Raw genomic sequence first — 144,179 nt, 5'->3', positions numbered from 1 at the left:
GGGCAGAAGCAAGTCTGATATTCATGAACTTTGGAGGATTGACCCAACCCAGGTAATGGTTTACAGACGCTTGTTTTGGAGTTCTCAGTTGTGTCTATCATTTTTGGCTTCAAGACCGTGAGGTCTAAGGTTCTGCACAATCAGCCTGCAAAAAAGAAAACCAAAAAACAAAACCCAAAAAAGCCCCGTCTACCACAAAACCATAATGCACAAAACCATATTTAAGGTACTTCTGAACCTTAAATAGAAAGGTGGGAATGTTTAGGTGGTTCCATAAGAACTCCACTACGGTAGCCTGTGAGAATAAAAATGCGATGCTTAGCACCGTGCTGATGTGCAATATGAAGGTAAAGGTATTAGATTTGGTTGAGGGATTTGGCTTTTATTCTGCACAAGATAACAGAACTGTAAGCTCTTTCTCCACATGCAGAACACAGCCCCTGGGTAGCTGTGGTCTCACACAGAGTTAACTCTCTAGTCTTGCTAATTCCCTCAAAGTCTGGACCAGGCTTTGGGAGTAAAGGCCATGTAGTCTGGAGCACATCCCTCTGTCCAGGGATTTTACTTCCTTTCTAAGACACTGGGAATGATGACTTACAGTCCTAAGAGTTTGGGCTGTAAAGGAATAGCTCCTGGGCAGAAAACTACTAAAAAGACTGCCTGTTTGAAGATAATAGTAAAAGTCTATGAATATTATTTTTCTATTGAGGTGTAATGACATGTATCATATTAGTTTCAGGTGTACAGCATAATGATTCAATATTTGTATACATTGTAAATGATTACCAGAGTAAGTCTGGTTACTCTCCATCACCATCCAGTTGCAAAATATTTTTTCTTGCAATGAGGACTTTAAGATTACTCTCTTAGCAACTTTCAAATATGCAATACTGTAGCATTAACTATAGTCATCATACTGTACAATTACATCCCCGTGACTTATTTTATAACTAGAAGTTTGTACCATTTGCCCTTCTGTGAATTTTAATTACTTTCTAAGAGGTGGTATCATACAATGGCTGGTGTCCAGATTCTGGGCACTAACCAGGATCAAATTTTGTCTCCCTAGGGGCACCTGGGTGGCTCAGTCGGTTGAGCGTCCGACTTCGGCTCAGGTCACGATCTCGCGGTCCCTGAGTTCGAGCCCCGCGTCGGGCTCTGTGCTGACAGCTCAGAGCCTGGAGCCTGTTTCGGATTCTGTGTCTCCCTCTCTCTCTGACCCTCCCCCGTTCATGCTCTGTCTCTCTCTGTCTCAAAAATAAATAAATGTTAAAAAAAATAATTTAAAAAAATTTTGTCTCCCTAATTTACATGTTCTATGACCTTGGGAGAGTTATTTAATTCTCTGTACTCAAATTTCTTTACCTGTGAAATGGGTCTGATGCATATAGGAAAGATACTTAATATCTAGTTAAAACATAATAAGATGTTACTTATCATGATTATCATTATCCATTTTGAATGTCTCTTGAGAGAAAAAAATTTTAAATATATGCATACTTGTTTGCATTTGCATAAAGAAACTCTGGAAGTATATATAAGAGATTCTTAAAAGTGGTTACCTACGAAGGTGGGGTGGAGGATGAGAATTGGGTAGGACCAAGCATATGTGTACAAATACATACATACATTGAACCATGTGAAGATACCTAATGTTTCAGTTTTCTGTGTTTATCTAATAGAGATTGAAATTTGATCTCGGTATATACCAAAGAATGCTCACAGTTTAAAAGGTGGGGTTGAAAATTTTAAAACTCCTCTACAACGCCACATACATGCGTGCTTAAAGCTGCCCCCTAAAAAATTAGAATGGGATTTTTCTTGGTACATTCCAACTTATAGGTGGGATTCAAACCTCTCTCTTCCCCTTCCTTTTCCCTTTCCCCCCCTCCGCCTCCTTTCCTCTCTCACTGTCCCCAGAAAATGTGTAGGATCAAGAAGACTGATAAATCATGGACCTAGAAATTTCCTCTAACTCTAGATATCCCTCTTTAAATTGCTTTCTCTTTCCCTTATTTAGATAGAGTAAGATCGCTCTGGGGCCCGTTGAGTATGGACAGCTTACATAATAATGGCTTCCATTACAAGCTTAGAAGCTTGACTATAAATATCTACCTCCTCTAATCCTCAGTCCATGAGGCAGGTACATGATGAGGAAACCAAGTCACCAAGAGTTCAATATTGCAATGATAATTAGTGCTGAGCCAGGATTAGAACAAGACTGTCTCCAGAGTCTGAATCAGTTAGTCTCTGTTACCTCAGCTTAGCCCTAGGCATTGGGTATGAGGTACTTGCCTCACTTGTTCACCTCAGCCATTCTTCCTCACTGTCAGAGGTATAAAATCTATGATTTGGTATTAGGGAGAGGGTCTTGAAGGCTCATGGCTTGGTTTCAGTGAGAACCATGGGTTAGTCTCTCATCTGTATGTCTTCCTCTCCATCAGTGAGAACTATGGGTTAGTCTCTCATCTGTATGTCTTCCTGTACCATCAGGAGAGGTTACTGGGGGGGGGGGGGGGGGGGGGCAAAAGCTTCATAGACGAAACATGAATGTTGCCTAAACATTCCCTTTGCCCATCTTCCTCCAGGAGCGGTGGCTCAAGCTTCAGAGCTCCTAGGTTCCAGGCTATCAGAACCTCTTCCCCTCTAACACTGATCTGCACGAGGACATCATCCGGGTGACATATCAGAGCTGCTTACGAGGCTCGGGTAAAGATGCCAAATAAAGAAATATTGGCTTCTATTTAATTATTTGCCAGAATCTTTGTATTGAATTATTTACCCTGCTCCCACCAAACTTGGATTTCTAAATGGAGAGGGTCGGGGAATCCTTCCCAAAGGATATGGCTCTGGTATTCTCTCTCTTTGTAGCCCGTTTTTGCAACCCTGATCGTATCCCCTAGGCACTTACCATTTCCATGCATTCTGCTCCAACTTCAAGTTCCCAATTCCTGCAGTCTCTGCCTGAGAGCCAAAAAAAAAAATCAGCAGGCCTTGGTTCCATGAGTAGCCAGTATGGAACTGTGACTGATGGGTGGTGAGACCATTCTAAGGCACATGTTCTGTTTCCCAGAGTTCCCCAGCAGAATTAAGCTCTCTTTGCCCACAGTGGAAATGTAATTGTTTATACACCCTTTATCAGCTTCCTTCTCCTCTCTAAATTATCTACTCTCCCTATGCTGTTTCCTGAGATCACGTCCCAAATAAATGATTTGCAATCAAAACCTTATCTCAGGGTCTGCTTCTGTGGAAACACAAACTAAGATACCCTTTCCATTTCAAGCAGACTCAGTATAGCCGTCACCAGTCACATCACCTGCCATAACCACCCCAGGTAGAATATATAATACACCTAGCCTGTGTCTAACATGTAACCAGTGCTCAATAAACATCATTGGATACAATCAGGCATGCGCACTGCATTCCTCTACAAATTTTACAGACATTCATTATAGAGTATATACAGCTTTCGTTTTCTGGCGTTGTAAGTAACCACAAAAAGGAACGCAAGAGTTTTTTGTACTTAAAAAAAAAAACAAACGAATAATTCTGATATATTCCATGATGCCCTGACAAGGAGAAAAGGGATCAAATACATTAGGTACTTGATCACTTGCCTGGCCAATCTTTCAACAGTAAGACAAAAAACAAAAAACAAAAAAACAAAAAACCCACAAACAAACAAAGGGAAAACTCATTACATGTCAAGCTCAGATAGTTAGATTAGACTTTCCATATTTGACCTCTCCCTCTCCAGGCTATGTTTGCTAAAGCTCACAAAATGCAAAGGAAGCCTAACGCAGGTTGTCAGGCTATGCTTGGTTGGACTTGGTATGCTAACATGGCTGAGTGAGCTGTTAACGTCAACATCACCAAGTTAACTCTGTCTTGGCACTCCAGGATTCAAAACACTCAGGGATTCCAGTTTAGACAACAGTGAAAAGCACCCTAGTTACCCTAAAGGGTTGAAACTATGCAAGAAAATCAGCAAAGCACAGCTCTAGAGAAACTAGAAGAGAGATAGTAGAATAAAGCCATGAAATGAATCGAGAGCAACTTGGTATCTTCCCAAAGGGAAAGAAGGAAATGGGGAAACATGGTCATTGTTCTATTCTACATCATTCGATTTCAACTGACCATGAATCATACCACCCTATATTTGTACAGTTCTGTAGGCTCTCAAGGCGCTCTTGAGTCCATTATCACATTTATTCTGACAGCATTCTGTCCTCTGCTTGTCATGTCTCCATCATATTTGCAAATTATACATATTATGTAGCAGGTAAATTACAGATATTATGCATTCCATTTTCCAATCACCCCATGAAGTATATTCTAACAGAATTTCATTTTACATGTGAGGAATCCGAGGTTCAGCAAGGATTGACAGTTTTCCCAAAACCTCACAACCAGAAAATTGCAGAACTGCCATTTAAAGCCAACTCGGCTGGCTTCAAGTGCTCACTTTTACCACTAAATGCACCATCGAGTGGGGCGCATGGGCAGATCAGTCAGTTAAACATCTCTTCAGGTTCCTGAGTTCAAGCCCCATGCTGGGCTCAGGGCTGGGCTTTAAGGCTACTTAAAAAAAAAAAAAAAAAAGTCACCATCAACTAAGCATACACACAGTGCCACCTTCTAGCTGTGTCACTTTAACTTCTTAAACTTTCAGTTTCCCGTCTGTAAGCTGGAGAAGCTGCATGTGATTTGTTCTGACGTTGCTCTAGCTCTAAACTTCTATGATGTCACCTAACATGAGGAAGAAGGTGCAGGAAGCCGAATGGCAGGAACCTTAGAAGATATTAATGTAATTTCAGAATGTGGTCACCAGGTGACAGCATTGTACTTCATCTTGACGTAGCCCTCAAGGACATTTTGCCACCAAGAAACTCCACCCATGTGCCTATTGTGAAAACAAGTATCTTTCTCCTACAGGTACTCTGCTTAGCACAGATTTATCCAACACGCAGACTGTCTATAAGCTTGGGGCAAAGTAGTACAACAGCCCTCCAGACCTCCTATTTAATTTGATCTCTCCAATTAAAAAAGAACACCCTAGGGTGCCTCGGCAGCTCAGTCAGTTAAGCTTCTGACTTTGGTTCAGGTCATAATCTCACCGTCCGGAGTTTGAGCCCCGCATCGGGCTCTGTGCTGACAGCTCAGAGCCTGGAGTCTGTTTCAGATTCTCTGTCTCCCCCTCTTTCTCTGCCCCTCCCCCACTCACGCTCTGTCTCTCAAAAATAAACATTAAAAAATAATAAATAAATAAATAAATAAATAAATAAATAAATAAGAACCCTTTAGGGACACCTGGGTGGCTCAGTCTGTTGAGCATCCAGACTCTTGATTTCAGCTCAAGTCATGATCAGGTTTGTGGGTTCAAGCCTCACATCAGACTCTGTGCTGACCGTGAGAAGCCTGCTTGGGATTCTCTCTCTCCCTCTCTCTCTCTCTCTCTCTCTCTCTCTGTCCCTCTCCCACTCATGCTCACGCTCTCTCTGACTTTAAAAAAGTCAGAACTTCATCGACTTCCCTACACTTATTTTGCCATTTATTTCATCTCAATTTATATGTATTGGGGCTGGGTATAAAAATATTTTTTCTGCTTAGGGGCCTCAGTCTGACTTTGCTGTTGGAGTCAATCAAGGGATTTATAAACAACGCATATTTGTATATTTTTTGATATTCATGAATGATCCTTTCAGAAATATATTATTTAGTAATAAAAATGGTTTATTATTTTGAAATGAGTAGTTTTCTCAGTCTTCCTTATGTAGACAAAACTGTGAAAATACTTTTTACTCAACCTAGCTTCTCAAACCTCTCTTAAAAAATCCAAGACTTTCAACCCTATGAAACTTTTCTCTTTAAAAAAAGGATTAATGTTTGCTTACTTTTGAGAGAGAGAGAGAGAGAGAGAGAGAGAGAGAGAGAGAGAGAGAGTGCAAATGCGAGAGGCGCAGAGAGAGAAGGAGACACAGAATCTAAAGCAGACTCCAGGCTCTGAGCTGTCAGCACAGAGCCCAACGCAGGGCTCGAACTCATGGACTGCGAGATCATGACCTGAGCTGAAGTCAGATGCTTAACAAACTGAGCCACCCAGACACCTCTCCCATGAAACTTTTCTGAACAGAGGTCCCTTCTTTCCCTCAAATACCATATTTATTTTTTCTCTGTTTTCAATTCTAGACTCTAAAACCTCCAGGTCTGGGCAATTTCCACATCAGAAGTAGGATTCCAGGGACCCTCTTGCTTGCCGTCAGCCTGGAACACTGAATGTGAAGACAGTCGGCCCCTGCAACACATGCTTGGTTCTCATTAAGGTTAACAGGTGCTACTCACCCACAGTGACCCAGAGAGGTTGGACCCAAACTTCATGCTGCCCAGAAATTCTCACCATGAATGTAGGCTCTGAGATCCAGGATTTATTTAATTAGAAGAAAATAAAACCTTAAATGCATTTCTCACTGAAAAACGTTAAGTGACCATACAATGAGGATAAGGAACATACATGCAATGACACAGGGAGTGCTACTAAACAGGGCTCCACCTATGAAGAACCATGACAACAAAGTGTCATTTCACAGTCTCAAATTTCCTTTCAGTGAGGGAACCCAAGGGAAAAAAACCCACAGGAAAAAAAAGGATAAAATTTATAGGAAGCTATTTAAAGAGTGATCATTAAAAATACCAGTGAAGGACGCCTGGGTGGCTCAGTCGGTTGAGCATCCGACTTTGGCTCAGGTCACGATCTCGCGGTCCGTGGGTTCGAGCCCCGCATCGGGCTCTGGGCTGATGGCTCAGAGCCTGGAGCCTGCTTCCGTTTCTGTGTCTCCCTCTCTCTCTGCCCCTCCCCCGTTCATGCTCTGTCTCTCTGTCTCAAAAATAAATAAACATTAAAAAAATTAAAAAAAAAAATACCAGTGACAGTGACACATTATTTCTAACATCTCTGGGGCTTCCTTTGGATCACGAACACACACAGTAGAAAAACTTATTTGTCACTAGGAGAGAAGGATGCCTGCTCTTTGCATTTGAAAATTCTCTTCAAGCTAACTTGATAGGATTGAGAAGGGCAGGAGGCAAATGAGATCTCAAAATTTCATGACCCCTACAGACCTCTTCGATTCCGTCTTTCGCTTGACCTGACCTACGGGATATATTTATTTTCATGACCCTAGCACACCCGTGTTGGATTTATTATTACCTTCTCTCCTGGATTAAAGATAATACAGCTCTTATGTCATTACCTCACCGTCTGGTTTTCAAAGTAGATAACCGATTACTGTTCTCCCCTTTTTGGAGAAAGTATCACATACCCACAACCTTGACACTGTAGTGATTTCAAGCCAATACTTTAATTTGCTTCAGAAGACAGAACCCCCAATAATCATAACCAAAGAGAGTTGTACTGTGACTCTATCAAGTAGGTGATTCGGGCACATAAAATGATCCCTAGAGAACTGCTTAGGCTGTAGACAGGTACTGCCTAGTGTAAATTGTTTGTCATGTTTAACTGAACCACACACGCTAGAATTTACTAACTCAGAATTTCTGATCATTCCAATTGCATAGAGCTGCCATACGTTTATTCATCCAAATTTTCATTCAACATCTAGTGCTGGCACTCTCCTAGCGATTAAGAACAAAGTTGTGCCATTTGCAAGGTGGGGGAACTAGAGGGTTTCAAGCTAAGCGAAATAAGTCAGTCAGAGGAAGACAAATATCATATGATTTTACTCATATGTAGAATTTGAGACACCCAACAGATGAATATAGGGGACAGGAAGGAAAAATAAGATAAAAACAGAGAGGGAAGAAAACCATAACAGACTCTTAAATACAGAGAACAAACAGGGTTGCTGGAGGGGAGGTGGGAGAGGGGATGGGTTAAATGGGTGACTGGCATTAAGGAGGGCACTTGTTGGGATGAGCACGGGATGTCCTATGTAAGAGCTGAGTCACTGGGTTCTATTCCTGAAGCCAAGACTACACGGTACGTTAACTAACTTGAATTTAAATAAAAAACACAACAAAAGAATAAAGTAGCGAGTAAATCCAATGCTCACTCATGTGGAGGTTAGAGGCTGCAGTTAGTGTCCCTGGAAAACATCCAGGGACTTGTTTGAGCCTGGGTCCATGGAAAAGAAGAGAGGTGGGAAAACAGGAGAGATATTTAGGAATTCACATTGGCAGAACTCAGCAATTAGACATAGGGCTGAGAAGAATGTGTCAAGAACACGTCCTAAGTGTCTGGTTTAAAGTTACCTAATTAACTTGAGAGTGTAAAACATAACAGAGACAGGGTAACTCAAGTCACCACAATTTTTAAGAGGACTTTGAAGTCTACTGATAAACATAAAAATAGAGTGGAGCATTTGCTCATCATGTCAGGAAACTGCCTGCTTCCAGGTTAATGGTATTTCTGAAGTTTAGATTTCATAACATGAAAATAACATACCACTTTAGAAAGACTCTTTATGGCGTGTGTTTGACGTGATCTGATTTCTGCCCAGTGCTCTGAATGTCAAAGTGAAGAAATTCGATGAAGCTCAGGTAAATGGCGGGAGTAACTACAACGCTCTTAAGGTAACCAATTGCCTCATCATCTAATCAGAAAGACTCTTTAGCCCATAAGCCAATGGCGCGCAAAAAAAAAAAAAGAGAGAGAGAGAAAGAGATAAAAGTATAATTGGAATTAAAATTTGCAAAGTCTTTTGTTTAGTACAAATCAATTAAAGAAAGTATTGAGTATAATCAATTCATATCAATTAAAATAAAGGGCTATACTGCAAATAAACAAAAATCATGTGGTATTCCAAATATTTAATACTGTAATGAATACACTTTAACATCATTTTTGCATAAGAAATTAAAATTATTTTAAAAGGTAAAGAAAACTGTAAAACATGCCTGGAAATTTTGTATTTCTGGAAATCCTGTTTGACCTGCGAGCAGGTGTGGCAAAAATCACCATCAGAAGTGATCTTTGAAAAGATCTACCAACGTCTTCTTCTTACCCTAGCTGTATCTTCCTTTACAAATTCTGTTTGACCATACACCTGGAATATCTCTTGCTCCGGAGTAAATGACCTTTGTTCCATGTGATCCATAAGATTTCCATAACATCGAACGACATCTGACAGGGTCATTTTTCATAGGTCTATTGCAAACACCTCCACACCATCTGGATCACAGATGGACCGCTGGGACATTACCGCCACCCTATTGCACAGCCTGGAACTCTACACTATCGTCGTGCCCTAAAGCAGACTGCCCCTCCGCTATTTTAGCAGCGTAATTACAAAATGGGTGACCATAACAATAAGATTCTTTTAGAACCATCCTGAGGTTAGGATGCCTCCGGCATTTGTCTTCCCAAATAAGCAAACTTCTGCACAGCAACAGGTATTCCACGGAGAGCACGTGAGCTGAGAAATGGTTCTTGTCCTCGGAGAACTCACCATCTATTTGAGAAGCAAAGACTAATGTGCGGAAAATAGCAGCAAAGCCTTCTAGATAACGCTCAGTGAATCAGCAGGGCCTTTAAGTTATCCGGACGTTCAGGCAGACAGACTGGGCCGCCAAGGATACTTTACCGAAGGCTAGTTGTGAATAAAAACAACAGAAAAATCCATCAAGAATAAAACAGGAGGGAAAGACTGGTCCTAACTTTCCCTCTCCAAATCTATACATACATACATATATACATACATACATACAATCCAAGGCACCAAAGAATTGTTGAAAAGAGTTCATGAGAAAGAAGCAGGGTGATTATGAGGAATCAATGTAGGCTCATCCACAATAACAAATGTACTGGTAGGGGCTGCTGGTAATAGGGGAGGCTATGCAGGCGTGGAGGCAGAGAGTGTATGAGAAATCTCTGCCCTTTCCACTCAATTTGGCTATAAGCTCGTAAGTGCTCTTAAAAAAAGTGAAATTTAATTTAATTAAAAAAAAAAAAAAAAAAAAAAACCTTTCTTTAAAAACTGTGTCCCTCCAGTCCCGGGCCGTTCAGACAACTTGGAATGCTCTCTGCTACCACGTAGCTGGCTTTCTGGCTCCAGGCAGGGCCCTGACCCATCTTCTGCTCCATTTCCCCGAACATCACAGTGGTAATTCTGTGTGTTCTACTTACAGGAAGTTGGCCCGCGTTTCCCAGTATTCCCCTGTGTTTTTCTCCTGATGAACAGTGGGTGGATTTGTGAGGAAAGCATTCTGTCTGTTTCATTTGCACTCCGTGAAAATGTGCTTGCGGCTAGGCCAACGCGAGCAGCTCTAATTGTTCCGAGCGGGTCCACACAGTGTTACCCAGGGGGTAAGAGCAGGGGTTGTCTGAGAGGACTCTGCTAGCTCAAGAGCAAGCTCTCTGCTATCCAGCACCTTGGTATGTCTGGCAATGTTACCACAACAAAGCCTGTGAGCGGTCTAAAGGGGGCCAGGCTTCTAACTCGTGACGGCTTGTTTGTATGCCCAGCTTCCAAAGAAGACAGTCCTTTGGTCCAAGGAGTATGTCGTGTTCTGAAAATGGAATCACATCACCAGCCATGGCTGTTTTATCAATTTGCCCCATTATACAATGCTTAGCATAACGGATGGAGAAACGATCCACTTTGGCCTCTGTCCCAAAATAAATAGGACATTCAGCACCACATTTATAAATGTTTGGAATGGAGGAAAAAAGCCCTGCCAGCGAAGAGAAAATGTTGAAATTTTCAATCCCAATCCAAGAAAGAATTACTGTCCACAGTTTGGACCAGAAGCTTATGGAGACGGCCATTTGGCCACTTCTGTTCAGGTGCCAGCCCACAGGATCCTTACTCAGAAGTGAAGATGCTAAGACATAAAGGCTGTGTCTACAGAAGAAAGGACAAGAATTAACCTAATCACTCATGCAACCCATCTGACCTTGCCTGCTGTGAGGGGCTGCATCCTACAGGTTCCCAAAACACTTCACAGCATTAGAGTCCCAGACGAGGGAGGTCATAGGCTTTTAGAGATCACAGAGTGTGGCAAAAATCCACAGGGCCACCCTAAATCCTTGATGCTCTAACTCCTGCTTAATGGGGATGAAAAAGGAAAGTAGACTATTTCCTCAAGTGGTGGAAAATCCTTGATATGGCACAAGTCCGGAACGTATCCTTAAGAGACATACATAAGGGAATGCTTTGGAGGGAAAACAAGAAAAGAGGGTAGAGAAACAGTGCCATTTCTCTAAAGAACCATCTTTCCTGGTGGTGGTCTGCCCTAAAACAGTGCCCCAGTGGTCATTCTATATGCCGTCATTAGCCAGATATATGATACATTCTGTCATATCTAGCAGAGAGATCAAGGAAAGGAGATTGAGCCAGAATAGCCTTCAATTATTAACGGGTACTGGAAAAGTACCTGTCATTGTAACACCTTTGAGTTTTTTAACAAGAAATACCGTATCAAATAACTGAATGAACGATGTGAGCATGGTTAGGACCCTATTCACATTTGGGGGATTGTGAAACACAGATATGCTGTCTATCATCAAGGATCATTTAGAATACATACACGCCAGCACTGAGCCAGATTAAGGATGAGACATGAAGGAACCTCCGGTTAGAGAGGATGACACAATGGCTAAGTTAGAGTATAATGTGTTCTGTGAAGTGATAGAGACCACATGTAGGAGATAATAGGGGCATAAAGTGGGGCATCTGACCCAGGGAGCGGTCGTTTTCGGAGAAGTGGTTCCTGAGTTATGCTCCACGAGCAGAGAAGGAAGTGGACTTTGGAAGGGTTCAGACCATGGTACAAAAAAACCTGGCTCTTCCAGGTACTCCCGGTACTCTGAGCGAGTCACTTAACCTTCCTAAGCCTCTGTTTTCTATGTAAAATGAGGCTAATCATGCCTACCTTTCAGAATTATAAAGAATATGGGGTGAGCAACTTAGCTCCAACAGGGAGTACTTAATAAATAGGAGCTATCACTTAAGGGTTTAGCAAGATGAAGGCTAGAGTGGAAGAAATACATACAAGTTAAATAGAAAAAATGGAAAATGCAATGGGGTGATCTAGTAAGCTGAGACTTGAAACGTGCATTTGACTTTGGAAATACGAAGCCTTCGAATACCGTTGTGAGAGTGGTTTTAGTCAGGTGTTGCTTCTAGAAGCCAAATGCAACAGATTACAATGAATGAGAACGGAGAACGGAAACAAGTTCTGACATGTTAATAGATTGGGAGAGGGGTATGCAGAGTCAGGAAAATTTAAGTGTTTTAGACTGATGAAAAGTGTAACCATTCTAATAGTTTATGAGGAAGAAAAAGATGAGAAGCAGAAATAGGACAGAAAAGAAGTCAGTGATAAGGCAAGATTCTGGAACAGAGAAGAACTACAAAAGCAACCAGAAATTAACAAAATGGCAATAAGTACACATCTATCAATAATCACTTTAAATGAAATGGCCTAACTCTTCTCATCAAAAGACACAGAGTGACTGAATGAATAAAAAGAAAAGATCCATCTATATTCTGCCTACAAAAGACTCACTTCAGACCTAGACACATGTATACAGACTGAAAGTGAAGGTTTCAAAAAAGATATACCATGCAAACAGAAGTGGGGGAAAATAAAGCCAGGGTAGCAACACTTGTATCTGACAAGAGAGACTTTATTTTAATTCATTAATTACTTTATTTATTTTGAGAGGGAGAGTGTGTGCGTGTGTGAGTCAGGGAGAGGGGCAGAGAGACAGAATCCTAACAGGCTCCAGGCACAGAGCCTGATGCAGGGCTCAGTTCCACCACCCTGAGATCATGACCTGAGCTGAAATCAAGAGTTGGGCACTCAACTGACTGAGCTACTCAGATGTCCCGGACAAAAGAGAATTTTAAAACAAAGACTGTACCAAGACACAAAAAAGGGCATTACAAACTGAAAAGGGATCAATCCAGTAGACGATATGACAACTGTAAATATCTATGCATTCAACATAAGAGCACCTAAATACATAAAGCAAGTTTTAACAGATGTAAAGGGAGGACTTGACAGTAACACAATAATAGTAGGGGACAACTTTAAACCACCACTTATATAATCTATAAATCATCCAGACAGATTGGGGCGCCTGGGTGGCTTGTCAGTTGGGCGTCCGACTTCGGCTCAGGTCACGATCTCACGGTCCGTGAGTTCGAGCCCCGCGTCGGGCTCTGTGCTGACAGCTCAGAGCCTGGAGCCTGTTTCAGATTCTGTGTCTCCCTCTCTCTCTGCTCCTCCCCAGTTCATGCTCTGTCTCTCTCTGTCTCAAAAATAAATAAAAGTTAAAAAAAAATTAAAAAAAAAATCATCCAGACAGAAAATCAACAAGGAAACAGTGGCTTTGAATGATACATTAGACCTGATGGACCTAACGGGTATATACAGAACAGTCCACACCAAAATAGCAGAACACGTATTCTTTTCAAGTGCACATGGAATAGTGTCCGAGATAAATCACATTTTGGCCATAAAACAAGTCTCAATAATTTTAAGAAGTTTGAAGTCGTATTAAGTATCTTTTTGACCACAACAGTATGAAACTAGAATTACAAGGGAAAACATAGAAAAAAAACCACAAACACGTGGAAGCTTAACAATATGCTACTAATCAACCAATGGGCTAAAGAAACCGAATAGAAAATGTTGTAAATACATGTAGGCAAATTAAAATAAAAACATCACAGTCCAAAACCTCAGGGCTGCAGCAAAAGCAGTTCTAGGAGGGAAGTTTATAGCAATACAAGCCTACATCAAGAAGCAAAAAACTCAAACAACCAAACTCTACACCTAAAGAAACTAGAAAAAAAAAAAAGAACAAAGCTCAAAACCAGTAGAAGGAAGAAATAATAAAGACTAGAGTGGAAAGAAATGAAATATACACTAAGAAAACAATAGAAAAGATCAATGAAAGCAGAGCTGGTTCCTGAGAAGATAACCAAATTGCTAACACTTTAGTCAGATTCATCATGAAAAAGAGAAGACTCAAATAACTAAAATCAGAAATGGAAGAGGAGAAATAACAGTTGATGCCACAGAAATATCCAGAATTATAGAATATTATGAAAAATTATATGCCAATGAATTGAGCAACCTACAAAAGATGGGTTAAATTACTAGAAACATACAATCTCCCAAAAGTGAAATCAGGGAGAAATAAAATATTGGAACAGACTGATGACTAACAATGATATGGATTCAGTATTGAAAAAAAAATTTTAAGACCAGATGGCTTTACAAGTGAATTACACCAAACATTTAAAAGAATTAATACCTATTCCTGGGGCACCTGGGTGGCTCAGTCGGTTAAGCGTCCGACTTCGGCTCAGGTCACGATCTCGCGGTATGTGAGTTCGAGCCCCGCATCGGGCTCTGTGCTGACTGCTCAGAGCCTGGAGCCTGTTTCAGATTCTGTGTCTCCCTCTCTCTCTGACCCTCCCCCGTTCATGCTCTGTCTCTCTCTGTCTCAAAAATAAGTAAACGTTAAAAAAATTTTTTTTAAGAATTAATACCTATTCTTAAAATCAATTCAAAGTGGATGAAAGACCTCAATGTAAGACAGGAAGCCATCAAAATCCTTGAGGAGAAAGCAGGCAAAAACCTCTTTGATCTTGCCCACAGCAATTTCTTACTCAACATGTCTTAAAAGCAGAAGTGAACTACTGGGACCTCATCAAAATAAAAAGCTTCTGCACAGTGAAAGAAACAATCAGCAAAACTAAAAGGCAACCAACAGAATGGGAGAAGATATTTGCAAATGACATATCAGATCAAGGGCTAGGATCCAAAATCTATAAAGAACTTATCAAACTCAACACCCAAAAAACAAATAATCCAGTGAAGAAATGGGCAAAAGACATGAATAGACACTTCTCCAAAGAAGACATCCAGATGGCCAACTGACACATGAAAAAATGCTCAACATCACTCATCATCAGGGAAATACAAATCAAAGCCACAATGAGATATCATCTTACACCTGTCCCAATGGCTAACGTTAACAAGTCAGGCAACAACAGATGTTGGCAAGAATGTGGAGAAAGAGGATCTCTTTTGCACTGCTGGTGGGAATGCAAGCTGGTGCAGCCACTCTGGAAAACAGTATGGAGGTTCCTCAACAAGTTAAAAATAGAACTACTCTACGACCCAGCAATTGCACTACTAGGCATTTATCCAAGGGATAAAGGCGTGCTGTTTCGAAAGGACACATGCACCCTCATGTTTATAGCAGCACTATCAACAACAGCCAAAGTATGGAAAGAGCCAAAATGTCCATCGATGGATGAATGGATAAAGAAAATGTGGTATGTATATATATATAGGTATACACACACACACACACACACACACACACACACACACACACAAATGGAGTATTACTCGGCAATCAAAAAGAATGAAATCTTGCCATTTGCAACTACGTGGATGGAACTGGAGGGTATTATGCTAAGTGAAATTAGTCAGAGAAGGACAAAAATCATATGACTTTACTCATGTGAGGACTTTAAGAGACAAAACAGATGAACATAAGGGAAGGGAAACAAAAATAACATAAAAACAGGAAGGGGGACAAAACAAAAGAAACTCATAAATATGGAGAACAAACTGAGGGTTGTTGGAGGGGTTGTGGGAGGGGAGATGGCTAAATGGGTAAGGGGCATTAAGGAATCTACTGAAATCATTGCTTCACTATATACTAACTAATTTGGATGTAAATTTAAAAAATAAAGTTAAATTAGAATTAATACCTATTCTTAAACTATTCCAAAAAACAGAAGAGGAAGAAAGATTCCAAATTCATTCTGAGGCCAGCATTACCTGTCCTGATACCCAAACCAGCATTTACCTGATACTATAATCAGACAAAGACATTACAAGAAAACTACAGGCCACTATCTCTGATGAACACAGGCATAAAAATCCTCAACAAAATATTAGCAAACTGAATTCAATAATACATTTACAAAGTCATTTACCACAATCAAGTGGGATTTATCCCAGGGATGCAAAGGTAGTTCAATATTTGCAAATCAATCAATGTGAACATCACATTAACAAGAGGTAAGATAAAAACCATATAATCATCTCAGCAGATGCAGAAAAAGCATTTGACAAACTACAGCATTCATTTATGATAAAAATTCTGAAAAAAAAACTGGGATTAGAGGGAACATACTTCCACATAATAAAGACCATTTATGAAAAACTCACAGCAAACAGCATACTCAATGGTGAAAAATTGAGAGCTTTTCCTCTAAGATCAGGAACACGACGAGGATATCCTCTCTCACCACTTTTATTCAACATACTACTGAAAGTCCTAGCCACAGCGATAAGACAAGAAAAAGAAATAAAAGTCCTCTGCTAAAGAAGAGGTAAAACTCACTATTTCCAGATGATATGATACTATATATAGAAAACCCTAAAGACTCCACCAAAGAAAACACTGGAACTGATAACTGAATTCAGTTGTCACAGGATACAAAATTAACATCCAGAAATCTGTTGTGTTTCCAAACACTAATAGTGAAGTAGCAAAAAGAGAAATTAAGAAAATGACCACATTTACAACTGTACCAAAAAGATAAACACATAGGAGTAATATTAACCAAGAAATTGAAAGACCTACACTCTGAGAAATTTAAGACATTTATGAAAGAAATTGAAGACAACATAAACACATGGAAAGGCATATCATGCTCATGCTCCTGGATTGGAAGAATAATATCATTAAGATGTCCATACTACCCAAAGCAATCTACAGATTCAGTGCAATCTCTTTTAAAATACCAATAGTATTTTTCCCTGAACTAGAACAAATATTAAAATTTGTATGGAACCACAAATGATCCCAAATAGCCAAAGCAATCGTTTCTTTTTCTTTTTCTTTTTTTCAAGTTAGCTAACATACAGTGTAGTCTTGGCTTCAGGAGAAGATTCCAGTGATCCATCACTTACATGTAACACCCAGTGCTCATCCCAACAAGTGCCCTCCCTAATGCCCATCATCCATTTTCCCCATGCCCATCAACCCTCACGGTGTTCTCTGTATTTAAAAGAATCTTATGGTTTGCCTCCCTCTCTGTTTTTATCTTATTTTTCCTACCTTTCCCCTATGATTATCTGTTAAGTTTCTCAAATTCCACACAGGAGTGAAATCATATGATATCTGTCTCTGACTAAACTTTTAATGTTTAGCATATTACCCTCCAGTTCCATCCACATTGTTGCAAATGGCAAGATTTCATTCTTTTTCATCACCAAATAGTATTCCATTGTATACGTATATCACATCTTCTTAATCCATTTACCAGTTGATGACTCTTTCCATACTAGACTATTGTGGATATCGCTGCTGTAGACATTGGGGTGCATGTGTCCCTTTGAATCAGCACTCCTGTATCCTTTGGATAAATTCCTAGTAGTGTTATTGCTGGGTCATAGGGTGGCTCTATTTTTCATTTTTTGAGGAACCTCCACACTGTTCTCCAGAGTGGCTGCACCAGTTTGCGTTCTCACCAACAGAGCAAGAGGTTTCCCCTTTCTCCACATCCTCACTAACAGCTGTTGTTTCCTGGGTTGTTAATTTTAGCCACTCTGACAGGTGTGAGGTGGTATCTCCATTTGGTTTTGATTTTTATTTCCCTGATGAGCTATGTTGGGCATCTCTTCATGTGTCCATCTGCCATCTGGATGTCTTCTTTGGAAAAGTGTCTATTCATGTCTTCTGCTCATTTCTTCACTGGATTATTTGTTTTTCAGGTGTTGAGTTTGGCAAGTTCTTTGTAGATTTTGGATACTAACCCTTTATCAGATATGTCATTTGCGAATATCTCCTCCCATTCTGTCTGATTGTTTCTTCTGCTGTGCAGAAGCTTTTTATCTTGATGAGGTCTCAATGGTTCATTTTTGTTTTTATTTCCCTTGCCTTCAGAGATGTGTCAAGCAAGAAGTTGCTGGAGCCAAGGTCAAAGAGTTTGCTGCCTGTTTTCTCCTCTAGGATTTTGATGGCTTCCTGCCTTATGTTTGGGTCTTTCATCCACTTTATTTTTCTGTATGGTGTAAGAAAGTGGTCCAGTTTCATTCTTCTGCATGTCGCTGTCCAGTTCTCCCAGCACCGTTTGCTAAAGAGACTGTCTTTTTCCCATTGTATACTCTCTCTTGCTTTGTCAAAGATTAGTAGGCCATCTATTTGTGGGTCCATTTCTGGGTTCTGTATTCTATTCCATTGATCAATGTGTCTGTTTTTGTGCCAATACCATACTGTCTTGATGATTACAGCTTTGTAATACAGGCTAAAGTCCAGGATTGTGATGTCTCCAATGATTTTCTTTTTCAACATTACTTCTGAATAGCCAAAGCACTCTTGAGAAAGAGCAAAGTTGGAGGTATCATAGTTTCAGACTTAAAGATAAACTACAAAGCTATAATAATCAGAACAGTATAGTACTAGCACAAAAATAGACACATAGGTCAGTGAAACAGGACAGAGAACCTAGAAATATACGCACACCTGTATAACCAATTGATCTATGACACAGGAGGCAAGAATATACAAAGTGGAAAAGGCAGTCTCTTCAACAAATGGTGCTGGAAAAACTGGACAGCTAACTGCGAAGGAAGGAAGGAAGGAAGAAAGGAAGGAAGGAAGGAAGGAAGGAAGGAAAAACAACAAACCACTTTCTTATACTACACACAAAAATAAACACAAAGTGGATTACAGACCTAAACGTGAGACCTGAAACCATAAAAGTCCTAAAAGAAAACATAAGCAGTAATCTCTTGAATATCAGCCTTACCAACATATTTATGGATAGGTCTCCTAAGGCCAGGGAAACAAAAGCAAATATGAGCTAGTGGGAATACACCAAAATACAAAAGTTTTGTACAGCAAAGAAAACCATCAACAAAACAAAAAGGCAACCCGGTTAATGGGAGAAGATACTGGCAAATGATTTATTCCATAAGGAGTTACTATCCAAAATATATAAAGAGCTCATGCAACACCAAAAACACAAACAGCCCAGAGGATCTGAATAGACATTTCTCCAGAGAAGACGTAAAGACAGGTAACGGACACATGAAAGGATGCTCAGCATCACTAATCGTCGGGGAAATGCAAATTAAAACAAGAATGAGGTATCATTTTATGTCTAAGAATGGCTAAAATAAAAAACAAAAAAGTAACAAGTGTTGGTGAGGATGTGGAGGAAAAGGAGCCTCATGCAGCCCTCAGTGCTGTAATGGAATCTGCTTTGAACCCTCTCATCTACTTCTTTAGATTCCTTTTGCATTTCTGGCTACTGTCACTCTTGTGGCTAAAACAATGAAATCAATCCACAGTTCTCTCCCCTTTCTTGCCTTGTTTTTCCTGCCACACATACTTTTCTGGCTCCTTTTTCAGGGTGTAGCTGCTCTGTGCAGTACCTCCCCAGTTTGTTTCTGATGCCTGTCCCTTATCCTATATTCTAGAACCTTATTCTGATCAATACATTCCACTCAATGACAAAACCAAAATGAAATGCTTGAGCCTTCCTTTTTTTTCTCTTTTGGTGCAATAATAAATACGTTAAAAAAAATAAAAATAAAAGTAAATAAAAAAAGTAAAAAAATTCTGCCTTCTCACTCATGTTCCCCTTCCCTAAGTTTATGAACTCATGAGAGAAGAGTTCAAGATCAGAAAAACCCAATGACCACAAATGAAAGAAACACACACACACACACACACACACACACACACACACACACACACGATAGATTTGACCACATTAAAGTAAACAACTTCTGTTCATTAAGAGAACCACAGCGTTAAGAGGGCAGGGGAAAGGGCAATAAAAGAAAAAGGACCCCTTGTGTCCTGCCGGTGGGAATGTAAATTGGGGGAGCTGCCATAGAAAATGGTATGGAGGTTCCTCAAAAAATTAAAAATAGAAGTAACCTAGGATCCATCAATTCCACTCCTGGGTACTTACCCCAAGAAAATAAAAAGCACTGATTTGAAAAGATATATGCATCCCTACGTTTATTGAAGCATTACTTACAATAGCCAAGAAATAGGGGCGCCTGGGTGGCTCAGTCGGTTAAGCGTCCAACTTCGGCTCAGGTCATGATCTCGCGGTCCGTGAGTTCAAGCCCCGCGTCGGGCTCTGTGCTGACAGCTCAGAGCCTGAAGCCCGTTTCAGATTCTGTGTCTCTCTCTCTCTCTGCCCCTCCCCTGTTCATGCTCTGTCTCAAAAATAAATAAACGTTAAAAAAAAAAAAATAAAAAAAAAAAAAACAACAATAGCCAAGAAATAGAAGTAACCCAAGTATCCACTGATAGATGATTAGACAAAGAAAATGTAGAATACGTAGGCAATGGAATGTCACTCAGCCATAAAAAAGAATGAGATCTTGCCATTTGCAACAACACGGATGGAGCTAGAGGGTACAATCCTAAGTGAAATAAGTCAGACAGAGAAAGTCAAATACCATGTGATTTCACTTACCTGTGGAATCTAAAAAAAAAAACAAATGAACAAGCCGACTCAAATACGGAGAACAAACGAGGGTTGCCAGCGGGGAAATGGGAGGGGGGATGGGGAAAACAGATAGAGGGGATTAAGAGGTACAAACTTCCAATTATAACATAAATAAGTTATAGAGATAAAAGGTGCAGCACAGGGAATATAGCCAACAATATTGTAATAATATTGCGAGGTGACAGATGGTGACTATGCTTAGTGTAGCGAGCAATGAGTACTGTATTGTCAAATCAATGTATGGTACCCCTGAAATTAATATAACATTGTATGTCAATTATATTTCAATGATAATAATACTTCAAGTATTCCTGTCCAAAGAAGACAGTTATTTGAAGGAAGTTGATGGACATTTGTATTTGAGATTGCTAATTTCATGACAGTCTGGATACCGATTGACAGAATAATAAAAATAAAATCCGAATGAAGTAAATAAACATGTGATGGAGAGGGATGTAGAATACAGGCAGCCTTCTTAGGAAAGGGATATTAGAAGGGGGCTATGATGGTTAATTTTGGGTGTCAGCTTGGCTAGGCTATGGTGGGCAGTTGTTTTTTGTTTTGTTTTGTTTTTGTTTTTGTTTGTCCAAAGGCTGGTCCAGATGTTTGCTAGGAAGGCATTTTGTAGATGTGACTAACAGCTGCCATTAGTTGACTTTAAGCAGATTTTCCTCAGTGTGGACGGGCCCCATCCAATCAGTCGAAGGCCTTAGGAGCAAAGACTGAAGTTTCCTTGAGAAAGAATTCCACCTCAAGACTGTGACATAAAAGTCCTCCTTGAGTTTCCTGCCTGTCAGGCTACCCTACAGATTTCGGACTTACCAGCCCACATAAAAATGTGAGCCAGCTCCTTAAAAACAAATCAATCACTCTCTCAATCACCCTCCTTTTCCCTCCCCACCCCAGCTGTTGTCTCGCTTTCTCCTCCGTTGGTTCTATTTCTCTGGAGAACCCTGACTGATGTAGGGATTAATTCAATTAAGAGGAAGTAACTAGAAGGATTTTAAAATAATGTAATTTCATAAAACTAAGAGATAAGGGGGGGGGGTAGTCTAAGGGGAGACTGAATGGCTCAGTCAGTAGAGCATACAGTTGAACTTGATCTCAGGGTCATGAGTCCAAGTCGGGCATACTCTAAGAAATCTGTCAAACTGACCCGGACAGGGATGAGTTAGGAGCATCAGTTGGTGGGATTTGCTTATACGACAAAAGAAAGCAGTTCACTCATCAGTTGGTTGAGCTCCAAGAGACAGTTTGGCCATGAAACCGGGGGGATGTTCTTGCAGCCCAAAATGACAGAAATGAGCAAAGCCTAGGTGCGGATCCTAGAATTTAATCCCTATCGAGCTAGATTCAGAATTAAGCAGGAGACTTCCAAAAGAGCCACGAAAATAGGTGCCAGCTGCAATGCCCAGCAGAAACAGTGATGCCAGGTCCGAACCGTGGGTCGCCAAGGATCTCCTTGTCGTAGTTGATCTGTCCTGTTGGTAAGAACTTAGACACCATCTGGAGATGCTCAGACATCCCTGAAGTGACTTTGTAGGAGGTGAGGAGTCCTGCACGAGCTGGCCTGTGGTGTAGGTTATAAGGCCATAAAACGGTTTTCATATAGTTTTGCTACTAAACCAAAATCGGCTGAAACCTGTGGAGGTGACTAGTTTCTGGTGGGTGCACTGTAAGCTTAAACATTATGCTTGGTATAGAATTCCCACGTGCTTATTCATTATTCAAGACATCAATCGCCACAGGAGCTCCGCATGAGCTGGTAGCACGTAGATCAGCCTGTAATGAGGTTTTCCATCTTGCAGAGTATGAACACGGGAAGACCCAAGTAACACTTATCTTTTTTAATGCACCCAGAAATCCAGCCCTCGAGAATCATTTGCTCGCTTTAACACTTAAACAATTTCAAAGCCTTCACAGGTTTAAACACAAGCAACCGTGTGGGGCCCAAAAAGAAAAGTCTCGTTTCTCAGTGGTGACTTCTGTGACTAATTGAGCGCAAATTAGGACGCTTATGCTTTCAAGTCTGGGCTGGAGAAGGACAATGTTTTGCAAACCACTTTACCTTACAAAGCGGTAAGAACTTTAGTAAAAGAGTGTATTTTGGAGTCGCTATTATTTCAAGTCTTTGCCCAAATTGGGTCATTGAAAATCAGATAAAAATTATAGGGGCACCCGGATGGCTCAGTCAGTTAAGTGTCTGACTCTTGATTTCGGCTCATGTCATGATCTCACAGTCATGAGACCCAGTCCTCTGTCAGGCTCCATGCTGAGCTTGAAGCCTGCTTAAAATTCATTCTCTCGCTCTCCCTCTCTTCCTTCTTCTCCTCGCTCATTCACACTTACTTTCTTTACATTTTTTTTTAACGTTTATTTATTTTTGAGACAGAGACAGACAGAGCATGAATGGGGGAGGGTCATAGAGGGAGACACAGAATCTGAAACAGACTCCAGGCTCTGAGCTGTCAGCACAGAGCCCGACGCGGGGCTCAAACTCACAGACCGCGAGATCATGACCTGAGCCGAAGTCGGACGCTGAACCGACTGAGGCACCCAGGCGCCCCCACATTTACTTTCTAAAATAAAATTTAAAAATAAAAAAAATATTAAAATTATAGAAAAGGTTGAAAATGGCATTTGACCACATTGCTACAGACATATACACACAAGCTAATATCAGCCTCTACAATGTGCAAGATCCCTCTTTTTTTTCTTTCCTTCTCTCCTCTCTTCCTCTCTTCAATCTTTCCCTCCTTCACCTTCCCTGTGCCCCCACCACATACCGTTCTCACCTTTCAAACCCCCCCCTGTCCGTGAACACCACCAAAATAGAAAAGAGCATCAGCAGCTGATCCATTACTAAGTAGAGAGCGAAAACTCACCCAGATCACCCACTAAAATAGGTGGGATTCCAATGGCTAGGAGGGGGGAGCAGGTGACAGTCACCTTCTGTTTCTGGAGGATTGCTGCCTCTGGTGTTCTCTGGGTAAGAGTTACAGAGGAATGCCCAAGATATCATGCTGTAGGAAGTTGTATCCTTGCTGAAAACAGCATGCACATCGGTGGGTCATATATCTTGGAGGAACAGTTGACATTTGGGATTCTCCACTGGTAGGTATCCAGCAAGAATCCTTTAAATTCATCCAATTGTCTAAACAGCCCCTACAATATGCTGGTCATTCTGTCAGATGTTACATAAACAGGAAGAATGAGATAAAGAGGTCCCTGACCAAAGAAACAGACAGCATTTGGGCCTAATCATGGCAAAAAGTTCTACACACAAACATCTGTAACTTGCTGAATATTTTTCTTCATTGGCTCATGTCCCAAATGCCCAAGTAACAACTACTGTGATTTAAAATGTCCTAATGTGAGATGTAACTCCAAGCATCCGATGGCTGCTTCCCAGGCCTTTTCTAGATTCAGTTATATTGTGCACTTTCAGGCTTTAAGTTCTTTAACAATGCAGAACTTTCAGTTTTTCTTCCCTAGAATTAGCCCCTTAGCCTCTCAGAGACAAGGAAGATAAACAGTGGGGATCTGGAGAGCAGAACATATGTTTATTGGTGACACCCTGCCCCATTTGCCAGTGTTTGGGACCTGCCATCAAAGCCCTACTGCCCCTGGCTTCCTGTTCATGGTCCAGGCACATCATGTGGAACCACGTGTTCCCAAGTTCAGGTACCCGTTCTTCTGTAAGCTCCTTTCCTCATCATTTTCTTCTATAGGTAACTGGAGTAGTTATTATTCTCCCTACCAAAAGCACATCCCCTTTCCACTTTTTCCATGTAACACAACCCCTCTGCCTTATAATGAAAGGGCGGGCCTAAGCCCGCCGACTCCATCTTGTTCTGTGTCCTTCACCTTGACCACGCCTCCTCCCCTTGAGTAACCTCCCGCTCACCTGCCTAAGAGGACTCAGACCCTTCCCCAGCCAATCGGCTGAGGCCACAGCCAATACCTCACCAACTGCCCCTAGGCCCCAATAAAACCTTTGTCCTTTTAAAACCTGCTTTCTCTCCCTGGTATCTCACCACTGCATCGGTGCAGGTAGGGGATTGAGCTCGAGCTAGCTCGAATAAAGGCTCTTTTGCTTTTACATCAGACTCGGCTCCCTGGCGGTCTTTGGGGATCATGAATTCTGGGCCTAACAATAGCTAACCCCGCCGTGAGCTTTAGGTAGCTTGACCTCATCACCGAGTGCAGAGGGAGGCTTGTGATCCAGGCACCGCCAGAGGATGCTGGTAAGTCACTGACCACAGTGGTTGGTACAGGGATGGGCACAGGCTCTGAACCTGACTCATCAACACCTTCCCCAGAGCCATCAGGAAGGAGTCGCTGTCTTCTCTCTGGGATCACTATGAACTGGTAAAGTCACTGGTCACCTACAGCTACCGGTGGGACCTTCTCTCGTTGGTGCTGTTTTGCCACCTAATTAAGACAGGCCTGGGGCGCCTGGGTGGCTCAGTCGCTTATGATATAAAGTCAGGTGGACGCTTAGGTGTCCAACTTCAGCTCAGGTCATGATCTCACAGTTCGTGGCTTGGAGCTCTGCATTGGGAGCCTGGAGCCTGCTTCAGATTCTGTGTCTCCCTCTCTCTGCCCTTCCTCTGCTCGTTTTCTTGCTCTCTCTCTCAAAAATAACAAATAAACATTAAAAACCATTTTAAAGACAGGCCTCTGACATGCAGCAGGGACATAGGAAAGCAGAAACAAATTAAGGAGAGAGAGAAAAAGATTCTCTCAAGACGTATTCTCTCTAGAGACAATATCATCATTAGATTCAACACCACCATTAGATCCAGATTTTGCTGAAACTTCAACCTCTTGACTTTCTCTTTAGGTGAGCAATGCATTTCTGCTGTGTTCATACTAGTTTGAATGGAGTTCTGTCATCTGATAACAAGAGATTCCCAACTAATGCATCTTTTATGTACTTGTTTCAATTCTCACATTTTATTATAAATATATATTGCTTTAGTAATCAGATACTGACAGCATATTTTCTAAGGTAATTATATAGGCAAGTCAAAAATTCTGGTTAGAATTGTACTGACAGAGTATTACAGCTAGTCTCCTGCACCTTTTGCTTACTTCTAGTAGATAGCATCCTGTGAGTCTCTTTTCTTTTTTTAACGTTTTATTTATTTTTGAAAGACAGAGAGAGACAGAGCACGGTGGGGGAGGGGCAGAGAGAGAAGGAGACACAGAATCCGAAGCAGGCTCCAGCCTCTGAGCTGTCAGCACAGAGGCCAACGTGGGGCTCAAACTCATGAACCATGTGATCATGACCTGAGCCCAAGTCAGATGCTTAACCAACTGAGCCATGCAGGTGCCCCTGTGAGTCTTTCTCTTATAAATGACTCAAAAGCATCAAAGGAATACACCAGACTTTCCCCTACAGGGGGACAGTCTCCTAACTTTGACTGCAAGGCAGAGAGCTCAGGTATATGACTCACAGAGTCATCCTGGTCCCACAGTCCTTCAGAAAGGTAGGATTTTCAGATATGGTCGACGCCCCTCCCACAGCTTTATCCAGAGAGATTATCAGGAAGCCAAGAATGATGTCCATGTCTCAACTTCTACAAAGCAAGTAAGGAAAGAAAACAGACTAAATCATTTTAAAGATTTATCTTCTTACTAATATTTCAAGCCACTTTTTTAACTCCTAGAAAACAAGGTCGGAAAAAAACTTGCAAGAGAAAAAAAGAAAGATTAAAGTCTAAAAGGATGCTTGGAAAAAATGATATAAACATAAAGTCAGCAGGTCCATATAGCACAAATTCCAAGATAACAACAACAACAACCTAACAAGTCAGTTTACAAAAACATTTATGATTTATTGCAAACAATCATATTGGATAATAAGGTATGTTACAAAAAAGAGAGAAATCTAATTTTCTCTGAAAGGAAAGAGATGGTCCCATAAATCTGCACTGCGAGAGAGAAATCTTCAAACACCTCTGAAATGGCCCTGTCATAAGGAATTGAACCATAACTAAATTAAGAATCTATCATGGAAGAAGAAATTTGTGGCCCTTCTCCATTAAGAATCAGTTGATCAGGTTCAAAATCAATAATGGAATACGTATGAAGATTTTTTAATACGCGCATACATTTTGACCTGGTAATTTCACTCATAGGACTTTATCCTTGGAAAATAAGCTGAATTAGAAAAAAACTAAAACTTTAAGCACAGAGACACGCATTTCTGTAAACAATTGGAATTAAACCAGTCCCAACAAGAGAGGTAAGGAAGCTGCTTCGGGAATTGGTATGTCCCATCCATGTCAAATTTAAGCTAACTAATACAAAAGCCAACTCCCAGAGATCTGCCCTTTTGGAAAGGACACTCAACACCTTCTCAACATCTGATAACCCAAGAAATTAACCACTTGTAGCAATCAAAAGAAGTTTAATAGCACGAGGCTCCTTACAGCATCTTGGAACCAAGCTTTTTTCTCCAGTATATACAAACAGACCCCAGGGGTATAGTACTTAACAAGATGAAAATAGAACAATTGAGCTCGATTTAACCCTGCCCCACAGATCATCAACACAGGGATAATTCATAAACAGGAATTTGAAAGTTTATGTTCCTTATTTGATAGAAGGCTAAAAGTAAGCTTTATTTATTTATGTTGGATTTTACCGCTGAATTCAGACTCCTCAAATTTAAGATCTTTCAACCTGGGTATTTTGGTTGATGGTTTTTGCCTATTTTAGGTTTGTTTGTTGTTTTGTTTTGTTTCTTCAGACTCACACGCATGAGAGGGAGAGGAAAACGAATACTTCAGAGAGTAGAAAAACCAGAAAGGTAGACAAAATAAGGCAGAAATGGACTTATCTGATTAAGCCAGACTAATAGTGCGGCGACAGGGTAGTCAGAGAGGAGAAAACTCAAAGTAGAAAAAAATGAGAGTAGGGGCGCCTGGGTGGCTCAGTCGGTTAAGCGTCCGACTTCATCTCAGGTCACGATCTCGCGGTCCGCGAGTTCGAGCCCCGCGTGGGGCTCTGGGCTGATGGCTCAGAGCCTGGAGCCTGCTTCGATTCTGTGTCTCCCTCTCTCTCTGCCCCTCCCCCATTCATGCTGTGTCTCTCTCTGTCTCAAAAATAAATAAAACGTTAAAAAAAATTTTTAAAAAGAAAAAAATGAGAGTAATCATCACTAAAGATTAAGCAGAAATTAAACCTACGTGTTTCCTCTGAAGACCTTCCAGGTCTAAAGAAGGCCTGAAAATCCTTTTCAACAGCTACAGTGACACCTAGTGTCCAGAAAGAGAAGTGAGGCCGTTCTCAAGTTGAGAGTTAACTGAAGGTTGCTTCAGATCCTTCTGCCAACGATTAGTTAAAATGGACCACTTTGGGCTCCTGACATCTCAGAAATGTTAACAGAAAGTCACCAGCGTGGACAATGGTAAGAATCATGGAGAAACTTAACTCTCCTAACCAGACAGCAAATTATTTGCTGAATTATTTGCAAATTCAGATTAAAAGTAGACAAAAATTATTAGTAGAAAGGTCAAACAATATCCACAGAGAGAAAATGGGCTAAATAGGGGCACCTGGGTGGCTCAGTCGGTTAAGCTTCTGACTCCCGGTTTGGGCTCAGGTCATGATCTCACCATTGGTGAGTTCAAGCCCCACACTGTCAGCACAGAGCCTGCTTGGGAGTTTCTCTCTTCCTCTCTCTCTGCCCCTCCGGCATTCTCTCTCAAAATAAATACATAAACTTAAAAAGGTAGTTTAAATAAAGTTAAAATGTTTAATGATATGGGGAAAACACTTAGGATATCCTGCTGGTGAGGGGAGGGAAGGAGCTACATAACAGAGAATGCCCCGACTTCATAAAAAATATTTTAAAATACATGTACTTTTACATAATACCCCAGAAGTTAATAACAGTGTTTGCCTTTGAGCAACAGGATTAAAGGTGACTTTTCCCCCTTTTTTGTAAATGTCTATTGCTTTGGCAATAAAAATACAATTTTTTTTTTTTTACCAAGGGCAAAAATCTAAATTAGAAGGAAAGTGGAAGATACCAAAATGTCATAAATCAGATCAATAAAAGGGTGATTGGTTTTTACTAAAATTGGAGAGGAAATTACGCATCAAATCGGGTAGGAAGAAAGTGTTGGTAAGTATACCATTTATAAACTATGTCACATTATTTCCTGCTGCTATTTTCATTATCTCACTACAACTGGGTCTATTTAAACACTGCCCCTCCTGGCTCTGTACAGCAGATACGGGGGGCCGAGTTGGCAACTCAAATGTCTCAGGGGTCAGGAGCACATTGAAAATGCGTGAAGACAGCCACTGTAGGAAGCGGAGAGGGCTCTGGGGTCTGAGGAGGGCATACTTCATCAGAAGACACACAAAATCAAATGCCTTCGCATCTTCTCTCTGCCATCCAAATGCATGGAAGGCACTTGTCTCATGCATCGGACTGAGACCTCCCGAAAGCAAATACTAGTTTTAATTCATTATAGCCCTGGTGCTTAGCACCCTTCCTGAAAGGTCAGAACGTGATAGCTGAGTGAATGTCTCGCCAAATGTCCCTACAGCCGTGTACTTGTTTTGTTTAGCTATCCTGGGTGGTCAGAGTCAATGTCTTGCCGGGACACTTTTATCAGAGGACAGCATAGCCAGAACCTGGCCAAGTTCCTGGATTCTGGAGGCAACCCACTCAGATGTTCAACGAGTCCTTTCACCTCCCTGAGGCTTCGCTCTCAAATCCGCACCGTGAGGACAATGGTAATGTTTCATACGGCTGTGCTGAGGATGACTTGAAATTATACTTTGGAAATACGTGGAACAGCAGAAGCTTCAGGAATGTTATCTACCACTACGTGGCTGTGCTTCCTGGAGTCGGCGGTTTGCCCTCCGTCCTGCTTCAAACTAAGTACGACTCAGACGGTGCCTGGTTGAAACCTGGGACTGGATCCCCACCCTCACCTTCCCCACTCTTCCTCCACCAACTCCTTCCTCGGGTTTCACCAGGCTCCTGCACCTCCATGCCCCAACATTTCACAGGGAGTGCAACCCTCCGGGATGCCACGTTCTTCACTTTTCAGAAAGAAAGCTTTTCTCCACGGCCCACCGTCATCGATAATTAGCGTAGGAAGAGTGACACTACTCAGAGGAACGCTCTGGACCTGTAAGCATATTGTACCTACTCAAAGCTGCTTGGCTTTGAATTGTATTCCTCCCTAGGCTTCCTGTCTTCTCACTAATAAACATCATTTGAGACTAGGCCCTGCAAATTCTTATTTTTTATTGCCAGGATGTGGGGTCCCTCGGCTTTGATGTACCTTTAGAGAAGTTCTACCTTAAGAATTTCACAACCACCCTTGGGGCGCCTGGGTGGCTCAGTCAGTTAAGCATCTGACCTCAGCTCAGGCCATGATCTCACGGCTCATGAGTTCGAGCCCCACATCGGGCTCTGTGCTGACAACTCGGGAGTCTGAAGTCTGATTCAGATTCTGTGTCCCCCTCTCTCTCTGACCCTCCCCTGCTTGCACTCTGTCTCTCTTTCAAAAATAAACAAACATTAAAAAAAAAATTTTTTTTAAGAATTTCACTACTACCCAGATATGAATCCCCTACTATTTATACATGGGTGATTTTCTGTTTTTTAACTCAGATAATATCAGCATTGTATTAATTTTCCTTTTTATTGGGGAATCAGGACACTAATGTGGGCAATGACTCAGGAATTAATCCCACTGTATGAGTCAACTTTTCAGAGTAAAGTCTATAAATACTACAGAGTTAAATGTAAATTATGGGCATATCCTAAACAAAAATATTGAAATACTTGTTTTCTATCTAAAGCTCCAAAGCCATTGTACAAGTATTATGTATTAGGTTAAATAATACACCATTAACATTGTTGTATACACCTAGTAGTAAACAGAAATAAAACTTATCTTCCATTTCTTTCTTTAAGAAGGAGAAGAATTAGGGGGCGCCTGGGTGGCTCAGCCGGTTAAGCGTCCAATTTTCGCTCAGGTCATGATCTCATGATTTGTGGGTTCAAGCCCCGCATCGGGCTCTGTGCTGATGGCTCAGAGCCTGGAGCCTGTTTCAGATTCTGTGTCTCCCTCTCTCCCCGCCCCTCCCTGGCTTGTGCTCTCTCTCTATTTCTCTCCCAAAAATAAATAAATGTTAAAAAAAATTTTTTAAAGGAAGGAGAAGAATTACAAAAGGCAAAACAAAACAACAAAAAGAGGTCAAAACAAGGCTAAAGGGGAAAAGAAGTCAAATTGTATAAGGTAATTGTATCAGAGTACCTTGTTGCTGCCAAAGATTTTAAATAAAAACCAGATGAACCAGATCATGAGACTGGAAGAGGTGTTTACAAAATCATTATCAATCATCTTCGGGAAAGCAAAACAAATGAAAAAGATATCAGAGGGTTGAAAATTGGCAAATATTTCAAGTTTCAGAAAGTATCGATTACAGATTAATAAACTTGATATTAATAACCAGCAACATTTCACAATAGGTTATTAAAGAGATGGTTTATGAACATGAAAAAAATCACTAATTAGTAACCATATGTTATCTAAAAATCAATCATAACATCTACATTTTCTTTTCTTTTTGGTAAGGACATTAGCTAGCTGCAGTAGATTGGGAATCAAGATGCATGAGTTTATATGGCCCTGGACAAAATCACTTGACCTGGGACTAAATATCCCCAAATGTGTTCCCTGTAAGTCCCGAATAGCTCTTTGTCTAGGAAGGTTCTGTGGTGAAAGTTTGTTCTGCAGTGTGAAATACACTGCAGAAGGATTCATTTAAACAAAGATCAGTAAGATCTTTGTTACAGATTGTTACAGAATTCTGTCTTGAATAAGTTCACAGTGAGTGCATAGTCAATTTCCAAGAGTGAGCTATCGTGTGCAGGGTTTCCCAACTTGATTGCATAGAGAACAAATTTCTTCCAGAGCATCTTCTAAGACAAGGCTTCTGCAGAACTCTGAGAAATGCTATGCTCAAAATCCCCTCCAGTTCTAACTTATTATGGTTAATTATAAACTATTAATGTCAATATAGTCACTGTTGCTATAATTAAACCCCATGGTTTAGAAATGTGTCAAATTTTCACACACACACACACACACACACACACACACACACACTAAAAACTGAAATATATATTTGTGAATTCTGGAAATTATACATTAAGTGATTCAAAATCCAGTCTCAAACTAAATTTTAAGGCAACTTTAGATGCAGTTAAACTTATTTTCCTATTAGTTTTTGTTCTGGGAGCTATTAAAGTTTATCTCCTGATAGGCTATCATTCATTTCATTTAAATTGCATGTTAATTCACTTACACAAAGAAGCAGGAGGACAGGGGAGGAGGGATGGAGAGATCAGCAGCTTTATAATTCAGTTAGGTAATCCTGCATCCGTAATTAGATGAGAAAAACCTTTTAACTCTATCCCATATTTGAAAGAAACCCTGAGATATGTTCCAGATACAGCACAAAAGGAATAAGCTTTGATAAACAGTATCATTCTGTAACAAAAACCTTCTCCAATCACATTTAAACTACAAATACGCACTTTAAGTCTTATTTAAAAAATACTTTGTAGGATTGATGAAGACTTTCTAAGGTCAGTTAATGTCTATGATCTATATATGCATGTATATGCATGTCGATTCTAGAGGCACCGGTCTCTATTTTAAAAAACAAAAGCATGCCTCTTTTTTTGATTCCACATCCTACAGCCAGTGCCCTTGACTGGCTAATGTTTCCAGGGAAATCTCAGACTCCCCAAGCCCTCAGGTTCCTCAGTTTAGTAAACTCTAAGAGAAGGCAACCTCTCCCTTTCCTGCCTACAATCCAACTCCCAATTCTCTATTTACCTAGCATTCCAGAAATACATTTACTTCTTGGCCAGACATTTCATAATCACCGCGGTCTTAATCTAATCCTCACGCTAATTAGATTGTCACCCTCTACATTTACCAGTGAGGACACCCAGGCTAGGCTGGGAGAGGTCATACGTACAATAGAAGGAACAAGGACCTTGCTTTCTGGCCACTCCCACCCTGCCTCATGGCTCCACAGTAGCCTGTGGTCACAACTTGCAAACAGCAGGATGTTTTTCTATAGATTCTGACCTATTTATAGAGGGCAGCTATGAGTTACTTCATTTCTCTCGATCTCAAATTCCCCAACTGTAAAATCGGCATATTGTTGTACACACTTTGTAGAGAGACGAGGATTGTATTAGTCAGTGCATGTAAGAAACTAACCATGGATTTGGGTACATAATAAATGCAAATTAATTACTTAAAGGGCCTATTGATTACTTAATTCATTTATCCATCCAAAAAATGTAGAGTGCGCCAGGCAAGGGAGTCACGGGCATTGCCCTCGTGTATTTTATAGCTATTTTACTATAATTATTTTCATTTGTAAGAGCACTTAACAGAGAAAGAAACCAGAAAGCTGAAGACTAAGTAATGCTAATACCCCATGAAGCAAGAATAGTACTGTGTGGTAGGGGATATGTAGGTAGGCCAAAGTATTTTTAAATAATAGCAACAAATTAGAAAGATTAAGTTTATAACACTTTTCAAAACGTAGTCCTACCTCTCTTTTCCAAAACTTCTATTTACCTCTTCACACTGATTTCCTGGAAGCAGAATTTCAATCAGCACATAGATTTAAAGAATATATGGGGCTTCCGAGTGGCTCAGTTAAGCGTCCCACTCAAATTGGCTCGTGGCTCAAGCCCATTGGATCAAGCCCCACATCAAGCTCTGTGCTGACAGCACAGAGCCGGCTTGCTATTCTCTCTCTATCTCTCTCTCTCTGCCCCTCTCACTGCATGATCGCGCACTCTCTCTCTCAAAATAAATAAACTTCTGTGTTAATGTTTATATATTTTTGAGAGAGTGAGAGAGGGACTGGGGGAGGGACAGAGGATCCCAAGCAGGCCCCATGCTGACAGTAGAGAGCCCGATATGGGTCTCAAACTCACGAACCGTGAGATCACGACCTGAGCCAAAATCAGACGCTTAACCAACTGAGCCACCCAGGTGCCCCAACTTTTTTTTTTTTAAGAATGTTACTTAAACCACTATCTCCAATTCTCATTTAGAGAAAAAAAAACTCAAGGGACACCCACACGCTTGGGAAAATACTGCAAGGAAATCACAGTCTTTAGGTCTCGGGTGTGCAGGTACAGCTTTTCTGAAGGATTCAACAAACTTGTTTCCATTCAGCCTCGGTTGGCCTCTGGAGGGTCTTGTTGTAAATCCCAACCGAGACTCCCCCTCCTGAGCCTTTTGTCACCTTTTGCTCAGCGGTCATGTTCTTCTCTTTCGTTTGGGAATGCTCTCAGGACACTTGAGGGGGTGACTTTTAACAGGAGCAGAAGAGATGTGGATAGGTATGCACTATAAAAAGAGCTGACGGGGCGCCTGGGTGGCTCAGTCGGTTGGGCGGCCGACTTCAGCTCAGGTCACGATCTCGCGGTCCGTGAGTTCGAGCCCCGCGTCGGGCTCTGTGCTGACAGCTCAGAGCCTGGAGCCTGTTTCAGATTCTGTGTCTCCCTCTCTCTCTGCCCCTTCCCTGTTCATGCTCTGTCTCTCTCTGTCTCAAAAAGAAATAAACGTTAAAAAAAAATTAAAAAAAAAAAAGAGCTGACATTACAGACGTGATACAAGGAGGTAGACTTTTTTTAACATCTGAGGCTCTTTTGAAAACCCTCCATGTGGCTGCCGAAGAATCGGGAGCCAGGTCACTCTCGACCACAATAATAAACAAAAGTGATTATTTCTTGACAACAGACATAAATATTGGCATTTTTCCTGAGAGTTCTCTGATTCACAGATGCAAGGAATGGCTTCTACTGAGTACCCCTTTGGCGTAAGTCATCCGTGGCACAAGGTATGTAAATCTTAATCCTCATTACACCTCTTGGCAGCTGCCACAGATCGTTACAATTAAAAGGAATAAAATTCCCTCATCTGTTTCATCACACACGCAAAATAAAGAGAGTCCAGACTGAGGGGGATCCCTCTTCATCTGTGCCGCATCCCTAGAATGCAGCACAGCTCAGAATATACACTGGAAAGTCAAAGTACAACTCATCTCCGTATCTACTGAGTACAAACCATATTCAAGGCCCTATATCATGCGAGTATAAGAAGGATTATGATATGGCCCCTGCCCTAGAGACACTGCTAATCTACCAGCAGAGACGGACACTTCAGCAGACAACTGTAAGAATACGTAGCAGATACTAAGAGAGTGGCACCCCGGGGACCGTTGGACATGCAGGAGACTATGTGTGGACCAGTCTCGTTGGCTGAACGGACGTGTAGAGGTGTGAGAAATACTTTGGGGACGATAAGATCCTTGAGTGGATTCTTAAAAGTAAATAAAAGATTCTGGGGCACCTGGATGGCTCGGTTGATTAAGTGTCCCAACTCGATCTTGGCTCAGGTCATAATCTCAGGGTTCGTGAGACTGAGCCCCATGTTGAGCTCCATGCTGACAGTACGGAGCCTGCGTGGGATTCTCTCTCTCTACCTCTCTCTCTCCCTCTCTCAAAATAAATAAATACACCTTACGTTTAAAAAGAAGTAAGATATTCTAAGAGAAAACGGTGGGGAAAGTGTTCTAAGAAGGGTCTCCGTGATCACAGGTACTAAGGTGTGAAATCAAAGAGAAAAGGAAAGTCATTTAGAACAACTACAGCATAAAGGTTTAGGCAGAAAGTGGCAGGAGAGGGAGCTAAACAGGTAGAAGAAGGCTACGATGTACAAAGTATTTTTGATATCCAAAAAATTAAAGAGAATTTAGAAATTCTATTTAAAATAATGACTTTCCCTTCCTTTTTTCCACTTCTCTAGTCTATACATATTTCTACTGAAATACCCTTTCCTTCACAGAACTGCTCCTGCTCCCCTCACCATTTTGTATCTATCTTAATAGACCTATTTTTATTTTACATTCCATCCATTTGCACAAACAACATTTTACCTCCCCTCCCTTTCTTACACTTTCATTTTTTTTTAATGTTTATTAATTTTTGAGAGAGAGAGACAGGGCGTGAGCAGGGGAGGGGCAGAGAGAGAGGGAGACAGAATCCGAAGCAGGCTCCAGCTCTGAGCGGTCAGCACAGAGCCCGACGCGGGGCTCGAACACACAGACTGTGAGATCGTGACCTGAGCCGAAGTCGGAGGCTTAAAGGACTGAGCCACCCAGGCGCCCCTTTCTTACGCGTTCTTAAGAGCATCCTGCAAATTAGAGTTTTCACACAGTGCCTAGTATCCGGTTTCCGACCGAATGAATTTGTGTGGTACTTTGAACTTACTTAATGAAGTCTAGTCATTCAGGCATGTTCTTGAACTAATCCTCCGAAGTAATGTTAATAGCACACTTTTCCCTCTAGAGGGAGCCGAGGAACTTCCTTCGGCTCCACTCGTGTGTGTCAAGGACAAAAGGGAATGCTCATATACCTAAATCATTAACCATGGGATATAGCTTTGATGGGCAGTATAAATAGAATTGGATTGGAGGGAAAAAACTATATTTTCTTGGAACCCTTTTCTGCCCAGGCCCAACCTTCTAATGGCTCTCACTCACACACACGGTAGGAAAAGATTACTCCTATCCTTGGAAGAGAAAATGAAGAACGTAAGAACACATACACAAGGGGGGTGTACAGCAAGATGCTCAGGCCTTTTACTAGTCCAGGTAAAAAGACTTATTCTGCTTGTTCCACGCAGTTAAGATACCACATAGTGCTCTTGGCACAGATGTCTATCTAGTATTGAGGAACTCTCCATTCATTCAGATCTTGGGATCCCCAGGACTGAATTTTTTTTTTTTACATTTAGTTATTTTTGAGAGAGAGAGAGAGAGAGAGTGTGAGCAGGGGAGGGGCAGAGAAAGAGGGAGACACAGGATCCGAAGCAGGCTCCAGGCTCTGAGCTGTCAGCACAGAGCCCGACGTGGGACTCGAACCCACGAACCGTGAGATCATGACCTGAGCCGAAGTCGGACGCTTAACCGGCTGAGCCACCCAGACGCCCAGGACTGAATTTAATGATACCAACATTCAGACACTGATCACGTACTGACCTGATAATAAGTGGAATTGGTATAATGATCCTCTTTCTCTGAAATAATAAAAACAAACACTGGGAAGATAAACTCATTTGCTTAGGGGCACAAACCTAATTAGCTTTGAACAAACATCAGCACCAGGGTGATTTATGATGGTTGAATAATTATTTCAGACTGAATTCTAATTTCCAATAAACTTTTAACTTAATCAAAACAAGCATAAGTTATTTAAGACAGATTAGGATATTAAGCTGCTCCAAAAGGAAAATATTTTTACAACATGCTGAAGAGTATTTTTGTTGCTTGTAGGGTTTTTGTTTCGTGTCGTTTTCCTAAAACAGTAGTAAGGCTCTGAGTTCATCATTCAGTTTTAATGAAAAACTTTTCTTTGGAAGTTTGGTCCAGAAAATTTTGCTTAAGTTAATTGTAAACGTGCAGGTTTGGGTTTCGGACACAAGCCTGCCCTAACGCATACAAACACTCACACACATGCTTGCACGTGGACACACACACACACACACACACACATATTTGCTACCCTGAGCACAAAGCACACTCTTTGCCTGATTTATCTTAGCCTTCTTTTTTCCCTTTTTCCCTTCTCTCTCTCTCACCTGTTCTCCTTTCATAGTTGGGTTCGAAATTAAGGGAGGGCGATGAAGCAGAAGCTTGGTGGAGGGAGGGCAGAGATTATTGTAGAGGGTACGAGGGGTTTACAGAATGTTGGACAAAAAGAGACAAGAGATGAAAAGAGTTCTCGAATAGCACTGGATTTCTTTATTACCCACTCCAAGCATAATTTTAAGTGACTTCGAGCCTATCAAAATTCGCTCAGCGTGAACCATTGCACATGAGCAAGGACATCAATAGAGTAAGCAGGTACTCAAGACTGCTTCCAGGGTTACGATTCTAAAACAAACGAGGGCCAAAATCGGGTGTTCATTCTTCTCTTTGATCCCAGTACTACAAACGGGATGTGTAACTGGTATGATAGTACTGGGCCCAACGTGTCTGGATTCATAATTCACAGAATCAGAGGATTTCTGCTTCCGGAAAGGAAGCTGACACTAGCAGCATCTAGGAAAGAAAGGATGAATCACAAAAAGCATACCTTAATGAAGGCAGCGTGGCAAGGATGCCGTGGGAACTACACGAACTAGAATTTCAGATTAGGGGAAATCTTTCCAGGGTGAGTTATCACCAACTGTCTTCTTACTGGGGGCAGGTAGTTGGCTGGTTTTAGGTGAGGACTGGAGGAAAATAAAATCCGCAAGGATTTTGGCAGCCAGATGGACTGAATGGAAATGTGAAGTATCCAAAATGAGGCCAGTTTCCCACCCTTCAAAGGGCTCTTGCTGAATTCTGGAATTGCAAGTAGGAGGTTGGGGAACCAAAGGCTTTGGAAGGCAGAGTGAAATTTGCCATAGTCTCTTAGAACCCATATATTACTAGTAGGAGGATAGCTGAGTACTATTGCACTGGAAGCCTCTTTGGCAGAATCCAGTAAATAAACACATATTATCACCCAGTAATCCAATTTCTGGGTATTTACCCAAGGGAGACAGTATTGTATACCCCTTCCCCAAAGATTAGCACAAGGATGTTTACGGTGATTGGGGTGCCTGGGTAGCTCAGTTAAGCGTCTGATTCTTGATTTTTCCTCAGGTCATGATCTCCCAGTTTATGGGATTGAGTCCCACATCGGGCTCTATGCTGACAGTGCAGAGCCTGCTTGGGATCCCCTTTCTCCCTCTCTCTCTCTCTCTCTGCCCCTCCCCTGCTCGTGCTGTCTCTTAATGAACTTAAAAAAAATGTTTAGGGACACCTGGGTGGCTCAGTCGGTTAAGCGTCCGACTTCGGCTCAGGTCATGATCTCACGGTTCGTGGGTTCGAGCCCCGCATTAGGCTCTGTGCTGACAGCTCAGAGCCTGGAGCCTGTTTCAGATTCTGTGTCTCCCTCTCTCTCTGCCCCTCCCCCGTTCATGATCTGTCTCCCTCTGTCTCAAAAATAAATAAACGTTAAAAAAAAAAATGTTTAAAGAATATTTATAGTGATTTTATTTGTAATAGCCAAAATTGAGGGAAACCCCTAGTAGAACTGATAAATAAGTATTGTTATATTTATACACAATAATACACAGCAAATAAACAAAACAAATCACCACTCTTTACACCAGCACGAGTGAATCTCACTGACAAAATGTTCAGGGAAGAAGACCAAGGAATAATGCATACTGTGTGACTCCATTTATATGTAGTCCAAAAATGAACAAGGGGTGCCTGGGTGGCCAGTCGGTTAAGTCTCCAACTTCAGCTCAGGTATGATTTCACGGTCCATGAGTTCGAGCCCCGCATCGGGCTCTGGGCTGATGGCTCAGAGATCAGAGCCTGGAGCCTGCTTCGGATTCTGTGTCTCCCTTTCTCTCTGCCCCTCCCCCGTTCATGCTCTGTCTCTCTCTGTCTCAAAAATAAATAAACGTTAAAAAAAAAAATTAAAAAAAAAAAAAGAACTAGAAAGAAGTTTAAGGATCACCGTGACCAGCTCTAGTCTACACATGAGGAAACCGAGGTTCAGAAAATCCAAATGTAACCTTGCAAATGTCCCACAGGTAATATATTCGTTTGTTCAATAGGCAATTAATGGGCACTTGTCGAGGCTGTACTAAGATACGAGTTACACAAGACAGATACATGACTCGCTTTCATAAAGCCAACGATTTAGCCCGAGACAGAAATTAAAAGAGATAACCTAAACACTAAGTATATAATTGCATACTGTGATAGACGTTGTGAAAGAGTGACACAAGGCGTTTTCGCAATCGCCTTTGGGACTAGCACCCAGCTCACCTGGCTAACAGATTAGCTTGACTTCAACAACATTGCCTTGTTCCATAAACTGAGCTCTTTAAAAACGAGGAGCAAATCATAGATCTACATGAATTCGTTTCTCCAGATTTAAAAGGCAACCTTTAATTACAAAGCATCAGCCAAACAGTAAATACATTTTAAGGAATGATTCCCTCCCGAGGCTTGCCAAAGAAAAGACCCAGTTTCATCAGACAAGGCACTGACAAAATCATCGGACCTAAAATTTGTTTCCTGTTGGTTAAATCCCAGTTCCTTAGCTTCATAAGGTTTGTGGCCTGGCAAGGGTCTCTCGACCACTTTCCCCTAGCAGAGCAGGCTTTGATGCCTGTTTATTTGGTATCTATCTGGATCCAATGGTTATACGTTAGCCAACTCAGAAAACAGAACTGAGATAAACCAATCTGAAGACAACCAGGATATCCATAATAAAATTAAAATACACAACACATCTGATATCTTAACCAACTTACAATCTATTACTTTGGGGATTTGTTCTGAAAGACGCCAGCTACTGCTCACTATCTGCTCGGAGCAGATTGTCTCTGCAGAAAGGCTGGTCCAATTTTCCTGCAACAGAACAGAAGCCGTTAAGTAACCTCAGTTTTCTTTGATACGAAACAGCCGTAATACCACTGTCTTAAGTCTGGTTGCCTGAGAAGTAGACCCTGAAACAACGATTTGAGTGAAAGGAGTTCATTTTGGATCTTACCCTAGGAAGCCCCCGTGGGAAGGAAGATGGTGGAGAAAGAGAGAGAAGGCAAGGGCTGTGCACACCTGGGACTCATCAGGCTGGCAACCACGAGGAGACTGCGCGGGTTGGACCACCTGAGGGGCGGTGGGCTGGGCTACATATGCACCAGCTCCCAGCTATCATCATAAGAGGGCTGCTGGGGGGGGGGGGCAGTGGATCCCCCATACCTCCAGCTGCCCCTGCGTGGACTGAGCACACAGCTATAGCCAGCCAGAAAAAGCCCACACGCAAAGAGTGACAGCGATTTGCACTAAGAAGTCATCTGTGCACAGGGAAATGGCAAATGCTGAGAGCGTACGGATGGCCACCACCAGCGTCAGCTGGACACGTATCTCAATTAGTGGAGCATTCAAGAACCTGGATTCTTAGACACAAGTGTAAGACATGTAGGAAAAGCACTGGTTAATCGGTTAAGTAGAAATCAGGTAGGCATCTGTTTACAACAGCAACTTGCTTTAAAAAGAGAAAACCAGGGGCACCTGAGGGTGGCTCAGTAGGCTAAGCATCTGACTTTGGCTCAGGGCGTGATCTCACAGTTTGTGAGTTCGAGCCCTGTATTGGGCTCTCTACTGTCAGCGGGGAGCCCGCTTCAGATCTGTCTCCCTTTCTCTCTCCACCCCTCCGCAGCTCGCGCTTTCTCTCTGCCTCAAAAATAAATAAAAACATCAAAAAAAATTATTAGGGGCACCTAGGTGGCTCAGTCGGTTAAGTGTCCGACTTCGGCTCAGGTCATGATCTCACGGTTCGTAGGTTCAAGTCCCATGTCGGGCTCTGTGCTGACAGCTCAGAGCCTGGAGCCTGGTTCCGATTCTGTGTCTCCCTCTCTCTCTGTTCCTCCCCTGTTCTCACTCTCTCAAAAATAAATAAAGATTAAAAAAAATTTTTTTTAATTTTTTTAAAATAAAAATTGAAAAACGCCATAGGAATAAAGCTATTCTTTTCTTCATTTTATTACTTAGACTGTGGGACATCTATGTGGCCTACATCTAATGATTAAAGGAATTACTTTTCTCAATAGTAAGATCACCCTGGGTCTTCACAAGCTGCTAGAATCTTCCTGTTTAGCTTCAGTGGAAGAATGACCCAATAGCGGTCACGTATGGCATTAAGGAATTTCAATAGATGATAAATAGATAATGATAGATATGAGATAAGCAATGTATATACAAAATATATATATATATATATCACTTATTTTTTTTACTTAATGAAAGAAAAAGAACCTAAATGAAACTAAAGGTATTGTTAGCTTCAAATACATCTTTATCATAATATATTATTTTCTAATACATTCCTCTAAGGTTAAGAAAAGGAATTATGAAATCAATTAAGAATTTTGTAGCATTGGGTTTTTAACTAGATCATTCAACTTAAGATCAGATCAATTCTCTTTTCTCTGACAGATGAAGTCATTAGTATGATGTCATTTCCCTTGTCCCACCTCACGATTTTTGTTATATTTTCATACTGTCAAGATCTAACAATTTACGGTCTTTTCTATGGCCTGATTTTCACAACTGTGCGATATTTACTTGATATTTAAGCGAAGGCACTGCTCCTCACCCTTTCCTGTAGTAAAGTGACATTGCTAAACTCTATTTTAACTTTTCGTTTGACAAAGTTCATGGCCAGTTTTTTCAAGAAGGGCCCTTGAGCACCAGGAAACTTTGAGACAGACGGCTGGAGAGGGGCCTGGGTGGCTCAGTCAGTTGAACATCTGACTCTTGATCCCAGGGTCATGGGATTGTGCCCTGTGTCGGACTCTGCACTGAGTGTGGAGCCTGCTTGGGATTCTCTTTTTCTCTCCCTCTGCCCCTCTCCCCAACTCACGTGGGTGCTTTCACTCTCTCTCTCAAATTAAAAACAAACAAAACAGATTTGTTTGTTTATCTATTCTTGCCTTTATTCTTGAGTGACATCTTGGCTAGGAATAATACCCTTACTTCATACTTTCCTTTTCAGATCTACCTTGTAGCCTTTTCTTCCTTAAGTTATTGAATATTGCTCTGAATATTTCCTGTAGAAATGTCAAGGATTTTTCTCCTACTCTGCAAGTACTCATATTGAACATTTCGCATCCATTTTCCTAGAACATGACGAGGGGATTATTTTGATTATGCGTGTTTCTTTTTCTTTCTTTCTTCATTTCTTTAAGGCAAGGTTGTCCCTTCTTTGTGAGAGAAACACCTTCTCCTATTTTTCCCGTTTCCTCCTAAGAGCCATTTCCTCTACGCCTTGGTCAACGAACTACAAAGTCACCCATGGCATTCATCTCTCTCCTCAAGTGGGGCAGGATTCCGTGGACCCACCACGGTGGCTCTGAGGAGTAAAGTGAAGTCACCACGCTCTAGGGTGGTCTATTTTGTTCCCTCTGCAGTTTCCTTTTTCTTTCCCTAGCCACCACTTTTTGATGCTAATGGCATTGAACTTTTTCTATTGATGATGATTTTTGGGGCCCTTTACTATTTTTGTTACATGTCTGGCTAGAAAGGTATTCTAAAAGGGAGTTTTAGTCTTTGATCTTAACATAGATGTCTCCCGAATTTATATTTCTTAAGCTCCCTAGCTAATTCATATGCTCCCCGTGGTCAGGATCAGTGGTTCATGTACTCCTGTGCCCAACAGTACCTACTATTCCTCACTTAGGATATACTTAACCTCTCTGAGACTCAGTGTGACTTTATCTACAAAAGGAGACTGAGATCTTCCCAGATGCAACGTATTGCAAGGTTGTGGCAATGAGAAAAATGAATGAATGTGCACTAATAGATTTCAGCACACTTTCTCACATTCAAGAGAAAAGATATTATTGTGGTTTCCACATTCTCCTTACGTGAACTGAAGAATTTGCTCAAGTGTTTAGTCTTTGACCTTTTGGGGTACAATAGTAGTTATAATAGTTACCAGGTTTCTCAGAGACTTTATTCTCTATTGTATTTTATTGGAATGGCTGTTACAGTGGATAAATTCAAATTTTCCTTTTTTTAACATTTTTTTCACAGAGACCTTAACACCTTGAAAACAGATATTCATTCCTGATTGGCATAAATAACAATGTTTATTTTTAAATGGTCCATTCATTTTTTTGTAACCTGAAATAAGATAATACACCATAAGAGAATACAAAGCAGCTCAAAAAGAGAGAGAATAAAAATAAAGATAAAGCCCAGGAAGCAGTATGTTTTTTTGAATCTATTTATACTGTTCACACTGCATAGATTAATACAGAAAAGCCACATAAAAGGACTTTTCTCTTTGGTCCACTCCAGAGACAGGCAAAGTAAAAGATGAATGGCTGATCACACAGAGCTGGGAGGCCCATGTAAGCTTTACCATGTCGTAAACCAAGAAGATAAAATTCCCAAAACCAAAAGCGGCGTGCTGGCTTATGACAATAAGCAAGTGGAAGCCCACCTTAATCCTATGCCACGTGAGGATCCATAGGCTCCTTTCAAAGCCAATAACTTTATACTGACAGAGATCGGCAAGAGTTTGACAGATGGGTTTATTTTTACGGCTGAGCTTTCTTAGGATTCTGCCAATACGGCACCGATCTACGGAGGGCAGGGATTGCTTAACTTTGTTTTCTTCTTCCAAGAATTCATCGATATCTCTGTTCCTCCTTGTAGATGTTCCATCTCAGAAAGATAATGAAAGACATTCAACTCTCCGGATCCACTCACCTTCACTTCCTGAGATCAAAGGGTCACTTCTTACCACTGGTCCTTTTCTGCCCAAACCTCAGGAACCACCACCCCACAGACTTACAGTAAAGGCCCATGGAAGGAGCACTCTTGGGGTCATGACATCTAGGGGTTTGGTAAACTTGGGGTGCCTCATGGTCCCATATGAATGTGAGATCCACAGATGAAATGAGCCCAACAGTAGGGTGTAGGAAACTTGGCTTACAATGACAACATATTTCAAAGCTGGGTATGTTTTATTTACAAATAATATTTAGATACAGAGGTTAATCAGATGTTCTCAAAGATCCCCACTGGGTTAGCACAGACACACCAGAGAGGAAAGATGATACATTTCTGTGTCTGCCACACGATAATGACAGCGAGGTCCAGGGGTGGTTATGCCCAGACATCTCAGTAGACATGGTGCCAGATCACTTGCAAACTACAAGCATTGGGTTTATTTTTTTATTATAGATCCTTCCGAATAATTTCCCTTAATCCCTTCATTCCCATTAAGTACACTGTACAATTATATATCAATTATATGACTTCAGATCAACTTAAACTCCTTCTTCAATTGTCATGAGTTCATGACACAAAAAATATTTATGAATAAATCACATTTAAATTTTAACCCCCTCTGCTCCCTCTCATTGCCATTCTCCCTGTGAATTTATTCCACCTGTGCATCATATGAGATAGCCCAACAGTTGATAAGAGATTGGTTTCATTCATTTACTATCATCAATAGTATCCATTCTGGAAAGTGTAGCATACTGGAATTCTCTAAGTAGATCTTAATATCAGTCATACCATATATGCTAATACTGGCTTTTTAAAAAACTATTAAACGTAGACATCGATATTCTAAAGCCAAAGGATTTCTTACTAAAGGTCAAATTCTCTCTCTGTCCTCAGTAGCACCAACTCAGTGACTGTGGTGAAACCCAGACTATGGGGTTCTAATGACTTCAGAGAGATGTGCATTATCCACATGGGAGTGGAGCAGAAGTCATACTATGGCAATGAAGATGACTTTTTTCATACACACGTAGATCTCTATACTGCATTGCCCAAAACAGTTACTTTATTGTTCCCACTGTATTGCCACGCTTCGGAGAGCTGAAAAATGCTTTTCCCATTTGCAGGGGTATTTATTCCTGATGTGCATGATTTTTATAACTCAACAATGTAATTTTAATTTGTGGAGGGGAAAAGAAAGGCTCCCACTAGTAAGGTACTATTGCAAATGTGTAGCCCGATGACGACATAGTATTTATAAAGCCCCACAGCTCTGTCCAAGGACACTGCACCCCATAATCAGACCCTAGTGTATCCCCAGCATGGAATCTGTGGGTCTAGTTGCTCTTCACAGGGCTGCTAAAAAACAGAGTCATGGGCAAGGCATGCATACAGATCTATCACTTGTCTTAGTTTGACATGGAAAAAGAAATCTCTATTTCCCAAGGATTTCTGCACAGAGGGTAAACACCCCGTATCAAACACTTGAGAGAACTGAGACCAAGAAACTGAGTTCTTGAAAAGTTAAACTCCTCCTTTTTAAAAAGTAATATAAATATATGCCTTGTAAGACCTGAGGGACTAAGCCGTAAAATTTGCCTTTGCTCAATTGGATCTGAGACCTGAACTCAGTGAAGCCTTTAATTCCATATTTGAAGGTGACAAACTCCATTCCTTCACTTCTCCAGCATGTCTTTTTAAAATATTATAAAGGACACAGTACTGCACTCAGTTTTTCAGCAAAAAGGATTGTTGCTTAGATTCACAGAAAGATGCATCAAGGGCGAAAGTAAACAAACAAGACAGAATCTTTAGAAAAAAAAGAACCTTAAAAATAAATTGTGTTGCAAAACTACTTTTGCAATTACAGTGTTGTATTTGGCCCTGCTATGTTTCAGAGGCACTGCCTTAATATAAACAGAATCTTCTAATGCACTTTTTCAAAACAGTGCTTCTCAGCCAAGGACTAGCACGAATTCATTCTACTGCTAGGTGCTGACGACACTTTGGTTTGCTTTACTGGCAACGTTTTGGCAACGCATCCTATACTAAGAGGAAGGCTGGTAACCAGGCATATGACAAGAGCCAGATCCACTGTGTTACTTCTTTTCGTGCTTCTTGGTTAATTCCCCCACGCCCAGCTGGAAGTTGCCCTGGTTGTCACCGGTTCTGTCTTCCCTCTGCCGGCTCTCCTGGGACACTTGCTGAACAGCTTGCAGGATGACATTCTGCACGATCTGTTTGCTGGCTTTCTGCAGCTTCACCTCTTCAGGCTCATTTCCAGGTTTCTCACCTAGCAAAGAGTATGTAAGGGAGGTAAAAAGAACAAAATTAATTTCAGGAGCTGTTATAGGAAGGGGCATGCAGGAAAGGTGAGACCACTGGACTTCAAGCTGTAGTACAAAGCTGTAATCATCAAGACAGTACGGTACTGGCACGAAAACAGACACTCAGATCAGTGGAACAGAATAGAGAACCCAGAAATGGACCCACAAACCTATGGACAACTAATCTCTGACAAAGCAGGAAAGAATATCCAATGGAATAAAGACAGTCTCTTCAGCAAGTGGTGCTGGGAACACTGGACAGAGACATGCACAAGAATGAACCTGGACCACTTTCTTACACTACACACAAAAATAAACTCAAAATGGATGAAAGACCTAAACATAAGGCAGGAAGCCATCAAAATCCTCGAGGAGAAAGCAGGCAAAAAGCTCCTTGACCTTGGCCGCAGCAACTTCTTACTCAACATATCTCTGGAGGCAAGGGAAACAAAAGCAAAAATAAACTATTGGGACCTTATCAAAATAAAAAGCTCTGCACAGTGAAGGAAACAATCAGCAAACTGAAAGGCAGCCAACGGAATAGGAGAAGATATTTGCAAATGCCATATCAGATAAAGTGTTAGTATCCAAAATCTATAAAGAACTTATCAAACTCAATACCCAAAAGCCAAATAACCCAGTGAAGAAATGGGCCAAAGAAAGACACAAATAGACACTTCTTCAACGAAGACATTCAGATGGCCAACCGACACATGAAAAAAATGCTCAACATCACCCATCATCATGGAAATACAAATCAAAACCCCAATGAGACCTCACACCTGTCAGAATGGCTAACATTAACAACTCAGACAACAGATGTTGGCGAGGATGTGGAGAAAGAGGATCTCTGTTGCACTGTTGGTGGGAATGCAAGCTGGTGTAGCCACTCTGGAAAACAATATGGAGGTTCCTCAAAAAACTAAAAATAGAACTACCCTAGGGCCCAGCAATTGCACTACTAGGCATTTATCCAAGGGATACAGGTGTGCTGTTTCGAAGGGACACATGCACCCCAATGTTTATAGCAGCACTAGCAACAATAGAGCCAAAGTATGGAAAGAGCCCAAATGTCCATCGATGGATGAATGGATAAAGAAGATGTGGTACACACACACACACACACACACAGTGGAATATTACTCAGCAATCAAAAAGAATAAATCTTGCCATTTGCAACTACATGGATGGAACTAGAGGGTATTATGAGGACTTTAAGAGACAAAACACATGAACATAAGGGAAGGGAAGCAAAAATAATATAAAAACAGGGAGGGGGACAAAACAGAAGGACTCTTAAATATGGAGAACAAACAGAGGATTGCGGGAGGGGTCGAGGGAGGGGGGATGGGCTAAATGGGTAAGGGGCACTAAGGAATCTACTCCTGAAATCACTGTTGCACTATATGCTAGCTAACTTGGATGTAAATTTAAAAAATAAATTAATAAAAATAAATAAATAAAATAAAGTATGGAGAATTAAAAAATAAAACAAATTAAATAAATTTAAAAAAAAAAAGGAAAGAAAGAAAGATGAGACCATAACGAGGTGCGAGAGTGGCCCAGTTAATTGTGAGGAGCCCTGTACAGACATACTGCTACTGTCTCCCTTTCCAACAGGATCTCCATTTGTTCGCCCCACTCATGAGTCCAATGTATGTTCTCACCATCCCAGAATGCTCTGCTGCTGGCAGTTGTCATGAGAATAGAGTTGTGGCCGATGAGAACCCGCGGGAAAGTTTGTGGAAAGGGACAGACTCATGCCCCTTTTGGCCTTTGACACTTACTCCTTCTTCCTATGCAGGACGCAGACATAATGCCTTTAGGTACCACGGGCAACCTCCAATAAGCAAGGAGATGAAAGCCAACATTCTGGCCACGGCTGAGGGAAGAAAAGGAGTCTAGTTTTGAAAGCATTATTCAGAATCCACACCAGCCCTCGACCTTGTACTTCCGGACTTCTTCGTATGTGAGATGAATAAACGCTTCTTTGTTGAATCCGCTATTAGTCAGGTTTTATGCTACTTGCGACCAAATGTATGCCTAGTAGACTTAATTTCACCGGGGCTGGAGAATAGATTATTACTGAATCTATAATAGGTTCAGCCCTGCTCCTCTAATAGCCTCCCGAGGAATGAGGTCATTTATGTACCAGAATCTGTCCTCCATGTTCTAGAACAGGGGTTGGAAAACTTGTTCAACAGGACCAGATGGGAAATATTTTAGACTTGTAGGCCATACCATGTCTGTGACTACTACTCAGCTCTGCTTTTGGTAGCATTAAATCAGCTCTAGACAATGTATAAATGAACGCACATGGTTTTGTTTCAATAACTCGTTACTTACGAAAAGTAGGCTGCAGGCCAGATTTGGCCCACAGGCCATGGTTTGCCAACCCCTGGTCTAGTTAGTGAGAATTTTCTAATTATAAGGCAGGCAGTCTACCCATCATTGATGCTTCCCCTTCATCCTTAGTTAAAAACAATACAAAACCTTGATTTTATTTGGGCAGCTGTGTAACTGGGCCTGGCGAAGTTCTGACCAATGAGGTGAAAGTTCATTTAGTAAAAATTCTAAAAAAGGTCTTTAAAAGGAAATAGGCAGATAAAGGCCCTTTGCCCTCCCCTCATCCCACTGCCTGCGACTCTGACACACTGGCTATCACCACAGGGGTTTTTGCTAACCATGAGGGAATCTTCAGAATGGAAACCATTTTCAGGGATTTGCAAAGACAAGTTAGAAGGAGCCTGAAAACTCAATGACCAAGAGCCACATATCATCCCTTGGCTGCCCATCTCCAGGCCTCTTTCATGTTAGAAAAAATATATGTATCTTATTTGATTCACTGTTGTCTTGAACTTTCTTTTATTATGCAGCAAATGTATTACTAACTCATGCATGGCAGAATGATCATGAATCGAACATTTGACTAAAGTGCAATCATGAGAATTTTTAATTCCACCTGCTTATATTTACAGTGATAAATAGAATGGGCATCATTCCTCATTCAAAATCATCATTTCAGATGTTTCCTGTATTCGCATATGCTGCTGCTATGAAAACGGATTGAAAACTGGGGGGGGGGGGGGGGGGGGGGCATTCACCAGAATTGATTCATTAACAACAGAATTGATACACCCAGGAAAAGGATGTCACATAAGAGAATACGGAGTCATTCCGGAAGACCAAGCAGCTCTTATCCCTTGAGACAGATAGTTGTCATTTATTCAGCAGCATTTGTGTCACTAGCACTATTTCCTGAGGGATTTAGAGTCTAGTAAACAAGGTAAGATGAATCTATTCAAAACAAAGGGACAATCCTCCCCTCTCTCCCCTCAAAACAAACAAATACCCAGAATAAAATGAGAAATCTACACCAGACTAAGCAGAGAAGGCATCAAATGCTACAATGTGTGTGACATGACACTTACTCAGCACCCCCGTCTGGCTCCTGAGTACTTAGTGGCCACCATTGTGTATTGGTTAGGGCATAGACTTGGCCTTTGTAACAAAGAAACTCAAAAATGCACGAGAAAACTCACACAAGAAAGATATTTATTGCTCTCTCGTGCATCAGTCCAGAGGTACTCCAATGTGTAGGCGGCTCTGCTCCACCAGGTTATCTAAGGGGTCAACATGCTTCTATCTTCCTGCTCTGCCATTTCCTACTATATTGACCTCATCTGCATGAGTAGAGCTGGTTAACCAATATCCCATCTGGGACTGGAAGATAGCAAAAGAGAAAATGGAGGTTGATAAAGATGATTTCCTTTAACAAAATTTTTTTAATGTTTATTCATTTTTGAAAGAGAGAGAGAGAGAGAGCATGAGCGGGGAGGGGCAGAAAGAAGGAGACACAGAATCCAAAGCAAGCTCTAGGCTCCAAGCTGTTAGCACAGAGCCCGACACTGGGCTCTAACCCACGAACTGAGAGATCATGACCTGAGCCAAAGTCAGACGCTCAACTGACTGAGACACGCAGGTGCCCCAAGATGATTTCCTTTAAAAGAGTAATCATATAAGTTGCAAACATCACTCTGCTCACATGTCATTGGGGGAAACTGAGTCACACGGCCACACCTAGCCACATGGGAGGCTAGGTAGGAAATATAGGTGCAAACTGGGCAGCCACACGCCATACCGAAACTCAAGGACGTTCTAATGCTAAAACAAAGAGGCAATTACAGGTTTTTGAAGTTACTTCTGTGCAGTGGCCAAGGCTAATTCGAAGAGGAAGAGTACATATTTATGGCAAGTCAAATATGATACTCACGCAGCTCTGTCCACTATCACTACAGAGCATAAGTGTGTAGACAAACAGAATAGTTTAAAAGGTTCATGTTGGCTCCTGGAAAGAGTTTCTTAGCCAAACTACATATGTGCTAACTCAAAAACGTCCCTGCTATACAGCTATTCTTCTGTCTTTGGATGGCGGAAGGGCGAATCTAAGGATAAGAGGAAGTTGATTCCTTAATAGGAGAGAGAGAGAGATTCTACCCTAAATTTAGCTGCGACCTAATATCTGAGCTAAATCATCACATCTTCTTCTATCCATTATGAAGATAAATTGATTAAAAAGTCAAAGGCAGCCCATGCCGTGCTGTGTCTAGAGTATCCCTTTGGTGACCTGCAAGGTTGGTGACCCTCGTGGCCCTCATCACCACTTTGCTCTGGGTCATGAATATCTGTAGTGAAGAGTATGGGACAAAGTGGCAACTAGCTGGAACGGGAAAAGTGGGGAACAAAAATGAGGCTAAAAGCCATGCAGAGCACTTAGACAATAACAGCAAAATTAAAAAAAAAATTATATAAAGCACCCAAAAGACCCCAAATAGCCAAAACAATCCTGAGAAAGAAAAAGCAAGAGGCATCACACTTCCTGATTTCAAGCTATATTATAAAGCTACAATGATCAAAACAGTATGGTACTGGCACCAAAACAGACATACAGACCAATGGCACAGATTGCGGGCCAAGAAATAAACCCATGTATGTGTGGTCAACTAATATCAGACAGGGGAGCAAAGAATACTCAATACTTTTCAGGAGAAAAGCCAGTATGTTCAGTAAATGGTGCTGGAGAAATTGGATACTTACATGTAAAAATGAAACTCTCTTATACTAGTCACAAAAATTAACTCAAAATGGACTAAAGACTTGAAGACCTGAAACCATAAAACTCCTAAAAGAAAATATGAAGAAAACTCCTTGGAATGAATCTCGGCAACAAGTTTGGGGATAAGGCACCTAAAACACAAGCAACAAAATTAAAAACAAATGGGACTACCTCAAACAAAAAAGCTTCCACACAACAAAAAGAATGATCAATAAATGAAAAGGCAGGGGCGCCTGGGTGGCTCAGTCAGTTAAGCATCCAACTTTTAATTTGGGCTCAGGTCACGATCTCATGGTTCATGAGTTCGAGCCCTGCATCGGGCTCTGTGCTGACAGTGTGGAGCCTTCATGGGATTCTCTCTCCCTCTCTCTTTGCCCCTCCCCTACTCTCTCCCTCTCGTTCATAAAATAAATAAACATTTAATATAATTTTTAAAGTGAAAAACATTTTTTTAAAAAGATATTCTACAAAAAGGGAAGAAAATATTTGCAAATAACATATCTGAAAAAGTTACTATCCAAAATACATTTTAAAAAAACTTATACAACTCTGTAACAACAAAAAATAATCTAATTAAAATGGGCAAAGGACCTAAATAGACATTTTTCCAAAGAAGATATACAAATGGTCAACAGCTACATGAAAAGGTGCTCGTTAGTAATCATTAGGGAAGTAGGAATTAAAAATACAATGAGATATCACCTCATATCTGTTAGAATAATGAGCATCAAAAAGCTAAGAGACAAATGCTGGTGAGGATGTGGAGAAAAGGGAGCCCCTGGGCACAGTTGGTGGGAATGTAAATTGGTGCACCCACTGTAGAAAACAGTATGAAAGTTGCTCCAAATATTGAAAATAGGGGGTGCTGGGTGGCTCAGTCAGTTAAGCGTCTGATTTTTTATTTCGGCTGAGGTCATGATCTCCCAGTTCGAAAGTTTGAGTCCCACATAAGGCTCTGTTCTCACAGTGCAGAGCCTGCTTGGGATTTTCTATCCCTCTTTCTCTGCCTCTCCCCCACTCATGCTTGCTTGCTCTCTCTCTCTCTCTCTCTCTCTCTCTCAAAATAAATAAATAAACTTAAAAAAACTAAAAATAGAATTATCCTATGATCCAACAACTCCACTTCTGGGTATTTCACCAAAAGAAACAAAATCACTATCTTGAAAGATATCTGGACCCCCATGTTCATTGCAGCAGAATTTATATTAGCCAAGACGTGGAAACAACTTAAGTGTCCATCAAAGATGAACTGGATAAAGAAAATGTGGGGTATGTATACACAGTATACGAAAGAGAAATACCCTGCCATTTGTGACAACATAGATAGACGTGAGGGCATTGTACTAAGTGAACTAAGTTAGACAGAGAAAGACAAATACTGTATGATCTCACTTAGATGTGAGAAAGAAAGAAAGAAAGAAAGAAAGAAAAGAAAGAAAGAAAAGAAAGAAAAAAGAAAGAAAAAGGAAAAAGAAAGAAAGAAAGAAAGAAAGAAAAGAAGGAAAAGAAATAAAAAAGAAAGAGAAAGAAAAAAGAAAGAGAAAGAAAAAAGAAAGAGAAAGAAAGGAAGAAGAAAGACCAAACTTGTAGGGAAAAGATCAGAATTGTGGTTACCAGAGGTGGGGGAAAGAGGATAGGGGTGTTGGAGGAAGGGGGTTGAAAGGAACAAACTTCCACTTAAAAGACAATTAAGTAAATAGAAAAAAGTTTTTTCTTTTCTTTCCTTGCATCTATATGAGATGATGGATGGTAATTACTGCACAATACATGGCAGTCAAGTCATTGTCCTGTACACCTTCAACCTTTACAGTGACCTATGTCAATTCTATCTCAATAAAACTGAAAGAAAAGAAGGAGTTAGGGAAACCACAGGTGTGTACCGTGTAGTAGGCTCTTTGGCGCGCAAGGAAAGATACTCTTCTGTTACCTTAAGTTTGGAGGTCTCTTGGGGAGTGTGATTACTATTGGGATACACGCGTCCTAACCAGACATCATGAAAATTTTTGGCTGAGTCTCACATTACAGTTCAGAAATTGGAATCATCCAGTATATCTCTAGTAACTGGACTATCTAGATCATTCTCTGCCATTTGATAGTTTCAACTCTCCCTCAGCTGCTTCCAGCCAACAGCTCTCCTTTTCTTCTGGAGTCTCCCTGACTTCATGGCATTTACTTACCCCTGTTTCTGCTTATTCATCACTACTTGTAGGGCTTCATGATTTTACACACTGCCTTCTTTCTGAGGGCATTTTGGCTAAAGTTCTACCTGTAACTGCCTGATTCTTCACATATCTTCAGTTGAAGTTCCTGAGAAAGATACTGAAAGACTCAGCCTACTACACTATCCCTGAAAACAAGGACTTTCATGCGAGGCCACCTCCTCCTAGGCCAGCCGTTGATCGAATGCCCGTGGCTCATTCTGGCCCCATCAGCTGTGGCCTCACAGTTTGGATCAGTGGTGAGAACACATCTGCGTAGGAGGAAGGAACCACCTAGGCCCCCCACCTGGGTAAGGTGCCGAGGGCACAGCCCGCACTCACACAATTGGCTTCGTCCGATGTAAAAACTGATTGGTGCATCTATGGAATCCACTTGAAAGGATGTGGCATTTGAGAACATCCTGGCAGAGACCCGTAATAAAAATGCAGCATGAAAAAGTGCCTTCCAACCCCACAGAAGGCAGAACCAACCAGAGAAATCCTCAGTCTTGCCATTTACTTACATGCATCACATTTACTTGAAATTAATGAATCACCTACATGTTGTACATGGCCAATTGCCTAATTTTAAATGATGCAAATGTCCTCTATCCTAATTAGCGTTTACAAAATCATTCGGGTATTTCACAAAAGATGATGAATCGATTTAATTAGCTTTAAACTCTAAATGCCCAATATAAACACACCCAAGTCAAGAATGTGATGTAACTAAATTTGTCTTCAGTGTCTTTCCACCGCAAATCATTACCCACCCACATGCACACACACACACACACACACACACACACACACACACACACACACAGGCATCCCCATAGTCATGCGTCCCTGTGACACCCAGCCCACTCCCTGAGGACCAGTCTTCCACAGATGACACTGAGCTCAGAAGCCCTCCTCTGTTCCTCAGTGGAAGGTGTCGGGAACTCGACGCAAGTGGCTAATAATTGGTCTTAATTCTGTATTTATATCCATTAAAACCATGCTTCTAATGACCAGAGGAAGATCCTCCTGGTAAAAATTCACAATTTTTTCTCTCTAACGACCTATGTGCGACTGGCCTCTATTACATTAACCCTATTATATTCCAGTGGGGTTGTGTTTTAGAAAAGGTCGAGTGTTCCCGTTTCGAGGCAGAACCTGATTCGTGATTTTCCTTCGATCACGCGGAGAGTGTGGCAGACGTTGTATCCATAAGCAGCGTCTCTATCTCTGGTCTTTTCTCACTAAGTATGCAAATTACAGAAGTCCCTGTCAGGGCAGGCTAGGGCTCCATCACCACAGCCTGCCCACACTCTCCAAAATGCACAGTGCCCTGATGGGGACCGTGGAGCACATTTTTTATCTTTCCCTCCGATTGCTTGAGACTATAAAGACAGCATTATCATTCATCAATGACTAGCTTGTGGAACACAGAGAACAAGAACTAATTCGGGTCCCTTTATTAATGGAATGATAGTCTATTTTCCAGCTCTAAGTACAGGAATTTTCCATGAAGGACCAGATGTTAGCTCTCACTCATTTATGCCAACTGCTAACAAAGTTGTCCTGGCTGCCCTGCTTTACCACCGAGCAAGCCAAAGTTATATGACTTCCGAGCAATGGAAAGTCACAGCCTCTGGGTTTCCAGCTTGCTGCTAACACCCCCAAACCGATGCTGCTTTCCTATGTACTCCAACCAAATCAGAAGGAACGTTTTAGAGTTTCTAAAAGCTGGCGTTGAGATACAGAAGGCAAGACAGGTATTCGCAGGTACAGGACACTTCTAAGCCATATTTGAGTGATGCCCCACTATCTCCGCCATCACCCACATTAAATCAAGTACAGGGCATTAAGAAACACCCCTGACTGTGCCTGCAGTGGCCAGGCCGGTCATTTTGTAATGTGGCGAGCTACTGCCATAAACTACACAGAGCTTTTTATTGAAATGTTCTATAGAAGATGATGAGATAGGGGCGCCTGGGTGGCTCAGTCAGTTGAGCCACCGACTTCGGCTCAGGTCATGATCTCACGGTTGGTGGGTTCGAGCCTTGCGTCTGGCTCTGTGCTGACAGCTCAGAGCCTGGAGCCTGCTTCCGATTCTGTGTCTCCCTCTCTCTCTCTCTCTCTGCCCTTCCCCCACTCGTGCTCTGTCTCTCTCTGTCTCAGAAATAAATGAACATTTAAAAAAATTTTTTTAAAAAGATGATGAAATAAAGTTATTTATTGAATATCTGTATGCAGGGTCCTGTGGAAAGTAACAGAGGCCACTAGGCCAAAGCGTTTCATTCATGCATGCATTCATTCCTAAAAGAATTATGGAGCACTTCCTATATGGCAAACACTAGATTAGGGATAAGAGACTAAAATGTTGAGCAAAATAGTCATGGATCCTGCTTTACTGGAGTTTACAATATACTGGAAGAGTCAAGGGTTGATGAAACAATCAAACGGGTTTATAATTTTGCACTGGGGTACGTGCCATAAAGGGGCCCAGGGAGCCCACTGTAAGAGAAACTGATCTAGTCTGAGGTCAGGGAAGGATGCCCCGGGGAAGGGAAGTTTGGAGTTAACAAGGTATTCACCGATGAAAGGAAGGTAGCAGGAGCAGGAAGGGAAGAACATGTCAGGCAGGAAGATGGATGAAACCCAGGTGGAAATTCCCCCACATGTGTGGAGCGGGGCCCTGTGGGGAACTGAAGGCAGCCTCGGTGTCCCGGTGCCCAGGGGGGAAAGGGGACACCAGAGACAATGCCTAGGAAAATGGGCCGGCCAGGTGCTACAGGTCCTGGCAGGCTGGGAGGTGTTGGGCCACAGACAGGGTTTGGGGCAGGCCTAGAAATACAGACTGAATTTGGAAAGGCCACTGGGAAAAAAAAGAGAATTCTTTCCCTGGCCTCTGAGGGCAGGACAGACATGTGACTCACTGACTCAGTGTCCTAGAAAGCTTTTTACCTTGTAGAGCTACCTCATTATTTTAGAACATAATTTAGCTGATTACTGGGCTGCAATGTGTTATTTTTAGGAAAGCCATCAGGAACAGTGCCAATAAAACCTGAAAAGGAAAAGACAATTTTAAACCAGAAATCAAACTTGAGTAGGTCGGCCCAAACAAAGGTAATTTCGGAAAAGAACAACAAACAGGGAGGGTCTCATTTACCAGCTCTCAACACCAGCTATCCACAGTAATTCGGAAAGTGTGATACTGATATAGGAATGGAAAAATTGGCCAATGAAATAGAGTTAGAAGTCCAGCAACAGCCCTCCATATTCGAGGTCACTTGATTTGTGAAAAATAGGACACCGTAGTACAATGAGGAAAAGACAGTATTTTCGGGCAATGGAGTGGAGCCGGGTAGTTATTCACATGGAAACAATAAGGAGCTTTGGCTATCTCATACTGTACATTAAAAAAAAATCAGTTCCGGGGCGCCTGGGTGGCACAGTCGGTTAAGCGTCCGACTTCAGCCAGGTCACGATCTCGCGCTCCGTGAGTTCGAGCCCCGCGTCAGGCTCCGGGCTGATGGCTCGGAGCCTGGAGCCTGTTTCCGATTCTGTGTCTCCCTCTCTCTCTGCCCCTCCCCCGTTCATGCTCTGTCTGTCTCTCTCTGTCCCAAAAATAAATAAAAAACGTTGAAAAAAAATAAATAAATAAATAAAAATAATAATAAAAAAAATAAATAAAAAATAAAAAAAATCAGTTCCAAGCGCACTTCATATCTGTACTTGAAAATGTAAAACAATCTGGAGCACAGAGGCTGTTTAGGACAATGAAGCTACACTATGTGACACCGTAATGGCAGAAACAAGTTATTCCACATTTGTCCAAAGCCAAGTCATGTACGACATCAAGAGTGAGCCCTAATGTAATCTATGAACCGTGGGGGATAATGATGCATTGGTCCAGGTTCAGCAATGGTAACAAACGCACTAACTGTGGTCCGGGATATTGATAATGGGGGAGGCTTTGGTGGGGTGCATATGGGAAATCTCTGCTCCTTCCCCTTAATTTTGCTGAGAACCTAAAACTGCCCTAAAAGAAAATAGGCTTTGAAAGACTATCAAGCGTTTAGAAGAAAATCTCAAAGAACATCTTTATGGCGTGTAGGTAGGCAAGGATTCCGTAAGCAGAACACAAAAAGCGACAACCATAAAGGAAAACATTGCTGAATCAGACTAGACTAAACTAAGTGGCTTTTGTCAGGGAAACGTAGACATGGAAAAGGCTTTCCACTTGAGGAAGTCGATGTGAGGAAAATGTTCGTGAAACGCCTTAAGTATTTAATTTTCTGAACACCTGGATAACCAATAACCAAGACTGGGTTATGAGTTTAGAGAGACCCGAAAGGCTGTTCTCACCACCACGTAGATTTCAAGGCAAAAGTTAGCTACGGGTTTCCCTCCTTTCACCCCAGAAGACTAAGGAAATCAAACTTCTCCCCAAGTCCCGAGTTTCTTGCAGTCACGGGCAGCTCTAGAATTTCCATCAAGGAAGGATTTAGGAACGGCAATCCAGAGGAAGGAGAAATGAAGAATGTGTCCCAGATCTAGGGCATGCACAGCACTTTGCCCAGGACTGAGAAAATGTCCAGTTGCCATATCAAACAACAGTAGGTGTGACGGAGGAGATGGGGCCCGGCCACCCCGTGACAGTGATTGCCTGTCTCCTCATCCTTCCTAACCAGCTTACTTCTCCAGAGCGGCTATGTCACCCAGTGCCCATTCTCCCCTCCCAGAGCCACCAAACGAACCCAGCCCAGACTCCCGGCTCTTGGCAGGGAGAGTAGGTGGGGACAGCACGCCCCGATAGCCACTCTGGAGATATGGGAGTCAGGTGTTAAGGGGACAGAGGAGGTAAGCACCATGTGAGCCTCTGTCTTAAAGAAAGTGACAATACTAGACCTGAACAGAAAGCAAAGCAAACCTTGGAACCCGCGGGATCATGTGCTCTCTTCCCACCCTCAGAACTAGGTCTCTGCCCCCCAGCCTCATACCTCCACCCCCAGGGCTCAGCTTCCCCAGCCACCACCTGCCCGGCTGGGCCCTCGCTCAGTTCTGCAGCCTCTGCTGCCCCTTGGTGGCGACTCCGAGCACTGCCGCGGACCCAAGGACAGATCTCCTTTGGCAGACAGCTGTGAGCCCTGGTTCCTGGATAGCCTGTGCGTGTGTGTGGCGTGCGTGTGTGTGCATAGGGGAAATCCTTGACTCAAGAGACAAGACGACATGACTATGGTGATTTCACCAAACACATTGAGGATAACTGGCACGCCCGTGGTACTTTCTGACCACAAAAACTCTCGTGTGGCCATTCCCAGATTCATGCTCCCAAGGGTTCTGGAGCACCTGCAGGCAGATACAGACTGTCCTTGTTCAGGTGAAAACTGCTTGACTGAATGACCAGATCTCTTCGGTATCTGAGGAAAGATTCTGAGTTCCTAGGCAAAACTAGTCACAGGCTTTGCCTTCCTACCCATCACAGAAAAGGAAGGAGGGAGGGAAGGACGTTAGCTCTCTGAATGAGTTTAGAGGAATCTTTAAAAAACAAACAAACAAACAAACAAACAAAAACCCTCTCACACTGTCCTCCCTAGAAAACAGGCACCATTTTCCACCAAAGAAGGAATCAAATTCCCAGCTGTGACAAGTCAAAAGTCAGAAAGCACAAGTCTAGAATTTAACTAAATAATCTCTCAAAAGTAATTCTCCATCCCTGGAGGATATGGGTATACAGGAAGAACCCCAGAGGGCTAACCAGAGGACCATTGCACTCTGACATCAAGTAAACTCTTGTCTACTCTCCTCGAAGGAGCGGCTCCCAACCTTCAAAAGATGATTTCTTGGCAATGTCAAAATAGTTCACATATCCCCTCTTGACACAATGACAAAAAAGAGGCTATGAATTCAGTGATGCTTTTAGATGAATTTGAATGTTATTAATCACAACAGCCTCCATGTACATTTCAAAAATTGCAGTTCTGTGAGACTGTGTATTTCGCCCACAGAAAGAGTGCGGTGCAAATGTTCCTCCCCTGTCTCTCGAAGGAGCCTGCTTGGCCCCCAGGGTCTTTCTCGGTCCTCACCTCAGGCTAGAGATGTTAGAAGCAATAAAAGGTAAGCAGATGTTATAAACTAATTCCTAATGATGGAATGCGGGTGGCCCAGGGCACGGTGTGGAATTAGAAGCCTTCCACCCACTCTCCGCAAATGCTACCCTCTCCCAAATAGTTACTCAGGAAACACTTATTAAATGTCTAAATGTGCCAGGTTTGCACAAGACAGACCAAGTTTTCACCTTCAGGAAGGAAAGGATGGCTAAGAGTTCTCCCCGTGTTTAAGTACCCCAAAATATTTTAAGACTTAAAAGATTAACAGAGACTGGAGCACCTGGGTGGCTCAGTCGGATGAGCGTCCAACTTTGGTTCAGGTCACGATCTCATGGTTCGTGGGTTCGAGCCTCGCGTCGGGCTCTGTGCTGACAGCTCGGAGCCTGGAGCCTGCTTCGGATTCTGTATCTCCCTCTCTCTCTGCCCCTCCCTTGCTCGCACTCTCTCTCACTCTCTCTCTGTCGCAAAAATAACAAATAAACATTTTTTAAAAAGATGAACAGAGACCAAGAATCAATTCTCAGTTTTGTCTGTTAGTTTGCTTTAAGTAGAAAAAGGGATATTGTGTGGAGTCACTCACCTGGGCTCTCACTTTGTAAGTCCCGGAGCTGGGACTAGAACCGCATGCTCTGGAACCTTGCCCTGACACCTTCCCGCTGCTGCCCAATCTGCAGGAAGGCAAGGAATTGGCAGCTAGGAAGAGGGCCCAGAGACTATTCCCTTCTCTGCACAAAATGGAAAACACATATGCCGTTCTTTCCTAATTGTTTCTTTTTTCCACATCAAATAATTGCCCCATCATTACTCCTTCTGTTTGTCCTTCCACTTGGTCCCTAAAGCAGCCAGCGTAAAGTTGTTAAAAGGGAATCCAGTGCATCAGTCAAGTGCTCCAAATCGTCCTTGGCCTCTCACTGCAGGTGGGAAATGAATGAAAGCTCAGCCTCTCACCATGGCCTTCAGGGCCTTGCTGACCAGGCACCTGCCTCTTGTCCAACCCACACCCTCCCTCCTCCTCTCACTCGGCTTTGTATTAGACTCATGAAAGATGAGATGTAGTTTTGAAAGTATGACTAGCCTGTTAGCACTTACTCTGTGTCTCCATGTGCTCACGCGACTGTAACAAACACCATGGACTGAGCGGCTTAAACATCAAATGTATTTCTCACGGTTCTGGAGGATTAGAAGTCCCAGATTAAGCTGCTGACAGACTGAGTGTCTGATGAGGCCCAGATTCATGGTTCACAAATGACCATCTTCGCCCTGAGCCTTCACACCGTGGAAGAGTGGAGAGATCTCACGGAGGTCTCTTTACTAAGAAACTAACCCCATTCAGGAGGGCTCCGCCCTCACGACCTAATCACCTTCCAAAAGCCCCACCTCCGTGGGGCGCCTGGGTGGCTCAGTCGGTTAAGGGTCCGACTTCGGCTCAGGTCGCGATCTCGCGGTCCGTGAGTTCGAGCCCCGCGTCAGGCTCTGGGCTGATGGCTCGGAGCCTGGAGCCTACTTCCGGTTCTGTGTCTCCCTCTCTCTCTGCCCCTCCCCCGTTCATGCTCTGTCTCTCTCTGTCTCAAAAATAAATAAACGTTAAAAAAAAAAAAAAGCCCCACCTCCGAATCCCATCACCTGGGGGTTAGGATTTCCACATAGGAATTTGGGGAGGACACACATATTCCATCCGTAACACCGTGGGAAGCTGGGCAAGCTAATTTTTCCCCTATAAAATGGGGACAATAACAGCACCTCCAGCATCAGACTGTTCGGATTAAATAAGTGAATATATGTACAGAGCCGGGAGCCATGACTTGAAGTGAGCAGTACCTAAGTGCCTGTTAAAGAAATAAAAATAACAAAAGCAAAAGGAGTCTGGATCCATATGGTTTCCAAGCAGCCTGTCTTGGTCTAAGATTTAAAACCTTTACACAGGGATTCGACCATTGTAGCGATACTGCATTTAGCTTTCTGACATTAGTACTGAGAAGAAAGCCTCACATAGGCAACACCCGGCCCAGAAATCTCTCCTTAAGAGGGAATAAACACAGGGCACCTGTGTAGCTCAGTAGGTTAAGCCTTGGACTTCGGCTCAGGTCATGATCTCGGGGATGGTGGGTTCGAGTCCCACGTCGGTTGCTGTAGCTCGAAGCCTGGAGCCTGCTTGGGATTCTGTGTCTCCCACTCTCTCTGCTCCTCCCCGCCCTCCCCCCCCCCATACTCTGTCTCTCTCCCAAAAATAAACATTAAAAAATTATTGAAAGAAAAAAAAAAAGGGGAACAAAGTTTCTGCAGCTGCCAGAAATTCAACCCAAAACATCCCGTCCACTGATCACACGGCCAGGGCTTGGCTGGGCTTGGTGTCCACCTTCCCAGCCGGAGCACCGGCTCCCTAGGACATGAGCCGGGTCTGTCTTGCTCAGCGTTCTGCCCCCAGGACCCCAGCACAGCACTGGCTCACGGCGGACACTCGCTGTTGGTGCAAGGAATTATGGTTGCACTAGTTTTCCGGTTTCCGTTTTCCAATCTGTCCCGGCTTTCTTTCCCCTCTCACTCTGCCACCATTAATTTCCTGCTCTTGGCCTCCTTTGCTCCGTTTTGCTGCTCCCCTGCAATTAGAGTTCAAGCTCGGGAGGAAACAGCTGAAGAGATGCTCTCTTGGCGTGTGAACAACAGTGCAGAAAGCAGCCGGGAGTAAGAATATCAGAAAGGCTGCTCCAATTCCCCGGCCACGTGTAACTAGGCCAATTAGCGTTTAGAAATTTTACAAGGTCATCTCTCTTTTCCTGTCTCCCTGCTCTTCTCCACGCTCTCCTCCTTTTGCACCTCTACAAGCCCCTCCAAGGGGTCAGTTCTAGTTCCCTCCGTTTGATTTCGAATACTTATCAGAAGTAGGCAGTGTGAGAACAGCTCCCTTCGGTGGGGTCCGGGATGGTGCCAGGTGGTGCAGTTCCTCCTGGGTGACCAAACACTCTCCATGTTTATAAACTCCCTGGGCCCTGCACACCTCGGGTCCATGGGCTCCCGGAGGCTCCGTGGCCATCCATTTGCGCTGAGGGAGCCCCAGTCCTAGAGGTGTGTGCGAATCTCATCTCTGGGCCATTCTGAGTTTGCCTGAACAAGCCTCAACTTTCTCATACATTTTTAAAAAAATTTTTAATATTTACTTATTTTTGAGAGAGAGAGAGGGAGACATAGAATCCGAAGCAGGCTCCAGGCTCTGAACTGTCAGCACAGAGCCTGATGTGGGGCTTGAACCCACGAACTGTGAGATCATGACCTGAGCCAAAGTTTGACCCTTAACAGACTCAGCCATCCAGGTGCCCCCTATATATATCTACTTTTTTAAGTGTATTTATTTATTTTGAGAGAGAGAAAGCACATGAGCAGGGGAGGGGCAGAGAGAGAGAAGGAGAGAGAGAATCCCAAGCAGGCTCTGCACTGTCAGCGAAGAGCCGGACAAGGGGCTCGATTCCACGAGCCATGAGATCATGACCTGAGCCCAAATCAAGAGTCCGACACTCAGTGAACTGAGTCACTCAGGCATCCCATCTTTCTCATATTTAAATCACATCATATGCGTGAAATGGCTAACAAGTGAAAATGTTTCATTCGTTGTTGTTGTTATTGTTTTTAATTTTGAGGCAGGGAGGGGCGGAGAGAGGGAAACAGAGGATCCAAAGCGAGCTCTGTGCTGACAGCAGGCAGCCCTATGTGGGGCTTGAACCCACCAACCCTGAGCCAAAGTCAGACACTTAACTGACTGAGCCACCCACGTGCCCCTGACTTCATTTCTCTAAACCAGAGGAATGAGGAGGCAAGTCCCCACTGCTTCTTCAAATTGGACAGAAACATACAAAATTTCTTCTACTATCAGTTTCCTTGGGCAAAATTCTATTATGTGTGGCTTTTCTCGTATTTTACCTTTTTTATGTAACCATGAGAATCTTGGATCTCGTTACTGTGTTGGGGTTAATTAGAAGAAAAGAACAGGTGGCTGGAAATAGAAAAGGAAAGGAAGAACAAGATCAGATATTTTATGTCTTTTTTTTCCCCCTAGTGATATTTCAGAAGGAGAAAGAAGCTGAAGGAAAATACACGCAGACTTCGGGCATGTGTGTTAGAGCTATGTTGACAGGAGGCTCCTCTCGCAGGTCCTTCCCTGCGTCTCGGGGCCCTGTGGCTGCCGGCAGCACCGGTAGTGAGCATCCGTCTAAGATCCAGTTTGGGAAAAAGAAGAAAGGGAAGGAGGGAGAGAAAGAGGCAAGGAGGAAATGAGAAACAGTGTCTCCAAGAAGGCAAATTAGCTGCCCCCAAATAAAATCAAATTACATGCACCTAAGGGAAATTGTAGACGGTGCCTTTCAAAGTGTCTAGCAAGCTATGGCAATAGAAATTAATTATACAAGACACATTATAACCAGTTTCAGATGTAAGGGTTAACACTGACATACTTTGTCTTTTTTTAAGGACTTTTTTTAATGTTTATTTATTCTTGAGAGAGCGAGAGAGACAGAGAGGGCTGGGGAGGGGCAGAGAGGGACGAGGCAGAGGATCTGAAGCAGGCTCTGATGTCAGTGCAGAGCCTGATGCGGGGCTCGAACTCACAAACTATGAGACCATGACCTGTGCTGAAGTAGGGCACTTAACCTGAGCCACCCAGGCACCCCAGATACTGACATACTTTTTAAAGAGTTAACTGCTCTCGTTTTGCTTTATTTAGTGGAAATAATACATATGCATGGGTTTGCCCAGACAGACTTATAGACGACCATTCCTCTCATCTTACTTTTCTCATGAAATCTCAAGTTCCTCAGCCACAGATTCTTCCACCATGATTTTTTAGCTTGTTTAGCCATCATTCCATATAAGAACTAGGCACTAGTGGGGGTCTCCGCGCCCACCGAGTGCCCTCTCCAATCACACCCTCTCCCTGCTAACGGTCAACAATTTCCCGAACTTTCTCATAATTATTCTCTTGCTTTTCTTACTTTTTAAAGTTTATTTATTTTGAGAGAAACAGAGAGTGTGAGCAGGGGTGAGGCAGAGAGAGAGGGAGAGAGAGAGAGAATCCCCAGCAGGCTCAGAGCCTGACATGGGGCTCAATCTCATCAACCAGACGCCCTTATTCTACTGCTTTTCTTTAATAGTTTGCTATATATTGTTACCCGTAGCTCGAGCTTGATCATCTTCACTGCTGCATAGCAACCCATTTAACAATTAGATCAAAATGTTTATTCTCCCACTAATAGTGCTTGGCTTGACTCCAGTTTTTAACTATTATGAATGATTCTGCTGCAAACATTCTCGATTTTGCCTATGAAGGCACATGTGCAAGAATTTCCAAATCTTGAAATCTTTCGAATAGACTTCCGGGTTGTAGACGGTAAGCATGCTCAAATTCCCTAAGCATTGCCAACGTGTTATCCGAAGGAATTGTACACACTTACACTCCCAACAGCAAGGAATGTTCCCACTGTTCAAAATCCTAGTCAATACCTAGTATGTGTCATATTTTTTTAAAATTCCCAACCTGGTAAATGTGTAATTATATCTCCTGGATTTAATTTGCACTTCCCAGAGACCTAATGAGGTTGAACATCTTTTCAGAGACTATTATGATTTCCTCTCTTATGAAGCACCTATTTATTCTATTCACCTATTCGCCCATTTTCCACTGAGTTGTTTTCCTTTTCTTATTTGCTTTGTGTATATTCTGGTTACAACCCCTTTGTCACTTACACGTGCGGTAAATATTTTCTCTCTGTGTGTGTGGGCTTTTTCCTTTTCCTCTTAACGCTGTGGGTTCAACAGAAATTGTTTATTTTAACATAGTCAAATCTATCTCTCTTTTTTTTTTTTTTTTTTTTTTTTTTTTTTTTTTTTTTTCATTTCCATTCAGTGATTTCTTTGGGGGTTTGAGCTCACTCCTGAGTGTACCAAGTTCTTTTGGTAAAGGGAAACATGAATGAGAAGCCAAACTTTTTTCTTTCAATGTGTTTATTATTGCCTTAGAGAAAAGAAGGCACAAGCATTTCACTTTGTTTTTGCCATTGAGTGGAATGGACTAGTCAGAACGGGATATAGGATATATAGGAATATAGGACATAGGATAAAGGACAGGCATCAGAAGAAAACGCTGGAGAAATTGTGCAGTTCCACTGTATTTTGAAAAGTGAGCCAGACAAATAAGTGTGGCAGAAAAGCCAGGCAAGAGAGCAAAGACAGCAGTTAATTGGTTGATATTATTTTAACCACAAGAGTGCTAGCAGCCAGAAACCCCAGAACAAATCTAACCAAGTCGACTAGAGTACCCAGAGCAGATGGCCCTTAGACCATGAGGGCTGCCTTGACATAGGACCTCAATTTATAGTAACAAACTTATAATGAGGATAGTCACAAGCAAATGAAGGAAATGATAATAAGTGATGGAGCCCTTGGGGTGCCTGGGTGGCTCAAACTTCTGACTTCGGCTCAGGTCTTGATCTCACGGCTCGTGGGTTCAAGCCCTGCATTGGGCTCTGTGCTGACAGCTCAGAGCCTGGAACCTGCTTCGGATTCTCTCTGTCTCTCTGTCTCTCTCTCTCTCTCTGCCCTTCCCCCACCTTTGCGATCTCTCTGTCAAGAATAAATAAACCTTATAAAATAGGAAGAAAGAAAGAAAAGAAAAGAAAAGAAAGGAAAAAAGAGAAAGAAAGGAGAAATCTTTAAAAGAGAGAGATGGAACCCCTCATGTTTTGGGAAGGTCTGGGCAGGGGTTGTACCAGAGACCAAAAGAAAAAAAGTTACGTTATAACCAATATGGAAAGGATTTATGTGGAAAAGGGCTAACCTCAATCTGCACCCTCTGAAGAGATTCTAGGGACTGAGGGCAAAGTGAGCAAAAATAACAAATTATGTAGTTTCACAGCTACATTGTCTCACCTGACCTATTTACTAGCAACTTCTCTTAGAAACCCCAGGAATCAGGAACACGGGGCTAGGACAAGTGGATCTCATCTCCCAGCCCCGTGTGTAAACATCCAGAACAATGAACGCAAAGAACCCCTTGCTCTGATCGCTCTTTCTGCCCTTGCCCTGGGGGCTTGGGCCCGCTGGAAGAAAGAAGTGATACAGGGAGTCATTCAAACATTTATTGAGCACTACAGTGTCCAGGCCATGTGCTAGGCATCAGGGACATTGAAATAGTCTCCATTTTCTGGCACTCAAGATGTTCACAGAAGACACAGGATGTAATCTGGTTCTATGAACAAGCCTTTTAACTCCTTAGCCTGGTTTGACTCTTCTTTCCAATTACAATAGAAATGCCTTCCCAGGTAGATTTCATTGGGCAAATATGAGGGTAAAAACTTATAATATTCAAAGGCTATAAAGAGTTGGACGTGAGGGGCACCTGGGTGGCTTCGTCGGTTAAGCGTCCGACTTCGGCTCCCGTCATGATCTCACGGTCTGTGAGTTTGGGCCCCACATCGGGTTCTGTGCTGACATCCCGGAGCCTGGAGCCTGCTTCAGATTCTGTGTTTCCCTCTCTCTCTGCCCTTCCCGACTCTGCCCTTCTCTCTCTCTCTCTCTCAAAAATAAACATTAAAAAATTATTTTAAAAAGAGTTGAGAGTCATATATACATATCACATCACTAATATATTTATATGTAAGGCTGAAGGGCTTCCCTCGAATTCTGCCATGAGTTTGAAATTCTCATTTTCACAGCTGTCTCTTTAGAAAGGCCTGAAAGCAATGCTACCAGGGGTGTAAAAAAAGAAAGGGCTTCCCCATCATGGCCCAGGCGGTACAAAAGGACAAAGTGATCAAGAGGACGACCTGGTACAGGAAAGATCAGGCTGCAGGCAGGTCAGTGAGCGTCTGGTTTGTTGTTCTCAAACTCTGGCATCACAAGCACAGCCTGGGACTGATAGATATGGCAAAGAAGCTATGGAAAGCAGCACAGGAATTTGCATACTTAACTGCGCCTACAGGTGACTCCGATACAGGTTTCAGGTGGTCCGGCCTGTCATTTAAAGCTTGCCTTCAGGGTCGCCTGGGTGGCTCAGTCGGCTAAGCGTCCGACTTCGGTTCAGGTCACGATCTCGAGGTCCGTGAGTTCAAGCCCCCGCGTCGGGCTCTGTGCTGACAGCCTGGAGCCTGTTTTGGATTTTGTGTCTCCCTCTCTCTGACCCTCCCCCGTTCATGCTCTGTCTCTCTCTGTCTCAGAAATAAATAAACGTTAAAAAAAAAAAAAAATTTAAAGCTCGCCTTCAGTCTGTATCTACGGAGCGTGAGGAAATTAAATGCCTAAGTGATTGTTCACAGTTTAGTTACTTAATGGGGACAATCGAACAGATGATACAACCCAATGTGCAAGGTGGCCTTTCCCACTTACTAAATTAGCTAACTGCCAAATCGGTGCTGTACTTTGGAAAACAAATCAGGCGTCAATCATCCACAAGGTTGTAACGATTAATTTCAAAATTCTGGTACTTCATCTCCCCTTTCTCTGGGTCTCAAACCAGGATTATGGAAATTAGCATTATTTTCAATTTAATTAGCAGCATTTTCAGCATCAATTATAGTTTAATTTGTCAAAGCACTCAGGTTGGTTTTGTTTTGTTTTTTTTTAGTTTTTTTAATTTATTTTGAGAGAGAGGGAGCACCCACGTGGGGAAGGGGCAGAGAGAGAGACAGAGAGAGAATCCCAGGCAGGTTCTGCACCACCAGTGCAGGGCCCCATGCAGGGCTCGAACTCATGAACTGCAAGATCATGACTGGGGCCAAAGTCAGATACTTAACCGACCGAGCCACCCAGGTGCCCCACAGCACTCAGGTTTATTAACAATAGAAGAAACAACCTTTTGTGGAGGGGAAATGGAACTGCTTCTCTAATTGTTTGGATCACTGAGAGACAGAAATATTTCAAGTGAAAAATACTCAAATTCTACTGTGTTGTGAGGTCAAAAGCATCACTGGCTGGAAACAACCTCAAATTAGAAGGTTTTTTTAAGTTTATTTATTTATTTTTGAGAGTGGGGGCGGAGAAAGAGAGAGAGGGAGAGAGAGAATCCCAAGCAGCCTCTGAGCTATCAGCACGCAGCCTGATGCGGTGCTCGATCTCATGAACCATCAGATCATGACCTGAGCCGAAATCAAGAATCAAACACTTAACAGACTGAGCCACCCAGGTGCCCCTAGAAGTTCTTATCTACGGAAAATTTTCCTATCTTGTAAATGCACTAAATTCTTTGAATGTTAAACTAAAGTCATATTGTCTTCTTGGCAGCCTTCAAGGTATTTATCTCAACACCTGACTGGAGTTAATAGGTATGAATTCAAATGGGTTCCAAGAAGCATGAAAATTAGAAGACACACTTCTAAATCTCATGAAGCATTCACAGGTGAATCAATCTAGAACATTTGCAAATCATAAAAAAAAAAAAATGCTGGCAGATAATGTTATCGATATGTGTGTTCAGAAGGCTGAGCAGTATGAGTCAGTATCTTTTGGATCCATCTGGTAAACTTATGTGAATCACATAATGTACTGGGCAGTTTATTTTAAAAATTCACTAGTACAACAATCATGCCTTTTTAGAACACAGGGGGTTGTAATTCTAACGGATGAACAGAAAAGATCACTACACATTGGAATACATCTCATAGGCAGTGATCGCACCTGTACAAAAGTGCCCCCCTTGTCTGTGGCTTCACGTTCCACAGCTGCAGTTACCCACGGTCCACCATGGTCTAGGAAGTAGACGATTCTCCTTTTCTCTCTTTTTTTTTTTTTATTAATATTTGAGTTTTAAGTAATCTCTACACCCAATGTGGTGTTCGAACTCACAATCCCGAGATCAAGAATCGCATGCTCTCCCGACTGAGCCAGACAGGCACCCAGATGATTCTCTTTCTGATGTAGCCTCAGAAGGTCAGTAGCAGCCTAATGCTACATCACGATGCCTACACCATTCATGTCTCTTCACTTCATCCTATAGGTATTTCATCATCTCACATCACAAGGAAAGTGACTACAGTACAATAAGGTATTTTGAGAGAGAGGGACCACCCTCACATAATTTTTAATAGAGTATATTATTACAATTGTCCTATTTTATTATGTTACTGTTGTTAATCTTTCACTGTGCCTAATTTATAAATGAAACTTTATCATTATCTATGTATATAGAGGGAAAAGCATAGTATAGAGAGAGTTTAGTATTATCTGTGGGCTCAGGCATCCACTGGAGGGGTCTTGGGATGTATCTTCCATGGGGCACCTGGGTGGCTCAGCCAGTTGGGCGGCTGACTTAGGCTCAGGTCATGATCTCACAGCTCTCGAGTTTGAGCCCCACGTGGGGCTCTGTGCTGACAGCCTGGAGCCTGCTTTAGATTCTGTGTCTCCCTGTCTCTCACCCCTTCCCTGCTCTCATTCTCTGTCTCCAAAAAAAAAAAAAAAAAAAAAAAGATAAACATTAAAAAAAATTTTAAAGAATGTATCCTCCATGGATAAGGGGGAACTCCTCTATTTGGAAAATACTCTCTAGTCATGTGCAGAAAATCTAGATCAAGATGAAAACAGGATGGTAAAAAAAGAAAAAAAAAAAAAAACAACTCGTATTTCAATTTAACACGCACATGGAAGTGATTTTATATAAAATCATGCTCCCATAAGGGAGGGGATAAGTTAATTCACAGCAAGGTGATAAAAGATGAAAAATATACTCTATTAGTACCTTTCTAACCCATTAATTGAATAATTTTCAACTCATCGTTTAAACTACAACTCCTAGTATGTGCAACCGTTGTCTCTAAAGTGTCTATTTGAATCCATCACCCAGATAGGTTATAGAGCATGAGATCTAACTGAGGAAATATGGATCAGTGCAAAGGGCCCACTAAAAAAGAAAGACGAGCCCAGCGAAACATTTTATTGAAATGTTTCAATCTGTGTGTTGCACTTATCAAGGGAAGACGCCATCCAAGACTTTAACTGGTACCTGATACAAGCAGATAAAACAGGTCATCAGCTACTGGCTCCTCCCCAGGCTCAGCTCCTACCTGGAGAGTGGCAAGGCCTGCCCGGCAGACACCTGTCGACACTCCGGGATGAGAGGGAGCAAGTTGCAACAAAGCACTTTGCTTCCTTGTGCTCTGCCTCCTCGCTGTAATTACAGGACGAACTTAAAGTCAGTATGACAATAACGACATCCTGGGGCTGCATCCAGTTCAGATTAAGCAGAGAGGAGGGTTCTCAGAGATGGGATGCGAGGTGTTGTGATCTGAGCCCTTGTTCTCCCCCGTTCATGTGGTCCTTCAATCTAATGGAAGGAGCTTCACCAACACGTCCAACGAAATGCTTCCCATACCAGCTAAGAATATCTCCAAGCTGGTGTCTCTAAGGAAAAGAAAGGTGGAGCATGGGAAGAGCAAATACAGGTCTCACGTCTCTCCAGTTCTCTTTCTTTCTCAAAAAAAATTTTTTGTAATGTTTATTTATTTTGAGAAAGCGACAGAGCACAAGCAGGGAAGGGGCAGAGAGAGAAGGAGACACAGAATCTGAGCGGTCAGCACAGAGCCCGCCGTGGGGCTCGAACCCACAAACTACGAGATCGTGACCTGAGCAGAAGTTTGACACTCAATCATCTGAGCCACCCAGGTGGCCCAGTCCGAGCCTTCATGTCACTTGTAAATAAGGGAGCACAGCTGACCCTCAGGAACCTTCTCCACTCAGTGATCCAAACAGCCCCTGCCAGTTACCTGCTCCTCGCAGAAAAGAGCCCACAGTTTCGAGATAGCAGACCCCACACAGGGCTGAGAAGTAGTCAGCTTTACCACTGGCCCACCGAGTAACTTGGACAATTCACTTGACCTAGACGGCTTCAAGCATCCTTTCCTAAGAAAGAAAATTCCCCTAACATTCAACATTCCAAAATGTGCTGTGCAATTATTTTGATGTTATTATTTTCACTGCTTTTAAACTATCTCATTTTTACCAAATTAATTAAAATGCAGACAGCTTCCAGAAAGATCATAAGCATCTATTGGTGAGAAGGTTCCCTGAACTAAATAACAAATTCCCTAAAGTGTCGTGTTGTTATCAATCTGTAAGCCCCTCTCCAATTCATTACGATATTACTGATTATGAGTAGGAATTAAAATGCATCTTGGTGAGCACTGCATAAAGTATAGAAATGTCGAATCACTATGTTGTGCACCTGAAATGAATAGAGCATTATTGTTTGTCCACTAAAATTATAATTTTTTAAGACTCCTCAGGCACTAATGAGTTGCCGACACTTCCCCTCTTGTTTTGCCCCAGGAGACAGAGACAATGTCTTTGCTAAACTCCCTTACTTTGCAAGCCCACATCCGGTATGTAGAACTGGGGCTCAGTGCTGTTGCCTGGGGCAAGGCACCATGTTGTGTCCCAAAACAGAAAACCCAGTTCTCGGCATCACCACAATCACCGCATACTTCATGGAGTAAGAACTATATTTAAACCACATCTCAGTGATAAACTAGAAGAAAAGACAAAAGTTGTTGATAAAAATCAAGTCCAGATAGAAGAGTCTGCTCAACATGAAGGAAAAGAAGATCAGAATCTGATTTTGCTGCTGGTTCCTATTTCGCTGTTGCTCAAAATGACATTTGAAATTGTTTTCTTAGAAATTGGCAGAGCGTGATTTAAGGTTGCAAGAATGTTAATCACAGTGAGCATCTTGAGGAACTCTAAACCAGAGTTCACAAAAACATGGGAGCATCTGTTTCCTTTCGAATCGGTTATAGGCACTTCTTTTAAAGATGCCTCTGCTCCTAAAGTCACATCTTCCATAATGTTTTTCACTATCTGCAAAACGTAGCACATGATTGGCTTAGGTGACAGTGACTAGTAATTTGCTACGTTAACATACATAGATGTGCTAGTTATTAAAGAATGGTTCCGAGTCTTTATCGTATTAAAAAAGTGAAAAGAATTGCATGACAGAGGAAGGACATCCTGGGTGATTTTCATTCCTGAATGCTAAAACATTTTTAAAGTTACATAATAATTAAAGCGGTATGATCCTAGCACCAATGTAGACAGATGGGTAAATGGAACAGGTGAGAAAACCTGGTACCTGGAATTTGGTAAAGATGGTAATTCAAATGAGCAGAGAAAGGTACGGAGAAAACTGGATAAATTTTGTTTCAATTTTAAATCTCTAACTCCAGATGGAGAAAAAAATGATGAATTTTTTTTTTAATGAAGAACATACATCATATACACTAGAATTGATACGTTTGGCTGGAGAAACGCCATGGAGAGAAATAGCTCTGGGGGTGGAGGAGGAAAAAACAGAAATAACAAAATAAAAAACAGGGGCTCTACACGAGCCGATGATGATGGTATGTCGTGAACTAAATGATGTGTTTTGGTAAAATTCAGCACATTTGAGGTCAAAAGGAAAGAAGGAAGAAAGGGAGGAAGTGAGGATCAAAAAGAGATGGTGAACATATATCTGATCTTGGGAAGAAAAAGTCCTTTTCAGAACAAAAACAAGGGAAGAAACCACAACAAAGAAGATTGGTAAAATTTGTGACACTGCAGTAAAATGTGTATGTCAAGAAAACCGTAATAATTTCAAAAGGCGATAAACTGGAGAAAACATCTGCTCTATCTATGAAAAGAGGCTGATATCTTAATATGTAAATGGGTCTCACCAATCAGTAACAACCCCAATAGAAATATGAGTTATTTATATAATGAGTTAATTATAATGAAATGCAATGAATATAATTATAATGAATGAATAATTTACAAAAGAAATAGTCAAATTGATCAACTAAGCACAAGCATTAGCCTGTGTACCTTCCAAAGTATAAAAATACAAAAAAGGAATGCACTCGCAACCATGAAACTGAAGGCACCAATAAAGAGAGCTCTACAAATTTCTGGAAGAAGAAAAGCACATGGGATTGAGTAGACATGGGAGATAGAAAAAGCCGGAGCCTGGAATATATCAGAAGAAGACTGCCAAGAAAGTGAGCTGCAGTCAATCCAAAAGAGCAGAGAGACTCTGGGATACACATGGGATCAGAATGCTCGGTACTGTGGAGGCAGAAATACGAAGTAGGATTCAACATACAGAATGATGGAAAACACCAGCCGGCAATATGCATTCATCCTCCTTCTTCAGCCCGGTCCTCGTCCAGAATAAAAACATGATAGTATGCCTTTCTCCCTAGGCAAATAGAAGACAACAATAATAATAGTAAAATGATAGCTATTCTCTGCCTCATGTCCACAAAATGGCTGCAATGGATCCACGTATTGGATCCTCATAAAGCAACATTCAGAGGCAGAAATGTGGATTCCTTCCTCCTAATGACTACCACCACGAGGTAAGAATTTTCTTACTAGGTGCCTTCCTCCCTTCCCCTCGCTCTCCACACAAATCTCCACCAGCAGGCCGCCTTTCTTACTTCTTTGGTTGTATGGCCAAATCAATCACTGGCAACAGTAATGGGACCATCACCATGGCCTAGGCTAGTCAGCATTTACCTGAGTCAGATGGGTGAAATCAAGACTCTTGTACACAGATGAAGAAGACATGCTTTTGTGAAGCCACGTCAATGTTGCGAGCTCTGCAGAAATGCTAGGCGACATCATCCCATCAAGAGCTTGTAACAATTGGGGGTGCCTGGATGGTTCAGTCGGTTAAGCATCCGATTCTTGATATCGGCTCAGGTCATGATCCCAGAACTGTGGAATCAAGCCCCGCATCTGCTTAAGATTCTCTCTCCCCTGCCTCTCTCTCCCACTCATGCTCTCTCTCTCTCTCTTTCTAAAATTAAAAAAAAAAAGGGGCGCCTGGGTGGCTCAGTCAGTTAAGCGTCCAACTTCAGCTCAGGTCACGATCTCGCGGTCCGTGAGTTCGAGCCCCGCGTCGGGCTCTGGGCTGATGGCTCAGAGCCTGGAGCCTGCTTCCGATTCTGTGTCTCCCTCTCTCTCTGCCCCTCCCCCATTCATGCTCTGTCTCTCTCTGTCTCAAAAATAAATGTTAAAAAAAAAAAAAATTTTTTTTAATTAAAAAAAAAAGAGTTTATAACACTTGAATTTACAACAGAAGTGGTGTTTTTCAGGGCAGATTCCCATAAACCATTGCCAACAGTGGTAAAAAAAAAAAAATAACCATATAACTGTGTTTTGAGTTTTATGACACCGTTCTGGCTGTACGTTAAATGTTATATTTTTCACTAGTCCCCAGTGCAAACTTTTTCTTCAGTCTGGTTGGTGCCAGAATACACAGCAGGTTTATTTCCCCATCCAGCCTTCTTCCATATTCTCACCCATCTGAAGTGCTCTATGCCAATCTTTGCAATAAAATTCCTGGTGCTGCTGCTGCTATTTGCAGCCAACCTTTACTGAACAGTTGCCATGTTCCCGGCACAGGTAAGCACATCTTGTGCCATGTGGGCAGGATAGGGTCACATGCACAGCTGACCACAGAGGAGACCACGGTTTCCCTGTCCCCCCAACCCAATCCCAACATGACTTCCCTGCATTGAGGTTGCAGCCGGAGTTTTGTCACATGTGCTTTTTTTCTTTTTTTCTTTTTTCTTTTTTTTTTTTTTTTTTGAGAATTGTTAGCACACCGTGTTCACGTCAGTTTCAGGTGGACAACTCAGTGAGTTGGCAAGTTTCTAAGTTATAAGCCACAAGTGTAGCTGCCACCTGTCTCATTGCATGACTATTACAACATCATCGACTGCATTCCTTATGCGGTACCTTTGATTCCCGTGATCTGTTCGTTTCACCACTGGCATTTGGGCAACATGGATAACATACAAGTACCTGTATCTCCACATGAGGGAACTCTCAAAAAGGTGGGGTGGGGAAGGACTACATAAAGGGCCTAAAGGGGATGTATTAGTCAGGGTTCTCCAGGGAAACAGAATCAAATAGATGGAGATATAGAAACAGATTACAAATAGGGATAGGGATGGGGATGGTAATGTGGCTAGGGATACGGATACGGATATGGATATGGATACATCCGTAATAAACATTCGCCACTTTGGTCTCACGGCCCTAGTTCCTCCATCGGATGGATGACTGTGCAACTTAACCTCTGGGCTTCAGTATCCTTGTGCTTAAATTAGGAGTTACACTGGCAACTCTAGAATTCTGAGTTGCTACTAACCAAAGGATTTATACAGCCCCCTAGCACATCTCACAGTCTCCATAATAACACTAGCACATTCATTTATTATTTAATATGTGTTCAACATTTTATGTATAAGTTGACTCAGAAGTTTGTATTTTCCAAAACTGACCACAGCAATAGCTCTGGTCCCCCGTGTTCTTTGGAAACTTGCCATCAGTCATCAAGAGATGGAGTCTATTTCTCTTCCCCTTGAGCTTGTGTAAACATTTGTGACTACCTCAATTAATAGAATATGGGAGAAGGGACATGGCGTGACCTCCAAGGACAGGTGATACAGTTTCCACCTGGCTTTTTCTCCCTGAGGATGCTTGTCTTGCAAACTCAGCCACCATGCTGTATGGAGATCCAGGCCACATGGAGAGGCCATATATAAGTGTTCCCACCAACGGTATCCATCTAAGATCTTAGCTGATGGCAGGGCACCTTGGTGGCTCAGTTGGTTGAGTGTCCGACTTCGGCTCAGGTCATGATCTCACTGTTCCTGGGTTCAAGCCCCACATCAGGCTCTGTGCTGACAGCTCGGAGCCTGGAGCCTGCTTGGGATTCTGTGTCTCACTCCCTCTGCCCCTCCCCCACTCACGCATGCGCGCTCTCTCTCTCTCGCCCTCTCTCTCAAAAATAAACATTAAAAAAAAAATAAAATAAAATAAAAAAGATCTTAGCTGATGGCCAGTCATCGAAGTGAATGCACCTTCAGATGATTCCAGCCCAAAGAATTCAAGTTATCCCAGCTGAGGCACAGTAGAGCAGAGACAAGCTGCCCACGCCGACCTCCCTAGCAAACCCGCCATGACCCAGATTGAAGATTCATGACCAAAAGAATGGTGCCATGTTGTTAAGCTACTAAGTTTTGTGGTGGCTTGTTATGCAGTAATAGGTAACTAGAACAAGGTTGATAATTGTTTATCTACATTTTGCAGATGAAGAAACGGAAGTAAGGAGACACTGTAAATTGCCCAAGCACACAGCTCGTACGTGGAATTTGACCCCCTGTAGCCTGCCTCCACAGGCTTGGCTCTTAGACACCATGCTATCCTTCCACTTAATGAGTACTTCTGAAAAGAATGGTTTGTCATTGATTCATAGCCCTACTTAGCCCTTGTGATGTTTCACAATGCATCTCACTTAACCAAATTATTTAATATTACATCTATTTTTGTTTGCTTGTTTTGAGAGAGAGAGCAAGCGGGGGAGAGGCAGAGAAAGAGATAGAAAATCTGAAGCAGGCTCTGTGTTGTCAGCACAGAGCCCGATGCGGGGCTCAAACCCACAAACTGCCAGACCATAACCTGAGCCGAAATCAAGAGTCAGACACTTAATCAACCGACACACCCAGGAGGCCCTGTTATATATTTTAAGTAAGTTTTATGTAATTGTATTTCCTCCAAGAAATCATGTTACCATTTGATAACAAATATCTTAGAAAAAAACTATGTTAAAAAAAAAAAAGAGGGTTTTTTGGCCTCTTCTATTTGTATTTCCCAAGAACATAAGATACTGAAATTTTACTACTGGGTGAAGCAATGTTTATGCAGTCTGACTCAATTTCTTTGTATCATATCTGTAAAACTCCCTCTGAGGGAAATATTAAGACTATAAAGATCAGGATCATGCCAAAGAAGGAAAGAGTTACCAGACAAGTGAAAAAAAAGGGTGGTATCTAAATTATACACTTTTTGGTTTTTTTTAAAAAAGCTACTTTTTTAAAAAAAATTTTTTTTAATGTTCATTTATTTATTTTGAGAGACAGAGACAGAGCATGAGCAGGGGAGGAGCAGAGAGAGAGACACAGAATCCGAAACAGGCTCCAGGCTCCGAACTGTCAGCACAGAGCCCGACGCGGGGCTCGAACTCACCAACTATGAAATCATGACCTGAGCCGAAGCCCGATGCCCAACCGACTGAGCCACCCAGGCGCCCCTACGCTTTTTGTTTTAAAGTTTACAGCATAATTAGATATTCTGAAGCAAGATAAATGATTTGGTGAAAAGTTGTACTTAAACATCTCCTGAGTTAAGATGGCAGGAAAAATATTTCATTTCATAATTGGTTGAAAAGTATTTAATCATTAAAATACTGCAAGTCGATATTGTGATGTGCAAAATAAATAAGTGTAATAAACCATTTTAATGACTACTAACCATGAAAATGCTCAAATCCATTCCCAAGAGAGAACTTGCTTTAACTGACCAAAACACCGCTGCATAATACATGTGAATGCCCTTGGGACTAAATGAACACAATTGCTAAAAGGTTTGCGTTTAGAAATAAACAAAACGAAAATTAAATATCAGATCATGGGGCACTGTAGTTGTTTTTCTGTGTATGCTGTATTATATTTTGTAGCTTTCCCAATCTCTGTGTATTTTTTCCCCAAATCATTGATTTAAAACACTGACATTTTCCCCATGTCCCAAAAGAACAGCCATCAGTGACATGGAAGTCCAAAAAAAGCAGCTGGCAACTCTACTCTGAGCCAAAAAAATGATGGATTGACTTTTGTTATATTCTAGTTGGACTAAAATGATGCATTTTCCCTTGGAGGGGAAAACCCAGTCAAGACCACCGGTAGGTGTTGTTTTTCTAGACTCTGTGCCTAAACACGCGAGGGCCCCTGAGGGTGGGGGTCACGTCTGGCTAGCTTTAGCCCAGGTCTGGCATATATATTTGCCTAATAAATAATTAATTAAAGCTCTGTTATGGATGAACCAAGCTCTGTTACGGACGCTGGGAATCCAGAGATAAGGTCCAAAGAACCATCCTGAACTCCAGGAGGACAGAAGCAGAGTGGAACTGGTGACCACAAGACACTTGACTACAGGAGCGGTGGGAAGCAGCAAGCACTTGTCCCACCTGGGCCTTCCTTGGCATGAGCCCTCCTCTGCCATCTGCTGTGCATACTTAAAGACCCAGAAATGGGATTACAGCCAGAAAAAGGGGGGGTGCAGGATTACTTCTAAACTGCCTGGTACGTTTTGTTCATCCGCTCCTACGCTCGTGCCGGCACAGGAAGACCAGAATCCAAGAAAGATGCTCCAAGGGCTTGCCCAGAGCCTCCCCTCACCACTGCATTTATCCCATACCTGATCTCTGCTCCCTACCCTCGGCTTCCTGGCTGTGTAAGCCAGCTTTTCTCCCACGAACTTTTTTTTAAACTTTCACACTTGCAGGGAAGTTGCAATAGCGCTGGAAACTCTCGTGTTAGAGATGACCTAACCTGGCTAAGACCCCTCAGGATCCGTAGCATAACGAAGTCCAAGCTCTTGAGGGCTGCCGCTCCCAGTGTGCAGGCTCCTAAGAGAGACCAGTGGTCTGAGGCTTCCCTTTCAAGGGGGGCCCTGCCTACAGAACCACTGAAGGTCATGTACTACGTCCGGGAGCACAGAGCAGCCCCACCATGGGAAAACTCTACTGAAAAAGAGACATCTGGCCTCGTGCGCAGGCCTCAGAGGCTTTTCAGAGACGGAATTACCAACCTTTCCAGCAGTGCCTTGATGTGGGGGGCTGTTCTGGACACTGTAGGATGTCTCCCAGCGTCCCCAGCCTCTAACAGCTAGATGCCAGTATCCTCACTGCACAGGCACATGACTGGTACAGTCACACAGAGCCCCACGTTCCCAAGAGTGTGGCTAATCTGCCGTCGCCATCTTGAAATTCTTTTTTTTTTTTTTTAACGTCTGTTTATTTTTTGAGAGAGAGAGAAAGAGAGGGGGGGCATGCGCATGCATGGGGGAGGGGCAGACACAGAGAGGCAGACAGAAGATCTGAAGCGGGCTGTGCACTGACAGCAGAGGGCCCAACCTGGGGCTCAAACTCACCAACCGAGAGATCGTGACCTGAGCTGAAGTGAGACAAACAGACTGAGCCACCCAGGCGCCCGCCATCTTGAAATTCTTCACAACCTTATCTTTGCATCTGTGTTTTGTGAGTGAAGTTCCATGGGACAGTGGAGCATATGCCTGTGCAGAGATGCACACAGCGTGTCATCCTTTGCCACTCCACGTGCACATCCGTATCACTCTTAGCAGTGAGTGAGCCTGGAATTCCAGAGGTTCGTGAGTTCAGAGAGCCTCAAAGCCTCACAGTAAGTATAAGCCTTAAGTCTACAACTGAGGGAGGGCTTGGGAGGCAGCCACACTTAGAACCACAACTTACTTAGGACACAGAAAGAAGGCAACGGCATTCTAAGAAACATGAACAACCAAGGGGCCCTATCATATTCTCACTTCCTCCCTATATTAGCTGATCACTTACACTGGAAATAATGACATAGAAAGAAGAAAAAGAAAAGATGGGCGATCCCAGTTGCTTGACTCTCAGTCCTTCCTGACTCATGGGTGAGCCAAAGTAGAGCCTGTTGGCAGATCATGTGCATTTTAAGAAATAAAAATGGTTCGCCAGTTTTGTGCAGAAACAGATATGCATGTACAGGCTATGAAATTCTAATTGTGCACTTTCACTGATTTGGCATATATTTAATTGAAAAATAGTATTGCACAGTATTAAGATGAATGGTAAAATTCATGCTCATCATTTAAAATTTTAATTTTCCTTGACTGAGGAAAACATTATGTAGCAGCAAATCAAAAACATATTGAGGGAAGGACAGGGGGAAGGAGAGGGGGAAGGAGACCAAAGAAGAAAGAAAAAGCTTTCTATTTTTGGTGCCTTTAATGACCTTTAGTGTTGCTTTTTAAACAAGGGGCCCCACATTTTCATTTTGCACGGCGCCCTGCAAATCACGTAGCTCGCATTGCCGGGAGTACCCTTCAGTCTCAACAAGTAAAAATGCCTCCAGAGCTTGCCAAATGTCCCCCTGGAAATGAGGGAGGGGAACACAATCACCCCTGGCTAAGAACCACCGCCCTAGACAGCATGTGTTTAGTAAAGACTGGCAGTGCTATGAAACCTTATGTTTTAAATTCTGTACGCCAGGGCTCCAGGGTGGCTTGGTAGGTTGGGCATCCGACTGTGGCTCAGGGTTTGGGGTTTTGAGCCCCAGACTGGATTCACTCTTCTCAGCGTAGAGCCCACTTCAGATATCTTCTGTCCCGTCCCCCCCCCCTCCTCCCCAATGCTTACTTGCGCATGCATGCCCTCTCCCTTTCTCTCTCCCTCTCTCAAAAATAAACATTTAAAAACGAAATAAAAGGAATTCTGTAGACTGTAGGAGCCAAGTGCTGGATAAGAGGCTAAAACTTAAAATCTTTTCCTGTTTGGTGACTCCAGGGTTTTTTTCATTTCAGGACATTGTAAGATCACGGGAGGGTGAAACATAGTGTTTTCTTTTGTATAAGGAGAAGAGGGCAATTGTGAAATTAGTAGCTAGATGGTGGTTTCTCAAGCAAATCAATTTGGAAGGCATATATTTAAAATAATGACATAGAAACTGATCTTAAAACTCTCCTCGGCACCACACCCGCCTCGGAAACTCTTCACATACTTCTAAGGGACACATCTAGCTCCGCTCAGAGACCAGTTGTGGCCTCAGGGTATGTTGGTCTCAACAAGTCTGCAAAACACAGCAACTCCCAGAGGCCAGCACCAAATGCAATCAGGACCTCAGTTCGTTGAGGGGCAGCAGAGAGCTCATCAAAAGATGGAAAATGTTTACAGATACCATGAGACTTTTTTTCTTACAGATTCACGCAAGGTGAGCCTCTCATTAAGGTTAAACATTTTTAATACAAATTATAACTCAAATTTTTATGTGATTTATCATCTAAGCATATTTTAAGTATTTTCTCTGTAAATTACTGTTGCAACCCTACATGATAAAAAAGATTCTTATTGTTACTATTGTATAATTAGGTAAACTCAGGTTCAGAAAGACTAAGTAACTTTCTCTGAATCACATTGCAGGTATGTAGAAAATTCTGGTATTAAAGCCAAGTTTCTGAGTCTAAGCCAAGTGATGTTTCCCAACACCATGTGACCTGTACATTTTCTATGTTAACTTTGAACTGTATTTTCCTAGGGGCACCTGGGTGGCTCAGTCAGTTAAGTGTCTGACTCTTGATTTCAGCTCATGTCATGATCTCAAGGTTCATGGAATCAAGCCCAGTGTCGGGCTCTGGGCTGACAGCATGGAGCCTGCTTGGGATTCTCTCTCTCCCTCTCTCTCTCTGCCCCTCCCCGACTCATGTGCATTCTCTCTCTCTCTTTCTCTCTCAAAATTGATAAACTTTAAAAAAATGAATTAGGGGCGCCTGGGTGGCGCAGTCGGTTAAGCGTCCGACTTCAGCCAGGTCACGATCTCGCGGTCCGTGAGTTCGAGCCCCGCGTCAGGCTCTGGGCTGATGGCTCGGAGCCTGGAGCCTGTTTCCGATTCTGTGTCTCCCTCTCTCTCTGCCCCTCCCCCGTTCATGCTCTGTCTCTCTCTGTCCCCAAAATAAATAAAAAAACATTGAAAAAAAAATTTAAAAAAAAAAAAAAAAAAAATGAATTATATTTTCCTAAAAGATTTGAAGACTAATAATTTTAAGGATTAAATATATATAATTGCCTTTTATGGCAGTCTAATAAAACATTTAGGCAATTCAATCCCAGGATTCCCAAAACAAAGTAGGACACTTAGCTTATTAAATAGCATTAAAAATGTATTTCTAGGCTCATGCATTATATGTAATATCTATAAATAATAAATATACTATTCTTATTTTACCACATATAAATTGCTTCTAAGTTAAATTATATAACAAAACTAGGTCTTAAGCCTAAAGGGAAATTGATTTCATTATATACTTACCTTGATTCTTTTCTTCAGTGTTTGAAATTTGCAGCAATATGACCTTCTGAAATGTGCAACCAAGAAAACTACCCCATTTTTCCATTCTACCCAGATTATTGGAGGAACATTAAAAGCTATCTATAACGTCATTGGAGAAGATACAGAGTCTATACTGCTGGGAGCAATCCCCGGCACATATATCACGGGCTCTTCCCTATTCCTTCCTCAAATGTGACTTTGAACCTGCCTCAGAGAACTGCCTGCAGGTACACTGCCAAGGCAAGAGGGATATCACCCCCAAGGCCCTCAGTGCAAATCCCTGGTAGATGTCCCTCTGGGGCCATATACTCCTGCCTTCTGCCCTATACTGGAAGATGATGCTAACTCAACTTTGACCCCTAGCCTAATCACAGTAGGACTCATCTGCCTGTGGATATACAGACCCTCCTGCTAATCAATGTGTGGAATCCTGGTTGTATGGCTGATATGAGCACTGAGTGGTTGAGATCTCACCAGGAATAAGTGAGACAAAACCACCACCGGTTTTTAAGCAGTGACGGTCTTGTCAATAACCAGAAGAGGTATCTTCCTTGAACCAGGTCAGGGCCTGGGTGGAGAGGCCCCAGGTGGGCAGGAGAGTTAGAATCTTCTCTTGGTTTTTACTTCAATGAGATGACTATGAGGTGAAAAGTGGGATGACCATTTGTTCATCCATTCATCCATTCATTCATTCATCCGACATGTACAAAGCATTTGCATGTGCCCTGACAAGAGAAGACACATGAGAAACAGGAGAGTAAGGAACCAGGCAAGCTGCCTGCCTGTTGTGTTTGCCCTTTGAAGTTAGACCAGTGCCTCTCAGCCCAAATGCACTATCAACCACCTAGAGAGCTTTTAACAAACACTTAGGCCTAGGGCACACCATTAGAGATTTTTACTTTACCAGACTGGGTTGGGCCTGGATAATCGATATATTTTAAAAGCTCCCCAGGTAATGTTCATGTGTAGCCAGCATTGAGAACCCCTGAGCTACAGCACAGACAGTGATGGAATGGGCAGGAACAGGGACCAAGAAGTAAATAATCTATGACCAGATCAAAATCCTGACCCCTTTAATATGTTTATATGTTAACTTCCTTTGGGTTTTCCCTGAGTAAAAGCCTGCCTTGGCTATGCTTAGAAAACAGGAAAAGACATGTCTATCCATGCTTGAGGCAACGCTTTATTACTTTTTGTTTAATTTTTTTTTTAACGTTTATTTATTTTTGAGACAGAGAGAGACAGAGCATGAACGGGGGAGGGGCAGAGAGAGAGGGAGACACAGAATCCGAAGCAGGCTCCAGGCTCTGAGCCATCAGCCCAGAGCCCGACGCGGGGCTCGAACTCAAGGACCGTGAGATCGTGACCTGAGCTGAAGTCGGACGCTTAACCAACTGAGCCACCCAGGCGCCCCTTGAGGCAACGCTTTAAAGGGAGCACAGCGCACCCTCATCTTGTCCTGGTGGTGGCAGTGGTCATTGAAGGTTGATGACCCCAAGCAAAGATAAACTTTGGGGACCAGAGTCAGGTCCAGATCAAATACATCTGCTCCTTGTAGAGAGTCTCCTTTCAAGTGTTTAATATGCTCCTGCCTTGAGGGCACCCTTTTATCATTTCAAAGTAATACAGACCATTTCTTTACAAAATGTATATCTGGACCTAAAAGGAAAAGACAGAAGAGACTCTCTCTTTCTACCTTGGTAGTCATGCCTCCCCGTCGCACATTTAGCACTTACAAACGGTTCTTATACACGACCTAGTGGCACTAAAGAAAGAATGGTCCATAGAGGAAGGTTTCTCTACTGGAGTAAGGCTTTAACCATTCCCACGGCTGGCCTCCGGGAGGAATCAGACTCAAGCCAAGACAGTCACTTCCTTCCACAGAATTGACCCATTCCTCTTCTTCATCCCCTTCTACTCTCTACCCTTCAGTTAAGGAACCCTAACCCTTAGTGTACTTCTTTTATATTAAAGTCCCAGTGCCCACCACACAGCAGGGTGCGTGGCTCAGACAAGACAGTCGGTGAATGTTTGTTGAATAAATGAGTGAAAGTATCTAAAGCATTTATACCCCCTCCCCACTCGCTTATTTATGACCTTTCCTGGTATCCCCAGATCTACTCCCACAAAGGCTAGGCTGGACATGACCTTTACTGAGAGATCTGCTCTGGCCAAAAGTGCTGCGTGGAGAATGGGTCATACTCATTCTTTTTACTGAATTCTGGCCTAATGGACATCAGCTCTGCCCCACTAGCATTGCCCTCTAGACCCAAGAAAAAATGGCAAGATAAATGAAGCTATAAAGGTTGTCTTTCTTAACATAAGTTATTTTTAGAGCAAAACAACCATTATTTATTGACTGGTACAGCATGGCCTGATGATGTAGTGAAATAATCTATTCTGAAGCATGAGTCAGATTGCAATTAAGGCCATAGGGAATTTCATTCTAAATTCCCTGGTTAGGGGTGATCGAAATCTCATTGATGGTACTGCAAGAAACATATACTTCCACTTTTCATTCCCACAAAAATGTAAAATTAAAATGGAGAAGCAGAAATAAGTGCACAAGAATGTTAGAAATAAATTCAAAATTAACAACTTCTGTCAGAAACACAAGATGTGGATGACACGGAGATTCCCTGTCTAAATATGAAACAGACCCATCATACGGGGCTTATGTGAGGTGTCCAGAACAGAGATGTTACTCTCATAATTTGAGTGTATTTCTCAAGCACTATTTTTCTCGTTTTTTTAAATGTTTTTAAAAATTTTTTTAACGTTTATTTATTTTTGAGAGACAGAGAGAGACAGAGTGCGAGCAGGAGAGAGGCAGAGAAAAGGGGAGACACAGAATCCAAAGCAGGCTCCAGGCTCTGAGCGGTCAGCACAGAGCCCAACACAGGACTGGAACTCACAAGCTGAGAGATCATGACCTGAGCCGAAGTCAGACGCTTAACCAACTGAGCCACGCAGGCGCCCCAATTTTTTTCTCATTTTAAAGAAAAACATTTTAAAGGAATGGGGGAAAAGCACTGCATTTTTGCCTCCCAGTTTCAGCAAATAGATCGTCTGTCACTGTTTGTAACATGAAACGTCATTTTAGCCACAAGTTAAAGAAAAAGAACTTGGCATTTACTTTATAAAGTTGTTCTTTGCTTTAAGAAAAATGCAGGTGAGGCGCCTGGGGGGCTCAGTCAGTTAAGCCTCGACTCTTGATTTCAGCTCAGGTCATGATCTCATGGCTTGTGAGATCAAGCCCCACATCGCGCTCTGCGCTGTCTTGGGATTCTCTCTCTCCCTCTCTCTCAGCCCCTCCTTTGCTCTCTCTCTTTCTCAAAATAAACATTAAAAAAAAAAAAAAGAAAGAAAGTAAGAGAAAAATGCATGTGACGCACATCGCACACAATAGGCGTTCTACAAATGTAGCTCCCCTGCCTTTTCTTACATTTATCTCCTCTGCCCAGTGTGTGTCCTGAGAGCTAAGATATTAAATCTCCAAGACGTTAAGGGTGACTTTTAGACAATGATTAGGAAAGAGACACAGGAAGCAGGTTAACTAACTCCAAGTCACATTGCAAGTCAGAAAAACTTTTGAAGGAAAACTCCAGTACCTCTCCCTATCTCCCGTGACTATGTGGTTGTTTCACACACAAAAAATATCTTTATAAGAAAAAGGAAAAAGCTTTCGGGGCACCTGGGTGGCCCGGTCAGTTAAGCTTCTGACTTTGGCTCAGGTCATGATCTCGCAGTTCATGAGTTTGAGCCCCACATTGGGCTCAATCCTCTATCCCTGTCTCTCTCTGCCCCTCCCCGGTTCATTCTCATTCTCTCTCTCTCTCTCTCACTCTCAAAATAAACATTAAAAAAATTTTTACATAATAATAATTTCAGAAAAAGAAAAGTAAAAAGCTTTCTTCCTAAGAAAATTCATGAAGGACCGAAGATAATACTCAAAGAATAGTATCTAAGAATGTATGTGTGTCTATGACACAAGACGACAGAATGGGAGCTTAGGTCTCAAAAAAAAAAAAAGAAAAGAAAAGAAAAAAGGCAAACAGAACATGAAACAATACTTCCAATCCAAAATACAAATCTACCCCAATTAAATAATATTAAAAACATAATGCTTTACACTCTCACCAGAAAATCATCATTCAGCTTTTAAATTTAGACAATATCAGAATTATTCAGATCAGCAAGATGGCCATCTGCTTTCAAGCATGCAGCTGCTAGCCTTTAAACAGCAACTTTTCATGATTCATAACTTATTCATCCCAGGATGCACTTAGACATCTGCTTTATCATCAATTCGGCTTGTCATAGCATTTGGCTTTAAAGTTTCACAACCTCGACCCAGGTAACGGATGGAACCAGTAAATCAGTCTTCTTCCACAGAAAGAAAATCAACTGGATAGCCCTCTCCAAGACAGATGGCCCAACATTGAAATCACATACATGCATATGAATCTAAAAACATATTATTATTCATTCCCTTTAAAACAATAACATTAGCGATAGCTACCATTTAGCCTACTGTAGGCCAGACACTTCACCTTGATCTTCATTAACACTCTGGAAAATAGACCCTATGAGCTTTGGTTCACAACACAGAAAATCAGCAAGATTTTGGGCTTACCCAATGGCACAAAGTGTGGACATGGCAGAGGTGAGCCCCTTGCACCCAGGCCTATCTGTCCTCAAGTCCACGCTTCTGCAGAAACCAACTTTGCCTCATATTTGAATGGCCCTGGAATAACTTAAATATTGTCATTGGTTGTTTAGAGGAACGACTATACTTATTTCAATGCCACTTAGTTTCAATTCAAAGACTATCTCACATATGACATCCAGTTAATATGAATGCTCTGAAAACTATCAAGCGCTGTGTAAATTTCTTGGCTCTTTTTTTTTTTTCCAAGTCAACTTTTGACAATCCTGTCTGTCTGTCCATTCTTTCACTCTCACTAAGAGCAGTAGCCTGGAGAAGATGGAGAATCCAGGGAGGGTGCAAGGACAGAGCTCATTTCTGTGTGGTTGAGAGAACACTTTGTTCAATTCTAATTTGGAAGAAGGCATTCTCAAAATACAGAAGATTTTCTCCAAAGGAGACTAGTTTTATCTCTTGTTCTTTTTTTTTTTTAATGCTTTTATTTATTTTTGAGAGAGCAACAGGTGTGCACACATGAGCAGGTGAGGGGCAGAGAGGGGGGGGACAGAGGATCCTAAGCAGGCTCTGAGATGACAGCAGAGAGCCCAGTGTGGGGCTCAAACTCAGGACCAGTGAGAACATGACCTGAGCCGAAGTCAGACAATTAACCAACTGAGCCACCCAGGCACCCTGTCTCTTTTTCTTTGTCTCTAATCTTAGTGTGCAAATTATTTGTTGCCTGCTATTTATTTTAAAACTAGGTGGTATATAGAAGATAAGTGGATCCAATAATATCAAACCTTGGTTCTGAAACCTAACATTGGCCTTACTTTCGTCATCTGTAAAAATGGGGGTAATGACACCATTTGCCCTATGTCTTCTTTTTATATGATATGTAGAAGACAACAGAATGGCATGAAAACAGTACGTTGTGTAAACAATATATCAAAAAGTAATATGCATAGTCGGGATAACGTTTATGTTTTAAAAAGTGGAAGCTATACTCATAGAGATGAGGTCTGTGAAGTTATATATAAAATACTAACAGTGGTTACTGATGGATAAAATGTGATTTTTGTTTTCCTTTTGATTATCTACGCTTACCAAAATTTCTAAAACTCTGACAACAAACATTTTCCAGTGGTGAAATATTTTTAAATTTTAAACAATAATGGGGAATTAGAAAATGCAATAATTATAGGAGAAAGATAAGCAGGCAGTCTGGTTAACTTCGACCACCTTTAAAACTACATATTTAATTAAAAAGCAAGACCCAGCAATATGCCGCCTACAAGAAACCCACATTGAATACAATGATCAAGGTGGTTTAAAGGTTAAAGAATGGGAAATAACATACAGTCTATTCTCATTATTCACAAAAGATATGTTCTATAAAGTAGCTGCAAACATGGAACCATCGCTCCCAAAGGAAATACAGGGCTGGGTTCTAATAAGCCTCTGGTCATAACATTTTTGTCAACTGATCAATACACAACCTTGTTTTATGTGTGTTTCGGTTTAAAGACACTTTATTTACTATACGTTGTTGATTCATTAAAACTGACCTCGCACCAATAGCACAGCCAATAGCACAGCCGATAGCACAACCTAACTCAGGTTAGGAACTTACCTAACAGTCTCCTCCGTAAGGCATGTCACCACCTTCTCCTGCTTCGAAACACCAGACAACACCTTAGCACTACATTGAGAGCTATGGTAAACAGCTAAACCACCAACAAAAAGCAAGCGCAAATGTGTGAAAATCCAAACCGACCACAAAAAGCATACTTGTTTACAGTGTGAGAACTGAAACAAGAAGACAAAGTGTTGCCTTGTTCAGCCTCAGCTGGGGACATGCACGTCAGGCAACTCAATTGTTCTGCCATCCTGTGCATGTCCTTGAATGCCAGAAAAAGTATTTCAAGTGCTGATTTTTGATTGATCTATTTTACAAATAGATTTTACTGAGTAGGCAAATTTGCAAATATGGAATCGGTGAATAATGAGGACTGACGGTACCATACAAATATTAATCAAAAAGAAAGCTGGAGTAGCTATGTTATTATCAGTCAAAATAGACTGCAGAGCAAAAAAAAAAAAAAAAAAAAAAAAAAAAATTACCAGAGATACAGAAGGATATTACTTAATGATAAAAGAGTCAATTCAGAAAGACATAATAGTCTATTAGATTATTGTCTCTTTAATAAGAGAGCTTCAAGATACATAAAGCAAAAAAGTGTTAAAACAAAAGGAAAAATGAAAAAAAATCCACAATTTTTGCTGGAGGCTTCAGCACTCCTTACCTAACAATCAGTAGACCAAGAAGGCTGAGTATGAGCTAGGATATAGAAGAAATGAACAATACTAGCAACCAACTATATCAAGATGACATTTATAGACCATCCCACCCAAAAAGAGAAGAATACACATTTTTTTTAGTGTACATGAAACATTTAAGATAGACAATATTGTCTCCTAAACATACCTTACCAAATTGAACACACTCAAAATCATAGAAAGCTTATTCTCCATCATGGAATTAAAGCAGAAATCAGTAATAGGAAGATATGTAGGGAATCCCCAAGTGGTTGGAAACTGAACAATACATTTCTAAATAATCCATGGGAAAAATAAGAGGTATCAAGGGAAATTACAAAGTATTTTATACTGAATGAAAATAAAAATACAACATTAAGATATGCTAAAGAAGTGCTTACATGGAAATTTATAGCATTAAATATCTATATTAGAAAAAAGATCTAAGATAAACAATCTAAGTTTAATTTTAAGTCTAGAAAAGAAGGGCAAAATAAAGTTAAAGCTAAGAGAAAGAAGAAAACAATAAAGAGCAGAAATCAATGACATTGAAAACAGGAAAAATAATAAGGGATATCAATGAAACTAAAAAGACATCTTTGAAAAGATAAAAAAAAAAAAAATTAACAAACCTGTAGCCAAACTGACAAAAATAAACAAACAAAACCCCACAAGTTACCAGTATCAGGAATGAAAGGGAAATAGCACTATAAATCCCACACATATAGAACAGATAATAAGAGTATTACAAACAAATTTACTCATATAAAACTAGTAAGTTAGGGGGCGCCTGGGTGGCTCAGTCAGTTAAGCGTCCGACTTCGGCTCAGGTCACGATCTCACTGTCTGTGGGTTCGAGCCCCGCGTCGGGCTCTGTGCTGACTGCTCAGAGCCTGGAGCCTGTTTCGGATTCTGTGTCTCCCTCTCTCTCTGACCCTCCCCCGTTCATGATCTGTCTCTCTCTGTCTCAAAAATAAATAAATGTTAAAAAAAAAAATTAAAACTAGTAAGTTAGATAAAATAAAAGTTTTTAAAAAAAACTACCAAAACTTATCCAAGATTAACAGAATAGTCCTGTATCTGTCTATTAAAGAAATGGAATTCATGTTTAAAGAGCTTTCCACAGAGAAACTTCTAGGCCTTCATGGTTTCACTGATGAAGTCTACCAAACATTTAAGGAAGAAATGTTTATGCCAGTCTACACCATCTCTTTCAGAAAACCAAAGAGACAGAAATACTTCTCATCTTATTTATGAGGAAGCATTACACTGATATCAAAACCAGACAAAGATGGTGTGTGGAAAGCAAACTATAAACCTATATATATTATGAGCATGGACCAAAAAATTCTTCAACAAAATACTAACAAATTTAATCCTTCAGCATATGAAAAGAATAATGCATCATAACCAAATGAGTGTTAGGAACGTAAGGCTGGTTCAACATTTGAAAGTCAATCAATGTAACCCATCATATTAGCAGTCTAAAAAAGAAAACCCACATTATCATATCATTAGATGCAAAAAAACCATTTGATGATATTCAACGTCTATCGATGATAAAAATTCACAGCAACCTTGGAATAGAAAGGAGCTTCCTCAACCAAATAAAGAGCATCTGTGAAAAATCCTATGACTCACACCGTACCTAATGATGAAAGATTGCATGCTTTCCCCTAAAGATTAAAAACAAATCAAGAATATCAACTCTCACTACTTCTACTTAATATAGTGCTAGTAGCTCTAATACAGTGCTAGTAGCCCTAGCCAATGCAAAAAAGGAATAAAACTGGAAAATAAATGAAATGATCCTTATTTACAGACAACATGATTGCCTAATAAAAACTCCTAAGAAATCCACAAGATAGCTCCTACAACTAATAAGAGAGGTAAGCAAGATCACAGGAAATGAGGCCAACATACAAAAATCAACTATATTTCTGTAATGAACTTCCAGAAATTGAATTATTTTTAAGTACCATTTAGAGTAGCTCCTCCCAAAAGAAATATTTAGGTATAATCTATCAAAATATATATAAGATCTGTATGCTGAAAACTACAAAATACTGATGAAAGAAATGAAAGAAGAGCTAAATAAATGAAGAGATATATCATGTTCATGGACTGGAGACTCAACATAGTTAAGATATTAATTCCCACAAACTGATCAGTAGATTTCATGGAATTTCAGTTTTATGTAAATATAGGCAAGCTGACTCTAAAATTTATATGGAAAGTCAAAGGAACTATAACAGCCAAAACAATTTTCAACAAATGGTATTAGAATAATTGAACATTCATATAAAAAAATAAACCTTAACCAATAATTTACAACATATCCCAAGTCAAGTTGTTACAAACTGAATGTTTGTGTCTTTCCAAAATTTATTTGTTGGAGCCCTTACCTCCAACGTGATGATATTAGGAGATGGGGCCTTTAGGCGACAGTTAGATTAGATGAAATCATGAGGGTAGGCATCTACTCTCATGATTAGATCTAAATGTAAATTTACAAAAGTTCTAGAGGAGAACATGGGAGAATATCTTCCTGATCTTGGGTTATGCAAAAAGTTCTTAGCTATGATATCAAAAACAAGATCTATAGAAGAAAAAATTGCTAAATTACACTGCATTAAAATTAAAAACTTTTGCTCTGAAAAAACGTAGTATTAAGAGAATGAAAAGTCAAGTCACATTCTGGCAGATGATATTTGCATATCACATATCCAACAATGGGTTTAAAACCTCAAAAGAACTCTCAAAACTCAACAATATGGAAACAAACATCACCCCAACCAAAAAAAAAAAAAAAATGGGCAAAAGATTTGAACAGACACTTTACCAAATAAGGTATACATGTGGCAAATAAGTTCTTGATAATAAAATTATCAAAGCCATTAGTCATTAGGGAAATGCAAATTAAAATGACAATGAATACCATTCTATACCTATCAGAAGGACAAGGATGCTGAGCAACTAGAATTCTCATAAGTTGCTGGTGGTAATGCAAAATGATACAATATTTCTGGAGAACAGTGAAGCGTATACTTACTCTAAGATCAGCCTATATTCATACAATATGTACAAGATGGTTATCACAGCTTAACTCATAATCTAAATATCTTTCAGTGGGGAAAGTGATAAACAACTGTTGGTACATCCATACAATGGAAGGCTACTCAACAATAAAAGGAATGAATTCTTGATACATACAACAGTATGGATGAATCTCAGTGGCATTTACTGACTGAAAGAAGCCAGTCAAAAATCATATTGTATGATTCCATTTATGTGACATTTTGGAAAAGGCAAATCTATAGGAATGGAAAACAGATCAATAGTCACCTGATGGGTGGGGAGAAGTGTCTGAATACAAAGGAGTAGCAGAAGATTTTTTGGTACAATGGAACCGTTTTTTGGTCATTACACAACTTTATGCATGTGTTATAACACACAGAATTATACACCAAAAAAGTCAATTTAACTGTATGTGTTTTTTAATAGTAAATTAATAGAAGTAAAAAAAATACTTATGCTAACAGAAGATAATTTATTTGCCCAAGTTGGCAGATTGTAAACCTTAGAGTTAAGACAGTTTGTTATATAATTTATTTATTCATTGCTCTCTCAGGAATAGGTAAGAGGTTTATATAAATAAATAAAAATTATAACTACCTTGCAATAAATATTTTTTTTTTTAATATTTTGATAGCTCTCTGTAGAACTATTGTTGCTAAGTGTTTTTCAAACTAATCTTAGAAGTCAAGACTCTGGCTATATAATTGCTTACAATTATACCATTTTATTCCACCTTGAAATCCTTGTTATCATACCTTGTCTAATTCATGTAAAAGAGAAGGAAGATCTTTTTCTTGACAATACATCCCACTTGAAGGCAATCTAAACAAGTCAAGTATATATTTAGGCTATCCCCAAAGAGAGGTACATTAATTCCTGAAGTATATACCAGTCACTGGCTGTAGAAGGGGGATAGCCTAGGGATAAGGAAACTTCTGTCCTCACTTTCTACCTCACAGTCTATTCTTTATTAGCTCTTCCTCAGGGGAGAAGGAGTTGCTAATCTGATTATTCAGTCTAGAATTCTTTGGATGAAACCAGAGCATTGAAAAGCCATTTGAATCTGTGAACATACCCTTTCTCATCCTGGAATAGGTCAGGAAATATTCTGAAATTTTCTTGTGCTCTTTTTCACTTCTAACACCAATGTCTAGTGGTCTTTCTTCTTTCTTCCGCTTTGACTTTGTCCATGAATTGGTAATAATGCCTTGATTTTCCTCCCCAAAACCAGCAGCACCATATGGAAAGCCCAGATATCCCAGAACTTTTTTCTCCCAAATGGGAGCTTTTTCATAGCCACGGACTAAGTAATGTGGGTCAGTTTAGTATTCTGCAGCAGAGCCAAAATATTTTTCCATAATGGTCGTGTTACCCTCTTTCCTTTGGCAGAGGTAATATGCTTCGAAATCTTCTCACATTGCTCTACAAAGAAAGATTCCACCTTTAGTTTTGGGGAATGGAAAGAGGAATAGATAAAAGATTTAGGAAAGCAGGGGGCTTCATTTTGGTTTTTTGCCTCAGCCACGCACCCCAGCTTAGTTTAACCCATATTGAGGGATATATGGTACTTACAGAGAAATGAATATATTTACACTTTATTCCTCATTTAACTGTTATTAATTTTGTATCATTCCTTTAGAAGGAAGAATAAATGCATGATAGGCTTTAGTTATCTAATTAAATAATTCGTAGTCATGATCCCTTCTATTAAGGGGTTAAAATATTAAAATGCACAAAATTAAAATCCTCCTAAATTACAAAGTCCATGAATGGAATAAGAAGGAAGAAATTGAGTTGTATTCCCTATGTAAACTGAGAAACCACTCAAAGACTCTACCCAACTTAAACCCTGTTCCTTACAATCTGTAGACTAATTAAAACAAGAGACTGCAAGGTTATTTTATACCATGTGATAAGAGTGAATCCGAGCTAGAGTTATATAAATTCCCATTTATTTCTCCCTCATTACCTTGTACTTCTGGACTGAAATTCGTTTCCTGAATCTCTGTCACTTTTCACCTCTGCCTTTAAGGTAAGCAAAGAGGCAGCAGAATCATTCAAAGCAAGTCAATCTGCTGAGGCAAGGACAGAAGTAGACCTCAGGCTTCCTTTGTCCCTTTGCTAAAATCCAAAGAGCTACAATGTGTTTAGAAGGGCACAGTACCAACTGACCCAGTTCTATGAACAGTTCAATGTTAATTTATTGTTATATTCATTTTGTATTACTAATTTATTTTATTTTACTTTATTAATTTTGGAATAATCATAGAACATGCCTCTGTTCCTCCTTTCCTGGGAGTTAGGTTGGCTCGGAGAAAAGGGTGGGGGAGTAGTTCCCTTGACTAGTACAAAACATCTGGATCTCCAGATTATAGAGATTTAGAAAAAGCAATAGTCCTAGAAATGAGACTGTAATGATAAAAATCTGACAGAGTTCAAAAACAATACATTGTTCTGATATTCTTTCAGAATAATAACACTATATGAGTTGGAAGACATATGATCAGTAAATGAAAAGGTAAATTGATATAATATTTTTAGCACCCTATTCTCACTGCCCCAAACTGCTTATGATTTTTTTTTTTTGCTTATGATTTTTTAAGAAAAACTCAAAATTGAAGAAATGACCCAAAAATGTTTCCCCACAGGCTTCTGTACATATCCTATTCAGGTCAATTTATGCCATCCCTGACAGTTATGAATAACTTCTACTTTTCCTATAGTACAAAACTTAGAAGAAAAATGGAAAAGTAAAGCCCTGTCCCAGTAGTGGGATGCTTAAGCCAGTTCAGTCCACTCCAGGAATTACTCACTGCTCTTTACAGTCTTTCACCCACAGTCATGCCTTTAGAAAATGCCTAGTGAACATCACTCATCAATTCTAACTCTGGACAACACTAGCCCATCCTCACCTCAGAAGTGGAAGGACATTTCCCTTTGGCTACACCTGACCTTGGACCAAAAAGCAGCTATCCCTGAAACTGATCAGGCATTTTGTCAAGATAGGTTGTAAGGAATAGGAAAAAAGAGGTTCAGCGGAATCAGAAAACTCCAGCTGAGGCTCCTAAGACTATCTTAAATCAGCTTCCCTGCGGTGGTAAAAGAGAAACAATACTTCTTACTTCAGAGGGTAATTTGAAGATCAAATGGCATAAAAGTGCTTTATAAAGTTGTAAGTAGTTTATAAATGCAACAAAGAACTATTGTTTTTCAACTTCACCAGATCCTGTGCTGACTGAATAAATGTTCTTCACTATCAGGACCAACTTTCCCCCATTGAATTATTTGGGATGGTCAGCAGAAGGGCTCCTGTTGTCCTCTGACTCAATGACTGCAGTGAGGGCCAGAACTGGCAGAAACTCACTCCTGCCACTCAGCTACCATCCTGCTGGGGGTGGGGACATTCCCCTTCTCAAGTTTTGCTATTTGAATGTGTTGAAACCCAGACTCAATTCTTCCCTTTTAAAATTGCATTATACCTTTCCTCCCCAGCTATCTGAGGTCCAAAGCCTACAGCAAATGCAAACGAACATTTCAAGCGAAAGAACCATAACAAACTTAAGAATTTTAGTCCCCTCTACTCTTCCATTCTCCCCTTTCCACTCACCCCCCCACCCCCCACAGCAGTCTTTAATGAAAACAGAGGCTGTAATTTGAAAGACCTTGTATCTAATCTACCAAGAGACAGCTTCTTAAGTTAGCAATGACCATGCTTTCCCCGCTGCTCAAATAACACACACATTACTCACATACACACACATGCACACACCAGTAAGCCGATCGACCGCAGGCAAATCTGACTTTTCACCAACTTGTAGCCACGGATAGCAGCAAAGGGACCAAAGTCCTTCACCGGCAGCTCCAAAAAGACACTGCAAGCGCCAGCGGCGCCGCAGTAGCAGCCTCTGCGCTGCAGCCTGCTGCCAGAGTTTCAGGTCTCATTCCTTGAGGAGTATCGCTCCTCTGCCTGTAGTCCCACTTCCGTGGGCTTCACCCACTTCTTTCCTCAGGACATCGGGAGGAACCGGGTCACTCCAACACTTTTGCAGAGGGGGAAGTGGCTGTGAAGAAGATCCCCACCGAAGTAGCCTGAAGCCCACGACTCCTGGCCGGATCTCTCCAGCCTCCCGCCCACGTAGGCGCCTGTGTGTCTGGCAAAGGTCCCAGTTCTCAAGGTGCCTGAGCTCCGGTGGGATGTGGAGGAGCCTAGCGGGAAGAGCAGTGGCGGGACTAAGGTTGGGGATGGGTAGAGGACAGAAGGGACGGGACCGGGAAGAAAAGCAAAGACTCCGCACAGAGGCACTCTCCCGCCCCTAGCTTACAGAGGGTAACTTCAAAACGCGCAGATAAGAGGCAAGGAAAAGGCCTTTTCTCCCTAACCTCTCCCTTCTCTTCCCCGCTCCCCGCCTGGACACCTGGTGGAAAAGCAAGGTGCAGGTATACCTGGAGCGAACACCATGATTTCCTCCAGCCGCTACGCCCCTAGGTGAGGAGGACACAAAGGCAGACGGAGGGGTGGGAGAAAAGCCAGGACTTGGAGTGGTCCAGGGCAGGTGGGCGCGCAGGGCGCGGGCCGGGCCGCTCAGCACCTCGGACAGCTCCTCGCCGCGCGATCCCGGGGCCGCAGCTCCAGCCACCGCGGCGCGCTCAGCCTCCACAATGCACTGCTCTGCCGGCGGCCACCGCGGCGGCGGGAGGAGGAGACCGAATCCTGCTCAGTTCATCCCTCATGCCCGTGCCAGCTCGGCGTACACTGCTGCTTAGGGAGCAAAACACTTCTATCGCTTCCACGGGAGAAGGAAGGACGGAAGAGGAAGAGAGAAAAAGGTAATTGCCCGGCTTCCCGGCAGGGGGACAACTAATTGCTTCTAATTACCTGCTGTCTCTAGCCCCCGTGGATATTGGACTGACATTTAAGATGGGCTTGCCCTTTTATGTATGTATAACTCAAAGAACTTCACTCCTGAGGATGACTCTAAGTTCTCCGGGTTGGATGGCTTTGAATAGAGGGGTGGGGCCTTAAAGTTAATAGGCCCTTGGGATTCCGTGACTTCTCTCCGCCTCTCAATTTCAGTCTTCTAACGTCAGAAAGAGAGCTAGAGGGAAGGACAGGGTGACTGGAGCATGTGAGGAGTGCTGGAGGACTGCTCCCAGGCGGCCAATCTGGCTCTGAAAGCTTCTAAACTTGGAGGCCCTCAAGGTCATCAGTTTAGAGAGAGCAGGACTGGCCAATGCAGAGGTAAGAGAACTCTGTGAAGCATGTTGTCACTGACAAATTCACACACTCTACAAAAGGTTGAGTCAACAGAGTTCCCTTCAAGTATGAGAACAGCTCCGAGACTGATCAAGAAACTTTAGTGCTTCCCCTCCCGTTTATCCAACTGATAACTGTGTCCCCCATACACACCAAGTTCTAAAGATACTGAGAGGCACCCCACACTCACTTCATGCTTCTAAGTCACTGCTCATTTTGAAATCATTATCTAGTGCCCCCAAGAAATGTTTGGGTAGTGTGGATAGCCCAGACTAGATGCTACCCAGCTTGAAACAAGTCCAGCTGGGTTACAACCCCAGAGCGAACGTGACACAGGATCCCCCAATCTCAAAGCAGATGTCAGTTGCTTTGGGTTTTATTCTCCCTGTTTGCAGCTGAATGGAGTTTTCCAAGAACAAACAGTGACCTGGGTCATCTCCAGTGTTTTATGGGGTTTCTTCACATGCATCTCTCCCTGGAAAATATAGCTATTCTGAAAATACAATATTTCTTAATCATTTGGTTGGTGGCCGTAAGTTCTACACGCTTTTGCCAAATATAAAGCATTCAAATAGCCTTATTGGAACTGGTTTTGTTCAAAGCCATCTGATAGATTTAAAATGCAAACAGTTTTACAGCTCTTGAACTGCAGTTTGCATGGAGGCATATGGGCAGCCTCAACATAACACAATCAGTACTGCTCTGTGCACCTGGCTCAACACAGGCTTAAACAGATGGAACCTGCCTCAGCAGCAGCAAGATGCAGGTCAGCTGATGGGCAGGACAAAGTATGAGCATGACGAGATGCAGTCCTCTCACTTACCCAAATTACTCCAAAAACGAGGGACCAAGAGTACTTCACTCTGCCTTCTTTGCTTTATCACCAGAAGTGTGATACACTCTTCAAAATAATCTTTGAATGATTGGAAGGCCTCTTTCAAAGATCTCTTTCTAACCTTTATTTTTTCTGGGCCTTATTCTCTTAATGCATAAACAATTATTCATGATTAAATTCAAGGGAAAGCAATGTGGTGTTGGAAAAGAAAAACGACTTGGAAATGAGTCAGACTCAAGTAGAACGTCTCCACCATATACTAGCTGCGTGACCTTGGATAAGTTATTTAACTGTCTCATCTGCAATATAAGGATTAAGGTATTGTGAAGGTTTGTTGCAGGGATTAAATGTGCTAATGAATTAGCCAATTAATTAAGAGAGAGCACAGCCCCAGTTAAACCCATTCTAGGAAATTGATGACACACTGGGAGTAGATGACACCCTACAGGAATGCGAACTAAGTATGTTAAATCGGTACATCTCAAATATTAATGGGCATATAAATCCCATGGAGATCTTAAAATGCAGGTCATAATTCAGTAGATCAGGGTGGAGGCTGAGATTCTGCGTCTCTAATAAGGTCCCAGATGATGTCCAGGCTGCAGGATACTGCTGGTCCATAGAACATATTTTGAGCAGGAAGGTGTTAGATATATCAGCATTTAAAAAGAAACCATTTATACCACCTGCAACCTCAGAGCGTATTTTTCTAAATGTTAAGTAAGGAAGGAACTCACATGGATTCCCATAGGCTTCCAACCTAGACAGAAGCCAAGATGGTAGTAGAAATAACGAACGATGGGGCGCCTGGGTGGCTCAGTTGGTTGAGCGTCCGACTTCGGCTCAGGTCACGATCTCGCGGTTCATGAGCTCGAGCCCGGCGTCAGGCTCTGGACTGATGGCTCAGGGCCTGGAGCCTGCTTCCGATTCTGTGTCTCCCTCTCTCTCTGCCCCTCCCCATTCATGCTCTGTCTCTCTCTGTCTCAAAAATAAATAAACATTAAAAAAAATTAAAAAAAAAAAAAAAAGAAATAACGAACGCCTGAAAATGGTCCCACGAGAGTCTTTGATTAGTTTGTTATGGCATTAGCAGGTAATATGATCCAGTAAAATCCAAAGCAACAGGTCAAGGACAGAAGAAAAAACTCCTTAGTCCATCCTCAGCTCTTCTCCCTCTTCCTCCTGTGAACTCTCCATTTTCTCTACCCGACACATCATTGCTACCTAGCCAGAGGACAATATACTCCCAATTCAGTTTTTGCATCATAGCAGGAGCAATTAATATTATTCCCAGTAAAATCCAAGCACTTTAATAATTTTTTTTATTTATAATTATTTCATCAGTAAATTTTATATTCAACAATATTATCTCCAATTTTTACTACTACTGGAGGTATTATTCTGTTGGTTTAATTTACATACCCGAATAGTGCTACTAGATTTTTTAGATATTAGTATAAATGATCAATTTAATAAGACTGTCTCATAGGAAAATAAGAATTTCCTTTTATTCTACCATAAGAGCCAGATTCTTTGATATATCCAGTCTTACTCCACAACTGAGGCTTAAGTTCCCAATATAGTCTCACTGTGTCTCTGTTTAAACGCTTCCACTCAAGGCAACTCATTCTCTAGTCAAACAATCCACTACATTTTGAAATAGCCATTTACCAGACAGGCAGCAGCCACTTCAGCCACTACCATCTACCTCGTTCTAGCACCTTCATTTCTAGCCAAATGATGGGAATACTGAGAGGAAGCAAGACAGTGAACAAGTTGGACTAGATGCCATAACTTTCCTGCTCTTATGCTGAGCTTATCAAACTGGGCACCCCTACCTATGAATACTTAAACGAGGTGCTAGATGAACTGGAAGGCACAGAAGAAACAAAAAAGAAATAAAAGAAACACCTAATAGAATCAACTATTATAATTAAAATTGGGGAGAATATTTTTTGTCATTTTTTTTAAAGTTTATTTATTTATTTTGAGAGAAGGGAGGGAGGGACAGAGAGAGAGAGGGAGAGAAAGAATCCCAGGCAGACTCCACGCTGTCAGCCTGGAGCCCAGTCCCACAAACCATGAGATCATGACCCATGCCAAAATCAAGAGTCAGACACTTAACCGACTAAGTCACCCAGGCGCCCCAGAAACTTGGGGGAGTATTTCGTGCAAAAATGAACATGGACGCACTATGAGGTAGTGATTCATGTGACACATAAACATTAAATTAGAACCTCCAAAGAAACTAGGAGAGGCAGATTAGAGCTATAACTCTCAGACTTCCTGCAAGTTCCCATCTATTCCCTCAAACATTAATTTATTCTACTCTGTCTTGAGAGCTTGAAAAAATAGAAAATTTTGAAAACCCATCTTGAAATATCCCCCGTTTCCATTATTTGCAGCTCACCTTGGCTCGAGCCATACCCTGATTCTTTCCACTCCATACTTATTTTAATGCATTATTCAACCAACTATAATTTCAAAGAATTCTTAGTATCTCTGAGGACAGCTGAAATAGATTGAAAAGAAGAATTTTCATTATGAAGCATATTGACATAATTTTTTTCCAAATGTCTTCCCCTATAAGTTGCAAATGATTACAGAAATGAAGTGCTGGAAAAGAACTCTTTTCATCTAAAAGCTGCCGGAAGTTGTTGAATTGTCTAAGGAAGGCCATAGAGGTGAATTCAGCAGGAATTTAAAAAGGAATGAGAGAATGTGGCATAGACATGAAAAGAGAAAAACTGAATGAGGAAGAAGACATTGAAAAACTAATCTTTTTGCTATCCAATCTGTAAAGATTTAAAGAAAGTGAAGTAAAAATACATCTATAGAGAGGGAAATGGCATAAATTGAAAACAAAAATGATGATAGAAGATGGAATAAAAGGGAAGGGAAAATAAGGACTATACTGCTGTAAGAAAAGAAATAGGAAATACTAAAGAATTTTGCAGGCTTAAAGAATATAGGACGGTGTCTCTGTAGGTTTGCATTTTATGAAGCAGTTTATGAGTCCTGTGAGATGCTTTAAATGGTCTATGAAAGAGCCATATTTTCTAAAAGGAAACATCAGCAAAACTTCTCTATTGGAAAAAGTAAATTAGAACAGTTAAAATTTTATAGCGTGCTCAAGCACAATGAATATTTTCCTGAAAGAAAAATTCTAACATTGTTTGAAGACCTTTTTCTCCTACCAAAGGGTTATGTAGCCATGTCCATTTCTGTACTAAAAGTTCTCCAAGTCTCTCTCTCTCTTTCTCTCTCTCTCTCAACACACACACACACACACACACACACACACACACACACACACGTGTGCACTAATTTTACTAGAAAACAGGAAAGGGAGAATCAACTGAGAACATTCAAATTAAAACCGATTTGGTTAGTTTTTAAAAAGAAGCATAAAGCATTTAATTCAATATTCCACTCAGCTTCAATATTGTTAATAGACAATAGATTCTAAATGCAAAAATCTCTCTGTTTATATATAGGTTCCAAACTAAGGCAATTTCAGAAGGAAAAAATCAATGAGAAAAAAAGACTGGAAAGACAAGAGGTGAAGAGAGAAGTAAAAGACAGCAAAGGAATATGAGGGGTGCCTGGGTGGCTCAGTTGGTTGAGCATCTGACTTCAGCTCAGGTCATGATCTCATCATGTTCATGAGTTTGAGCCCTGTGTCAGGCTCTGTGCTGACAGCTCACAGCCTGGCTCCTGCTCCAGATTCTGTGTCTCCCTCTCTCACTGCCCCTAACCCACTCGCATTCTGTCTCTGTCTCAAAAAATAAAATAAACATTTAAAAAAAATTTTTTTTTAAAAGACCATGGATGCAATGCCATGACTACTCATGCACATGACTCTGAGTTTCATTTAAAAAAAAAAAAGGAAAGGAATATGAGAAGGAGAAAGAAAAGAGGCGGCAAATAGAAACAGAGCTTCCTGGGAAGAGCATCAATAAAGGAAGAAAGAGGGGAGCCTGGACTTTAGCTCAGGTCATGATCTCACAGCTTGTGAGTTCCGAGCCCCATGTAGGGGGGCTCTGTGCTGATAGCTCAGAGCCTGGAGCTTGCTTAGGATTCAGGGTCTCCTGGCCCTCTCTGCCCCTCCCCTCCCCTGCTCTCTCCTCCCCTGCTTGTGCTCTGTCTTTCTCTCTCTGTGTGTCTCAAAAATAAAGATTAAACAAAAGTAATAAAATAAAAAAAATAAAGGAATACATATACTAAAGACTGAAAAAAATGACATATTGAGAGATTCAAAAAAGGCTTTAAAAAAAAACAAGAAAAGAATATCAAACTTTTTTTTAAGTATGATGACAAAGATTAGAGCCTCAGTACAGTCCAAACTGAGAAACTGGGTGCTTTTCTTAGATCTGCTCACTTGGACTGTATGTTTGGGAATAACTTTAATCATTGCCTTCAGAAATACTTATTTTTATTGCCCAGCCATAAAAAAAAGAATGAAGTTTTGCCCTTTGTCACAATATGGATGGTCCTAAAGAATATTATGCTAAGTGAAAATAGAGAGAGACAAATGATTTTGTGTATATGTAGAATCTAAAAAACAAAACAAATAAACAAACAAACAAACAAAAAACAGAAACAGACTCATAAATACAGAGAACAAACTGGTGGTTGCCGGAGGGGAGAGGGGTTGGGGGTGGGCAAAATAGGTGAAGTGATTAAGAGGTACAAACTTCTAGTTACAAAATAAGTCACAGAGATGAAAAGTATGGCACAAACAATATAGTCAATGAGGTATGGTGACAGAGAGCGACTATACATAGAGTGGTGAGTACTAAGTATAGAATTGTCAAATCACTACGTTGTACGCCTAAAATTAATTTAACATGGTGTGTCAACTATACTTCAGTAATAAATATTTTTAGAAGAAAGAAATACTGATGAGTTTTTTTTGTTTTTTTTTTTTAAGTTTATTTATTTTTGAGACAGAGAGAGACAGAGCAGGAACGTGGGAGGGTCAGAGAGAGAGGGAGACACAGAATCGGAAGCAGGCTCCAGGCTCTGAGCCACCAGCCCAGAGCCCAACGCGGGGCTCGAACTCACGGACCACGAGATCATGACCTGAGCCGAAGTCGGACGCTCAACCGACTGAGCCACCCAGGCGCCCCGTGATGAGTTTTTTAAGCAATTGTTCAAAGCTCTTCATCTCTATTCGAAGGTTCAATTCAGAATTAGGAGTCATAGTGCACTACACAGAGATTTCAGTACCAGAAAATTATATGTTAGGCCATGGTAGCTAAGAACTTAGCAATACTGACTCTTTGGCTGCTTTTTAACCGATTTAAAAAATCTGCTTGTAACATGAGAAGGATTCTTTGCAATCTTAGTGTAGGAAAAGATTTCCTAGGTAAGACACAAGAAGCACGAATCATAAAAGAAAATAATTGATGAATGGGACTTTGTCATAATTAAATATTTCTTCTATCTGAAAAACACTGCTAAGAAAAATACAAGCTACAGACTAAGAGAAAATACTTACTATATGTATATCTGACATCTTTATTCATAACTCTTGCAATAAGTCAATAAGACAACAACCCAACTAAAAACTTGCCAAAATGTTTAAATAAATACTTCATAAGATGAATGTATTAGTAATAGCCTATAAGCATATGAAGATTTCTCAACACAATTAGTCAGCAGAGAAATATAAATTTAAACCACAGTGAGGTATCATTACACACCCAGGAGTGGGGCGCCTGGGTGGCTCAGTCGGTTAAGCATCCGACTTCGACTCAGGTCATAATCTCGCGGTCCGTGAGTTTGAGCCCCACGTCGGGCTCTGTGCTGATGGCTCAGAGCCTGGAGCCTGTTTCAGATTCTGTGTCTCCCTCTCTCTCTGCTCCTCCCCAGTTCATGCTCTGTCTCTCCCTGTCTCAAAAATAAATAAACGTTAAAAAACAAACAAACAAACAAAAAACCACACCCAGGAGAATGGGGAAAATTTAAAAGACTGACAACGCCAAGTGTTGATGAGATATGGAGAAACTAGAACGCTCAAACATTGCTGATGACAATGTGAAAGGTTACAACCACTTTGCAAAACAGTCTCATAGTTCCTTAGGACATTAAAAATATACTTACCCTAGGACACATCTATCCATTCCACCCCTACTGGGTTACCCAAGAGAAATGAAAACTGTGACCATTCAAAGACCTATGCATGAACATTGACAATAGCTTTATTCGTCACAGCCAGGGAGTGAAAACAACCTCATCCATCAACATCTCATGGCTATACAAACTGCGGCATAGAGACACAACAACATGATAAACCTCAAAAACATACTCAGTAAAAGAAACCAGACACAATAGACTACATACTATACGATTCCATTTATATGAAATTCTAGAAAAGGCTAAAGAGCTATAGTGACAGAAAGCAATTCAGTGGTTATCTGAGGCTTGGGGACATGGGAAGGTAGATTGGAACTGGCTAAAAACACAAACTTTTGGGGATGATGGAAATGTGCAATATCTTCACTGTTACTGGTGGTTCCATGGATATATACGTGTGTTAAAACCCATTGAACTGTACAGCGATAATGAGTGCATTTTACTTTATGTAAAGTATATTGCCATATATTGCCATAACTGTTCTAAAAGAGTTTGTGACAATCTGATATTTCTAATAAATAGAAATATGGATAAGAATATCCTAAAATTGGAATATTTTGAGAACTAGAATCAACTATAAAATATGCTAACTCAATGTCACCTAATTTTTAAAAATATGTTAAATCAAATTTCACATTTTCTGTTCAATGGTTTCGAATTATTGTACTTAGTCAATATGAGTGACTGGAGAATGAGTAAATAGTTATCAAATTTACAATTTATTTTCAAAATAAGCATTCTTTTCTTTATTCATTTATTCAACATGCATTTACTGATCAGGGGATCAATACTAAGAACAGTATCAGATACTAAAGATTCAGAGGAATAAGACACAGGTAAGCTCTCAAGTAGCTTAGAGTCTAGTAGAAAAAAAAAAAAAAACAGGGGAAGGTAGGAGCAAAGGAGAGGCAAAGGGAGAGAAGAACACTGAGACACAGCTGAGGTCTGCAAATATTTATCTACAGAGGTTTCCAGTGGCATGGTTTCATGAAATCAGGGTACAGATGTGTTAAAATATCTACAGTAAGCTTAAAATGGAGTCGTGCATGCTAAGCCCCAATGCCCGCAGACCAAACCTTACCCAACTGTCTATGCTTGGCTCTCCCAGCAAAGGAAGGCCTAGGTCAACCAATCAGCGCTTGCCTGCTCAGCGCACGTTACTTGGCTAGCCTCCAAGACTTCCCTTTGCTCCCTGCAAGAAAAGTGACTCTGCTTTCACCAATCAGCAAATGCCCGCTATGACTTCCTTGTTCCTGATCACGTTGGTCTATAAAAATCCCCTACTTTACGCAGCTCTTCAGAGCTTTCTATCTACTAGATTGGACAGTGCCCAATTCAAGAATCACTGCATAAAGCCAGTATGATCTTTTCAAAATTTATGATTGTTGTATTTTTCCTTTAACACATGAGAATGCCACTATATCCGATTTGGGGAGGTAAAGAAGTTAAGGCATGAGAACTCTCTAAGGGAGACAGAAAACAAGAGGTCATTCTGGACTATAAGTTGTGAGGTTGAAAGGCTGGCACCAGGAGAGGGAGAGCTGAGTCTAATATTGCAGGACTTTTTACCACAATACCTGGGATTCTTTGTTTTGCTGCTTTGAAGAAAGAAGAGGTGGACAGAAAATGAGCAGCAGGTAAAAGTTTATTAGAGTTATAAGATCAGAAGGGAAGAATAGTAGGAAAGCTCTCTATACAGAGAGGGGACATGCCCCAGGACTATAGTCAAGGGTCCTTGTTAAGGTTCTGGTGGCCCTACCCCTTCCCTCCCCCCTTGTTCCTTCTCAGGTTTTACCCTTTACTGGCTGGATAACTCTAGGTGCTGGGTTGTCCATTCCTGATTGGCTCATTTCCATGGTCTCTGGCCAGACCAGTTCCTTGGGATCTACTTATTTTTAGTCAGGTCTTTTGTCAAATTCCTGAAGGAAACCTGAGGGGGAATTGCCTTGAGGGACTTTGCTCTGGCCAGACACTCCCTGCATTGTTCCAAAATATCTTTCCCCACCCAGGGACCTCAGGTCCTAATCCCTTTCCCTCTCTGCCTATTTTATCCTTTTTTTTTTTTTTTTTTTTCCTATCAGACTAACAAAACTCAGGCAGGATTTGGGAGTTTAAGGTGAAGCTGTTCTGCATGAGAACAAGGTCTTGAGAGCAGCTCTGTGAAGTGACTGCTTGAGGGCAGAGGAAATGAAAGAATCCTGAGAGAGAAGTGACTGGGCTATTGAAGTCTTCCTGGATGGTAGGTACACAGAGGGTGGAGAAGATAGTGAGCCTCACAGCTTGGCTTCTATCGGTGGGAAGTTAGAAACACAGATGCCCCTTGAACCACAGGTTTGAAGTGCACGGGCCACCTTATCCATGAATTTTTTACAGGACAGTACTGTAAATGTATTTTCTTGTCCTTATGGTTTTCTAAACATCTTCTCTTACTTTATTGTAAGAAGACAGTATATAATGCATATAACACACAAAATGTGGTGAGGCTTCCAGTCAACAGTAGGCTATTAGTAGTTAAGTTTTAAAGGAATCAAAAGTTACAAGCCTCTTTTCAGCTGTGGAGGAGGGGAGGTTGGTGCCCCTAAAGCCCTATGTTGTTCAAGAGTCAAATGTACTGAGATGTTACCAGATAAATCTAAGGAGAAAATAGTTAAAAGTTCTTTGAATAAGCTTATAATGCTTTGGTAGCACGATTAACATTTGGAAATTGAAATAGATATTTTTCAAAGTTGGTAATTCCTTTTTACACCAATTTACGTAACAATGGTAGACATTAGGCTGATTCTTATTGCTTTAGAGACTGAAATGAGTTCAGAAAATAAACAAGCCAATTCTCAGCATTTGCATTTTATTTTTTTTTTAATTTTTTTTTTTAACATTTATTTATTTTTGAGACAGAGAGAGACAGAGCATGAACGGGGGAGGGGCAGAGAGAGAGGGAGACACAGAATCTGAAACAGGCTCCAGGCTCTGAGCTGTCACCACAGAACCCGACGCGGGGCTCGAACCCACGAACCATGAGATCATGACCTGAGCCGAAGTCGGACTTCGGACTGAAGTCGGACTGAGCCACCCAGGCGCCCCAGCATTTGCATTTTAAAATAAGCACCTGAAATGCACAGTAGGGACTAAAGTCTGGAAAGCCAAGGCTTTCAATTAATTGCCAAAGTGGAGGGGAAAAAGTTTTTTTGAGTCTTAGCCTCAAGGACTCAAATTGTAAAGTCTGTAAAATAAGCAGAATTGGGGTGAGAAAAGCAAAAAAAAAAAAAAAAAAGGGAAGAAGCACAGCAAGTTTGAAAATTCATTCTGGGCTTGGGGACAAGTTTTGTTTTTGTTTTGTTTTGTTTTGTTTTGTTTACAAGAACAGATAAGAAACTACAGACTTAACAGGGTCTCCACAAAAGGAAACTGTTATCCTAAGTCTGCAATCCAACCCATGGATTGCATGGTCAGCCCACAAAGGGGTAATGCCTCAGAAGGGAAGTGACTAATAGCAATGATGAATTTGGAAAAGACCCAAGACCTTCGTTTGACTCCCAAGGATATATATAGCTCAGAAAGACCTCCAGCCTCTTGAAAATTTCCAGGCTGATGGCTGGAGGAATAAATACCAATAGCAGAGTGAGTTGTCCAGGTAGATAAAATTTAAGGCCCCCTCCTATGTCCTTCCTAACCCCAGCTAACTCTCATATGAATCTGTGAAAAAAAGACAACAGGCCCAAAATGGAGCCACTTATGCCAAGCACCCAAGTGATGGGTTTGGCTTTCCCAGTAATGGAATCTTACACCAGTCAATCAGGAATTGCCTGATCAGCAGTACGTAGGTAATGTGCCTGACAGACCCCTGCTATCCCCTAAAGGAAAGTAACCTAGCAAAAACTGTGCGCTTTTTTGCCTCGTTGAACTTCCTTGTTCCTGCTCCCTTCTGCCTAAAAAAGTCTTTCATTTTGTACACCTCCTTTCTATCTGGTAGATACCTGCCTGATACCAATCAGGTTTTGTTCAGATAAACTCTTAAAATGTTTAATACGTCTCAGTTTCTCTTTTAACACATGGGAAGGATTGAACACATACCCAGCTGGGCTCTTGAGGTCAGAATAAGAAAGGATCCCAAGCAAAGAGACCAAAGGCCTTGGTGAGACACAGCCATCTAAGATGATGGATCAGGGATCTAGTCCCACAAGCAAAGGACAAAGTCAAGTCCCAACTGAGTAGCTGCCAGAGAACAGGTGGTGTCTGAAAACTGGATGTTCTACCCCCCCTCCACCCTCCCACCTCTCCCACCCCCTTACCCCCCACCCCCCGTTAGTTTGGACACAACCTCAAGAGAAAGTCTTTTATTGGCTATCTAAAATCCTGAGTTTTACTCAGGTTTCCGAAAAGACAATAATCAGTGATTTTGACTGACCTTGCCCAGAAGTTACTGGATTAAGTGTTCTGCTATCAAACAACGTGACAAAAAATTAGCATTAGTTAGAGACAAATCTTTTTTTTAGTGGCCCACGCATTTCTACCAAACTCTAACATTTTGGGGTGCCCGTTTAGTACGTTCACACAGCATTTCTGGCTACCTGAAATGTTATTACTTTCATTCCACACAGCTGCCTCTATCTCATCCAAGTTTAAATAATACTCCTCTGGGAGATTTTTCCTGTCAAACCAGGTTCAGAAGGTCCAACACCCATCCCCCCCCCCCCTCCCCCACACACACACACTGTTCATGCTCTGTCAGGGTCCTAGATTCATTTCCTTTGTATCACTTTTCTCAGTTTGCTATTTCATACCTATTTGTTTGATTACCTATTTAATGTCTGTTTAATTACCTGCCTAGTGCTACACTGTTATCTCTACACGGGCAAAACTGTTCCTGTTTTATTATCACAATACTCGCAGTGCATAGCATGGTCTTCACTGTATAACAGCCATTCAATAAACACACATTAATGCGCCAAGCTATATGCTGTTATTTGCCTAAATTTACTTGATCCTGAGATGCTGTTATTGTTCTCATTCTAAAGGCAAGGAAAATGAGCCACGGAGCAATTAAGTAGCTTTGGAAAGCCAGATAATGGTAGAGCCAGAATTTAAACCCAGGTAGAAAGGAGAAAGAAACAAAGCATGTCTGACTCCAGAGCACGTAGCTCTCTTGTTCCTACAGGACATTTTCTCTTTTCACTGACACAAAAGGCAATGGCCTGGGCCTCACCATCACTGCGGTACTGGGAAGACAATGACCAGTGAACCCACCCCAAAGCCAAGATACCGGGAGGTGGGCCAAACAGTTTCTACTTCGTTTCTAGAAGAGTTAATGAATGGGGGAACTATTCAGTCCAAGGGTATACAGGAGTTCATTGACAGAGTAGAGGTTTCAGGTGTTACTTCAGGTCTATAGGGCAACAGGCTACACGAATGAGGGTGAGGTGGGGCATTTTTTGACACAGGGATATTTTGGCACAGCTTAAAAAACTTTTTTTTTTTTTAATAATGTTGTTTTTTTTTTAATTTTTTTTTTTTTAACGTTTTATTTATCCTTGAGACAGAGAGAGACAGAGCATGAACGGGGGAGGGGCAGAGAGAGAGGGAGACACAGAATCGGAAGCAGGCTCCAGGCTCCGAGCCATCAGCCCAGAGCCCGATGCGGGGCTCGAACTCACGGACCGCGAGATCGTGACCTGAGCTGAAGTCGGACGCTTAACCGACTGAGCCACCCAGGCGCCCCTGAATAATGTTTTTTTTAAGTTACCTTACTGCAGCAGCCACCCTGTCCCAATCCCAAACTTCAGAACTTCCTGACCCTGAGGTTCCTGAATGAGATGACCAGTGGGCGGAGATAGGGGATTTTAGACTCATTTATTTAAAACTGAATTTATCAGCTTCCCTCCCATTTAACATTCTCCTATGTTCTCTTTCTCCATTAGGGGTGGCATCTTAGTCTATGCTAGAAGTCTACAAGTGACCCTTAACTTGGTCGACTTTATCTTCTAAATATTTCTTAATTTGACAACTACTCTCCATTCCTATCACCCCTCCCCTCATGAAACCCCCATTATCTCTTGCCTAGACTATTGCAATAGCATTGTAACTGCTCTCCTGCTCTCGTGTCTCCATATTCATCTGCTTATTTACATTCGTCTGTTTCATCTTTTTCACAACCACTCGACTCTGCCTTCAGAGTGGGAAAGGAGTCGTAGTGAGTAAATGAATGCACGTGGCTGTGTTTCAATAAAGCTTTATTTATAAAAGCACATGGAGGGCCAGAGTAACCCCTAATTTACCACATAGTTATCAGAGTTATCTGTAGAGAACGCAGCACTAACCATGTAACTATATCATTCCTCTCCTAGAAAATCATCAAGCATTTGATAATGCCACATTGTTATAGAAGATCCAAAATTCTAAATATGGCCTATGAGCTTGATTTGGTCCCTGCCTACTGTCTTACATTATATCTCACCACTCCTTCCCTTTCATTTCGTGTTCCTGTAACACTGAGCTATAGCTAGTTCCCTGCACACAGAGACTAGAAACTGATGTTTCTAGTCTGATATCCTTAGCCACACTCTTCTTTCTGCCTGGAATGACCTGCTCACGTTTCCTCTTCACTTGGCTAATGCCTGTTTATTCTTCTGACAAGACCCGGGCCACCTTCTGGAAGCTTTCCATAATCCACACAGGAGCAGTGACGTCCCCTGTCTCCCAGGAATCTGTTTATCTCTGTCATTGTTAGTACTGCACCTGACCACAATCATTTGCCTGTCTCCCTCTTAACTATGAGTTCCTCAGTGAAGGGTTCCTGTATCTCATTTACCTTTCATTTCAATGCCCAGTATTTTCTTATCACATAGTAGAAACTATAAATATTTTTTTAAGTGTATTTAGAGAGAGACAGAGACAGCAAGAGCAGGGGAGGGGCAGAAAGAGGGAGAGAGAGAGACAGAGAGAGAGAGAGACAGAGAGAGAGAGAGAGAGAGAGAGAGAGAGAGAGAGAGAGAGAGAATCCCAGCAGGATCCACACTGTCAGTGCAGAGCCTGACACAGGGCTCTAACTCATGAGCCGTGAGATCCCGATCTGAGCCAAAACCAAGATTAAAAAAAAAAAAAAAAGAAAAGAAAAAGGGGGCGCCTGGGTGGCTCAGTCGGTTGGGCGGCCGACTTCGGCTCAGGTCATGATCTCGCGGTCCGTGAGTTCGAGCCCCGCGTCGGGCTCTGTGCTGACAGCTCAGAGCCTGGAGCCTGTTTCGGATCCTGTGTCTCCCTCTCTCTGACCCTCCCCCGTTCATGCTCTGTCTCTGTCTCTATCTCAAAAAATAAATAAACGTTAAAAAAAAAAAAAATTTAAAAAAAAACCAAGAGTCAGACACTCAAATGACTGAGCCATCCAGGCTCCCCAGACACTAAAAATACTTTTATATGTTTATTGAATAAATGAATATTTTAATAAATGCACTAAACTGATTTTTTAAAAGAGTTTATATAAATGAAATAATAGGGCTTATTGAATACTAGCATCCTGTTTGCCATATACATCTTTAGTTATATCAATATGTGCATGCATGTGTGTATGTATCCCATTAGAAATTATATATATAATTTTATTATATATATTCATCTGTATCTTATATTTATTATATATACTTAACATATATATTATCTATATACAATTTTATTATGGAAAATTTCAAAGATCTCAAAGTCAAAAAGAACTATTTGTTCTTAATGAACTCCACCCCATCTACTACCACTGCTTACCTGGTGCCAATATATAATACTTTATGGCAAACCTTGTTTTACTGTACCTGCACCCACATCCCCAATCCTCCCACTTCCAGATATTTTTAAAGCTCATCGCAAATATGTCATTTCACATAAAGCTATTTCATTAGGTATCTCTAAAAATTAAGAATTTAAACATTTTAACATAATCACTGCATTATCATGCCTTTAAAAAATGATTCTTAGCCATAAAGGTCGTCCAAATCAGCATCTTCATCGTCTTACCAACAGTAATATGTCCTTAAATACTGTAACTCTGATCCCACTCCTTTGAATGTATACATTATGAGCAACTAATATTTAAATTCCAGCCATTCTCCCCTAAAATTAGATATTATTGTTTTATAGAATCTATATTTCTTTATCAACATATATACTAATGGCTAGCTCGCTTTTATTTATTTTTTTTAAGTTTTTTTTTTAAATGTTTTTGTTTATTTTTGAGACAGAGCATGAGCAGGGGAGGGGCAGAGAGAGAGGGAGACACAGAATCTGAAAGCAGGCTCCAGGCTCTGAGCTGTCAGCACAGAGCCTGACACGGGGCTCGAACTCACAGACTGTGAGATCATGACCTGAGCTGAAGTCGGAGGCTAACCGACTGAGCCACCCAGGTGCCCCCTAGCTCGCTTTTAAAATCCATTTAGTGTGAGATCTTTTTAGAATGAACTTTTAGATTGTATTTATCTAAAAATGTCTGTATTTCACCCTTGTTCTTGAAGGATAGTTTTATTACACAGTTTTTGGATTGATTTGATATTTTTTCTTCTCAGTTCACCAACCCTTCCTCCATCTTAGTTTTGGACAGGGCTGGATTAGACTGGGACAAGAACTCCATTAATTATATCAACCCTGTGCTTCCCGTCTGCACACCTGTAGCAGCAAATGTAGAAGAGGGCCTGTTCCCCACTCAGAATGGGCTCAGAGTAAGCCTAAGTTTCAGGTAAAATCTTAACTCTGTCAAATAACACCAGAATCAGGGGCACCTGGGTGGTTCTGCCAGTTAAGCGGCTGACTTCGGCTCAGGCCATGATCTCATGGTTCGTGAGTTCAAGCCCCGTGTCAGGGCTGTGCTGACAGCTCAGAGCCTGGAGCCTGCTTTGGATTCTGTGTCTCTCTCTGCCCCACCCCTGCTTGAGCTCTGTCTCTCAAAAATGAATAAACATTAAAAAAAAAAATTGTTTTTAAATTACCAGGATTTCACTTCTTACCTAACTTAGATAAAACTGGTTAAATTAAGTGCTTTGAGCACCAGGGCCTTTAAAACAAAAGTCTATACCCAGGGACGCACTGGTAAAGAGAGCAACTTGTGCACAATCTTCCCCTTTCTCCCACAGCCCTGGGATAGAGTTTTCTCTCCAAAAGTGCTCTGAGGTCCGGCTAATGCAGGAAGCAGGTACACTGTAGAATGAGTTAGCAGATAGTCATGGGAGCCTTGCCTTTTGAAAAGCAAAGTCAGACCTCAGGAGCAGCCTCTGGGACTATTGGGAGCCAGCATTTGTTACAGTTCAACTTTCTAATGCTTGCTTCTTTGTCTCAGAAATAGCTGATGGGAATGCAAGCTGGTGCAGCCACTCTAGAAAACAGTATGGAAGTTCCTCAAAAAACTAAAAATAGAACTACCCTATGGCCCAGCAATTGCACTACTAGGCATTTATCCACGGGATACAGGTGTGCTGTTTCGAAGGGACACATGCATCCCAATGTTTATAGCAGCACTATCAACAACAGCCAAAGTATGGAAAGAGAATGTCCATCGATGGATGAATGGATAAAGAAGATGTGGTATATATATACAATGGGGTATTACTCGGCTGGCAAAAAGAATGAAATCTTGCCATTTGTAACTATGTAGATGGAACTGGAGGGTATTATGCTAAGTGGAATTTAGTCAGAGAAAGACAAATATCATATGATTTCACCCATATGAGGACTTTAAGATACAAAACAGATGAACATAAGGGAAGAGAAACAAAAAGAATATAAAAATAGGGAGGGGGACAAAACAGAAGAGACTCATAAATATGGAGAACAAACAGAGGGTTACTGGAGGGGGTGTGGGAGGGGGGATGGGATAAATGGGTAAGGAGAACTAAGGAATCTACTCCTGAAATCATTGTTGCACTATATTTTAACTAATTTGGATGTAAGAGAGAAAGAAAGAAAGAAAGAAAGAAAAAGGAAGGAAGGAAGGAAGGAAAGAAAAAGAGCTGAAAGTCTCAGATTGTTCAGCTAAAATGTGCCAAGATAAAGGATGGCCCAAGACAAGGCATTTCCTAAACTTTCTGACACTTTTACCTCTGGGATGTCTTTGTTCTTCAGGTTTATGTGAGAAATCCTTACTATGCACATTTTCCTGACACAAGCCATCTGGAACTTTGTTATAACTGCTCAACATTTTTTGATGTTTACAGCACTGCTCTGATATAGGACAAATTGAGCCATAAGTGCATAAGTAGATTCAGGTCTGTGCTTAAAGTGGAGGTGTTGTATGATTTCATCTTTAACTTGCATTTAGCTTCAGAAGTTGGGTTGGCATAACCCACTACCGAGGATGAAGCTTTTCTGTGAGCTGCTCTCTATCACACAAGTGGGATTCAGAAGGATGTATAGAATAATCCTTTAGCGATGTCAACATTGAACGGCGTGAGGGAAATAGCCTTCCCACCCACTGCTCCTGTTCCACCTAATTTTGAAAGCCTTTATCCTCAATTCTCAGCTTTTGTAATTACACCTCTCCTGATCTTGTTCTTTCCTTTTCTCTAGAACTCTTGAGAAAACAAGTTCCCATCATAAACACTGGCTTACTATAGCCACAAAATAACCTGGCTCCCAATCAAGGAGATTCTCTGTTTACCAAAACTACTACTGAGGTGAAAGAATAAAGAAAAATAGTAATAGTAATCATCCTTTTGAAAGAGAGATGAGATACTAGCCTGGAAATAAGACTTTCCTTTTTCTCTCTTCTCCAGGACTTTCTTCTACCTACACAGCTTCACGCTTCCATTGAACTAAGTTGTCAAGTGGGCAGTTGTCATGGAAAGTGAAAGTTCACTGTGCTCTTGGGAATTTCCATATAGAAACCCAGAACCCAGCACCCAGAACCCAGAAATGAGCTACCCCTGGCCTCTAGCTTCATCTCCTCCCTCTTCCATACGACCCTCCAAAATTCATTCAATTTAATGGCATTTGCTGAGTACGTCTGTGCTAAGCCTTGGAAATAGAAATATGAACAAGGCTATCTTTGTACTCAAGAAATTTACCCTAGGGTGGAGGAAAGCAATTTTAAAGAAATAGTGATACAGGCAGAAGATGTACAATAAAGTGGTGACATAATCCACCATATCCAAAAACAGGGGCATCACTGTGGGAAGGAGTGACTTATTCACTTTGTAAAATTAGGTGAGGATCTGAACGTGGGTAGCTCCACTCTTCTCATTTTGACTTCAAGTAGGAAAGGAGGAGAAAGGAAAACTCCCCAGAATGTCTTAACTGGTGCTCTTTGAACAGGATGACTAGACAGAATGCTAGGTGCTTTGTTGCCTTGTACCTAGACTCAACCCTAGGGGCAGCCCCTTTGGATGACCTGATCTTCAAATTTGATCTCATCCCTGGACACTTGGCTCTTAGATGCATTCCCACCTAGGACTAGTCTCTCCCCACCCTAGTGCCCAGTTCAAATTGGACCCCAGTCACAGGACTGCATGCCAGGACTTCCTATTGTGTTGGAAAAAGGAATGTTTCTTCCCCACTCTTGATGTTTCCTTCCCAGTAGAAGCACCATAACACTTACTCACTCATTTATTCAACCAACAAATATTTATTGATAAGTATAAACCAGGCACATTCTAGACCCTGCTCTCATAAAACTTACACTGTACAGACACTTCCTGTGGAGAATAGGCAAACAAAATACTAAGCATATGTGATAGCTGGGGTGATAAGTACTGTGGAGAAAAATAAAGTAGCATAAAGGGATAGACAGTTCTAGGTAGAGAATCCTAGGTCTTTTACATAGGAGAGTCGGAAAAAGCTGCATGGAGAAAAGCACATTTGAGCAAAGACCTAAGGAGGATGAGGTTCTGGAGTTCAAAGTATTTCAGTCTGGAAATATGAATTTGGGAATCATCAGTATCTAGAGCCATGAGACTAGAGGAGACCAAATGGAAAGAGAATAGGATAGATAAGAATTCTCAAGACTGAGGGGCGCCTGGGTGGCTCAGTGGGTTAAGCGGCCGACTTCGGCTCAGGTCATGATCTCACGGTCCGTGAGTTCAAGCCCCGCGTTGGGCTCTGTGCTGACAGCTCAGAGCCTGGAGCCTGTTTCAGATTCTGTGTCTCCCTCTCTCTGACTCTCCCCTGTTCATGCTCTGTCTCTCTCTGTCTCAAAAATAAATAAAATGTTAAAAAAAAATTTTTTTTTTTAAAAAGAATTCTCAAGACTGAACCTTGAAACATTCCAATATTTAGAATTCAGGAAGATGTGAATAAATCAACAGAGGAGGCTGCGAAGGACGTAGTTTCATACTCTTGGCCTTTCTCTGCCTCTGTCTCTCTCTTCACCCCATCTGTATTTCTCCCTTAAGGAGGAGTAACTTACTTGATTGGTAAATCCAGGAGAGAACCTGATACTTGATGGCACTACTCCTTCCTCATTCTTTACCTTTAGGGAGGAGGCTGACTACAGAAAGCCTGTTCTGCTCGGTTTCCCTATGTGAAAATAATCCTCAGGGACAGTATGAAAAGGTCTGCAATTTTCTGTGCTGCCTATGACTCCGGTGGGCAAGCCTGTCTCATTCTGGAACTCAGTATTTAAAAGCTCATGTCTATGTAGCTCTAAGCCACATTTTCCAATATCAGATTTACCAGTAATAAAGACAGTGTTTTTTTTTTAATTTTTGTTTTTAATGTTTATTTATTTTGGAGACAGAGAGAGACAGAGCATGAGTGGGGGAGGGGCAGAGAGAGAGAGGTAGACACAGAACCCAAAGCAGGTTCCAGGCTCCGAGCTGTCAGCACAGAGACTGACACGGGACTCGAACCCACAAACAGTGAGATCACGACCTGAGCCGAAGTCGGACTGACTGAGCCACCCAGGTGCCCCAATAAAGGCAATGTTTTAATCTATGTCTGCCCAATTCCTTAGCCTTATCTCCTAATGGATTCAAAACTCTGGCCATCAAAAAGTTTCAAGTTCATCAGATCCCTTTGAATGCCAATACCACGGAACACAAATTCAATTCAGACTCAGGTGATCTATAAGTACACTCCCAACTCTAAAAGAAGTCTATGGTTTACATCCTTGCCTGTCAGTTGGAAGCCAAATCTAGACTCGGAGATTTCTGAAGTGGAAAGAAAATAAGATCATCTGTTTGTAGCTTTTTGATGAGAAAACAGACCCCAGCGAGAGAGAAGCTAGCCAGCAGCAAAAGCCAAAACTGTGAGCCAGGTGTCTTGATTCCCACCCAGTCCAGTAAGAAGCACGGTCTACTCCATCTCATTCATTCCTGAAGGAGAAATAAAATGAAACAACCTAAGTGTCTTCCAGAGAGTTTTTCTCCAAACGATCCCTACTTCCCCACATGCATATGTTGACTCATTATATAGCAAAAAAAAAAAAAAAAAAAAAAAAGAAGTGGCCATTTGGTCACTTACGATAACACCATCTCTAAACTGCTTTTCCCTCAGTGAGCTTCGCTTAATCAAAGAAGAAGTCTATTATTTCCTGTCATCACCTAGGTGACTGAAGAAATGTTCACTGATGAGTCATGATCACCAACCTCAAAAGAACCCTTAACAGCGTTTCCTTGGCCTGTGACTTTCTCTTTGAACCGCTTTAAGCACCAGACACCTCCCTCATTCCTTCTCAGAGCAACTGAAGAACTCCGAGAGCAAAGCTCTCTCCCTCCCTGATGAGGTCTACAAACACAGCTATCTATGTGCTCAGCCTTTCCTTCGTCTTCATCTGTGCAGTTACAGTAGAGAGGTAAAGCCAATCCTTCATCCGTCTGCAGATCTAATTCTCTCCCACCTCCTCAGATAAAATGCCACCAACCGATGTTCTCTTCCCCCTCCAGCAGTGTATTCTGGAGTGTATTCTCATCTGGATCATTTCTACCAACATTTCAACAAGCTCCAATCTCTTCCAAACAAAAATAGAAAACAATATTTCTTTATGTCTTGCCCACTGGCACCTATAACCATATTCGGATTACATTGTTCAGAGGACCTCAATATTGAAGCGCAAATGTAGTGCAAACTTTAAAATTACTCACAGAAAACCAATAAAATTATGAGTTTTTTTAATTATAACTCCTTTAATTCCTTGTCTTCAAACTATCAAGTACTACATTCTTTCCAAGTCTGTCTTATATTGGTGTTCCTACTTTGCTAGGAGCTGTAGGCACGAAACTCAGTATGCTAAGTGGGTAATCCAGAATTTGCTCTTTCTCTTCTGATATTCACAACCAAAATCTTCGAGCTTCCTATAACTCAGTCGTTTCCTCGTTTCTCCTCTTACCATCTCATCAGTCTGGCTTCTGCCCTAATCACTCCACCGAAAGATCTATTACTGAGATTATTATTGACTCCCAAGATGTAACAGGTATTTTTTCAGTCCTTATATTATTTGATTTCTCAGTAGATTTTGACTCTACTGACCATCCTCTTCCCTTTTGAACTACTCTTTTCTCTTTTCTCTTTTGTGCATTCTTCTGGTTTTTCTCCTTCTTCTCTGATTGCTCCTTCCCAATCTTATTTTCAGACTCTTCCTCCTCTACGAGTCTTTCAAAGTTAGGGAACCTAAGGGCTCTTCCTAGTTCCTCTTCTGTTTTCACTTTATAGGCTTTCTGTAGTCAATCCCCTCCAGTCCTCTGATTTAAATTATCATGCATTTTTAGGAGAATTATATAATTTATCATTTGAACCAGACCATTTTTAAAAGTAAAGATGGGATACTATTAGCAATGTTGCCTAAATTGGTCAGAGCCAATTTGGATATGTGCCAATGAGTCCTAAATCTATTCCCCAGTGAAGACCTCTTCTCTGAGCTCCAGACTCACAAACTGAATTGCCTACTCACTATGTGCACTTGAATTTATCAATTCATTTATTTAATAAATACTGAGTATCTACTGTAGGTCAAGCACTGTTCTAGGAACTGATGATGTATTAATGAACGAGACAGACAAAGCTCCTGTCCTCAGAGTTTACATTCCATTTGAGGGGAGATCAATGAAAGCAAAACTATATGAAAATACATTGTTTTCACCAGGATGAATGCTATGGAGAAAAATTAAGTTGGAGAAGGGAATAGGGAATGTTGGGAGGAAGTTGGAAATTTTAAATAGTGTGATCAGGTTAAGCTTCACTGAGAAGGTGACATTTGAAAAAAGACTTTTCTAAAAGCATTGAGAAAGTAGTCAGAGTGGACACATGAGCAAAGGGAACAAAATGTGCAAAGTCCTGTAAGTGGCAACAGGCATGGTGTCTTCAAGAAACAGCTATCAGGCCACATATGTGAGGCTGAACGAATAAGAGAGAAAGCTGGAGGTAAAATCATAATGTTAACAAGTTTATATCACATAGGGCCTTTAGGCATAAGTAAAGAATTTGGCTCTTACACTAAATAAAATGAGAATCTATTGGAGGCGTTTAAGCAGAGAAAATGATATGATCTGACTTACGTTTTAGAAGTACCACTCTGGCTTTGGGCAGGGGTGAGAGCTGACCAGATGGGGAGTGAAGGCAGAAGCAGGGAGCCTGGTTAGGAGGCTACTGCAATAATCCAGCTGGTTTGGAGCAAAGCATGAGCAAGTAAGGTTGTCAAAAGTGGTCAGATTCTGTATGTATTTTGAAGATGGAGTCAACAGAATTTGCTGATGGATTAGATACAGGGCTTGAGAAGAAAAGAGGGGAGTCAAGGATAATCCCCAGGTTTTCGGCCAGGGCAACTGGAAAAATGAAGTTTCCATTTACTCAGTCGGAGATGATTTCAGAAAGAGCAAGTTCAGAAACGAGGAGCAGAAACTCATTTTGGGACATGTTAAATTTGAGACACATATTAGACATCCAAGAGGAGTTCTCAAGTAGCCAGTTGGATATACAGGTCTAGAGTTCAAGGAGAGGTCTAGGCTGAAGAGAAAAACTGGGGAGTCTTCAGTTACATAGATGGTATTTAAATCCATAAGCCTGGATAATATCACTAAAGAAGAAAAGAGAAAAGAGGTCCAAGAAATGAGATATAGGCTCTCAACATTTAGAACTCAGGGAGGTGAGGAGGAACCAGCAAAGGAAACAAGGAGTAGCATCCAGGGAAATGGGTATAAAACCAAGAGAGTGTGATACCTGAAAACCAAGAGAAAGAGTTTCAAGTTGGAAAGAGTGATCCCCTATACCAAATGCTACCAACAGGTCAAACAAGGATTGAAAAATGACATAGAGGTCACAGTGACCTTGATACATTCAGGATAAGTAAAGTAGCAAGTACGAAAGTCTGATTGTAGTGGTTCAAGAGAGAATTGGAGGAGACAAAACAGAGACAGTGAATACAAACAACTTTTGAGGAGCTTCCCTGTTAAGGGAAGGCAAGGGACATTAGCTGGGGAGAAAAGTGAGATCTAGAGAAGATTTCGGTCAAGGAGAGAAGAGATGAGGCAGGGAAGGGGTGGGGAGAGTTTGCGGCGTATCGCCCTTGCCCTTGAGTAGTCCCATCCTAAGAGGAAATGGGACTACAGGTGAGGAAATTAGCCTATGCCAGGGGTAAGTATAGATCATCTAGAGTAAGAGAAGGAAAGAAGACATAAATGAATACAGACACCTGCAGGTGGGGAGATGTAGTGGCAGGAGTTTGTGGAAGTTCTCTTTTGATTGCGTGTTTCTCAGGGCAATGGATGCAAGCTCCTCAGCTTAGAGTGAGGACTGCAGAAGAAAGATTTGGGTGTGGTCAGTATGAAACAGTCATCAAGGAGAGCTGGAGACTGAGTTCTAGTGAAAGCCAGTATGATTTCCAGGCAGCATGATGGCCACATTTGATGTTAGTGATCACCTAAGTTGAGCCCATCCCCCATGGTTTTGAGTTTTTCTCTAGCCTGAGGGTAGGTGAGGAACAGACCTAGGAACAGACCTAGGTAGGTGAGGAACAGACCAGAGGAGAATTGAATGTAAGTGGGCTTGTGGTGAAACGGTGAGAGATCAATGTATTATAGGTTCTGGTGGGGAAAAAAACAACATTGGAGTAAAGGAATTAGAGAGAGTGTGCTGGAAACATTACAACTGGTTGAAACTGAGACTAAGGACGGTTCTGGTTATTGGTGATGGCAGCCTCCACACTGGCAGACTCCACAATGAAACTATCCTCTTCCAATATTCCCTAATTTAGTAAATGAAAGCGTAAAGCTGTTCCTTCACTGCATGCAATCCATCACTACCTCTTGTCTGTGCGACCCTTTATGGAACTCCCAAAGCTGTCCACTTCTCTCCTGTCTCCTGCTACTCTCCTAATCCAAGCTACCTTCATCCCTTGCTAGGACGCCTGCAGTAGCCTTTTAACTGGTCTCCCCACGTCTAGTCTACTCTGATCCCAGCTACAATCAGAGTCATCTTTTCAAAACAACTAAGTAATCCTGTCCCCCGTTAATTAGCGCTTCAGAGGCTTTCTATTGCTCTTAGGATGAAGACCAAAACTTGGAACATGGCCCACTGTCTAGTCCCTGCCTTTTTCTCCAGCCCTACCTTGCACTGCTCTCCCCCTCACTCTCTGTGCTCTAGACACGCTGGGATTTTTTTGAATCTTCAAACATACCACACTTGCTTTAACAGAGACTTTGCCTGTTGCCTGTGTGAAAGCCCCCATTCCCTCCCTTCAACCTAATTAATACTTTCATGTGCTTCAGATCTCACCTTAAATTCCTTTTCTTCAAGGCCCACTTCTCTGACTCCACGGTATAAGTTGGTCCCTTGTCATGTGCTCTCAACACTAATTTTCTTTCAGTATGCTTGCCCCAGTTTTCTCTAATCATAGGTCACAATCTCCAGAATAGCAGCAATTGTATCTGTTTTTATTCATTGTCATATCCCTAGCACTTAAGACGATCTTGACACATAATTGGCAGTCATAAATATTTTTTTCATAAATAAATAACAGCATTATTTGCATGTATATGTCTAATGCTTTCTTTCTTCAGAATTTCTTACTACATCTTAAGTCGACCATCCTCATTAATTTTGTCTCATGTGTCCTATGACCTGTTTTACTCAATTCAGTAACAATTATATAGTATGAACCATGTGCCAGGCATAAAGAATTCAGAAATTAATAGGCATAATCTTCATCTTTAATTTTTATATAATCCAGTAGGCAAACAGGATGTACACAAAAAACTACAATCAATTCATTCAGTGGTTATTGAATGCTTATTAAGCGACAAGATTTGTTGGCCCTTGAAGCATAGCAGACAGCAAGCCCTTGTGAAGTTTAAAATCTGTTGAGAATGTGTTACCTGTTATTCTGGAGATATGTAGTATCACTGAGGAAGAAGTAACTAGTTTCTTCTTCTAGGGAGTAGGGACCCCAGAGAAAGGCAATGAGTATATAAGTAAATGCTCACCACACAGAGGATGAGAAATGAAAACGGAATGATCCCTTATCAGAGTTTATATTTTCTCCTGAGCCTCTTGAAGCATATTTAAGCATTGGAGTGACATCATTAGTTTGGTATCACAGAAAGACAATCTTGGCAACATGAAGGATGAATTACAGTGATCATAATCAAGAGTGTTATTTTGAAAACTGTTCCAAAGTATCAAGAAGAAATGATCAAGGTCCAGAATAGGATAGTGACAGCGAAAATTAAAAAGAGAAGACAGATCACGTGGACTAGAATTTACTTACTGAATTTGATGGCTACAAAAGAAGGGAAACTTAAAGATGAGAAGGTTTTTAATTTTAATGGGAAGATGTTATGAAAGATACTCTTAAATTCCCATTAAAATGATTTCTTCTTACTTTTGAGCCCACAACCAGAGCCTCCCACACAGTTCGGTGTGACTGGATTTTGGTCAAAGGAGTGTGAGTGGAGATGATGAGCACCATTTTGTCTTAATCAATAAAAATCTCGCCTGGCCTTTCTTCCATTCTCTTCTCCTATCAGCTATATGTCAGTGTGGGGATGATGGAAAGAAGAGCTTCTGGGGGCACCTGGCTGCTCAGTCAGTTAAGCATCCAACTCTTGATTTCAGCTTGGGTCATGATCTCACAGTGGTGAGATCAAGTCCCACATTGGGCTCTTGGGCTTTGTACTGACAGTGTGGAGCCTGCTTTGGATTCTCCCTTCCTCTCTCTCTGCCCCTTCCCTACTCACTCGAATGCTCTCTCTCAAATAAATAAACATTAAAAAAAAAAGAAAAGAAAAAGAAAAGAAAAGAAGAACTTCTGTTAGCCTGGGTTCCTGAAAGGAGAGCTCATGTTCCTTTTCTGTTCATTGGACTTTGCACTAGTAAGAAATAAACATATATTATGTTAATCCACTAGGATTTGGAGATTAACTTAACTAGGGGAGCTAGTTAACTGAACTAATACAATGGTGATACCAAAATACAGATTCAGAAGCAGAAGCTGATGCAGAGGTAAGATAAATTCTTTTGACACTTCCGAGAAGCTGGAAATAGTGGTCCAGAGATCAGAAGGAAGCAAGAAGCAAAGATCTGGAAAATTTGGGGCTACAAGACACTGAAGCCTTGGTCCAGACTGATGTAACAGAGAGGGCATAGGGGAAGGACAGATGAGGGCATAGGACGGGGAGTATCTGAATGTACAGGAATGCAGAAAAAAGAGAGGAATCAGAAGAGAACACTTCTCAAAAATTTTTTTATAAATGCTACTCTATACAATAAACTAAAATAGTTGCTTTTAGAATTCTTTCTAAGGACGACTTACCCTTGTTAAACTCATAGGCATATAAGCCATATGACTGCCTCTGCTACGTAAAGATTGAATTCAGTGAATTCCTTAATGCTTTGCTTCCCATACAGAAACCTCTAAAATTCAATAAAACCATCCCTCCTGCCTAAAATGCCAAAATTCATTTAAATATTGTAAAAGCTTTGAAACCAACAAGTGCCCCCTGATAAATTCTGACACATTTTATCATCTCTTTGGTTCAGACATTGTCTCTCCTGTCTCATCAACCTTCTCATGTTTGATCCCTTTCAGCATGCTTTCACATGCATTATTCATTTGATGCCCCTAACAAATCCAAAAGGTTGGTGAATGTAGTTGGGGTTCCTGACATGCTGACAAATGATCAAAAGAGGCTGTTACCTTAGTATGGGGCCCATGTCAAAACAAAGCCAATTCCAGGAAGCAGAAGAACTGTCTCCCAAGGACATCTGCAAGAAAAATATACTCATTTAAAAATGCTATTTCAATCCCATAGTCTATCCATTCATCAAACCCCTGTAGTTTGTAAGTCTCACAAGTCTTTTTAATGTGACATCGGGGGACATCTTGCTTCCTGATTCACAGTCTGAGTCACTGTCAATGATCCCCCAAAGAGAGTGAGCAAGTGATAAAGGGCGCATCCTCAACAGCAGAAACAGCCCTTTATTTGACAGTTGCAGCGGCCTTTGTCATAATGGCTTCCGGTAGTTTCAAATGTATTCTGACTAACTCCTTACTAGATAGGGGCATGGTTATTCATTTACTTGCCTAAAGGAAGTGGCTGTTTGGAAATATTCCTGATTCGTTTTCTAATAGAAGTAGAAGTCAAATAAAACCAACATTAAGGTGAATTCTCATAAAGTCCCACTTTTGTTTTGGCCATCTCTTTGAATATCTTCAAATATTATTCTAAAATGATCGAATTTCTACACAGATGATTCTATGCGTCAACTTGGCAAAACGATGGTGACCGTTATTTGGTCAAACGCTAGTTTATGTGTTGCTGTGAAGGTATTTTTTTTTTCATGTGATTAGCATTTCAAATCAGTTGGCTTTAAGGTGAGCAGATTGCCCTCTGTGATGTGGGTAGGCCTCATTTAATCAGTTGATGATCTTAAGAGAAAAGTCCAAAGTTTGCGAAAGAAAGAATTCTGCTTCCTTCTAGCCCACAACATAGAAATTCTGCCCAAGCTTTCAGCCTTTGAACTCAGAGCTACAACATCAACTCATACTGGAATCTTCAGCCTGCCAGTTTGTCTACAAATTTCGAAGTTGCCAGTCCTGAAAATGGCAATTTTCACACACACCCCTTTTAATAAATTTAACATCCTCTACTCAAACATTGTCCCTGTCCAAAGGAGTCATGTACTGTCATTCAATGTATTTTTTTCTTAAGCCTTTTAAAATATCTTGAGAAGGTAGTAGAACCATACACACACAAGAAATTATTATCCTGGTTCTTGTTATGAGGAATTTTTTTTTTTTGGTAGGAAACACTTCAAAGATATTTTCCTGTAAGAATATATCCATGGGGGCACCTGGGTGGCTCAGTCGGTTTAGCGGCCGACTTCGGCTCAGGTCACGATCTCGTAGTCCGTGAGTTTGAGCCCCGCGTCGGGCTCTGTGCTGACAGCTCAGAGCCTGGAGCCTGTTTCAGATTCTGTGTCTCCCTCTCTCTGACCCTCCCCCGTTCATGCTCTGTCTCTCTCTGTCTCAAAAATAAATAAACGTAAAAAAAAAAAAGAATATATCCATGAATATACCCTCGATTGAAGATTTAGAAATGAATAAAAGAAGAAAGTATTAGTCAGGGTTCTCCAGAGAAAGGTAACAATACTTATGACGTCATTAAATGTTAATCACCTCCCTAAATGCCTTATTATCAAATACAGCCACATTCAGGTTTAGGTCTTCAACAGATGAATTTTGAGGGGACACAATTCAGACCATAACACACTTTAAGAAACTAGAAAAAGGAGAGTAAATTAAACCCAAAGTGAGCAGAAGGAAGGATATAATGAAAATTAGAGCAGAAATAAAGGAAATAGGAAATAGAAAAACAAGAGGAGGAAATAATATGGTAGTTCTTAGGGGGAAAAAAATCAATAAAATTGACAAACCTTAACTAGACTGACAAAGAAAGAAAAAAGAGAAGATGGAAATAATTAAAATCAGAAATTAAAATGGGACATTACAACCAACTCTACAGAAATAAAAAAATTAAAAATAAAATACTGTAACTGTCCACCAATAAACTAGATAACCTAGATGAAATACACAAAGTCCTAGAAACATACAGTTACCAAAATTGACTCAAGAAGGAATAGAAAATCTGAATAGACCTTTAACAAGTAAAGACATTAAATCAGTGATTTGAAAAAAAAAAGAAAAGAAAAAATCCTCCAACATAGAAAAGTCCAGGACCAAATAGCTTCACTTGTGAATTCTACCAAACATTTAAAAAAGAATTAAAACCAATACCCATCAAACTCTTCCAAAAAAAGAACCGAAGGGAACACTCCTTAACTTATTCTATGAGGCCAATTTTACCCTATTACCAAAGGCACTTCAAGAAATGTCCCCTATGAATATACATATAAAAATCCTCAGAAAAAAAGACTATTTAATTAAATCCAGCAGAATATCAAAATAATTATACATCATGACCAAGTGGGATGTAGCCCAAGAATGTATAGGTGGTTCAATATATGAAAAACAATGCTATATACCACATTAATACAATGAAGGGGGAAAAAAAACACATGATCACCTCAACTGGTGCAGGAAAAGCATTTGACAGGGGCACCTGGGTGGCTCAGTCGGTTGGGTGTCCAACTCTTGGTTTTGGCTCAGGTCATGATCCTGGGGCTGTGGGATCAAACCCCACATGGGGCTCTGCCTTGGGAGTGGAGCCTTCTTAAGGTTCTCTCTCTCTCTCTCTCTCTCTCTCTCTCTCTCTCTCCTTCTGTCCCTCTCTCATGCTCACATTCTCTCTAAAAGTGTTAAAGAAAAAAAAAAGCATTTGACAAAATCGAACAGGTTTTAATGATTTAAAAAAAACCACATAACACACTAGGAAAACAAGGAAATTTCCTTAAACTGATAAAGGACAGATTTATATGGAAAACCACGACAATCATCATATTTAATGGTGAAAGACTAAAGTTTTCACTCAAAAATCAGGAGCAAGATAAGGATGCCTGCTTTCCCCACTTCCTCAGCATTGTACTGGAAGTTCTAGCCAGAGAAATTAGGCAAGACAAAGAAATAAAAGCATACAAATTGAAAAGTAAAAGTACCTGCCTTTGCTGATGACACGATCCTCTATATAGAAAACTCCAAAGAATCCAAAGAAAAACTACTACAACTTATCAAATAGCAATTGATTTAGCAGAGCTGAAGGATACAGGAATCAGTTGTATTTCCATACACTAGGAATGAATAGCCCAAAAAGAAAGTTGAGAAAAAAATTCCATTTACAATAACATGCAAAACCATAAAAGAAAGCTACACCATGCTCATGGATTGGAAGAACTGATATTGTTAAAATGTCATACTACCCAAAACAATCTACAGATTCAATGTCATCCCTATCAAAATGCCAAGAGCATTTTTCACAGAACTAGAAACAGAATCCTAAAACTTGTATGGAACTACAAAAGGCCTTGAATAGCCAAAGCAATCTTGAGAAAGGAAAACAAAGCTGGGGGTATCATAATCCCAGATTTTAAGATATAATACAAAGCTGTAGTAATCAAAACAGCATGGCACTAGCACAAAAGTAGACACATAGATCAACGGAACAGAGAGTCCAAAAATAACCCCACATTCATATGATTGATTAATCTATGACAAAGGAGGAAAGAATATACAATGCTGAGAAAAGTCACTTCAACAAATGGTGCTGGGAAAACCGGACAGCAATATGCAAAAGAATGAAATTGGACCACTATCTTATACCATACACAAAAAATAAACTCAAGATGGATTAAAAAAACTAAATGTGAGACCTGAAGGTCCTAAAGGAAAAACCTAAGCAGTAATCTCATAGACATTGGCCTTGGCAACATATATATGGAGATGTCTCTTCAGGCAAGGGAAACAAAAGCAAAAATAAACAATTGGGACTACACCAGAATAAAAAGCCTCTGCACAGTGGGGCACCTGGGTGGCTCAGTTGGTTGAGCATCCGACTTCGGCTGAGATCACGATCTCACAGTTCTGTGCTGACAGCTTGGAGCCTGGAGCCTGCTTCAGATTCTGTCTCCCTCTCTTCCTCCCTCCCTCTCTCTCTCAAAAATAATTTAAAACATTTTTTAAAAAATTTTAAAAAGCCTTGCACAGCAAAGAAAACAATCAACAAAACAAAAAGGCAACCTACTGCATGGGAGAAGATACTTGCAAATCATTCATCAGATAAGGGGTTAATATCCAAATACGTGAAGAACTCACACAACCTAACATCAAAAACAAACAATCTGATTTAAAATGGGCAGAGAACTTGAATAAACATTTTTCCAAGGAAGACATACATATGGCCAACAGGCACTTGAAAAATGCTCAACATGGGGCGCCTGGGTGGCGCAGTCGGTTAAGCGTCCGACTTCAGCCAGGTCACGATCTCGCGGTCCGTGAGTTCGAGCCCCGCGTCAGGCTCTGGGCTGATGGCTCAGAGCCTGGAGCCTGATTCCGATTCTGTGTCTCCCTCTCTCTCTGCCCCTCCCCCGTTCATGCTCTGTCTCTCTCTGTCCCAAAAATAAATAAAAACCGTTGAAAAAAAAATTAAAAAAAAAAAAAAAAAAAAAAAAAAAAGAAAAATGCTCAACATCACAAATCATCAGGGAAATATAAATCAAAGCTGATTTTGATATCACCTTATATCTTTCAGATTGGCTATTATCAAAAACAAAAAATAACAAGTGTTGGTGAGGATGTGGAGAAAAGAGAACTTTCAAGCACTATTGGTAGAAATGTAAATTGTGCAGCCACTTTGAAAAACAGTATGGAGATTCCTTTAAAAATAAAAAAAATAAAATAAAATAAATAAAAGAACTACCAGACAATCCAAGAACTCCACTTCTGAGTATTTATCTGAAGTAAATGAAAGCATCTGTTTGAAGAGATATATTCACCCTTATGTCCACTGCAGCATCACTTAACAATAGTCAAGATATGGAAGCAACTTAAGATTCCATCCATAGATGAATGGATAAAAACTATGTGATATATATATATATATATATATATATATATATATATATATATATATATAATATTAGTCATAAAAAATGAAATCTTGCCATTTGTGATGACATGGGTGGACTTAGCATTATGTCAAGTGAATAAGTAATAAAGAGAAAGACAAATACCATATGATTTCACTCAAACACAGAGTCTAAAAGAGAAAACAAACAGAACAGAAACAGATTCATAAATACAGGAAATAAACTGTTGGTTACTGGAGGGGGTAGGTTTGGGGATTGGGCGAAAGAGATAAAGGGGATTAAGAGGTACAAAGTTCCAGTTATAAAACAATCATGGGGATGTAATATACAGCATAGAGAATATAGCCAATAATATCATAACTTTGTATGGTGATGGATAATAACTAGACTCTTCATGGGGATCATTTCATACTATACAAAAAGTATTGAATCACTGTGATGTACTGAAACTAACACTATAATTTTTGTATAACAGAATTTCTGTCAGTTACACTTGAAAGAAAGAAAGAAAGAAAGAAAGAAAGAAAGAAAGAAAGAAAGAAAAGAAAACAACCTCTCTCAAATAGCTAAAATTCGTAAACAAGCATGGCACATAAGAAATGTAAATGGTCAAAAATCATATGAAAAGCTGCTCAAATATATTTCAAAAATAAAGAATGCAAATTAAAAGAACCAATTAGACACTATTTTACTCCTACTAGATTGGCAAGTTGAAGAGGTCTGAAAATACCAAGTGTTGGTAAAAATGTAACTGGTACAATCATTTTAGAAAGCAATGTAGCATTATCATATAAAGTTTAATATCCACTTGCCCTCTAATCTAGCAATTCCACTCCTAAACCTAATTGTAACCCTAAAGCAATTCTTAACATGTGCACCAGGAGATACATACAATAATAATATTATCATTTGTAATAGCAAACAGCTAGAGACAATTCAAATATCCAGTATCAGGAAAATGCACACATGAATGATGGTACATTCACACAGCAGTATATTGTATAGCAACTCAGAGAAATAAACGAGGGGCACCTAGGTGGCTCCGTTGGTTAAGCATCCCACTCTCGATTTCTACTCACGTGGTGATCTCGAGGTTCGTGGGATGGAGTGCCACGTTCGGCTTATTGCTGACAGAGTGGAGCCGGCTTGGGATTCTCTGTCTTCCTCTCTCTGCCCCTCCTTCCCTCTCCCTATATCTCTCAAAATAAATAAATAAAGTTCATAAAAAGCCAAACTAATGCATGAATGGCACAATTTTAAGCAATTTTAATTTTTTAAGTATTTTTATTTTTGAGAGAGAGAGAGAGAGAGACATAGTATGAGCTGGGGAGGGGCAGAGAGAGAAGGAGACACAGAATCCGAAGCAGGCTCCAGACTCTGAGCTGTCAGCACAGAGCCCGATGTGGGGCTCGAACTCATGAACCACGAGATCATGACCTGAGCCAAAGTCTGATGCTTAACTGACTGAGCCACCCAGGCACCCCTGAAGCAATTTTAGAAACATAATTTTGAATAAGCGAACCAAGTTGCAGTAATCTAAAGCAATCTGATACAAGTTTTCTATAAGTTCAGAAATAAGCAATGCTAAGCAAATAGATCTATAGGTATAGATAAATATAAACTACACATATTTAAAAGTCAGGATGATTAACAAACTTCAGGATATTGGTTAATTCAGGAAGACAGGATAGGAGAATATCACATAGTAAATTCCACAATCCAAGTCTTAACCTGAGTCATTCAAGATTGTTTGCTTTATTAGTAAATTTCATAACTTAAATATATACATTATATATTTATTAAGCATCTATCATATGTCTGGCAATGTAGTTTTTTAATGTATTTTGTAATGTATGGTATTTGGAAAAGAATATATGTGGCTTTCATTAGTTAATAGCAGGGCATATCCTGAGTATTTTCAGCATGATTGCCCAGTCTTGTATTTGGGTTCATAAATCTCATATTGAGGCCAAAGTAAGAGTTCATTTTGGCTCTGAAACTTTAAATGACATTTTGATTCTATCTGTAGCTCCAGAGAAATTCTGTAAATTATACTGACTCAGTAAATGGCTTTCCTTTTTTAGATGAAGTGAATATGATGACATATTATCTTTTTCCTCAACAAAAAAATCAATTTCTAGCTATAAAGGATTACAAGAACACTACATGTTCTCTAGATTAAGCTGAGATCTGAAATGCAATCAGAATTAAGTTCTATTTCCATCCTTTGTGGTTTCCAAAATTCCCTTTATATAACTAGCATGTCAACGATGGAAAGCATTTCTATTATATTTCCTTAACTTTTTATTTTAATTAATTGTATTGTTTTTTAATTGTAAAATCAATAGTCACTTCAAAAATACAAAAACATATACAATAAAAGTTTTACCACCCATTGATAACTTTTTTGTTGTATATATTTTTCTTTCTCGAGATACATTAAAATTCACCTAGTTTGGCATTTTGCTTTTGAAGGTATTTTTTTTTTTTTTTTTTTTTGCTTTTGAAAGTATTTTAACACAGTTCAATGCCTGTAGTCTCATTAGGAAATAATTATTTTATTAATAAAAAGTAATCTCTAACAGTAAAATCCCAAATAAATCAGTTTAAAAGCCAGAATCAAAACCTACTATACCCACGTAAATGACATGAGGAAGCTTCTGGCATAAAGTATTAGTTCTCATCTCTAAAAATTCAAGGGGCCCCCTGATGGCTCAGTGGGGTAAACGTGGGACTTCGGCTCAGGTCATGATCTCGTGGTTGGTGAGTTCCCGCCCCGCATAGGGGTCTGTGCTGACAGCTCAGAGCCTGAAGCCTGCTTTGATTTCTGTCTCTCTCTCTCTCTGCCCCTTCCCTGTTTGCGCTCTCTCTCTCAAAAATAAATAAATATTAAAAATTTAAAAATAAGTAAAAAAAAAAAAAAAAAGGAAAAAACCATGTTCTTTAAAAAAATGTTTCCTCTAAGATACGTTATTTAACTTTCTCAGTCCCTGAACTACGCTACCGAAATTTTCGACCCTATTTCACCTCTGGTGGTTCTGGCAAGGGAGGGTCCACAGGGTCAATCTTTGAGGGGCTCACGTTTGGATAAAGGAGGACAAAGACCTGGGGTCCCAGGGTCTGAGAGTGGTTCCTGGCAGAGCTTTCCACGTCGTAAGGCAACATGCAGCTGGTGATTGTTTAACAAATTGCTAGTTGCAGACGCACACAAAGTTGAAGCCTTTTCTACTTCGTATATATATCAACATGGATGGAAAAAAATGAGTCTGTTTAGGTGGGCCAGAGCAGAGTCTTATTACAGGAGGGAGGCAGTGCTCACAACCAGCACTGTAGATGGTGGCTGAATTGAAGCAGATGGTATACTTTCCCTTCATTGCCATAAATATATACAGCATTAACCTAAACGTGGTCCTTTCCCATCTACGAACCCTGCCCACCACCTGAAGGTTAAGTTCGCGTCCAAAGACCTGGCACTCAGGAAACATTCTTCCCAGTGTTCCACCCATTTTGTAGGCGGAGTAAAATCTGTGTACTCCCCGAGCTGCCTTTGGGCTTCCAGGAAAAACAGTAGGGGGTTAACAGAGTCCGGAGGATTGGATGGGATTCTGTACGGCGCCTCGCACAGAAGAAACTCCATAGGAAAGAGACGGATGCTCTTCGTCCCGTCCAGTCCCGCCCCCCGTGTAGTCTCTTCTAGAGATACGGAGAACCGCCTCCCCGTAGCTGTCAAGCTTTGAGCCTGACACGTGAAGAACCAGGAACGCGGAACACGCTCAGGAAACATTAGGACTATACTATCTTGGCGATGAGCAGGGGGAGACCGCAGCCAGCCAACTTGTGCGCGGCGGCCTGGCCGGCCGCTTTCCCTTTAAGCACCTGCGCGCCCATCCCGCGGAGGGAGCGGCGCGAGGCTCAAGCGCGCTGCCAAGCACTCAGATTCCTCCGCCGAGCGCGGCGCCCGTCTCCCCCAGATTTCCTCCTTCCGCTCCCGCCCGCGGGCTTCGGGGCTCCGGGTTCGCACTTCCCCCCGCCGCTAGTTCCGGTGAGCCCGCCCACCGGCCTTCGGCCCTGGGACTAGACCCGGCCCGAGCCGCGGGGCCGCCCCGCGAGGACCCGCTGCCGGGATCCGTTCCCCGCCCCCCTTCCCCGAGGCCGACACGCACTTCCGGCGACGCGGCGGCTGGGGCCGAGCAGGGAGGGGAGCGGGGCGGCGGGCGGTGACGGATGCCCTGATGGTCAGGATGCGGGACCTCCTGACCCCGAACTATGCGCTGCGCGGGGAGCGCCACGAGCTCACGGACCGGGTGCGGCGGCGTCTGTGCGAGACGGCCAAGCTGCTGGCCTAGGTGCGTCCGCCCGCCTGCCTGCCCCGTGCCCGAAACGTTTAATGTAATTTCTCCCGGCTTCCCGAGTTTTTATCGAAGCAGCCTCTTCCTTGAGGTTCTTCGAGGCCAGATTCTCCAGCGACACCGTGAAGGTGGTATTTCTAATCAGCCGCCTCACTGGGGCGGCCGAGGAGTGGGTAGTATCCTACATCGAGAGGGAGAGCCCCATCCTGGCTCATTAGGACGCTTCGTGGACGCGCCGGAGCGGGCCGTTGGCCGGAATGAGTAGAAAAGAAGGCTTCGAGCCTCTTCCCTCGGCTTTGGTTCCGGAGAGCTCTCTAGTGGCCAGCTGCTGGGCCCCGTCCCTCGCTTGGAAGCTTGTCCGCCTCCTGTTCTGGCCAGCCCCACGGCCTTTGTACCCTGCCCAGCTGTCAGAGGAGACCTGTTAGAAATTGAACAGGCCCCCCAGGATCACCCTCTGCCACCTGCCGTCTCTGAAGATTGCCGCTGACCGCCTTTGAAAATCAGGGCCAACCTAGGAAGTGCCTGGGTTTGTCACACCTCTGTAGAGACTGATTCTCTGATTCTGGATAGCTCAGGCCAGGAGACAGCTTGTAGGGTTAGTGAGCCTGGCAGCCAAGTTGACATTTCTCCCGCAGGAATCAGCTTTCCATACTGGTTCCATGCTTCATTTCTGTTCGGAACCACAAGTCTCCTAGATCGTGCCTTTTGGGCAGAGAAACCCAGGCGCTGGTCACTACATGGAAAAAGTGTTTACTTTTAAGACCTTACATATAAGTCTTAACATTACCACATGCCCAGTACTAGGTGTTAACAGGAAAGGCAGAGATGAAGACGACAAAATACGTGACTTCAGGAACACGATTTTGTCCTGAGAAAAAATTCTAAGTGCATATTCCGTGTGAAGCGTGCATATTGGATTCTTTTCATGGTCTTTTTAACTTTTTACCCCATAGTGAATGAGTTAAAAACATGTGCAGCTTACAAAGGAGGCAGAACCCAACTTAAACAGTTTTTAGATTTGTTACTGATTCTTTAAAGATGCATATGACTTGTGGCAAAAAAAAAAAAAAAAAAAAGATGGTACATTCTTTAAAGTAGAGCCACTTGGCTTTATTATATTAAATTACTTAGCACTCTTTTTTTTTTTAATTACACATTTTGCCTCAGTTTTTCTTCTATAATTAAAGACATGGCTTGATTATTAAATTTAGGTTCAAAATTCTGTGATTCTCTCATGGGGTCAAAGGGGAGAAAAAGGAAGATCCAGACGTCCTGTTGCCAAAGGGGTTCTTGAAACCCCCTAGTGAGGAAAATCTGGAATTGCCTTTCCTTTTAAAGGTTTTTGTTTTATTTTGTTTTGTTTTTTTAATGCTTATTTATTTTGAGAGAGGAGTGAGCAGAGCAGGGGCAGAGAAGGAGAGAGAATTCCAAGCAGGCTCCCCGCTGTCAGTGCAGGGCCCAATGTGCTCCTTCAGAGCACAGCCTGCTTAGGCTTAGGATTCATTCTCTCTCTCTCTCTCTCTCTCTCTCTCTCTCTCTCTCTCCCCCTCTCTCTGCCCCTACTCTGCATGCACACACGTGTGTGTTCTCTCACTCTCGCTCTCTAGAAAGAGTAAGAAAGAGAGGAAGGAGGAAGAGTTGAAAAACTCATCACTGCCTTTTTTATGGACAATTTATATACCTTAGGACCATAGTAAAAACCTCTATAGTTTTGTAAGATTGTGAGATATGATTAAAAGACAGGTTATAACAATTATATTTATCATTGCCGGTTAGCATTATAGGAGTTTATAAGGAAACTGGTCCCCTCAACAGGATCTTTTATATACCACATTTTTGCAGCATATATGTACTAACAAAATGAATCTTGGACATGTTGACTGATAGTTCAAAGGAGTGTTTTGTTTTGTTTTCACAGGAAAAAAAAATCTATAAGATATGGCACCAAAATATTTTTTCAGTAAATCTCACATATTTGATAGTATACAAAAAACTTCTTAAGGAAAGGCCAGCATCAACATTTAATAAGTCAAATACAGCTGGAAGAAAATGTAACTCGGAAGTCAAAATGTCTCATACTTAGTTTTCTACCCTTTTTTTGGCGGGGGGGGGGGGGGGGGGGAGGATCATTGAGATCTAAAAACAGAAGAAAGCACATGAGGCTTTCTTATAGTTACATAGAAAGATAGGATGGGGGGAGAGAAGGCCACAGGTCAGTGACTTCCACATCAGATTTTTCCACCTCTGAAATCAGATCATAACGGATCAGTTTATGATCAATTATGATCAGCTCATCATTTTCTTTAGCGTTCTGCTGAATGGTCTCCAAGCATGGTTCTGTATCTGGTCCCTTGCCAGGCTCACCTAGAGGGCCAACAGGACGCTGGGGCCCTCCTCCAGACCTGAGCCATTTCCTTATCTGCTAGGTTGAATTTCTCTTCTGTGTGGGCCTTTATTGCTTGATATCTTTGGCCTGACATTTCAATTCATAATATGTAGTGCTCAGTACACTTCTTCATTCTTGGGACAGTCTTCAGTCACCTTGCGCTTTTCGAATCTCTTGAAAAGTTCAGAGAAAGATCTTTTTGTGGAGTTCGTGTCTATAGTAAGTGGATCTTTTCCTTTGAGACCTAGATTTTGGCTTTGGCAAGCTCCTTCTGTTTCACCCTCCTCCATCACCTCAGGTACAGCCCCTGAAAATCCATCCATAATTTCCCCCATCTCCAGGCATTGCTTGTGGAGCTCCTCATATTTGCTTTTTAATTCCAGATTTTCCATTTACCTGGCTTTAACTGCTACATCCAAGTTCTTCTGGCTAAACTGCAGTACATCCATGATGGGAACAAAGGACAGAGGCAGGTCTGTGCCCAAGGACACATGGGGGAGAGTCTAAAACAGGACAATCCGGAACTCGTAAGAAATCAAATGCCACCAGCCTCACTTTAAGTGGACTTCCTCAGGAACTCTTGGCATAATAAATGCTGTTTGTTTCAGTGGCCACAGAAACCAATTCATTAGGGCTGTCATTCAGGAGCAGGTCAAATTTGAGGTATAAAAGACTCTTCTCGAAGAGGATTAAGAGTACACTTTTATCGTGATAAGCACTGAGTAATGTATAGAATTGTTGAATCACTACACGTATGTTGAAGCTCATATAACAACATTAATTATAGTGGAATTGGATAATAAAAAACATAAATAAAAAATAAAAGAACAAAAAGCAGCTACCAAATAGAAGCCATGGTAAACAATCTCCAATAAAGACACCTGACATGAAGAAGAAGAAGAAGAAAAAAAGACTGTTCATAAAGCAGACTCTTTAAATGACATTTCAAACTGCTCCAAACAATTCACCTCCATCCCTGTGCTAGAACTTCAGCTGGATCTCTGAAGCTCTCCTCTTTCCCTCCCCACCAACTCAACACCCCCCCCCCACCAGACAAAAGATATTTATTCAGTACTTAGGAGGAATTTAGACACAGCTAACCTCACACATGACATTGCAAGGGAGATTTTTACATACAAGCCAGCAGTGCAGGAAATTGGCCCATGGATGCATGATTAGTAAGCAAGGGGGTCATACTTGTTCTGACCACTAGACCACCTGCATCAGGTGTTAATTTTCTGCCCAGCATTTCTCACCCTTAAGGGAGAGGATTAAACCTCGCAGTTATAAGTCCAAGTCAAAGTTGATACATCTTGTATATTTTAAGTACACAACTGTGTGAGTTCTGCCCGACATAGCAATTCATGAGACTTCCAAAGGAGTCCTATTTGACCGTTCAGAACCACACCACTTCCCTCCGATAGAGACCCAAGTATTTTAAAGTACAAGCACTTTTACAGTCCTGACTAGCTTCAACAGGAAAAGCAAAGAGGCAAAGCAGTCTGTTTTCATTTCATCCAGTGGCCCTTCTCTGAAGCCTCACTGAGGAGAATAAACTTACTGTCCCATTTCCACCGCCACTTAAGAGTTAATAGTAGGGGATTAGCTTTAGAAGGTTCTTAATGGGATGACTTAACACGAATACAGGGAATCAACACCAGCAGTAACAACTGGATAATTAAAAGATGTTTTGGGATAAATCCTGTAATTATTGGCTTGAAAGTCCATTGCAATTTTGTACACCTGAGTAGCAGCAAACTACAAAATGCTGTCATCTAAAGACAACTTCACTTAATACTTCTAGAAGTTTTTGTCCTTCAGCTCCTCACACTATCTATAGTGTGATAGTTTATATGTCAGAATGCACATTTGACACGATGAACTTAAATTTGGAGGGATAGAATTTAAGACTATAAGACATCAGGTCTGCACGCTGCTTTATCATAAAACAACTAAGTCACTCAACTTTGTTACATGCTGGGTAGTGTTAAGACCCCCCAAAAGCCTCTGATGACAAAACTGAAATTATGTTGATTGTAAGAATTACAATTTTTTTTTCTAGAACTGTATTCATTTATCCAACAAAAATTAATTCAGCACCAACAATATGCAAAACACTTCCTGATCTTGGTAATTCTCTAGAACACAAAGCTAACAGTCTACCCTCTCACAGGTCTATTTGCAGGTCTTTCAAATAAAAGTACAAATTCAGAGCGTGCACAAGGAGCTCGACTGTGTGTCCTCAGGCCCAAGCTAGAGGACAGTTTCCAGGATGCGGGCAGCCTCCAACCTCAAGCTTTCTGCACTTCTCTTCATGAAAGTGAAACTCTCCTCTGGGTCCATGTCTGGTTCTGCCCATGCTGAGGAAGTGGGGGAGGGGGGTGTGGAGCTCACTGCCCAGACTGCTTATGTGACCTGATGCACCCCAACAATCCACTGTTCCTCCCTCACCTGCTGCTTTGGAGACCGCTTTGACAGTGTGGCTTTTTATCCTCAAGTGATTCCAAATCGACATCCAAAATTGAGGAGTACTGATAAAAGATAGACTGCCCCCCTCACACCCCTGTAGAGAGCCAGGTGAACCTAAGAAGGGGTCCAATGTGAAAAAAAGTTGCACAATTGTTTAGTTTCTCTCTATATAAGTTTTCCCTATATAAGTTTCGCTCTATAGCTTTACTTGGTTTGAGCATTTTGAGTTGCCAGAAAATCAGGCAACTCTTTGTATATTAAGTTAGAGAATGCACTCCAGAGCCAAATGAGCATTTATTTATTTTATTTTATTGGTAATGCTTTTGCTTTTATTTCCCTCTTATGCAAGTAGTTAAGATTTGACTGTCTTAGCTAAAGTGTAATTCATTCAATCTCTTTATTTCAGACATCTTGATTTTGTGCCAATTAATTAAAGGTAATTTGCTAGCAGAGCAGGTAATGCAAACTGCAGATAATTATGAACTCAAGTTAAATAAAATTCTTCATCTTCCCTAGACCCCTTTCAAATGGCCTGCTGTCCGCTGTCCTGTGCAGCGATTCTCAAGCGTGAGGGAGCATCAGTCTCCCCTGAGGAGCTTATAAAAAATCATAGATCGCTGGGTCTGATCTCCAGAGTTTCTGATTGAGTAGGCCTGGGTTGGGATCTGAGCATTTGCATCTCTAATTAAAGTTCTTAGGTGATGCTGATGCTGTTGGCATAAGGATAAAACAAATGAGAAGAAAAATATTTAATTCTCCCTGGTGCAAAGAAAAAAGAAAGCGTTTACTTGAGAAGACCTATCATTGTATGCTCTTCCTCTGCCTCCTGAAATGTGCAGGAATCTTTTTAAAGGCTAAGTGGGCCCTTTGTTCTCTCAACAATCCAGGAATTTCTCTTTGAAATGGGACTTGGAGCCATCACTTTGAAATGTAATCATCAGGGAAGACAGGGCGCCTAGGTGCCAGTTTGCTGGGAGAATCAGAGGCTAACTTCAGAAAGTACCTGGCTCCAAATTACAAACCTATTTTATGTCATAACATATGAGAAATTTATTCTTCCTTTGTATGAAGACAATCAGGCTTCTTGAGAATTAGTTACCGTTTATTTTGAGAAGATGGTTGTGATGGGTTCATCTGCCTGCCTAAAAAAATGGGTGGGATTTTTTCCTGTCTTTGCCATTTTTTTAGTGGCTTTCCTGTGATCCACATTCTGGTTTAATGTTTACTCAATAATAAACCTGTTTTCTTTCTCCTCTACCTTTAAGGAGAGTTTTTCTAGGTTAACAAGAGATTTTGGTTTTAGTTACATTTCCCTGACATTGGTCAAGGAACCACTGCACGATATGAACCTAAACGCATAACTTTAAATTTCTCTCTAGAATTTTCCCCTTGTTAGGGTGCCTGGGTGGCTCAGTCGGTTGAGCATCCGACTTCAGCTCAGGTCATGATCTCACGGTTCATGAGATCAAGCCCCATGTCCAGCTCTGCGCTGACAGTGCGGGAGTCTGCATTGGATTCTCTCTGTCTCCCTCTCCCTGCCCCTCACCCACATTCTCTCTCTCTCTCTCTCTCTCTAAAAAATAAACTTTAAAAAAATAAAGAATAAAATAGAAATCAAATCTATAAATGCAGTTCTTCACGAAACAGTGGAAAGTGTCAAAAAAAAATTTTTTTTAAGAATTTTACCTTGTTAATTTTCACCCTGTTCTTATCGCCTGTTGAAGTCTTTTTGAATCTTTGATTGAATTTGGATCCTATCATCCTCCATACTTCATATCATGTACACAATTGATACGTTTGTTTTACGTTTTCCATTCCATTAGTAAGTTCTGAGAAGAGGCGGCAAGCACGTCTGTAACGTGCTGTGCACACATACTAGTCATCAGACAATTACATATGAGGCGATGTGCTATGGGTGCTGAAGACACAACTAGGACAGTCCTGACTCTCCAGGAGCTTACAGCTGGGAAGACAAACAGGCCATTATAATGCAGGAATGCCAGAGGGAGGTAAGAAGAATGTGCCAGTGGTAGTACAAAGGGGGAGGCCCCAGCCTTGGAGGGTCTTATGAACTAAATGCTTGTGTCCCTCCAAAATTTGTAAGTTGAAATCCTAGCCCCCAATGTGCTGGTATTAGGAGACAATTAGGCCATAGGGTGGAGCCCTCATGAATGAGATTAGAGCCCTTCTAAAAAGAGGCACGAGATCTTGCTTCCTGTCTCTACTCTGCGGGCACCTTGCTCTTGAACTTCCGGCCTCTAGAGCTGTGAGAAATGTTTCTTCTCTGCCACCCAGTCTATGGCATTTGGTACAGCAACTGGAGTAGACTAAGATAAGGAGCCAGGGATGGCTTCCTAAGACAGATGCCAAAGCTGATACGGGAAGGATGAGTAGCAATGAGGAAAGGAGGAAAAGAACATCTAGGCAAAGGACTAGTATTTCCAAAACCCAGAGGTATGAGAATGTGATACATTTAGGGAATTGTAGGTAGTTCAACAAAGCTGGGGGTAGATTAGGGACCCTATGGGAGAATAGGCAGAGGCCAGATTGCTACATTTAGGAACAGTGTCAAACACCTGCAAATCCATCTAATTTTACCACTGTGCCATGTTTCTCCATTTTATCCATGTGCCCACCTTACAACTTGGTCAAATTACTTAAAATTGAGATATACTAAGCATCTATTATTGGCCAAGGCAAATCTAATGGCCAAGCCTAAGATTAAGGTGAAGGGGCAGAGTCAGGCAGGGGTGTGCTGGAGCAAATTCTTACCAGCTCGTAAGTCTATTGCTACATTCTCAGGACTTTGGCAAGCCAGATTTTAAATACAGCCGTTATTTAAAATTAAATTATTATGATTAAATTATATTAAGACAATGATAATACTCAAAATTTATGACTGTTTAGTTACTTTACTACATTTTACTACTGTCTATGTTCCTATTTGCATTTATGGTGTCTTCTGGAAATATATCACGTTTCAGTTGTCACTAGGAACTTGAAACCAGCTGTTGCTAAAGTGTTTATACATGGAAACTGACAAATCACAAATCAGTGGTTGAGTTATCGTTTTGTTGATTGCCTCGCTTAATAAAGTGATAGAGAAACAGGGCACCTGGGTGGCTCAGTCAGTTGGGCCTCTCACTTTGGCTCAGGCCATAATCTCATGGCTAGTGGGTTCAAGCCCCATATAGGGCTCTGTACTGACAGCCTGATTTGGATTCTGGGTCTCTCTCTCTCTCTCTCTGCCCCTCTCCTGCTCACACTCTGTCTCCCTCAAAAATAAACATTAAAAACATTTTTTTTAAAAAGAAAGTGATAGAGAACATAATAATGCAGATTAAATTTTAAACCTTCATGTTGGAACTACACTTATTCCTCAGTTACAACCATGGGATAGCTACAGAAGTGAGAGTTCAGCAAAAATCAAAGAAAGCATTCTGTAAGACTCAATGGCTATAAGGAATTTGCAATAGAGTATTGTATATTTTATCATTATTTGTCAATTGTGTGCTACACATCCTTTATTTCATTAAAATTTATAATACAATATATGTGTACATTTTGTATAGGGGAAGGGGTAATAAATTGAGGCCATTAATCCAGTAAAAGTACCCCAAGCCCAAGCTTTTCTCCATCAAGCAATTGCCAGTCAGTAGGACCTAGACCATTAGCAAAGATCAGGTTCTGCCTATTGTTTCAATATGTCTCAACATTGCCGACAATTTTTGGAGATCTGAGGTGTTGGGAGGAAGGAAAAAGGAGAATAGGCAGAGCTTAGATGCCAGGACATAAAAAATTATCTAAGACATTATCCCTGGGTACTAACACATATGAAACTAACTAAAAGCAAATAGATCAAAAGATTATCAAATTTTAAAGAAACAGTTTTGCAAAAGAAATTTCAACCCTGGCCTGTGACCATTTAAACTCTTAAAAAAAAAAAAAAAAAAAAGGAAATCCCTGGGTCAGAAAACCCACAGCAGCAGGAAGAAAGCCTCCAAAACTGCAAACATCACAAAGCGGGCCCCAGCCCTAGTGCTGACTTCAGACGCAGCCACAGAGGAGGATGGCTTTCCCGGAGAGCAGAGATAGGGATCTAAAAGGACAATGGACAAGAGAGTTTCAGCGGGGACTACCAAATGAGCTAAGCAAAGAATCCATTCCTTTACTAGGAGAGAGAGTGCTCACCATTGCTCAGAGGTATTTGACCATTGATACCTCCCAGTTTCTCCTCCTCCCCTTGCCCAAATGGGAATTTTTACTGTGGTATCTTGGTTGCATATCCAGGTACATCTTTTAATTTATATGCTTTCATACCGTAAGAAGCAACATATAATGTAATGGAAGGGATTGTATATGATGCAGAGACCCTGGACTGGGAGCAGGATGTGGGAACTCAGAAAGATTTTGGAATTGTCTCCCTGGGCAAAGAAGTCAATTTGTTCTGTGAATGTGTGTTCTTGATTTGTCTTGGATCATTATTAGTGCTGGGGGAAGTCAACTGCCATACCAGAACACTGAAGCAGTGTTTCCCATGTGGGGAAAAAAAGCACTCGTGTAGCTAAAGGAATATTCACGGCCGTGGCCAATATTCATTCTTTCTTCCTTAGCAAGAAAACTTCTGATTTTTTAGCTGAGCATACGGCCACCTGCCAAAAAAAAAAAAAAAAAAAAAAAAAAAAAAAAAAACTACATTCATATTACCTTATAAATCATATGCTCCCATTTTTTTGTATCATGTTTCTTTTTTAATTTTTTAAATGTTTATTTATTTTTGAGAGAGAGAGAGACAGTGCAAGCAGGGGAGGAGCAGAGAGAGAAGGAGACACAGAATCTGAAGCAGGCTCCAGGCTCTGAGCTGTCAGCACAGAGCCTGACGTGGGGCTGGAACTCACAAACCACGAGATCACGATCTGAGCTGAAGTCGGACACTTACCTGAGCCACCCAGGTGCCCCTATATCATATGTTTATAAGTAACTAAGTGCTGAGCATTGAGATTGTAGGCAGTATTGTAGCTTCCAGGAAGCCTTCTTAAATGGCTGCTGGCAGACGTTTCTTTCCTCCTTTCCTTTGTCCTGCTGCCTGGATTTCAGTTGTGATAACTG

General features: G+C 41.4%; 1 protein-coding gene and 1 long non-coding RNA gene across 3 annotated transcripts; one reads left to right on the top strand and one right to left on the bottom strand.

Moving 5' to 3' along the window:
• Positions 1-43,204: 43,204 nt before the first annotated feature.
• On the bottom strand, positions 43,205-134,143 carry AKAIN1 (A-kinase anchor inhibitor 1). Of its 2 annotated transcripts, XR_014135878.1 has the most exons (3): positions 132,972-134,143; positions 125,023-125,090; positions 46,147-46,260 (listed from the first exon to the last, which is right to left on the bottom strand). XR_014135878.1 is itself a non-coding variant. In XM_060613339.3 (2 exons), the coding sequence occupies exons 1-2, from the start codon at positions 97,163-97,165 to the stop codon at positions 46,067-46,069; spliced, it is 210 nt and encodes a 69-aa protein (XP_060469322.1). In that variant the 5' UTR covers positions 97,166-97,508; the 3' UTR covers positions 43,205-46,066. The 2 variants fall into 2 exon arrangements, 1 of the variants encoding a protein (XP_060469322.1); XM_060613339.3 differs by lacking the exons at positions 125,023-125,090; positions 132,972-134,143 and adding an exon at positions 97,150-97,508 and having other exon boundaries at positions 43,205-46,260.
• A 1,605-nt stretch (positions 134,144-135,748) lies between these two features.
• On the top strand, positions 135,749-140,327 carry LOC145712989 (uncharacterized). Its single transcript, XR_014135879.1, has 2 exons — positions 135,749-137,074; positions 138,775-140,327. It is a non-coding gene; the product is annotated as an uncharacterized LOC145712989 (long non-coding RNA).
• Positions 140,328-144,179: the final 3,852 nt, after the last annotated feature.

This window comes from Panthera onca, chromosome D3, assembly GCF_046562875.1.
Source record: "Panthera onca isolate mPanOnc1 chromosome D3, mPanOnc1 haplotype 2, whole genome shotgun sequence".
Classification (NCBI taxonomy): Eukaryota; Metazoa; Chordata; class Mammalia; order Carnivora; family Felidae; genus Panthera; species Panthera onca.
Note: the sequence above shows the minus strand (reverse complement) of the source record. Positions and strands in the feature narration are given on the sequence as shown.